Genomic DNA, 144179 nt, shown 5'->3' on the forward strand with positions numbered 1-144179 from the left:
AGAAAAAAAAGAATATTTTCAAAAAATTATTATCTTAATTAAAATGTATTAATTGCTAGTAGATTAATTTTGAATTTAAAAAAATAAAAAAATTAAAATTCTTAATTTGTTAAAAAGTACAGTTCGGAGACTTCGAAAAAATTCTATAAAATGTCTTCTTGACAATTTTTTAAATGAGTTTTTTTATTATACCTAAGTCTCAGTAATTGTAAAAGTAAATAGCAATAAAATAACCGGGAACAGTTTTAACCCTAAACAGGCGGGGTAGCACCCAAACTATTAAAGTTATCGGTCTATTTTTTTTCTTTGAGCTGGTCTTGAAAATTGGGCTATGACCATGCATTTCAAACCTATAACTATGGGGGCCGTTTTATTCGTAGATTCAGACCCCCAGCCTTTATAGGGTTTTACGAGCTCCATATAATTATTCAATTGAAAAACTTAATATCGTCGGATAAAAAAGACGACATTTTTAGAATTCTTTTGATGTTTCTGAAGTTCTGGGTTAAACTGTATATAATTGTGTATCTAGGCTGCCCAGGCTGAAGAAGACAAGGATATCCCAATTCTTCCATATTCTTCACTTTTCATCCTCTCCAGCAATAACAGGTGCAGGGGGAACACAACCAACAAGAAAATGGGGTTTAAGGGAGGGAGTAGGAGGGGGGGGGGGTTGATAGGAGAGTGGGGATTTAAACATTGATTGTTTCCATGAATTTATAAAGTTTATGGGAAAACCCACGGTTAAATTATGATCTTAAATCATTTTATTTAGATTTATATCTAATTATGGTTCATCTTACAAACCTTTTTAAACCATAAGCCCTCCCTTTAAAGCATAATTAACCCTAAAGGGATTGTGTGCCTAAAGGAAAAAATGTATTTTTATTTTTTAATGAGATAAAGAACTATGAATAAAAAATAAGGGTTTTATTATCGAAAGANTGCCCCCGCCCCTCCTTTGTATACAACCTAACCAGGGCCTTTTCTGTGCACATAGAAATAAATTCACTTATTTGAGACTACTAGATGCAGATATAGACAGTAAAGGTGATTTATTTGTGACTTTTTTTCAGAAATCAGCTAACCAAGAGGTTGCTTCGTTTTCACTTAATAAAAATGTTACAATAAAAAAGTTCAAAATCATCCACAGGGTCGCAAATTGACGATTGAATATAGTAGAAGGCCCCAAAAAAATATCTTTTTAAAAATTTCATGTTCTACTTAATTTTCTTGGAAATTCAAATCTTAAAAGCACTTTTGAAAAACGAGTTAGAGCTACAAAACTCATCAAAAATAAAATTTTTAGTATTTTCAAAAGCGCTTTTCAGATTTGATTTCAGCATAAAATTTCCAAAGAAATGATATGTAACAAGAACTTTTTCAAAAAAATTGTTTTTTGCCGGACGAGGATTTCTCTGGAATTTAATCGTCATTTCGCAACGAATTTGAAATTTTTTTTGATTGCATTATATTTTTTAAGTGAAAACTCAGCAACCCCCCGGTTGGCTTAATTTCAAAATGGATCACTGATAATAAATAGATCAAGAATGATGTGTTATCGTGTCAATTTTTTTCATGTTGATGCCAAAAATGCTTCATTTCTGGGCTATGATTATAGTCATTTAGTAGTCTACAATTTCAACATCTTAATGATTTGTCATAAACGTTAAAACTAAATGTTAGCACTCATGTTAAAAGCTAAAATCACTTTTGAAAAATCTTTCTAATAAAGGTATTATTTGAGGTCGGGATTAAATTTTTTGAAACAAAATATCGGACAAAAAAGTTTATTTCGTTGTGTACTTAATCTTGAGACAGGTTATGGACCTTAGAGCTTCTCTTTTACCTTTTATCTAATGGTAACATAATTTTTTTTCTATCTGAAAATTTACATTTTTTTAAATTACAGTTTCTTATTTATTCATTTCGGATCAATGCAAGAAAAGTATTAGACAAAATATATCTCTATTTTGAGTTTGAAAAATGAAGATATCTTACACAGATAGAGGTTGAAAGGGCACATATCTTGTAAAAGGTCTAATAACTATTTCAACATGGGGTCACTTAAACTTACGTCTTCTGTCACGTTAGCAAATTTAGTCCCAGATCTTACAAACCTTCTTTAGATTGGTTAAATCTTCACAAATATTGTAAATCTTTGAAAACTGAAATTTTTTTCATGGCCTATATTTTTTTCAATGTTTCTTAGTGGGTGCACAATTTTTACCACCACAAATGGAATTTTTTTCTAAAGGGGCAACATTTATTTCCAATCTTCTTTGGGATTATTCGTCTTGGAAGATATTATTATTTCCATGTCCCTGAATTTAACCCTTGTCCGTCCCTAGCTTTTTGCATAGTTTTTGCTCAATTGATATTTGCAATGTTGTAACTTGTAAGCTTGTGCAAAAAGTGTTTTTCCTTGCTTTAAAATCTCTTTGAACAAGCTGTATTTTTTGTATGATCGATATTGTTCGTCAATGAAATTGTTTTTGTTAAGAGGTAAGTTTACTGGTTGAATTTTGAGAGAGGCTAATTATTGAATACAAAAGAGTGTATAAAAAAGTCGTCTTTTAATATTCATTCCGTCCAACATGAAACATTTAAAGCAAATTTGGATTTTTATAAAGGGACAGACCGGGTTTGTAAGGTAGTTGAACTGAGTATGCAGTGTTGTGGAAAAAATCTTTAGGATTCATTTGAGAAATATAAAACTTTTTAAAGAACTGTAAACCCTGAGTTTGAGCGCAAAGTCGACGTTCAAAATCGTATTTTTGGGTGGATACGTTTTCAGAACTGTTTTTTTTTCAATTATTAAATAACGACGACCAAAAGTGTAAACAAAATTCTTCAGTAAGTTGTTTAGGAACAGGTTGAGAAAATAAAAATTAATCTTATCATCAAAAATAAGTAATCTTATTCAATTATTAGTTTTTATTTTCTCATTATTCTGGTTTCTCATTATTCACAAAGTTTTTCTGCAGATTTTCTGGAATTGTAGAAATCTGCGAAGAAATTCATAGAAAATAAGAAATTGATTCTAGCATTGATTTATTGACAAATGTTTTTCGAGAAATATGTTCCTAACCATCTAATTTAAAATAATTTTTACTTTATTTTTCGTCGTCGTTATTTGATAACTTAAAAAAACCGATTCTGAAAACGTATTCATCCAAATTCATAATTTTGAACGCCGACTTTTCGCTCAAAGTCAGTAGTTATACATCGTGGAAACGTTTTATATTTCTCAAACGAATCCTAAAGAATTTGTCCACTTCAACTACCTTCCATAGCCGGTCTGTCCCTTTAAACAAGAAAAAATTCAATCTAAAAGTTTTGATTAGTTTGAAAAGGAATTATCAAAAAATATGAAAATATGAAAAATTATAATTGTTTAATGACATGAAGGTAATCATGAAGAAGTTTTGCCTAGAAATATCCATTAATTAGAACACAAATACGTCTATTCCAAACAATTTGTATTCAAAATATTAGTCAATGGATGTTGCTGACTAGTAATGGGAAATAACTTGGTTCGTTTCTTAAAACTTTGACATTTTTTGTATTTTTAAGAAGTTCATGAAAGGTCTTAGAAGTTTACCCAGTTTGAAGATTTGTAATCAAAAATGTATTTACACAACGCCAAATTTTAACCCTGAAAGAAGAGAAATGCCGAACCGAACCAAAAATAAATCAGGTTTGATTCGTCTCTCTTAACTTTCTGTTCGATTAAAATTTTAACATAATTAAATAAAAGCAAATTTTTCCAGAGCTTGGAACTTTAGAAAGGTGGATATCGAGATCAATATTTTCGCGCCATTTAAGATTACTTTACAGAAACGGGAGGGACTTCTTAATTTTGAAAATCGGTTTTTGATTTTTAGTACTATATCGTAAAAAAGAGTGGATTAAGCAAGAAATAATAAGTGTTCACATTGGACATTCGGATTAAGCAGTCGGGATTACAGGGATCCCATTCTAAAGTTCCCAGCTAAGAATACAGTTTTAGAATGTTGGCACATACATAGGTTTTTAAGCTGCATTTTGTACATGATTAAACCTAAAAAATAATTTAAAAAATGACCCAAGTTGATGCCCATCACTAGTTGAAGTAAATGTAAAGCTTCATGTTGCATAAACTTGTATTTTTGGTAAAAACAAGATTTATCAAATTTTTTATTAAACTTCTTACTCGCTGTAAGCACTGTAGTTTCATATATAAATACTTATCTAAGTAATCAATTATTTATTTGATTAATTGATTGGTTATTTGATTGATCGATTAATAAATTGATTAATTGATTATTTATTTGATTAATATCTAGAAAATCACTAATATATTTATATGTTCAGATACACTCTACCGTAAGTATAAATCATAAATTGACAAAAATGCAACAAAAAATGCCCAAAATTTCGTTTTTTATTGCATTTATCTTATTTTAGCACCTTTAGCACCACTTAGCATGGATGAATACATATATTGACAAGGGCAATCCTAATTAATTAATGAATGAATTAACTTATTAAAGATAAAAAAATGTTTGACTTAACTAAGACAGGTAGAGGAGGACAAAATATAAAAAATCCGTAGACTAAATTGAAATAAAGTTAGGTAAAAAGTAAAAGAAAGTTAATTCAAAAAAATTAAGTTTTTTTTTACTTCTTCACATATCATTTTTCCAACAATAGTAGTTTCTAATTCAACAGGTTTTGCAAATGATTTGAAAATAAGATTTTACAAAAAGTTTAGAAAATTAGTTTAAAGAAGGACCCTTTCATAATTACCAAATATGTATTCGGTATCCTTGTATTAATTAATATCCCATAAAATTACCTCTAACTACCATTAAATTCCATCTAATAATTACTTAAACGTATTTATCATTTTAATTTATTTTAAAAACAAAAAACCAGATTTAATTCTGATAAATTAAATATTCTAGATTTTAAAAAAATCCACCTAAATACTTGTCTATCCTTCCATCTATTATTTAATCGTATTTCTTATAATCTGCTACAAAGTAACTGTAAAACTCCAAAAATATTTGTCCTTTTTAAAGAACGGCAGAGTTACCTAAACCTGAATTCACATTTTATTATAAACAGAAACATGACAAGTGTCATAAAAACTTGTTTTTATGAAGGTCAGAACTTTTATATCTTTGGATCAAGCATTAATCCCCATACTACGCTTATCCTGTGTTGATTGTATAAAACCTTAAGTAGGGTAAAGTGGAGGGATCAAGCACTCTACTCTAAACTTTAAAATGTTCTCATTGGATATCGATATCAAGCATTGTAGATTAGCGCCAGTTGATTAAAAGTTTTGACCTCTGGTTTCAAGATTTTTTTTGACAATTGTTTGATCTTTTATTGAAATTTATCATTCCATCATCACTGAAATAACTATTCTATTTTATTGTATGAGTTTAATAATGAATAATTATTCTCCTACTTTGATAACAAAGTTTTTCCATCCTGATTTAAAGTTTAAATTGTTAAAAAAAGTTTCTAATTTGTTTGAATTTGTTCAACCTTGATGTGCATGTTTGGCATATTTTAAAATTTGTTCTGAAAATTGTTATTAGATAAAATTTGATGATGACATATTTTTAGCACAGTGAGATTCATTAAATATTCCTTTAGTTCAGAAAAATTATCAATCTTAAATACAACAATAATTTAATTTAACATTTTAATTCATTTTAACTTATTCAGAATTTTATTGGTTATTACGTTTTTTATTTAAATTTTATCTGTACTTAAATGAAGTGTTCGTAAAAAATGGAAGAGGATGTATGCTGAATTCTAATGAAATTTAGATTTGATCGCTTCTAGTTTTACTTCTATCTGATCTACAGAGTCTATAAGGAGGAAATGGTTGAACAGGTCAAATTTAAAGAAGGAACGGATTTAATAAAAATATAAGTTATGTGCGGCATCTCTCAGTTGTGCTCAAGGGTAGAGTTAAGGAGAACGATTAATTCTATCAGAATAAAAAATCCACGAAATTTTAATAGTATTCAGTTATGAAATTAATAAAAAAAAAATACGGTTGTATGCAACTTAATGAATTTAAAAGGACTATCGGCTTAACATCAAGCATGTTCAACCATTTCTTCCTGATAGTGGTGCGATATAAAAGTAAAATTAGAACAGAAAAATCCAAATTTGATTCGAATTCACCCTATACCCCCTTTCAATTTTGCAAACACTCCCTTTAATTATGAATGTTGGATCTCACTGGTTTTTATTCTATATGGTTAGCAATATACAGACTTTCAGAAATTTCGTTAAGAATTTGTAAGATATTTATAATAAGAAATAACATTTATGTATATTCGACTTATTGTTTGTTTATAAAATAGATAAAGGAATTGAGTCTTTGTTAGAAACTCAGATTTTCTAACACCTGTATCTTTGACACCCAATGTCCTGCAGACCTGAGACATTTCAAACTAAGAATAAAATAATCTGAACTGAAAATATGTAAGGTTTAGGCATTAGAAAATTTGAGTTAGTGGGCTGAATTCCTTTATTATGATTGTACAACTTTACATGATACTTGATCATTTGCAAGAAATATAAGGTTTACTTTAACTCAGTCAAAAAACAGTATTCCAGATTTTTTTTATGTACAGGTATGAAAAATTAATTCCTTTAGAAAAGACATCAATTTTTTTCTCGGAGTTAGTATTTAATCGCTTCAAATTAAAAGTTTCTACGTTGGATTTTAAAACTTTTAACCTTTGTCGTTCAATGTTTTTTGTTATTAAAAATATCTTACAAATCCATATTGTTTTCTTAGAGTTGAAGACCTAGATATGTTTAGTATATTTCCGAACTAAGTAAATAGATCCTCCAGGTAGATGTAATAGACCATAGACCATATCAAGATAGTACACAGTTATTCTTTGGTTTTTAGTCTAGTATAGATTAACCATGGCCATTTAAAAGTTCTTACTCTCGAGAATTGATTGATTAAGTTTAGATCAATTTTTTTTTATTCCACAGGCCGAATTAAAAGAATTTAAACCACCTCGCTGAACCGCCAATAACCAATGCCAATTCAGCACTAGCTCAAATCTCGAAACCCTTATTAAAATTGCCAGTTAAACCAACAATGTTTAAACCGGGTCTCATTTTTGAGCCGCATCTAAACAGGGTTCAAATTCTTGAAATTCGGCATTAAATGAAATTAATTTTCTTATTCTACAAATTGTAAATTGACAGCTTTCTTTAAACTCCCATTCAGTTCTAATTTGATACTAATAGTTTTGAACAGATATCTCTTTTCTACTTAGTTTAATACAGAGACAACATAAAAGCACTGATTTAGTCAATTCTTAATCCTAATACACAAAAATATTTAAATCATTCATTTCCCAGCTCGTGATTAGGGAATTAAAATAGCTTTAACTCCACACATAATAGTATTTTATCACAGTGTTGTGTAGAACATAATTCTTGTATCGAATGTTGACATTAGGACTGTCTTCTATTCTGATATATTCAGATCTTTCTCTCTCTCTCTTTCTCTCTCTAGTGAATAAGTAGTTCTTCGACTAATATTGGAAATGTAAAAGCCTGGAACAAATGGGAACCTTTAAAACTTTGGAAAACTTCGCATCTCATTTCATTTTCTATTTCTTTTCCAATTTTGCAATTCAGTGAACTATTTATAAAATATTGAGGCAGCATTTCCGGAAATAAGAAATTTGCACAATTTCCAGGCTTGAATAACAAGGCATCAAATTTTGCCTTCCGGTTTCTTAAATAGCCTAAAGCTCTTTAAACTGTCAACTTTCCCAGTCAACAAAAACTGTGATTCCCCCCCTAGCCATCTATTTATTTATTCAAGAGGAAATTTGAACGCAAAGTTTTCCACCTTGTTTCTCCTGTCTTTTCCATTTCTTATATTTGAATTAAAAGGAGAAAATTGAAAATTCCTTGAACTTTCCCGTCAACAAATCCGCCATAAAAGCTTGTTCTCTGAATTTTCAATGTACCCGGAAATATGCAAACTGTGTACTGCATAGTGTTATCATGGAACCCTTTGTGTACTTTAGGATTAGACAGATGATCCACTGGTTTGTGACGAAGAAGCTGTTTGATAACTTTATCATGTTGGTAATAGCAGTGTCAAGTATATCACTAGCTTCAGAGGATCCGGTGGATGAGGATAGTCCTAGGTATTTGCCAATTTTAAAGGGACTGTAAGCGTAATTTCAAGTAACCATTCATTTGAAGATCATAATGCCAGATTTACAGCGGTAGCTTTAAACGTTTAGACTTCCCTTTATTTGATTAATGTTTACTATAATTTAGACTTTCACGGGTAAACCTGTGATTCGAGCATTACAATCTTTGTGTGGAGATTGGAGGGTCACTTCAAATTCTATTCAAGTCAAAACTTTTGATTATTATTATTATTTGAATTTCTGGATCAAGTATTGATCTACATCCATGAAGACCAAAGGATTATTTAATTTCCCTTTGATATCATCTGGCGGTAAAACCATGCATGGATAACTTTGATTTATGGTTTAATTGCACTTATTCTCAAATTTTCAGTGACCCTTCAGAAAAATATGGCAATGCCCGAATCACAACGGTACCTTTTAAACCTTTATCTGGTCAATATTGTGAAAGATATCCAATCAATACTTTAATCAGACCTAGCTTTTACGGGTAAATCTGTGGGCATTGCACCCATGAAGGGCCAGTTGAAATTACGCCCACTAAGTCCCTTTAAGTCGAAACTTTCCTCCTCACAAAAGTTCCGACCTATGACTCTTCAGTAACAGTAAATTCAACATATATGAGGCATAAAGCTGACCACGTCAACCTTGTTGCACCGGCTAGTCCTGTCCATAGAGCTAGGCACAGTACAAACTGGGACCGGAAAGGTGGGCCCGGCTCGGAAATTCAAATACGGCTGCCCGTGCTCCCGTCAGAAAAGAATCATTTATTATTTTCACTTCTAAAGAACTAATTGCTCTACTTCAGAAAAGTCATGAACATTGTAAGATTTAGTGAGAAAACATATTTCTTGTAATGGTTATTGGCCAGACTATTGAGAGCTCAAGTAATTAACTTTAGAAGTTGGAACAATAAAGCTGACATGGTGGTAAAAAGAACTGAACATTCTTCTAAAAACCAAATATTTTTTGAGATATATATTTCCCTTGGGGCTTTCTGATAATCGTTTCCCCATTATATATTGGCAGGTCGCTCTTACAATTCCATATCTAGATTTTATATACATGTTTCAAAACAATAAGATAATCTTATTACATTTAAAATATATTTTTTGTTAATAGCTGAAAATATTTATTTATTTTTATGTTATTTTATGGAAAATGTTTAATCAAAATACAAAACACTAAATGGGATAAAATGTTTGACGCTTTTTAGCAAACCCAGAGCCCAAGTCGAGAGTGGTTTGCTAATGAAAAATGGAACACAATTTTATTTTCTTGGATATAAATATCAAGTGCTATTTTTACTACAACTTTCAGAAAATTCTCAAATAGCTGTTATAGTGAGAGAAAAGAGTATTGCATCATTAGGAGGCATTCTCAGAAGGCCCCTTCAAATTAAACATACTCCGCTCTCACAAAAAGTTTTGGATTTCGCCATTTCAGCGACACACACATAGAATACCTTAAACCTAACTTAACAATACAATTTCAGAAATGTATATTTGGGAATGGCGGATTACTTCTTCACTGCTATCTTCACTTTTGAAGTTTGTTTAAAGGTATCTTTTCACAGAAAATCATAGTTTCAACGTTTTAAAGCATTCTCAACTTTTTCCTAGAATTAGATTTATTTAAAATTAGCAAATTGTATTATAAAATGAAATATTTGATTGTATACATTTTATTCAGAGAAACACACAAGGGTGTTGGAAAGATGCGTTGGTTGATATTTTAATTACAACAATTATAGTTTCCTTTTACAGGGTGTATAAAAAACAGTAGTTGATGGAAAGGCCTTATTTTTAGGCAGGGGTTTGTATTTTGTTTAGGAAACAAGGTCCGATATAATATTGAAATTTAAAGCAGATATTCTTAATGTCTGCTAAATATATATAATAAAATAAATATACACAAAAAAAAAATAAAAATTTGCAAAAAAAGAAACAAGTAAGCAATTAAACGAAATTCGGTTCAAAATCCGGCTCTGGCATTAAGTACTGTATTTTAAAAGACTCTAAATTATTAAAAATATTCAATACTCTAAGAACAGAACCCCTCTGGAGTTGGAAGATGACACAGCAGTTGAGAACTGTAAAAAGATTAATTATCATTTATTAAGTGAATAATAAGTTTTTATAACAGCATTAATTAAACTTAATTCTTGTTTCAATGTCGTCTTCATATTCCACAGCTTTCTGTTTCTCATTGTATTTCTTGGATTACATAAAGTTATGTTCAGATTCTGGATCAAGGCTTTGTCTTGCATCCAGGTGCTTTCATGAGAGACTTCTGGAACGTGATGGACATTACAGTTGTCACGTGTGCGCTTGTATCTTTCTATCATACTATTGCGTAAGTATCTTTATTTATAGAAAATGGGGATTTTTATGGGAACTTTTAGCGACTGCAAGAGAAGTTTTAAGTGACCCTCCATGCAAAGATGCCAAGGCCCAATTTATAAATGTAACCTTTAAACCTTTAACTGATCATTAATGTTGAAGATATTGTCATTTTTCTAGGTTTAAAATTGTTAAATTCTGATAACTAACCTTAGATGTTATCCTGCAGTAGAAATGCACAAGTCACTTTTTAGAGCCAACAATTCAAAAGAAAATTTTTTCAAAATTCTAAACAGTTGATATCTAATTCATACTTGACAAGACAACGCTTTTAATAGTACTTTTTTGAATCGGGCGTTGCTGTCTTTTGCATGCTGGGTTCCTTGAAATTACGCTTACAATCCATTGAATAAATTTAATTCTAATAAATTCAAACATTTTCGGGTTAAGAAATTGAGCTTTACTTGGTCTGCCAGCTGATTCTGTTTGTGTGTCAAGGGTGTTGTGTTTCAACCCTTTTGTATTCTTTGTGTTTGAGTTTCTTAATCTTTGAATGTGAATACTGAGATTGACCCTGATTAAAATGTCTGATGTAATGTTGTACACCCCTGATTACCTGTACTCTTTGATTTCAAAATGATCCAAATGATATGGAGTAATGAAATTTATAAAGGTTTGTCCCTTAGCATTCTTAATTGGTAGATAATCGGGGAATAATGTGACGTCACAAGTATGCTTACAATGTAAACAAATGCAAAGCAGAGAGTATTATATAGAGCAAAATGTATTGGAAAAAAAGTGTAAAACCGCCAATTTGTTCTTCTGGTACTGCACCACAAGTGTACTTGACACAGTTGTGCACTAAATCCTTTTGGAATTTGGGCCCTGGAACTCTTTACTTTGGTTTAAATCAAATAGATTCTATTACAATAGATGTCAACGTTAAATATGTACACTCTCTGTGCAGCTGTACTCTGACGTCACAAGTGTCAACTTAGTTTTGTGTCCGGCAAGATTATTAATAATAGTGATAATTTTAGATTAAAGTAAGATAATTACAGTAAAATAAGTGCAATTTTGTGTGTTCTTTATTTTCTGTTTTTACATTTTTTCACTTAATCCTGGTTATATTTGACACTTGTGACGTTGTTTATAATTGGTTTATTTCTCAGTTGTCACCTTTTGTACTTGATAATCTATTTGATTTAAATTATATTAAAGTTTTTTATTCATAACATCAATGAAATCTGTTAAATACTTGCCACGTCAAAACAAGTATTGAGGCAGTAGAAAATTGCGTTTTATAGCAACACAATTTTCTAAAACGCGGGATTGACAGACATTAAATCATGGTGTACATAGGGCATTAGTTTGACTAAAATTCATTATTGTTAATCAGAAAAACATTTAACCCAATATACAAATACTTTTTAAATGGAACGTTAAACTGGAATGTTGTAGGAAGGGGGGAGGTAAGGGACATAGATTTTTGTTTTATAGAAACTTTTCAGGATGAATTTATTCATGACAGCCTGGTTAAATTAGAGTTTCCTAGCCTTTGTTTTTATATTTCAAAACTTTCTAATCCTTTTCAATGGAACCCCTCATCTTTTATTTTGTGATTGTTGGTAACTTGGTATTAATAATTTATTCTCCCAGAAAAACAGATCGCAAATCGTAAGTATGGAGCTGGAGACTCAGAAACTACCCAGCAGAGATATCTCAGCTGAATTGATAAATCATTTTCCAGTTCTGCTTTTATATAATATGATAACTTTATTGAGATAAACCCATTCTACTGATGTATTTAAATTTCTAAATTTTTGCTTTGGAAAGAAATCACCAAAAAATGTAATTAAAGTTGTGCTTTAAAAATGATGAGTTGAAAAAAAATTTTAAATTAAACTGAGACTTCTGATAAATGGTTTACGCTGTCAGCTTATATCTCTGATTAAAACCTGTGTATATTTTCAGAAATAAGTTTTTTTTCAATGTCTTTTTTAAGTGCAAAATAAAGTGTCACATATAGCCAACAAATTCCATTAAAACAACACCAGAAATTTTACTTTGCTCAAAATGTACACAGACATTTTTCTCTAGGATTTGATGATTATATTTACCTTTCTTTTGTACATTATAATACCATGTACTCTATGTACTTTATGTACTCTATGTACGCCCCCATTATCCTTTCTTTAGGTGACCTGTAGCGAACCCTTTACAGAGATAGATAGATAGAACAGTTTCCAAATAGTATTCTTTGATATTGTAGGAAATTGAACGAAAATATTTATATTAACTTTTAAATCTTTCAAGTTATATAAATAAAGTTAAGAATATTTATGCTCTCTATTTTCTTGAAATTTTTAATTAAAATAAAAATAAAATGCTGCAATATTGAACTACACTTTGGAATCTAGAATTTAACCATAGGAAACCGTTTTATTAAACATAGTCATTTCTAACCTAAACCAGATATATATTTATCTTCAATGTTATTTAATGTCTGTATAAATTGATTTAAGGAACTGATTTAACTGACACTGGTTTCTACCCCTTCAGGTGCAAATTATGCATACATAAACCATGCTAAGCAACTAATATAGGGAGGATAGGGATATATATTTATAAGTTAGTTATAGCTAGCCCATAAACATTTAGTTACCAACTAAAAGCAACTAATATAGGGAGGATAGGGATATATATTTATAAGTTAATTAAAGCTAGCCCATAAACATTTAGTTACCAACTAAAAGTACGAGTATAAGTTGGAGAGAAGCCAAAATCAGTAAAGCATGAAACCAAGGTTGATAATTTCCTGCGATTATTCATATTTCCCCGTCGTATTTCTCTTAAATTAGGATTGATATTAAGAGCTGGCTGTTCTTCCAAATATGATGAATAAACAATAAACATATATGCACCAGACCCTTTCTAGTTGTTAGAAGGGCAAAAGAATTCCAAGGAAAATTTTGTATAAAAAAATACAACAATACTACCCGGCACTGTAGCCTTCATATGATATTCAATGTTGAATGCAGAGAGCTGTAAGATCAAGTCCCTGGTTTATCATAGGATAAGCTTCTATATGCATGCATGTTTTAACTATTTGCAGAGTAATGGTTGGTTTAGAGTACGATAAATGTACAAATAAAAACATTTTGGGTAATGGAAAATCTTGTCAATAAAAAGTCAGCAAAACTGCCCCGTGCAAATTATATATTGAATCTGTTGCTCCAAAATTGTTATGAAGGTATAGCAGTGTATAAATGTTAATGGGTTTAGTCAGAGAAAAGGAAAGTTAAAGCCTTGATCAGAATATTAAAACTTAAAGCTATAGACAATAGAAGCTATCTTTACGTCAAGAGGCTGATAGGGTAAAACTAAACTCTAGAAACTAAAAGCTAGCGTCTAGAGGCATGCTGCAATGTGAATCTGCTCTTGAAGTGTTTAGACCATATGTCCTGGCAGCCGGAAATTTATGCCATGTAGAGAACTAACATTGTCTTTCTCCAAAGAGTGGATCTGCAGGAATCAATATAAATAATACAAACTAGACAATACTGTTTTTTTGGCAGATTATGCAGATTACTTCCAAGATTCTTAATATAGTTAAAAAAGTTTCACAAAAAAACTCTCACATCGATCCTGTCAATTCGATCATGTGTCATTCAAGATGTCAATGAATGTCAAAAATCAGCAAAGTTATAGGTGGAGATCTCCTTGATGTCCGACTATGCCAATCACAATGATGCATACACATGCCTATAACAGACCTTATCAGCTGTGACAACGCTTGAATTATACGATCACTTAATGCTATTCTTAACCCCTTTTTACTTCCACGAGAAAGAAAATGTTAAGTCTATCCATCAGTTAAATAAAAAAGCAATTCCTTCATTTGACCGCCTAAGTTTCCGGCTCCTGGTAGATTTCCTTTAGTTTTCAGGTTGACCCTGCCGTGACCACTAGCTGTGTGTAGATTGCTCTCAACCAAACCAAATCTATTTTGATTAGAACTCCCTCTATAGCTGTCTTAGACTAGAATATATATTTTGTATAGTGCAAGGATATCATACAGGAATGTTAAATTTGGCTTAACCACTTAATTTTAATCCACTGAAGACCCCCCAAAAGTCTTAATTTTCTAAATTTAACAGTCCTTGGTTTGATCCTCCTTGGATGTTTTTGAGAAAAGGAATAAAAGTCTGATTGACAAACCACCTACTTTCTTCTTTTTCTCTAACTACAAAGACTATCCCCTAGTATGAAAATGTATTCTCTGAACCTATTCAAGGTTACTGGGATGATAAAAGTAGTTTTGATAAAATTGATTAAACAGACTTGTTCAAAATTTTATGGGTATTCTATAATGTTTGTTGTCAAAGAATATCTCAAAATTTGGATCTTTAAATTCACCACAGTAACCTTACTCTTATCCAACTACTATTAGATTCGTACTAATAAGCAACTGACAAAATGATGGTGGCGATTCAAAGTATTTTATTAAAATTTAATAAAATTTCCTTTCCTTTCGCAAAAAGGCAAACTTTAGCTTCCCTAATTTAACATTTCATCAGCTGCTTTAGCTCACAGAATATTATTTGTATCAACGCAAAGACAACATTTATAATATTCTGTAAACTTGTTTAGTTACGGTGTGATGACAATGTATACTCTGAGTGAAAAAATGGAAACTTTTGTTTAGAATTTAGAAACCTAAGTTTTCTTCATCTTGAAAAAAAACAATATTTTTATCCAGAAATTAAGTGTCAATTGTTTTGTGTAAGATGAAGATTGCTGAAATTTGAGTGTTTTTACAAACCACCAAAGCCACCATTTGCAATTTTTAAAACTATTGATTGAGTAAATTATTAACTGGTTTTGGTAGATTGTATGAGCACTGTATGTCTATCTGTTGGTCCCTAATGTGTGTTTGTTAATCTAGGGGAACCCCAACTGGACAGAAACTCAAGTCCATCAAGCTCCTTAGGGTACTCAGGCCCCTCAAGACAATCAATAGGGACGCAAATTCTTCATTCCATTTTCTTGAAATGTTATGGCATTGAAATTTGAACTTACAAAAATAATTCCAATTAATATTGAATTGTTGAAGCTAAATTTAAAAAGTTCCAAAGTACATAAGTAACACTTAGTAAAATTTAGGAGAAAATTATTTACATTAAAAAGTTTCTTAACCCNATCAAAGTATTTTTAAAAGGGATTTGGTGGATTTTATACTTTGTAAAGAATGTCGTCTTCTCCTCAGGATCCCGAAACTGAAGGCTGTTTTTGACTGTGTAATTATCTCTTTGAAGAACGTGTTCAATATATTGATTGTTTATATTCTCTTTCAGGAAACTTAGAATTTCGGGAGTATTTTTTAGTTATAAATTTTACCAACAGATGGAGTTGGATGGAACGTTTATGATAATTATTTATGGTCCACACAGGGTGTCCCACATCATATTAGATCGATTATAGATCTAAACTGAGATTTTCATCACTAATCAGAAAATTGAAAAAGAATGAATCATTTTAAAAAACTTAAAAAGCCTAAATTCATGCAGAAATAAGTTTTTCGAGTATCTGGCATTAAAGCTTGGAGATAATCCAGTATGATACGGGACGCTCAATACTTTTTATAACCTATAGTTCAAAGAATAATAAGTAATTTAATAATGTTTTGAAAAAGATAATTTAATCAATTCAAAGCTAGATCCAGAATGCAATTTTTAAGAACATATTAAGATAGCAACACTTAAAATAAGAAAGATAAATATTTATATAATCAGTGTACAAACTTACGAGGCACACATTTCTATCGGTAAAGGATAGAGTAATGGCCACAAACTCTGATATTCTTATCCCTATGTTTTGTCAACTCAATGTTGTAGACCCTAGCTATTTCAAAAGATGAATTCTTTTAGATCAAATAGTCTAAGTTAGAATAATCAAATGTTTACACCTTCAGGTTGTAAAAAGATTAGAAAATTTGAGTAAGTTGAAAAGGCTCAATTCTTTATTAATTAGCTAATCTGTTCCAAGCTAATATAATTCTTTATCAATTAGCTAATCTGTTCCAAGCTAATATAATTCTTTATTAATTAGCTAATCTGTTCCAAGCTAATATAATTCTTTATTAATTAGCTAATCTGTTCCAAGCTAATATAACTCTTTATTAATTATCTAATCTGTTCCAAGCTAATATTAGGATCACTGTAACAAAACATTTTGATCAACATTTCAGATTCTTTTCTATCTTTTTTTTTTAATCGACATTAACCTGAAATTCTGACGGTTGTTGTTCAGTTTATCTTTGCTGTGATAGGCGTTCAACTGTTCAATGGAAAGTTCTTCTACTGTACTGACGAATCCAAACATGATGCTGAACAATGCCAGTAAGTTTTTTTAGTAAATGGCCTAAAATCCTGTTTACATGATAAGTTTTAAAGAAGATAATTTTAGTTTTATTTTTCTAAATTTTTCTAATATTAGAAGAAAGACTTATTCTGTCAATTTCCTTCCTTGCGAATTGTCTCTCCTGTAAAAATATAAAAATCACTTTTAAAGATCGTATAACCTATATGATACCTTGGAATGAGATGAGCCGTTCAAACATTTTTATACTTGTAAGAAATAGCTTGAAATTCATCTGATAAACTGAATTGGTTCTGTTTGCACTGATTGATTGTTGTGTTTTATTCAAAATCATGACTTGAGTCTACCAGTCGTCTTTTTATACAACAGTTAATTGGATCCCTACTGCATTTATCGTCATTCTTGTACATATGTATTGTTTTTGGTTTTTTTTATACAACAATTAGATTGACCCTACTGCATTTATCGTCATTCTTGTACATATGTATTAATGTTTGTTTGTTTTTATACAACAATTAATTGGACCCTACTGCATTTATCGTCATTCTTGTATATATGTATTGTTTGTTTGTTTTTATACAACAATTAATTGGACCCATACTGCATTTATCGTTATTCTTGTACATATGTATTGTTTGTTTGTTTTTATACAACGATTATATGGACCCTACTGCATTTATCGTCATTCTTGTAGATATGTATTGTTTGTTTGTTTTTTAATCAATTTTGGTTTTAAATTTTAGAGGCCTTACAAGAATCTGATATTCTATCATAATTAATTTAGTTTTAGAACCTTTGTAATTATTTGTAATACAACATTTATTAAAATGATTTTAGAAATTAAGTATTTAAATTACAACAGTAATTACCACAACTATTAATAGGGTTTTGTTATTATTTGATTTATAGCATTTTTTATTAGGATCTTTGTAATTATTTAACCTACAGCATAATTATAAGATTTTGGTAATAATTTGAATTACAAGATTTATTAGTTGGATTATTCCAAGTATTGTAATGAGTGTTATAATTTTAGAGGCCAGTACTTTCATTATATAACTCCAGACGGTCCCCCAGTAGCTTATACAAGGTAAATAAAAATATTAATGAAAAATATTTAAATTTAAAAAAGTTAAAACCGCTTAGAATACATTGTTGAATATTAAAGGGAATATTAATAATGGCTGAATATTAAAAGGAATATTATAAATGGATGAATATTAAAGGAAATATTATAAATGGCTGAATATTAAAGGGAATATTATAAATGGCTGAATATTAAAGGGAGTATTATAAATGGCAGAATATTAAAGGAAATATTATAAATATCTGAATATTAAAAGGAACATTATAAATGGCTGAATATTAAAAAGAACATTATAAATGGCTGAATATTAAAGGGAATATTATAAATGGATGAATATTAAAGGAAATATTATAAATGGCTGAATATTAAAGGAAATATTATAAATGGATGAATATTAAAAGGAACATTATAAATGGCTGAATATTAAAGGGAATATTATAAATGGCTGAATATTAAAAGGAAATATTATAAATGTCTGAATATTAAAAGGAATATTATAAATGGCTGAATATTAAAGGGAATATTATAAATGGCTGAATATTAAAGGGAATATTATAAATGGCAGAATATTAAAAGGAATATTATAAATGGTAATATATTTAAAGGAAAAAATCAATATTAAAGGGAATATATTAACGAATATTAAAGGGAATATATTAATGAATATTAAAGGGAATATATATGATGAATATTAAAGGGAATATATTGATAAATCTTACAGGGAATATATATGATGAATATTAAATGGAATATATTGATGAATATAAAGAGAATATATATAATGAATATCAAAAGGAATACATATAATGAATATTGAAAAAAATAATGAATATTTTGAAAGATATTGAAGGGAATATATATTTGAATTTTAAAGGGAATGGTCACGAAGGAATTTTCACTACGACAACTGTTTCTATGCAATGCTCACACTTTTCGCCGTCCAGACTAGCGAGGGATGGGTTGCGTAAGTATTATTATTATGGTTATTAAAAATATTATTACTTTTATTATTATTATTATTAATGTTTTTGGGAGTTGTACTTCTCATTTTTATTTCTTTTTATTTATGATAATTATGAAATTACATTATATAGATGTGTACAACATGTTTTTTGTTTTTATTAATTCATTTAACTATAGAATTGCTAGGGTGGATGTCTTGAAATTTTTGATATCGGATACTTTCATCAGATGGAACACAGGGGTAAATTCTTTCTAGGGGCTCCGTCAGAAACCACGCTTACAGGGGTGCTCTTCCAGGAACTTCTCTTACAGGGTTTTTCTTCTAGGAACCAGCTTATTAGGGTTCTCTTTCAGGAACAACGCTTACAGGGGTTCTCTTCCAGGAACCACGCTTATAGGGGTTCTCTTCCAGGATCCTTGCTTATAGGGGTTCTCTTCCAGGAACCATGCTTATAGGTGTTCTCTTCCAGAAATTATTATTATTATTATTTAGAATCCTGCAAGACTCCATGGCCTCTACCTACGAGGATGAAGGTCCTATCCCCTGGTACAGGACCGAGCAGGCCATCTTCTACATTGTCTTTTTCATCGTGTTTCCCTTCTTCTTTGTCAACATCTTCGTTGCCTTGATCATCGTGACCTTCAACGAGCTTGGGGAGGCAGAGCTGGAGGATGATATGGATAAAAATCAAAAATCCTGCATCGACTTTGCTATCCAGGTGTAGTGGACTTTTAATAAGCATTAGTAATTTGAAAGTCAGGATTGAAATTAACATTGAAACTTTAAAAAAATCTTTACTTCATAATCATTTATTTGGTTTCACAATCCTAACTATAGAATCATTGATTTGGTTTCAAAATCCTAATCATAGAATCCTTGATTTGTTTTACAATCCTAGAATCCTTGATTTAGTTTCACAATCCTAACTATAGAGATCTTGATTTTTTTTTAAATCCTAGCTATAGAGCTCTTGATTTGGTTTCACAGTCCTAACTATAGAATTCTTGATTTGGTTTTTCAATCCTAACTGAAAGAATCCTTGATTTGGTTTCACAATCCTAACTATAGAATTCTTGACTTCATTAATATTCTATCAAAGGTTTCCCCTTCACTCTTCACTCTTCCTTCCACCTTCCTTTCATCTTACAACAATTATTAATCCAACCTTTCAATAAATATCATTCATTCATTCATTCATTCCTACATAGATCCTTCATTCATCCTATATGGATCCTTTATTCATTTAATAAAGATCATCCTTTCATATAAATCTATATAGATCATTTATTCGTTCAATAAAGATTATTCATTCATATATTTCTATATGGATCTTTTATTAGTTATGAAGATCATTCATCCTTTCATTCCTAAATGGATACTTTATTCATTAAATAAAGATCATACATTCATTCCTATATTTATCCTTTATTAGTTATGAAGATCATTCATTCATATATTCCTATATGGATCTTTTATTAGTTATGAAGATCATTCATTCATACATTCCTTTATGGATCCTTTATTAGTTATGAAGATCATTCATTCATATATTCCTATATGGATCCTTTATTAGTTATGAAGATCATTCATTTATATATTTCTATATGGATCCTTTATTAGTTATAAAGATCATTCATTTATATATTCCTATATGGATCCTTTATTAGTTCAATAACGATCATTTGTTCATTCATTCCTATATGGATACTTTATTCATGAAATAAAGATCGTGCATTCATCCTTATATATCTGTTATTCATTCTATAAAGATCATTTATTTATTCATTCCTTTCTAGCTAATCCTTTATTTATTTAATAAACATCGTTAATTCATTCATTCCTAATAAAGGTCATTCATTCATTCATCCTTAAATACTTTGCCTGTATGTTTGTATCCAAAAAACGCCAAAACGGCCGAACCGATCGGTCCCAAACTTTCTGTGGGACTTCACATGATCCAAGGGAAGGTTTATGGATTCTCAGAATTACAAAAAGTTTTGATTTTCGTAAAATTTTGAAAATCCTCGAAACAAAATTGTAAATCCGCAAAATTGTTTACAATCGTTTAATCGATATAAAAATCCTAATAGATTAGCAAACAATTAAAAATTTAAGAAAAGATTGGCGAACAGCGCCCTGATAGCCTAGTTCCTAGTTCCTTTATTCAACATAAAAATCTTTGAATCATAAAAAAAAGTAATCTATTTTTTTCTTTGTTCAGGCTAAACCCCTAGAATTATACGTTCCCGAAGAGACAACTGGTATTAGGTAATTTAAGCATATTATCATTATTTAAATTTCAATATTCAGTAATTGATTTATTTATTTATTTATTCAATAATCGATTGATTTATTGTCTCTGTCATTAATTAATCGATTGATTCTCTTATTATAACATAATTAGTTTGCTAATTCGTTGATTTATTGATTGATTTATTAATTCATGCTATTGACTTGCTGATTAAATATCTGATTGGTTTTTAGATACCACATCTGGAGATTGGTGACCTCTGCCCCCTTCGAGAACTTTATCCTGCTTCTTATAATCTTGAACACCCTCCTCCTGATGCTGAAGTTTGAAGGAGCTCCTCTCTACTTCATGGATATCTTGATCTACTTCAACCTAATCTTCACCCTCCTCTTCACTATTGAGTGTGTACTCAAACTTTCCTCATTTGGTCCAAAGGTAAATGGGACAGGGCACATTGCTGCACAGTACAGTACAGTACAGTACAGAACAGTAAACATTTCTGTACAGTTCAGTACAGTACAGTACTGTAACTGAGAATTACTGAACATTGATGTATAGTTGGTACAGTACGTGCAGCAAACATTTCTGTATAGTAAATGAGCATTGCTGAACATTTTTATCCCTACAGAACAGTGAACAATGAAGTCATAGTGCTTTGCAGTAAAGTACGTTTTACTGAATAGTGCTTATATAGTACAGTACAGAACATGAACAGTAATTGCTGTAATGTAAATTACAGAACAGTGCAGCTAACATAGCTTTACGGTACAGTATAGTGCAGTGAAAATTGCTATTCAAAAAAAGTAAATAAACATTGATGTACAATACGGTACCGCATACTGAATTTAATGTTGTAAAGTAAGTACACTAAATTGAAAAGTGCAGCACAGTACAATACAGTACACTGATTTTAGCTGGTCAGTACAGTACAGTACTGTACACTAAACATTGCTGTAGAGTACTGTACAGTACAGTAAAAATTACTGTACAGTACAGTAAAAATTACTGTACAGTGCAGTACAGTAAAGTGCAAAAAATATTCATGTACTGTACAGTATAGTACAGTGAACATTACTGTACAGTACAGTAAACATTGCTGTGATATACAGTAAAATAAACATTGCTGTACATAACAATACAGCTCACTGAACTTAATGCTGTACAGTTCAGTTCAGTACACTGAAAAATGATATAAATACAGTAGAGTACACATAACTTTATGCTGTTCAGTACAGTACAGTGAACATTACTTTACACTACAGTAAACAGTACATTGCAGTATAGTTTAACACTGTGCAGTACAGTAAACGGTACATTTCAACAATGTACAATCCAGTACAGTACAGTGAACGACATCATGCTAAACAATTGATTAATGTTTATTTTTAGAATTACTTCAAGGAACGGTGGAATCTTTTTGATTTTATAACTGTGGTCGGTAGTATTATCGACGCTACGAAGGAAACCATTATTATAATTATCATTGTTATCATTATTATTATAATTATTATTATTATTATTATTATTATTATTATTATTAATTATTTTTTATTCTAGTTTATTTATTGATGCTTTCTGAATTAATAATTTTTTTTATTATTTACTGGTAATACTTCCTGTTTCTATTTGCTGGTAATACTTCCTGTTCCTATTTACTGGTAATACTTCCTGTTTCTATTTACTGGTAATACTTCCTGTTTCTATTTACTGGTAATACTTCCTGTTTCAATTTACTGGTAATACTTCCTGTTTCTATTTACTGGCAATACTTCCTGTTTCTATTTACTAGTAATACTTCCTGTTTCTGTTTTTCTATGTTATGTTAATTTGTGTCTGTAATGTGTACATTAAGCTAATCATATATTAATCCTTGATGTTTAAGATATAATATATGTTGTATATATATTGTATTGTATACTTGTTGATTTTTAAGTTATAATATATGTTGTATATATATTGTATTGTAGATTTGTAGATTTTTTAAGTTATAAAATATGTTGTATATATATTGTATTGTATACTTGTTGATTTTTAAGATATAATATATGTTGTATATATTATATATTGTATTGTATGCTTGTTGATATTGAAGATATGATATATGTTGTATATATATTGTATTGTAGATTTGTAGATTTTTTAAGATATAAAATATGTTGTATATTTTTAGAAGTTTGAGATATATTGTAAGTGTTGTATTTACTGTTATTTTTTGAATAGTATAGATATATTTAGATACATATAGCTACAAATACAACATAAAAATCCAAACAATCATTATTATTATTATTAATTATTATTTATTATCATTAAATGAATATCAAAGGAGTTGAGTCTTCACCACAAACTATGATTTTCTAATCTCTATTTCTGTGCAACCCAATGCCGTAGACCTTAGATATTTCAAAATATAAATTCTGTTAGATGAAATATCAAAGGTTTACACCATTAGGTGGAAAAAATATAGGCATTAGAAAATCAGGGTTTGTTACAAAGACGCAATTCCTTTATTATTAATGTTGACATTATTATTATTTTTATTATTATTATTATTATTATCATAATGAATACTGGTTTGAAGGTTGTGAATGTTGGATTCTTGAAGCTGTTTAGAGCAGCTCGGTTGATTAAGCTGCTCCGAAGAAGTGTTAGTGTCAGAATATTGCTCTATACATTCGTTCAATCTTTCAAGGTTAGTGTAATATTTTGATTTTCGAAGACGGCGGGGGGGGGGGGGGTGGGAAAACAACTGGAAAGGTTTTCAAACTTGTTTATACTTTTTACCTGAAAATATTTTTCTTCCCTCTTTAAAGGGACTGTAAAGGAAAAATGAAAGGGGGTATAGGCTGAAAGCTAATCACTTTAGCTCTTGATTGCGACCCATGAAAGTTTTATCTGATGTTCCTGTCTCGAGAAATTGATATAAAACTGTGTTAAAATTATACGAAACTTCATATATGTAAAATTTAGAAAATCTTAAACTTAAGTCACGTGACCAGAGCTATTACCAATGCCAGAACAGTAAACTAGTCACGTGTCTCCGCCTGTATCACGTGACCACCTTACTGCACTGCCAATGGTGGATTTTCTGGTCAAGCAATACGAACGTTTAAATAATATTATGAATTAAATCTATAAAAAATAGAAATGACAAATAAAAAATTAGAATTGGAGTAAACCTAAGTTACAATGCTGAATTTGATCTTTTTAAACCCACTACTTTTATACAATTGTGTATATATATTAATTTTCGTATAAATTTGACAAAGTTGTAAATCAGTTCCTCGAGATAGGAACATCAGATATAATTTTCATGGGTCGCGATCGAGAGCTAAAGTGATAAGCTTTCAGCCTATACCCCCTTTCATTTTTCCTGCAGTCCCTTTAAAGCGCAAACATATTTTTCACCACCCTATGTTTGTGGGATAACATGAATTATTTGCAGGCTCTACCCTATGTTTGTGGGCTAACAAATTTGTAGGCTCTACTCTATAGTTGTAGCTAACATGTATTATTTGTAGGCTCTACCATATGTTTGTATGCTGATGGGCATACTGTTCTTTATCTATGCAATCATTGGAATGCAGTTGTTTGGAAGCTTAATAATGGACCCGAATACTGCAATAGGAAACATACAGTATTATCATTCAAATATTTAAATATAAAAGCATGCAATTTGGTTTAAACCCAAGGTTAAAGGGAGTGACCGGCAATGTGTGAAAGTTGAACTGAGAAATCTTTTAGGATTCATTTGAGAATGTATAGTTAGAGCGCAAAGTCGACGTTCAAAATCAGCCATGAAGTGGTTTCGTTTTTAAGAATCAATTTGTTTAAATAATTAAATAACGACGACGAAAAAATGTAAAAAAAATTGTATTTCTCAATAGACATTTTTCAATAAACCAATGTTAGAATTAATTATATTTCTTTCTTCATCATTATATTAAATTTCTTCTTCTTGAATTTGTTCGCAGAAACTTACAGAAAACGTATTTAGACAAGGAGACATTACAGAAACGAATAACAAAGCAAGATCTCTTATTTTTGATGATAAGAGTTAATTTTTATTTTCTCAACCTGTTTCTTTTTATGCCATCAGATTATTGTCAAATTTTTTTTACATTTTTTTGTCGTCGTTATTTAATAATTTTAAAAAATCGATTCTCAAAACGTAACCACTCAAATGGATGATTTTTAACGTTGACTTTGCGCTCAAACTCAGTAATTAAACATCATTAAAACGTTTTATATGTCTCAAATGAATCCTAAAAAATTTCTCCACAATATTACATCCTCAATTCAACTACCATACATTACCGGTCACTCCCTTTAAAGGAAGTGGCAAGGAGGGGTTGTTCAAGTGAAATTTTATGATCCATTTTAGATCAGTGTTGTTGATTTTTAAATGTTTTTTTTTCTTTTGTTACCTAACAAAGAAAAGGCATCTTGCAGCGAAATATCCTAAAACAGGCAAATGATAATAACAAAGAATATTTTACTACATAGTTACCCAACATAGGATGCGACTTCGGAGACTGTACGGAATTTTTGCTGTTTGTTATATTCATGATTCCCTACTACTTTGTTTATTTCCCAAATCATTAAACAAGCCTAAATTTAAGACAGAAACTTAATTCAACCTTGAAATTATCATATTTTAAATGATTTAGGTCGTTTTACAGTCTCATCCTTTGTGGGTAACCCTATAAACTCATTGGACATGTTAATGTGCATCTTTAAATGGGGCAACCACATAGAAATATCGTGGACTAGGACACTCTAAAGATCTTAATTCAAAGGTTATAATAAAGCAACCTAGAAACCTAAGATGTGTAAATGGAGATTATTTAATGAGAATCTAATGGATTTGGGATGAGTTTTGTTTTGTTTAAGTTTCTTCTGAAAATAAACATAAAGCTTCTCTAAATTCAAACTTTCTCCTCTAAATATTGTTTCCTTGAATACTTCGATGCAAGGGATAGTTCTCTGATGCAAGGGATAGTTCTCTGATGCAAGGGATAGTTCTCTGATGCAAGGGATAGTTCTCTGATGCAAGGGATAGTTCTCTGATGCAAGGGATAGCTCTCTGATGAAGGGATAGTTCTCTAATGAAAGGTGTAGTTCTCTGATGAAAGGGGTAGTTCTCTGGTGAAAGGGATAGTTCTCTAATGAAAGGTGTAGTTCTCTGATGAAAGGGGTAGTTCTCTGATGAAAGGGATAGTTCTCTAATGAAAGGTGTAGTTCTCTGATGAAATGGGTAGTTCTGTGATGCAAGGGGTAGTTCTCTGATTAAAGGTATAGTTCTCTGATGAAAGGAGTAGTTCTCTGATGAAAGGTGTATTTCTCTGATGCAAGGTATAGTTCTCTGATGAAAGGGATAGTTCTCTGATGAAAGGGGTAGTTCTCTGATGCAAGGGATAGTTCTCTGATGAAAGGTGTATTTCTCTGATGAAAGGTGTAGTTCTCTGATGAAAGGTGTAGTTCTCTGATGAAAGGGGTAGTTCTCTGATGAAAGGGGTAGTTCTCTGATGAAAGGGATAGTTCTCTGATGCAAGACGTAGTTATCTGATGAAAGGGGTAGTTCTCTGACAAAAGGGGTAATCTGATGAAAGGATTAGGTCTCTGGTGAAAGGGGTATCTCTCCCATAAAAATGATTGGTTTCCGATGAAAAGGTTAGTTCCCTGATGAAAGGGGTTGGTCTCTGATGAAAGGGGAAGCTATCCAATAAAAGGGGTAGGTCTCCGTTGAAAGGGGATGCTCACTGATAAAAGGGGTAGGTGTCTGATGAACGGGGTTGGTCTGTGTTAAAAGGGGTAGTTCCCTAATGAAAGAGCTGAGTGTCTGATGAAAGGTGTAGTTCTCTGGTGAAAGGGGTAGATTTCTTATGAAAGGGGTAGTTCACGACTTCACAAGAGTCAAATATAACAAGTAAAACGAAATTTTTCTCACATCAGTTGACACGTTTTTCAAGATTAAATAAAAAGTGTAAAAACAAAAAATAAAAAAACACATAAAATTGCCCTTATTTCACTGTAAGATAAGCACTTAATTCTAAAATTATCACTCTTTTTTAATAATTTTGTCGGACACAAAAACTGAATTAACACTTGCAACGTAAGAATACAGAATGTACAAATTCTATGTTGCCACCTCTTGTACTATAAGAATCTATTTGTGGATAGGTCTAAGATGAAAGGGGATATGTCTCAGATAAAAGGGGTTATAGTTATTTGATAAAAGGGTTATGTCTCTGATGAAAGGGTGGGTATACGATGAAACGGGTAGGTTTCTGATGAAAGGGGCAGTCTCAAGTGAAAGGGGTAGGTCTCCATGAAAAGGTAGGTCTCTGATAAAAGGGGCATGTCTCTGATGAAGGGGTAGGCCACCGACTAAATTGGTATCTCTCCAATGAAATGGGTAGCTCTTGCATGAAAGGAATAGGTCTCCGATGAAAGGGGTAGGCCTCAGGTAAAAGGGGTGTCTCTCTGATTAAAGAGGAAGTTATCCTATAAAAAAGGAGTAGCTCTCCAATTAAAAGTGTAGGTCACCGACAAAATAGGAAGTCCTCTGATCAACAGGGACGTCGCTAGTAAAAAGGGACTGTGTCTCCAAGATAAAGGTCTCCATCGGCTCTCATGGCTAAGTAAACATTAGCATTTTGTTACGACTTTAAAACTACCAAAAGCTTGCTGATAGTAATTTCTAACAAAAGTAACTTTAAACAACTTGTTAATAGTTTCGATCAACATGTTAATAGTTTCAAACATTTTTGGTAAGTTCGCTATTTCGAACAAGGGTTATTTCTGACAGTGCCAACTCCGGTTGGGCTGGTTTGCTGGGTAGAAGGTAAAGCTTTAGTTTAGAAAGTATAATTCCACTCAAATGGTTAAATGAAGAACCTGTTTAATTCAAAACTGGTTTAAACTAAAACTGGTTTATTAGCTGTTTAAAATCCTGGAAGCTTGCATCTCTATTGTTTACAAATAAAATTTGTAAATGACAATTACTGTTTAGAGGGAATAATTATAAAAATTGGTTTTATTTGCCAATGATTGTACATTTTACAATGTACATGATGTTATACATTAAATTTAACTCTAAAAGTAAAAAAAAAAACAGAAACCAGATTTAATAAACAGCGAGACATAGTTGAGCTACGTAGACGTCATTCAATCGCATCTCTTCAGATTGAATCGGCGCTCAAAAGAGAATTGACTTAAATATGTCTGCGTGGTTCATTAAATTAAATCGTTCATTAAATCTGGTCCCAGGAAACGTGTAAAGCTATCTAAATTTGGAACTACACTCTAGCTTCAGAATTAAATTAAAATGGCCTTCCCTCACACTCCTGCATTTTGTTGATAAATAATACTGTATAGAGAGGCATAATAACTTCCGTCACATCTTTCAAAGCCTGATGCTCCTGTTCAGGTAAAACATAGATAATAGATAATAGATGAAAGATTATAGATAATAGATAATAGATAATAGATAATAGATAATAGATAATAGATAATAGATAATAGATAATAGATAATAAATAATAGATAATAGATAATAAATAATAGATAATAGATAATTGATAATAGATATTAGATGATAGATAATAGATAATAGATAATATATAATAGATAATAGATAATAGATAATAGATAATAAATGATAGATAATAGATAATAGATAATTGATAATAGATAATAGATAATAGATAATAGATAATAGATAATAGATAATAGATAATAGATAATAGATAAAATAAATAATAAATAATAAATAATAAATAATAAATAATAAATAATAAATAATAAATAATAGATAATAGATTTTCTAAGGCAAGTTACACGGAAATTAATATAAACGATATAAGAATTAAAGGACATGAAGGAGTGAGTAATGAAAAGAGTAAAAAGAAAAGTGAAATGAAAGTAGAGTCTATGTAATTAGTGAGTAATTAGTTTGGGGAGGAATTACCTAATTATAGTATAAGAAATGAGAGGTTAAGCAACAAATTGTGCTCAAACATTGGTAAAAAGATAATTCCTTTATTGGACAAACGGTACACAGTACATGCTACGCTGTTGTAAATTTGTATTATATATTGTACATATATACCTTAGTAAATGTTCACCGTTCAGTACTTTTTACTTTTACTTATTACAGAATACAAAGTTCATAGTATGTTTTACATCTAGTAACTTACAAAAAGTTTACGTAAAATTCTTAAATAACGTTTTACAGAAAGTAACAGAGCGTTTTACATAAAGTAACCTGAGCTGAAAACTTTAGAATGGTGGATATCAGGATTAAGATTAAGTTAGCTAGATTAATATACTATATATCTACTCTTTCTAGTTAGCTAGATTAATGTGCTATATATTTAGATGTGCAACCGGTGAGGCGTGGCCAGATATAATGTTGGCGGGAGTGGCGGGGAGACCTTGTGATGAACGAGCATATGAAAGGAATAAGACTACAGGTTTGGACAAAAACTACTTACTTCGGTTCAAGTTTAAACCAAAGATTCAAAGTTAAAAATTAAGGAAGGATAAAAATCGGTGGTTAAAATTTGTACCGGCGTTAGGCAGTTAAGCCAGGTCTAGACCTGACTCAAATTATTTAATTTCTGCAGACTGCATATTTGACATGTGAACTTTAGTAAATGTATCCTTATTTATAATAGTCATTTCAAAAGTTGGAGACAACGTTTTTCCTTTTTCATGACAAAAATACCAACATATCACTAGGAGTTCCCCAATATTTTTGCTATTGCTGGAGTTTTTGTTAGGTGTGGTTTCCTTTCAGTTAAGTTCAATACAAAAGAATTCTGAAAATACTTCAGATGTTTTAAATACAACATTTTTGGGATATCTTCTTTACGTTTAACCTATGTAAATGTAAACAATTTAAACGTCAAGATATTAGCGTGATATGTTTTTTTTCTTTTCTCTACATATAGACAAGATGTATACGCTTGATAGGTTTGTATCAAACATTAATTAAGAAGCTGAGTCTATAATTATCTTGTAATCTAGTAAGATTTCTCATTAGTTCTCATCAACCCTATAAACCTAATATTATTAGCTAGCATCCAACAATATAGGGTTAAAATAAAATGAATTAAGTAAAATATGAAATTCAAGATTGTTTTCTTTTATTTTGAGTAAAAATTTTTATATAACGTAAGAACTAATTAACCTCGAAGTTGCTAAACAGTAAACTATACAATACATACATGATGATTTGAATATTAATACATTAAAGAATCATGAGATTGAAATTAAAAAGGTTTTAGTAAAGTTAAAATATCTCCATGCGACGGCAAGCTATCAAATATTTTTAAATATTAACTTATATGGGTCAAATAATTTACCCAAAAGGATCATATTTGTATTTTTATTTAGAATGTTTCAGAAAACATGCGAATTTACGAAGTCGTAACGTCTTTGATCGTTGTATTTTTAACGTTAACACAAATCTGATATTAAACCATTAGTTAATTACCAATATGTTAGCTATTCTTCCATAAACCTTTAGAATTGGTTTCCTAAGGGACCTTCCATTAACAAGCAACAACTTCCGATTCATCATTCACAATGGTACCATTTGAACCTTTGTCTGATTAAGGTTGAATAAGATATTATTATTTGTGGTTTCTGTATAAAAGTGACTTGTTGCATTTATGTTATAGGACAGTAAAAGAAATTAAAAGAATTAAGAAAACTATATCTGTCTCATTGTTACTCAGACAAAGGTTGGATGGTTACCGTTGTAAATCGGACAATTCACTCTTAAAAATGTTGGATTCCTTGAAATTACGTTTACAGTCCCTTTAAACTTGAAGGTGAGCTGTTGGATCCGGAGCAGAACTGTGGATCCAACATGACCTACTTGTACTTTGTCTCCTTCATCTTCCTCTGCTCGTTCATCATGCTCAACCTCTTCGTTGCGGTCATCATGGACAACTTCGACTACCTCACGAGGGACTCCAGTATACTAGGCAGGGTTATCAGCATTATAATACCGTCAGTCTTACCTTTTAAAACACCGTCAATTTTCAAGCGCAACCGCTCTGGCCCTAATTGCGGATTTATAATTTTTTCGTGGATTAAAAATTTTACGAAATCAAAATTTTTAGAGACAATTTTTATAATTTTAAGCATTCATACATACCTTCCCTGATGTCTTGTGAGGTCCCAAACAAAATTTTGGCCTGATCAGTTTAGCCGCTTTGACGTTTATTGGATACAAATGGACAAACAGACACCAGGACAAGCAAAGTATATATAAATGTAATAATTACTGATACCCTGATTTCAAGGTTCCCATCATCTTGGAGAATTTATCACAGCCTGGGCTGAGTTTGATCCTAGTGGAGCGTAAGTTTTTTAAATTTTACAATTAAAACAATTTAGTAAAATTTGATTTCTACCAAGCTTGAATACAGATTGGATATATATGAACATAAAAACAAAGAGAAGCTGTCAATTAATAGATGCCTGTAATGTTCAATTGTTATTGTAAACTTGGAATTGAAAAAGCTAATTAGAAACCAAAACCTAAATAGAAAAGTTGTCATCATTGTATGTAATCCATCGATCTTATTCCAGAAACCTTGTTGATCATATTGTCCACTAAATAGATCATCGATTGATCAAATTCTTCAAAAAATTGATCTCTAACAACTATATTAAGGCTGATCTTGAGCTCAGAGCGACTATAATGAAGGTTTGGCCGATCACTAGAGCCGGCAAAATTGATCTCCTTGTTCCAACGGAAGAATGTAAGCAAAGTGAAAAATGTAACAAGAATATTAAAATGTTTAAATTTATGTTAATCTGGGTTTTCTAGTGACGGGTCCAGGGAAGCTAACTGTTGGAAAATTGTATGGAGGAATTCTTATTTATGAAATATGNATTTTGGAATTCTGAAACAACAACAAATATATATATATTTATTTAAAGCAAAAAAAACAAATTCTCACATGATTGAGGTCAAAACTGTAATATAAATAATCTTTAAAGAAACCTCTAATCCTTATCTTTTCTGGATTAATTTAATTCCATCTAAAGAACTCCAAAGGTCTTTGACCGATCGTGAAAATGTGAGCCAAATTTTTATATGAAGTAACCATTGAATTATTTCAAATATAATGTGTTCAATAAGTAAATCAAGTTTTAAAGTTGTAGATTATAAGTGCCGTTTTGAAAGAAATGTTTTACTTCTGGAAACTTTAATTTTATCAATGGAACCAATTGTTTAAAATGTTATTTTTAGAATAATTGACATATTTTATTTTCTGTTTAGGTTTAGCAATCTTGAGATCCTTGCTAAAATGGAACAAGAAATGGCGACTAAAATGGAAAAGGTAAAACATACAATGGGACTCATTAACCTTGGAATAGAATAAACTTGATGTTTTTATGCAAAGATTTGTTCCTTTGTTTGTTTGTTTAAAATATGCTTATCAAGTAAAATGGGTCTGTGTACACTGCACAATTTTTGTTTTTCTATTTTATTGGAAGCTTTTTAAAATTATAATTTGAGACCAACACATGTCGTCTTTGTATTCTTTCGTTTTATTATATATTTTATTTCTATATTTATTTCCTTGATTTTGCTTCATGTTGAAAAGATCAAATGCATATATCTGAAACTCCTTGAAAACGTGTTTTTTCACCATATTTACTTAACTCAGCCGCAGGCAAAACTTTCATCCAACCTCTAATCAAATTATTGAAATTAAGAAAGTTGAGTTTCAAGGATAAATACTCTATGACTGGAGTTCCGTAAAAGTTTAAATCTAAAATGTTTAAGTGAATAATAATTCAATTTTTCGTAGCCCTGGATATGTAGCATTTTGAGCTTTGGTATTAAAGAAGTACTTGGCAAAATTCTCAATAATTTTTGCGTTAGAGCTTCCAAACTTTTGATGAATGCATGTTGTTCAAGGTTATATCACAAGGTTGGTTACTCTCGATGCGCTCCAATGTACGAAAAATGTCGTCTCCTAATATAGATAATGAAAAACTTATATGGCGTCACTCCCACCTCTATAATCAGTGGCGTCATTTGAGGTTGTTATCCATCCATCTTAGGAGATGACATTTTCCGTACATTGGATCGCATCGAGAGTAACCAACCTTATTATACAACCTTGGTTTTGTTGCAGGACGGTATTCTACCGGACGGTGAGACGGTTGTGGACGTGAGCAAGGAGGTTGAGCAGGGCAGGGGGGTGGAGAGGAAGGTGGTGGATGAGGATCAGGAGGAGACCAGGGATCAGTTCCATCAGCTGAGGGGGGCTCAGGATACAGGATACAGGGGAAGGGGGCAGGAACATTATCAACAAAGGTATTTTCTAGATAAAGAGATGTAATTTTCAGTGACTCTCCATTTTAAGAGGTGAATGTTCGATTCACAAATGCTCCCTAAATTTTGTCGAAATCCCATTATTTTCAAAATCCCTGCTTTCTGGTTTCAGAAACAAGAAAGTTAATTGTCAGAATTGTTCATAGTTGGAGCGAGAGTACCTACATTATTAATTTGATTAAAGGGACCGTTTACTTATTTGGGTAATTTGAGTGTAAACTAAATAGCCTAGTAGATATTCATTGGTTTTAGTTATACTTTTTAATCACACTAATTCAGTATGATCCCTGGACATATCCATTTCAATCAAGGGCGTATACAGGGGGGGGGGCATGGGGGGCAGTGCCCCCCCTAGACTTGTAAAGGGGGGGGCGTAGCCCCCCCCTAGAATTCTGCAAGCCTTTCACACTTTTCAAATCTTAACTGAAAAGTGAAGAAATCAAAAAAAATAAGTTTGCTTTTCATGATTATTATAAAAAAACAAAATTTTAAAATATATATAATTACAGTGCAGTGCTCATGCTGTAACCAAGTTAACCTAACCAACCTAACCTAATTTTAACTTTTAAGTTCACAGAGTACACAGAGTTTAGTTGGGTTCAGAGAACACACAGTCTGCATACATTTGTACAGCTCACACACTTTACATTATATGCTAGTCTTGTTTAGTAGTGATGTGAGTCTGTTAAAAGTTGCCGTTGTGACTGGTATCTGTGAATTGCTGATTAATAATTATCATGAATCAAATACTGTTATTTATAAGCCTTGAGTTATCATTCATTCTTAGATTGCAGCAATTGTACTCCTACTTTTTTTCACAACAGAAACTTTTACAAGTCATAATTATTTTCTGGACCTTTGTACTTCTTTTCATCTCATAGAATTTAAGTTTAAGTTAAGTTTTTATTTTCAAAAATGTCTTTTACTATCTCTAGTTTAAATACTAAATATACCTATAAAAGTATAATAAAATGTCGATTTTTTAGAACAATGCTTAGAAGGTAATTATTTGGACTGTATGTGTGCCTTTTAAGTATCTTATACTTATGCCTGATATCCAAGAAGCCAAGTGTTATGAATTTACAGTTCGAATTTTGCCCCCCCTAGGAGCTCCTAGGGGGGGCAAAAAAAATTTTTGCGCTTCGCGCAAATCTTGCCCCCACTACATTTATTTCTGTATACGCCCTTGATTTCAATTTTAAGATGCAAAAATCGTCGTTTTTAAAGTGAATACCTAGAGAATTGTTAATCTTTTTTGCTTAAAACTCTTTTGTATACTGCAATTGATATCTTGTACCTCAAATTAAAAAATACGTTTTTTACTAAATAAAAACATCAAATTGATTATTATCCAAGCTTGCTGAAATGAACTCGGGAATGCATGACTGGCAATCAAATTTATTTTAAAATTGTCTATCTTTAAAATATAACTTATTTCAAACATTTGACAGTTTGATACGTTTTTTCTACCTCCCCAGGAATCCCCTTGATTTATTGAAGAGTTGAAATCTAGGAACCGGTTTGACGGAGAGAGAGGGTCGTCTTTGTATAAACGTGTTAAATCATGTTTGAATACGTACAAACAACGTAAATTTCTTGCTAACTCTACAATCAAAAGTTTTCATATTTTATTATATAAAATAGCCGACACAGTATGTCATTGAAATATGATAATTTTATATTTTATTGGGCTGTTGTTACTGAAAATAAAAACGTTTAAATAGTGTCCATGCAAGAGGTCTCATCCATTACGCTGGAATTCTTAGAAATAAATCTGCTACTTCTCAGGCCATGGATATATTTGAAAAGTAAAACTAATACCAATAAATAGCTAATAGGATATTAGTTTACCAAGAAATTATCCAAATAAGTGAACGGTCCCTTTGAGGCTTAAAGGGTATCTTCATGAGAGAGACATAGTCCAGGGGTACATAAAATCCCATTTATGATCCCAAATGAGATCGGGGTTAAAAGTACATCTAGGAACATCAAAATACGTCTGTGACATTGTAAATTACTTAGCAAGCAATTCGATTTAATACTATTCTCCTCCCTCCCCCGGCCCCATTTAGAGAACTATCTATCTATCTTAACACATTGTCTGTTTGTGTATATATTGGACAGTCCTAAGTTGTTACGATAAAAGGAGTGTCCAGTAGAGAGAGGATAAAAGGACAGCTGGGAGCCGGGCCTTAACTTTGTCATTTATCATATTTTATTAAACTTTTACAAGATTTTATATTTTCCAACTTTCGACGTTGTATAGGACATGGATTAAAGGCAGTGGTCTTCAGAAGTATTAGTTGAAAAGAAATGTGTACCCAATTTATTAGAAAATATGAGATATTACCACCACTTTTAAATTTTAATTCTTTGCATACAATGTTTTAGACAAATCCTACAATCCAAAAATTGGAGGAGTCCTTTTTGCCCTTTCACTGAATTTCGTTTTAGAATTTAAATAAATTTGATAAATGTTTTCATGTTTCATCTTTCTTTTAAATTTGTCGATCAAAATGAACACTGCGGGCGGATTTGTGTTAAGTTGATTAATTTAGAAATGGCGCGCTGCGGAACCGAAGACGACCTGAGGCTCAGTATAATGGTCACTATGATGATAGAAGAAATTATGAAAATGACTGGGAGAACGAGGAGGTAGTGATAATTCTTTTAGAAAAAAAATCATAACTTTTTACAACCCTTTTATTTTGCAGAGCAAAAAGTTTTTTCACTGAAAATTTCTCATTATCAAGAAAGTTCTAGTCTTTTAAATTTGATTTTTTTTGTCGAGTTTTATCAAATGACTTAAAATATATTTTTCTTGGGCATTATTTAAAAACTAAATAAATTTTGTCCTGAGCTTTTTCTAAAAACTAAAAATATGTGTTATCCCTAGTTTTACCTTAAAACTGTTCCGAGCATTATCATAAAGTATATTTGTCCCGAGCTTAATCTAAAAGTATATTTTTTTTGTCCCAAGCTTTATCCAAAAACTAAAAATATATTTTTCCAGGGCGTTATTTAAAAACTAAAAGTATATTTTGTCCCAAGCTTTTTTAAAAACTATAATGAACTCCCTTTTACTGGTCGCGAACCCCTTTAAAATTTCGAAACGTTTATTCATTGGTTAAAACTGAAAAGTTAGAAAGTTTAACCTATGAGAAATCAGTTAATCTTCAGCTAGTGGAGAATAAGTTTAACTGAAGTCCATTTAATAATCTTCCAGCTCTGTTGCCACACTTGATCTCATTTTCTAAATTATTACAGGAGTGGAATGAAGACGATTATAATGATGACTGGGGCCGCAACAACAACAACAACAACAATCATAATAACAACAACAACATTAATAACTTACACCGGCGTCTCCCACAAACCCCCAGAATGCCTTCCACTCTTGGGAGTGGTATAGAAATCCCTCAGCTTAAACCAAGTCTAATCCCAACCCCACAGAATCTCCTCCAATCCATTCCGAATTTATTTCCTGTCGGAACTCCTTCCTCGTTCGGAGGAGTAAAATCAAATATAACAGTAAACAGTGATAGGACTGAGAGGGACCATTTTACTAAACAGGGTCATAACCCTAACTATTCAGGTATACTTTTCACTTTCAAAATCTTTTATTTTTCTATATAATAGATTTGCTCCTATAAGCCCCTACTCCCTCGGCTATATAAATATAGCTTTATAAAAGCATTAAATGCTTTAATGTCGTCTTCCTACTCCACTACTACAGGTCCCACTGTATATATATATAACATGTTTACTTTTAAGAGCTTTGAATCCTGAAGTAATCAATATTAATAATTGAGACTTAGAAAATCATTCATTTGTTAATAGTAGAATATGTTGTTCTTTTCAGGGTAAAATTCTTAAACAATCATCTTAAAAACAACCCTTTATATATATTCCTTTCTTATCAAAAACTGCCTATCACCCAGTTAAAATTTGAATCACCTTTTCAATTCCATACTGAATCTTTAACTTTGAATCAATGGTTCCAAATTGAACAGGCAATAGGTGGTTCAACGACGCAGCTCAAATGCATTAAATTCAACCTCTGTTTTAATTAATTTCATTTTTAAATGAACACAGATGTAAGAAATATTTTGTTAAATTATATAAATCTCATCCATCCCGTATTCAATATAAGTTTTATAAATCATATTCTTGTCTTCTAGATCAAAAAGAATTTGCAATGCTTTCAAATTTACGTTTCTGATCAAGCGTATAAAGAAAACCAGGATTAGAAATGATAAAAGTCATATTTGGATTTGAATGTATTCCAAAAACTGACAAAAATATTTTAAAGCTTGCTTTCTGTGATTAATGTAAAGACATGTCTGACTCACAACGGTACCCTTAAAATAATTGTAATATTATTAATGAATATGTCGTTTTTAACTTTTATAATTGACTTTTTTAAATTGTGATTTTTCTATAAAGTGAATTGCGGATTTATGGAGAAATATTCAGAGTTTAGCAATGTTCATGCTTGAAAAACAAACGAAATCTTCAATATTAATTGTCAGTTTAAAATTAACGATGTGAATCGGACATGCCTGTCTTTCAATGGAGGGTTACCTAAATTGACTTCGACAGTCCTGTAAAAGAAAAGATATCGGGGGAAAATGTCGAGTAATATTTTCAGTTGATAAAACAAGGGTTTACATTTAAATAGCTGAATAGTTTTGTTTATTAAGGATATAATGGATATGCTCAAGAAACTGGTACCTACAGTAGTCATCCTAATCTGGTTGGCAGACAAAATGGACAACACAGGAATGTTTGATTCAACCAAACAAGTCGTACCATTAAATTTGTTAAATTTTTAAAAAAAATTTAATTCTTGCGTTCCACATTATAATTTTGGAAACATTCCCTTTATCAGCATTGAGCTAACTGAGCTTACCCTTTTGTATTTACTGGTGCAGTGTTTAATCCTTTAGACAGGTTAATCTTCAGATTTATATTATTTGACTTTAGTACTGTAGAGCTTAATCTTACAGCTTCCTGGATTCGCTGTAATTTACTAAATCTTTTTCTCATGAAACTTTTTTAAACCAGGAAAACAGTTGTTTTCACTCAGAACTTGTTTTTACCAAACTCGCAGAAAAATATTAAATTTGATGTCTGATTTTAAAAAGATTTTTACAAATAAAAATATTTTATTAATTATATCCATTAAGTTCTTAAAATAAACAAAAAGGATGGTGGAGCCAAATGATATTATCTTCCTTTGTTCTAAAAACTACAAAGGTTTGTTAGTTTATACCATTATGGATTATAAAAGAGAAAATCTCTCAAATACAAAGTTTGCAGATTTTCTTCCCGCATTTTCTTACTTTCATAAAAAGGCCGGGGTTTGATCGTTTTATAAATGCCTAATTAAACAGTTTTAACAGACGATTGCCACCTATACCCAACAAACCTTCATCTCTCAAGCTGGGTCAATGGAGACAATCATCACTACCTGAGGAACACAATCCACCTGGGCATTCACACAACCTTGCGCCATTTCAATCCTTTGACCGGCATCCAGACCCACCAGAGGACTGGCATGACCGGTACCGGCGGCTCAAACCACTCACACCTACCAAACCGTCCACACTATCCTTTCGCCAATCCTCTGCCTTGAATGGGTCTCCAAGCTACGCGCTCTTCGGAAACTTACCGTTCCAAATGCCTAAGGTGAACGCCTCGCCGACCTGCCTAGATGGAAGCCGGGCTGGGGGTAACATGGCGCACTACAATGGGGGTCCAAGGACTTTGCCGCCAGTTTTAGGAAAATCTCACAGTTTAGGGCGTAGCCTTCCCCAGACCCCTCCTCCACCTGCTCCAAGCCATGCTGGTCAGCTTGGGAGCAAGATTGGAGGGGCGCTGGGAGGCATTACGGGTCTTTTTAACAGGTAATTTATGTTTTTTTTATTTTTGCTTTGTACAGAATATCTAGAGCTATATTTTTTTGGCTGGATGTGTTATAAACTTTTTGGAATCTTCTCCAGAAAGTTTCTGTCTAAAACTTTAAAACCAATTTATAAAAATTTGTTTACATATTTTCATTTTTTATCCCACAGTTTTATACTTTTAATTTGCACGTTAAATATTTCATTTTTATTTTCATTTTTAGAGGGAATCAAGAAGTAGATTGGATCTGATGGGAGAGGGGGGCCGGTACATTATACAATAACAAGGAATACACATTACACATGCTCATTCATATCCAACATCATGCTTTCAATAGATGTCATCGTTTATACAAACTCTGACATGGATGCACTCCGTTATTGTTTGTGCAAATAATGTACAAAATAGGATGCAGGCTGTACACTGTACACTGTACAGTAGGTTTGGGAATTTTCTTTCAACATAAGATTAACAAGTCAAAAGTAGTTATTCAAGTTTAGGAAGTTATAACATTAATTCACATTTGAATGTTTTTGCTATACTTATCATAGAAAGCAATGTGATGCAAAGTATATATAGATATATATATATATATATATAATTGAAGCCCATGCCTCTAGTACTTCACAGGAATACACTAACTCTACCGGACCCTCTGACCTTAAAAACTTAATACATACCTTCCTTTAAACAAATTTAATTTTATTAGACTAAAATTTCTAAAGAATTTGTAAAACTTATTTATTTTAATTCTGAGAGATAAAATTCTGATTGTTTGAAAAATAATGCCCATCCCTACTTGTATTTATGTATACAGTATAATTAGATATACACTGGTATATCTAATCTTCTGATCTGGAAATTTAAAAGAGTATCGTTGAACGAAACTTCCGAGTTTTCTGTTTGGTTTCTATATATTTATGTAGATTTTAATTTAAGAAATCATAAGATAAAGAAGAATGTAAAACCCCATATCAAATAATATTTTTTAACAAAAATATTGTTTTCTACAAAACTGCCGGACCTCACATGAAACCGGGTTTTAGATACTGGGTTTCAATACAATACTCTGTCTTAAGTTTCCGGCTCTGTAATTCTGAAGGATGAAATTATGATAATAGTATGCAGTGCACTGTTTGAACAAGGCCAGCTTTCTCAGAGTTGTTTCTAATTAATTAATTTGTTGATTTCAGATTTCATCCAATATTGTATTATTGTCATTGGTTTTGTTTTTATTGTTCTTGTTCTTGTTATTGTTATTGGTATTTATTGTCATTGTTGTTTTTATTATTGTTCTTGTTCTTGTTCGTGTTATTGTTATTGGTATTTTTATTGTTCTTGTTCTTGTTCTTTTTCTTGTTATTGTTATTGTTATTTATTGTAATTTTTTTTGTTTACGGGACGTATATTCTGGATTATTGTAGGTGTACGGGTTGTGTAATGTGTATGCTGGATTATTGTTGTGGTTTACGGGTTGTTTAACGTTTATTCTGGATTATTGTTGTTGTTTACAGGTTATGTAATATGAATGCTGGATTATTGTTGTTGTTTACGGGTTGTGTAAGGAGTATGCTGGATTATTGTTGTTGTTTACGGGTTGTGTACTGTGTATGCTGGATTATTGTTGTTTATGGGTTCTGTAAGGAGTATGCTGGATTATTGTTGTTGTTTACGGGTTGTGTAATGCGTATGCTGGATTATTGTTGTTGTTTACGGATTGTGTAAGGAGTATGCTGGATTATTGTTGTTGTTTACGGGTTGTGTAATGTGTATGCTGGATTAGGATGAATTACAGCTAGCAGAGCTGGAGTGTCAAGCACTAACCGAGGAAGCAAGGTTCATATTTAATATATATACTATATATAGGGTCATTTCAAAACAAAAGGGGCAGGCCCCAGAAGTGACCATCTCCGATTTGGCTCAACATCCATTTTTAATGCGGGGGCGCAACTAGCATTTTTTTAGGGGAGGGGAGGAAATTCAATTGTGAAGAGTGGGAGGGGGGGGTAAAGAGGGGGCTAGCCCCCCCCCTGCGAAGAAAATTTCAATTTTTCAGTTGTTGCATGTCTTGTTCTTGTGTTCTAAAATAGATGTATACTTCCAACAGCTGTAAAATAAACGATATAAGTCAATTCTTTAAATGTATGCGCAAAGCGCAAAAGAAAAATTCTGTTCATCTGAGTTCTAGTATCTTATTTTCCGCACATTTAATAGTATATCTTTTTATCTGTTTCTTAGCGAGTCCCTGGATTAATCCAAAGACTTTGCTAGTTATAATTAGCAAAGACTTTGGATTAATCTAAATGTATAAAGTCCCCTATTATAGTCTATAACAACAATTTTTTATTATTTATTCACTATGTAGTCCTTTTTATCCACCATATATATATATATATATATATATATATATATCCCAATTTATTGTTGGTTTGAGTAGTCTGCAGTAAGTAGTTCCTGCAAGTTCCTGCAAGTACTTTCGTCTGCACCATAATTCCTATATATAGTCTTTCTGTCCCTCTACCCAATTAATCTTTAGAAAGGGGGTTGTCTCTTGTAGCCTGCAAAATTCCTGTAAGGCCGATAGCATCCTTATTTTATCTTGATATTCATATGTTATTTATATATATATTTTTGAGAGAGGATAAATAAAGTGTTACTGACTTTCATCAAATTGAAAAGGAGAAAATAGTAATTTCTTTTATAAATGATGCGCAAAGCGCCAAAGAAAAATGTTGGTGTTTTTTTCATAATATCTATATTCGCCATTTTTCTTTCCATTATGCAGATGGGGGGCGCCCCCTTCTAATTTCTTGGGGAGGGCGGCCGCCCCTCCCCCCTAATTACATCTCATTTTAGGTGCAAAATAAAAAGATAAAACAAATCTCCGTAGTTTTGAATAAGTATGCACAAATAAGTTAAATGAATAATCTAATTTTCATACTTTCTCTTATCTGTGAGCTTATTTTCTCTTTTTTTTATTATTCTAATCAATATTTTCAAATCAATTATGAATTTCATTTATACAATTTACTTCCGTTACTTTCTGTTTCCTGATCCTAATCTGACAGATTTTCCTTTATGTCAAGGGATATGGGGGCGGAGCTTAGTTTTAAGAAGGGAGGGGAGTCTAAAGGGTGCCGCATTTTCTATAAACATACAAACATTATCAAAAATACAAAGAAATATAATACAAACATTTAACATACAAAAATTATCAAAAAGTTTGAAACCTTGTAACTCATCTGATTTTTATTGTACTCTTAAAAATGAAAAAAAAAATTGTATTGCCTTTAAGGTTTCTATAATAATATTTTCTAAGCCAAAGCTCCGTATAAACAGAAGTATATATTTTTTGATACATCGTTTAATTTTTCATATTCTTATTCAAAAAAAAATTTCCTTTAACATTTCTGAAAAAGATTCATTTTTTTCTGCTGAAACAAATACAAAAAAGTAGGAGAAAATAGATGATTTTTTGTAAAAAGTATTCAAGAAAGGGAACAAACATTCCAGATAATGACCAGTTTTCATTTGTTTCATCTAAACTACGTTTATATTATTTAATTAAAATAAATATCCCTGTCACAAAGTTACAAATAAATTCAAGCTCTAAACTATATCTAGGGGTACAATCCACTATACCGAGGCTATGGAACTCCTGAAGAATATAGATCCACCCCTGGGATTCGGAAAGAAGTGCCCAGATAAGATGGCCTACAAGAGATTGATCAGGATGAACATGCCAATAGATAAGGTTGGTCTAGGAATATTTTACTGATAAATTTGGTTGGTATTGGAGGGAATATTTACTAACAGATTTAGATTGGAGGGAAATTATATGGATATATATGGTTGGTATTGGAGGGAATATTTACTAACAGATTTAGATTGGAGGGAAATAGGGCTTTGGGTATGTAAGAAAAGTCAGAAAATTTCAACAGCCTCAGACCAATACTTTTTGAGTTATGTAGAAAAAACTACAGGGGGGGTCAAATTGACCCCCCCCCAGCGGGAATAGGGTTAATTTTGAATTTAATTTAAAATGATTTATAAAAGGAACTGAACACGTAATTTAATGTAACTTTACCTTTAAACATTTGTGTGATCAATTGTGAATAAGATATCTTGATTATTCTCGCTTAAAATTAATTATTTTCCATTTGAGCTGGGAACTTTACAATGGTATCCCTTTAATCCCGAATGCTTAATCCGAATATCTAATGTGGACACTTTTAATTTCTTGTTTAATCCACTCTTTTTTGGATATAGTACAGAAAAATCAAAAAACGGTATTTCAAAAGTTAGAGAGTCCCTCCCGTTTCTGATGCGCGACTCTGATTGGTTGAATTTTATACACTTTTCAGGATACAAGTACAAGATTAAGTTAGTCTCGAGATTAAGAAAAAGAGAGGATCAAGCCTTAATCTCGATATCCACCATTCTAAAGTTTCCAGCTCAGGGCATTTATGCTTCTAAGCCATGAACGAAATCAGTCAAATTCATAAAAAAAATTTCATATAAAAAAACGACAAAAAAAGTCCTCCTTAGTGCTCAGATAGAGATTCAACAGAGATAATGGTGTACTCCTTTAAAATTGAAGGATCTCTTAAAATAAAAAAGAAATAGTCGAATCGTTGAATTAAATGGTATTTTCTAAATACTCTTAAAACAAAAATCAGAAAAGCAACAAAATTAGGATTCATTGAAAAATTAGTGTGATGAATTTTCACCTGACAGCCCCCCCCCCCCTTACATAAACAGTGAACAATCCCTTTCAGTTAGGTTTATGATGTTATGTGCTTCTATTTCATGTTTTAAACTAAGGTGTCCAACTTTATACATCTTTATGTTATCCTTATGCATAACTATGCTTAGGAAACACAAAATGGATATGGTTTGTATCGGAGGGAAATTATACAGATAGGATAAGGTTTGTATCGAAGGGAAATTATATGTATGGATAAGGATGGTTCGAAATATTATACTGATAAATAAGATTAGTATTAGAATGGAATCATGCAGATAGATAAGGTTGGTATCGGAGGGAAATGATACCGATAGATAAGGTTTGTATCACAGGGAAATAATACTCTCAGATAGGGGGTTCCATAGTACTCCAATGATGATGATTTATTCCCAGACTCCCTAATATACTCTTTTCAGATTTATAATAAATAAAGTAATAAATCTAGACTCTGAACAAAGTGAATTAAAGTTTAGTTTGAAAAATGTGTTAAAATAGTATTTAAGCAGTTGGAACAGGAAAGAAAAGGAATATATTTTCATTCAAGGGATTTGAAACTGACACGTGTGGTCCGCTAATAAAGAAAAATAATGTAAAACTAAGCTTGGGAAAAAAAGGAATTAGGAAGGAATGGGGGGAAGGGTGTTTAAGTTAAGCAATATTGTTTTGTTTTATTAAATGTTATTATTATTATAAAAAAAACTACAGGGGGGGGGCAAATTGACCCCCCCCCCAGCAGGAATAGGGTTAAAAGTGATTATTTTTGATAAATTCTATAAGAGGGAAGTAAGTGTAATATTAAGTGACCGTCCATTGTTAAAGTGACAGTTATGATTCACAATGGTTTTCTCGCTGCTTTGGTTGACTAAGTATGAATAAGTTAACCATATTCTTGCTTTTGTGGTTTCTCTACAAAAGTGACCTGCGCATCTATTGCTATAGAAACAATAGAGAAAATAATTTTACATTTTTATCTGATTTAAAGGGTTTAAGGATACGGTTGTGAATCGGACCTGTCCCTTTTGATATGAAGAGTCACTTAAAACTTAGAAAATATTTACCACAAAAAGGAAAAATTCTTCAAACATTTGATGTACATGGAGATAGAGTTTTATTTTTGAATCGATTGTAACATATTTGAAAGTACAGGGTTACCCACAAAGGATAAGACAGCAAAGACGACTTGAAACTCTTCAAATGTGATGAGAGCCAAAGTTTACATTAAATCTTCTGGCTAGAAGGTGGTTTTTAAATGGTTCATTTAATGGTTAGACATAGAAAACAAGAATTTTATAGTTGCAGGGATATCAAAACTATAAGGGAACAGGCAAGTATAAATTTGGTACAATCGTCTTTGAAGTTTCATCCTTTGTGGGTAACATGTACTTTTAAATATGTGACAAGATTCAAAAATAAAACTCTATCTCCGTGTACATCAAATGTTGGAAGAATTTCCCTTTTTTCAAACATTTATTTAGGATTTAAAGCTTTAATTTCTTATTACTAACGATATTTTGTTTAGGGAAGAAGCCAAACCAAGTTACCTGAGCTCAAACATTTTAAAATTCCCGTCGCGACCTGCCCGCGTTCGAACAACCCTCGTGGAGCCTGCCAAACCAAACATAAAAACTGGTTTGAGGCAAGCCAGCACAAGATCTCGGTCCCACGTGTCGTTTCACCCACAGGAGGCCAGTTTCTCTGTCAGAGATACTTTACTTCCTCAACGTTCGATAACGTCACCCGGAGAACTACGTTATTTAAACGCTGTGAAACCAAGGTCGTTGACGAACAGATCGCGGAGTGAAGACACTGCCTTGTTTTCAAATAAAATGTACATACTATAAGTTGTCTATGTCTAATGCATCGGCCCCCCTGTCTTGTTAGGCAAAATTTTGTGTTAAATAAGATTTAATGCTAGCAAAGAACTGAAGTGATACATGCAAAGACTATTCAAAACAGTGTCACAAGATGAAAAAAGTTTTATTAAAAGTCTTCAAATTTGGTTGAGTTTATAATCTTGCAGATTTTAAATTTGATCTCAAAGCCATAATGACCACATGTCCTTAGTGTTAACATTTTTGATTAATTTGTTTGGGATAAATTAATTTTTTTCAGCAATTGGGAATCAGCTAATATGGCAGTAACATATTGGGGATAAGCTGATCTTTTACTAATATATGGGGATAAGCTGATCTTTCACTAATATATGTGGATAAGATCAGCTGAGATGTTTTGAGGTGTTGATCTATGCAATTTTAACACAGTGTGATTAACTTGAGTATATTATATATGCAAGTATGTAAACGATAAACCATGTTATTTATAATTGATCCCAGGTACATTGCTACACTGTTAGAATATATCGAATAAAAACATTTCGAAATTACCAACATTTTGTTTTGTATTTAAAATAACATTTTAGAAAATTATCTCTATAACTTTTCTCAAAATGAGTTATTTTGCTAAAAGTTTGTGAGATATCCTGAACATGCTGTTTTTCAATCTATAACACTATGTACGTAATTTTAAACTGCATTTAGTTTTTCGATTTTAATAAAAAATCTTAAGATTTTTCAAGCAGTGCGAGAACAGTGTTAAGCTGCTGATATAGTATTTATATCTATAGAATTAACACTAACATTTGTTCAGACAATCAGAAATTGCCCAAGTTATTTTTATGCTTAAACCTTGTTAGATTTTTATATATGGAATAAACATTTAAAAATATTGATTTAGAGAATAAAGTTTTAGATTTATTTATATCAAACTATTTTTTTTTATATGTATTTTCACTGTTTTAAAAACTTGACTGGTGGTCTGAATCTATGTATAGTCTTGGGTGGCATCCTACGACCAAAAAGAAAAGGCTTGAGTGCTATGAAAGTTTGAAAAAAAGGCCAAAAAAGGGTCGAATCAAAGTTAAGAATATTTTTTGTTTTTGACTGGTATAATGAGTGACACTTTTTTCTACATTAATTTTTCATAAATGTAGATCTGTAGCTTTGTCACAAAACAGTTGTGGGCTATTCTAGACAGGGAATTTTTACCGCCCTGTGGCTGTACCCCACCCTATTCAATACAAATAATACAAAATATCCTTTATATTTCTATTCTGAAAGTAAAAAAATTCAAAGTTATTGTGTCAGAATTGTGAGTGCTTGGGCAAAAAACTGTAGGGGGGGGAGCTCCCCCCCCCCGCATGTTTAGGGTTAAGGACTATATTTATATTAGATAAAGGTATGTATTATTCTCCTAAAGTCCTAAGTAGTCCCCTGAAGAAAATCCATATTCTCCTCCCCTAATATTCAGAGTGGGTTGTCTGATTCACAACGTTATACAATAAACTTTTATCTAAAGAAGCCTTTTATATAAATATCCGCGCGTTGTACTAAAATATTCTGAATTCTAGGAATTTTATAACGATGTCATTGACATAAATGTCATTCGTATTGTATATACTCAAATTTTCGTCTCTCGGCACTATGTTTTCAGTGAGAAAAATGAGAATTTATTCGTCGTTAATACTCAGACAAAATAATTTATGGTACTGTTGTAAATTTGACATGGAACGCTTTTTATGAAGACAGGTTGCACTTGATTTTGAATCTACAGTCCCATTAAAAACTAATTTTTAACTTCCAGAATTAATTTATATACATTGTGGTTGCAAAAGCGTTTCCTTGTGTCGTATCAGTGTTCATGGCTGTAGCTAGAGGGGGCCCTGTCCCCCCTCTAGCTACCCCCAAAAGGGGGTGCACAGGGGGAGCACACTTTCTGAGACAAGAAAGAAGAAAATGAAAAAATGAAAAAATTAAAAAATTAAAAAAATGAAAAAATGAAAGGAAGAAAACGAAAAAATGAAAGGAAGAAAACGAAAAAACAAAGAAAGAAAAATAAATGAAAAAAATAACATAAAATCTAATTTTGTTACCAATATTGTGTGTAAAGGCATGAAATTAAAGAAAAAAATAAGTGCTTTCTGAAATAAATTATTTGAGAATTTTTATTTCAATCCTTTTTTGTGAAATGGTAGGGTTTGTACTATTTTTTTTGTATTTTGAGAAGCTTTTCCTTTTCTCTTCTTTGTCTAATGAACCATCGTACTGCATAAAATAACATGGAGACAAATTTAAATTATACACAAAATATGGCTAGGTTTAGGAGAAGAAGCTGTATGCACTCATCCTCAAGCTTGCATGGGATTTTTTTTTTAAATTTTACTTTTGAGAAGATTTTCATGCTGGAGCTTTTTATGATCTTTACAGGAACTTAGAAATAAGTATTGGCTATTCGTGATTAGGGTTTCCATCGAAATTTTCGTTGAACGAAATTTGCGAAAATGAACGAACGAATTTCGTTCAATTTCGTTAAAAATTTTCGCGAATTTCAATTTATTTTCGACGAAATTTTTTACCTCATTTTCGCGAAATTTTTGTTCAACTTTCGTTCGATATTAATCGAAATTTTTCTTTTTCGCATCAAGAAGATTGGGTTTCCCAAACAACACGATTGGAATGATAATTTTATGTAAATTTCATTGCATACCTCTCATCTATTCTATGACTGAATATTTTATGCTTAGATTTGGGTCCACAAATTATTTTACAGTCATACATTTTCTTGAATCAACCGATATGTTTAAATATTGTCTTCCTGATATATCAGGTTTCATGTGTCTCACGTCGATCTTTAACCATTTAAATGTTATTTAATAAATAAGGGAAATAATAATTTTTGTTCAGTTTTGAAATCGTCAATGCATAAAAATTTATGAAATAAATTGTTGATCAGTGATTTTCTACATTTCTATTTTCAGATCAAGTAATTTTGTTTCCAGTTTAATGTTAAACATTAAATATACAGAAAAATATACAGAAAAAGGATGCGACTAAAATGACAACTTGAAAATCTTTAAACTATGAAGATCTGAAGATTGAACTTGGCTTTCTGTCATAAATATTTAGTTCGTTAATGATTAAGCAAAGAAAAAATAAGTTTAAAGCTGCAGGGAACATTCATTGATTTAAGAATTATTAAACAAAGACGCAAAAGATTCTGATTTTTGTTTTAAGTCTCATTGTGCAAAGACGACCGAAAACTCTTATATATGACGATCCAAAGGATAGATTAAGTCTACCGAGTCTTCAGAACAAGTTTACACTTCCAGGGAATTGTGAATTTTCGAAAAACATTAAAAATTTCGTACATTTGTTTCTGAAGTCTCATCCTTTGTGGGTAACCCTTTAGTGTAGTGTTGAACTAAACATTACTAAAAACAAAAATGTTGGTAAAATAAGGTTGAAATTTCGCAAAAATGGGTTGTTGAAAAATTTTCCGAAAAAAATAAGATTTTGAACAAAAGGTCGAAAATTTCTACGAACTTTGCGAAAATTTGTGAACGAAAATTTTTGCGAAAAGGAACGAAAATTTTCGTTTTTGTTTACATTTCCGTTGGCATAACGAGATTTTCGCCAAAGAGATTGAACAAAAATTTGGAAACCCTATTTCTGATTCAAAAGTTTTTAGTAGTACAAATATCTAGCTTAATAATCTATAATGTGTGATAAGTTAAAAATCTAGATTTTAGTCTACACTCATAAATTTTTATCCTCACTTTTTTTCAGGCCAAACAAATTTTTTGACTGCTGCGCACCCCTTATAATTTATCTGTGGTTATTATAACTTTTGAGCCCCCCCCCCCTTTAGAAATTCCTAGCTACGGGCCTGTCAGTGTTAGAAGAAAGGGGTTTTGAGTATATGTCACAAACTTAATTGATTTTCTAATCCCTATCTTTGCACACAATGTTTTGACCAGAGGCCGAAATTAAAGAATTTGAGCCGCAATTTAAATTTAATCTGCGGCTTAAATTTTGTTGTTTCCACTTAAATTTGTATTAAAATTTTCAAGATTTAAACCGGCGCTTAATTGAAACCGTTTTTTTTTGGGATTTGAGACGCGGCTTAAATTCATTAAATTCGGACACAGATATGTCAAACCATAAAATATATTAGCGCAAATAATGTTTAAAATATAAAAGGTTCATGTTATTTTGGTTGAAAAGATAAATTCTATATCAAAATTTTAGTTTAAATTTAGTTGAAGACGACATAATATTTTTGCTTTTAGGTTGAAAATGGTAGGTTACTCGACAATCGATAACCCACAAATTAGTTAAAATCTAGATAATTAGTGAAATTTAGGAAAAAATATTTGAAATATAGACAAATTAGTTAAAATCTAGACAAATTAGTTGAAATCTAATCAATATTAGTTGAAATCTAGATGAATTAGTTAAATCTAGACAAATTATTTGAAATCTAAATAAATTAGTTGAAATCAGATAAATTAGTTGAAATCAGATAAATTAGTTGATATCTAGACAAATTTAGTTGAAATCTAGACAAATTAATTGAAATCAAGTCAAATTAAATTGAAATCTAGATAAATTAGTTGAAATCTTACCAATATTAGTTGAAATCTAAACAATAATATTAGTAAAAAGCTAGAAAAATTAGTAGAAAGCATGAGAAAGTAGTTGAAATCTAGATAAATTAGTTAAGAAATCTAGACAAATTAGTTGAAATCTAGACAAATCAATTGAAATTTGTAAATAAATTAGTTGAAATCTAGACAACGTAGTTGAAATCTTACCAATATTAGTTGAAATCTAGACAATAATATTAGTAAAAAGCTAGAGAAATTAGTAGAAAGCATGAGAAATTAGTTGAAATCTAGATAAATTAGTTAAGAAATCTAGACAAATTAGTTGAAATCTAGACAAATTAATTGAAATCTAGACAAATTAATTGAAATTTGTAAATAAATTGGTTGAAATCTAGACAACGTAGTTGAAATCTTAACAATATTAGTTGAAATCTAGACTATAATAGTAGAGCTAGAGAAATTAGTTGAAATCTAGATAAATTAGTTGAAATCTAGACAACGTAGTTAAAAACGAAACAATGTTAGTTGTTATCTAGACAATATTAGTAGAAAGCAAGAGACATTAGTTGAAATCTAGACAAATTAGTTTATTAGTTGGAATCAAGACAACATAGTTGAAATCAAAACAATATTAGTTGAAATCTAGACAATATTAGTAGAAAGCTAGAGAAATTAGTTGAAATCTAGACAAATTTAGTTGAAATCTAGACAACGTAGTTGAAATCGAAACAATATTAGTTGAAATCAGACAATTTTAGTAGAAAGCTAAACAAATTTGTTGCAATCTTCGACAATTACTCGAAATCTAAAAAAACTATTTTAAATCGAGACAAATTAGTTGAAACCTCGACATATTTGTAAAAATCTAAAAAATATTGAAACATTTTTGTAAGTGGACTGGTACAGGGTAAAGTCTTAAATGTTTCCCGAAATCGGAACTTATGTCTTGAACAATTGATTTAGATAACCAATGTTGGCACTTTTAATTAGAGGATGAATGCTGACATTAAATTTGATTATCCCTGCGGGGTTCGATTATCATAGGATACAAAGCCACTTATGTTTATCCCATGTCGATGTCGAGCGTCAAAAGTCTATTTTTGTTTACCAGACATCTTCGACATCAGAACTATGCTGGTTTGAATTTTTTTCAGGGAGAGGCCTTAATTAACCGCACTGAAGCCGGACAGCCAATCAGCAGTTACAAAATTTTGATGTGAACCGATCTACAATTAGTTAATTCTTATTGGTCGTACCCAGCAGTGATATCCAAAAGAGAGGTTTTCGAAAGTGTCGGTGGATATCGAAATTTCGCAATCAGGTTTAAAGGTATACAATGCCGAGTTTTCAGCTCCGACTTGGACTTCTTAACGAATATTTTAGTAAAAATATCAGTTTCTAGCAACATTTCTTTAAAAGAGAAAGAACACAGACGACATTCCATCAAATTTTTAGTTCCACTTAACACTATTAATATCTCACGGCCTTTTACATCTATAGATTGAACAAACACATTTATTCAGTATTACATAACAGAAATATGAACAGGATAATATTAATTCAGTTTTTGATATTAGTTTCTTTCAATCTTGGTAGACGCTTTACAATCCACAAATTAGAAAGTTAACATTACATCTAGTTTAAATCCCTTCAGAGGGTATAAAAAGGTACATCTAGATAACTTGGATAAAATCAGTGCAGATATTAGTGTAAAGGTTTCAAAAAAGACCATAGTTGGTGAAATTATCTATGTACACTTGAAGAGTTACCCGAAAAGGAGAAGTTAAATGACAACCTAAAACTTCAACAATTAGAAATATATCATATTTGAATGCTGAAATTTGTTTTCAAAAATTAATCAAATTATTCAGAAACTTTATGAATTAAGAATGGAGGAAAAACTACAGGAAAATTCCGTACAGTCGTCTCTGAAGACGAATCCTTTGTGGGTAACCCTGTATGTACAAGTTTTATAGATAGGCCGGTTCATTGAAGCACGATTTTACATACATATAATCACACTTTTAGGGTATAGGATGGATTAGATCAACAATCAAAATCTTTTTTAAAATGAGAAACATTCTATAAAAAAATAAGAAGATATATTTTCTCAAGATTTTAAATTTCCTCGAAAATTTCCTTTTTTTTAATAACTATTGAAAGAAAATCTGTAAACAAAGGAAATTTGAATTTTTAAGCACCCCCCCCCCCCCCTCACCAATTTCTAAAGTAAACATAAAACAGTAAATATAAACCTGTTTCAAAATTTTCTTAGAACAGTAACTAAAGATTTTATTTAAATAAAATGTCAACTTTCAAGATGAAAAGATTTTCAAAGGAATACGAAAAGAAAGAATTGCCAAGGTTTTACATTTTACTTTAAAACTTGCAATAAATAATATTACAACAACATGAACACATTTTTAATACTTTAAAATTGAAATATATGGAGTGCAACTATATTTAACTGTGTAAGGTTATATAAAGACAGTGTACACTAAAATTGATACATGGATCCAAGCTCATATAAGGGTTATTTGTTTTTAAATTTGTCTCAGAACATTTAATAAAATTATAGATTCGAAGCCAAGTTTCGAAATTTAACATCGAAACCAAGACAGTCTAAACCTCGACGACCATTTTTGTGTGAATATCCGTGTTTCCAACAACATTGCAAAACTCTTCAAAGTTTATCTTCCCATCATTATCCTGAAAACATATTTAGATATTCATTTCATACACTTTTACGATGGGGGGAGGGAGGGAACCCCCGGACGCCATGAGCCTCCGCTATGCAGACACGAGCCTCCCAGAGTTGCTAGGCAGACCAAGCCTCCGCTTTGCAGAAATGAGCATGCGCAACACATCAAAACGTCCTTGTGTAATACAGGAGGTTTTTTAAAATTTGTGTTTTAAGTTTAAATAAAATATTTTTTTGAAATATTTAGACACAGTGGCTTCTCAAAGAGGAGAAGTATTTATTAATTATCATAAATTATTATGACTAATAAAATGGTATCTAAAACTTTAAACATTTTTTACACGAAAAGGAAAATATTTAGAAAAAAAATTTGAATTAAATTGAATTTCATCTTTTATAATCTTTGATTTTAGCGATACCTTTTTTTGAAGTTTAAATTAAATCTAAAAATATTGTAGTTATTATTTAATTCTTGACATTTTTCAAAAAAAAAACGTATTGTTTAAATCAAAGATTACAACAAAACAAACCAAGTTTACTCTAGAAATATTTCTCTAAATATCTTCCTTTCTGCGTCAGAAATGTTTAAAGTTTTAATATAAATCTTATAAACCACTTTATTAGTCCATATATGTTTCTAATCATGATAATCAATGAACAACTCTAATCTACTCTAATCTACGTCAAAAAAAATTGTTAAAAATTTTCATCACTCATAAAAACCAAGATTTAAAAAAAGCTGTGGTGTATGGTGTAGGCTCGTTTTCTGCATAGCGGCAGAGGCTCATGGCGTCCGGGGGTTCCCTCCCTAATTGGGGGGGGGGGGGGTCCACCACACCCTATTGTTTTTCACTATAAGGGCAAAATTATAAGTGGAATTTATGAATCGAATGATCCTTAAATTTTTAAAATGCCTTTAGATCAAAAATTGCTGTTCGTTATCATAAACAAAATGTTAAAAATTCGTTAAGCAGTTCAATATTTCAAACAAAAAATTTTAAAAAATATAAAAAACTTACCTTATCATGGAAGAGAATGGTTTTATCAACGATCTGCTGGAGCTGTGTATCCTTTAGGTTGCTTCCTACCATCATCTTAAGCACCTATAACAGAAATCACTTTCTCAAAAATTCTATTTTAAAATAAAGTGTATTAATTTTCAAAAAATTATTTTTTATTTAAAAATAAGAAAAACCAAGTTTGTGTTAAACAAACTTTAAATCAATTTTACCTGGAACAGTTCTCCATTAGAGATAAACCCGTCGTTGTCCATGTCATAGATCCTAAAAATTTATTTTAAAAAACTGTATTTCAAATGTATCCCAGAGCCCGAAATTTAAAAGAGTATCGCTGAACGAAACTCTCGAATTTCCTTTTTGGGGTCTTAGGATTTTGTAGATTTTGATATAAGAGATTCGAAAAAAAAGGAGAATATGAAGAAACTAAATGAAATATTATTTTATGACAAAAATATTGATATCCACAAAACTGCCTAACCCCATCCGTAAAACCCTAGTTTTAAAACTGGGTTTCATAACGATACCCTTAAAACTGGTTTTCATAACGATACCCTGTCTTAAGTTTTGGGGTTTGTTATTAGTAAGATACAAATGTGAATAAAACTTGAACAGAAACATAATTTTTGGAGGGAAAAATTTGTTTAAGAGGGTAGGGGAAAGTTCAGGAAAATTTATACCCCTGCAATAAAATTTACAAGAAAAAATACAATAAACGAGAAAAAAGATAAGGATTTTACGAGCTGTATATTTCCAGTGGATTTGACTGTAATCCTCAATAATTGTAGAAAGTATAAAATAGTATAAATAAAGGTTAGAACTAAATCTGATATTGTCCATATTACATTAATATATACAACTATTAGAAAAATTATATTTAAAAATTTGATTTTTCAACTTTTCCCAAAGAAAAACAAATAGTTCTGTATTTGGACTTGTAATATTGAGATTAAATTTTGTATATTAAGATCTCAATAAAAGCACAAATTTGTCCTAAAATGTAACTTTACAGATACTTAACATTTTTATAGATCTTTGCAACCTGATGGTGTTAGCCTTTAATTCTTCAAACTTTGATTAATGGATTTTACTAATTCATACTTGAAATATCCAAGTTACTAGATTTGGGGTTGCGATGACAAAAATTATAGAAAAATTGAAAATAAGACAACTAATTAGTTTCTTTGAGTCATTTATACCTCGAATCTTGGTTCGCTTTTCCTCAGCTCGAGATGTTTTTAAACTTTTGAAAGGCACAAAAAAAGCTTTTCTAGAATGCTGTCTATAGTACCTGAATGCGAACTTGAGTTTTGACTCCATATCCCCCTTGGCGCTAAAGTGTGATAATCCCTGAAAATTTAATTTTATAAATTTTTATAACTTTAAGTAAAGAAGCATCTCAATTTTTTTGTTTCATTTAATTAAAAACGGAAGAAAATTCAATCTAATTTTCAAATTTTTAAAGAAAAAAAGAAAAAAAAACCTTATTTTCTTGTTTTAAGGAAAAAGGCCTCAATTTTAATTTTATTAAACTTTATTTTTAGAACAAGATATAAAAAAAGATTATAAGCAGTAAAAATGTAAATTTAAATTGTAATTCACTATATTTTTGTAAGACAAGCAATTAAAAACTCTACTCTGAAAATGTTTTATTCTACAATCAATAATTTTGATGCGATACAAGTTCTACCAATTAAGAAATAATAACATAAACATCATTTTTAATTAAAAAAAATATCAATGAGAGAATTAATTCCGCTTAATACTCGTTATTACGCTGAAAAAAGTATACGCGTCAGATAAAATAATCTAATATTTCTTGTTTCATGGAAAACAGAATAATTAATTTCAGATTGATGGATCACTTAATTTTCAGAGACTTATTGTAGAAGAAACTATAAAGGCGCGTCAAGTTGTCAAAATAAGAGTTTTTCTTTTTTGAGAAACCAAGATCAAAGAAACGGGGTTTCTTTTTGTGAAAAACTTAATGATATAATTACACGTTTGTAAATAAACACGATGTAAAGAGATAAAATAGCAATTTCTTTGATTATTGACAAAACAAGTAATATTTCTCTTATTTTAACAGAAAACGGTTTTTATCTGGAATCTGTTGTTGACTGAGAAGTCAACTCCCAGATATTCAAAAATTTTCTTTAGAGAACATATCTTAGAAATATAGATGCCAAAATTAAAATTCAAAATTAAACAAATTAAACGAACAAATTCAAGTGACGCTCCAGTAAATTTAGATGGCAATGCATGATTTACAGATTCACCTGACCAAGACCAAAATAAATATGCCAAGTCAGATAGACAACGTTATTTGAAATATTTTCAAGTCAGAAATAAAACGTTATTTGCTATATTTTCAAGTCAGATATAAAACGTTATTTGATATATTTTCAAGTCAGATATACAACGTTATTTGATATATTTTCAAGTCAGATATTAAACGTAATTTGATATATTTTCGAGTCGAATATATGACGTTATTTGATATATTTTCAAGTCAGATATACAACGTTATTTGATAAATTTTTAAATCAGATATACAACATTATTTGATATATTTTCATGTCAGATATAAAACGTTATTTGATATATTTTCGAACGTTATTTGATATATTTTCGAGTCAGAAATACAACGTTATTTGATATATTTTCAAGTCAGATATACGACGTTATTTGATATATTTTCAAGTCAGATATAAAACGTTATTTGCTATATTTTCAAGTCAGATATAAAACGTTATTTGAGATATTTTTAAGTCAGATATACAACGTTATTTGATATATTTTCAAGTCAGAAATAAAACTTTACTTGATATATTTTCAAGTCAGATATACAACGTTATTTGCTATATTTTCAAGTCAGATATAAAACGTTATTTGATATATTTTCAAGTCAGAAATACAACGTTATTTGATATATTTTCAAGTCAGATATACAACGTTATTTGATATATTTTCAAGTCAGATAAACAACGTTATTTGAAAGTCAGATATACAACGTTATTTGATATATTTTCGAGTCAGATTTAAAACGTTATTTGTTGTATTTTCAAGTCAGATATACAACATTATTTAATATATTTTCGAGTCAGATATAGGACGCTATTTGATATATTTTCAAGTCTGATATTAAACGTAATTTGATATATTTTTGAGTCGAATATATGACGTTATTTGATATATTTTCATGTCAGATATACGACGTTATTTGAAATATTTTCATGTCAGATATAAAACGTTATTTGATATATTTTTGAGTCAGATAGACAACGTTATTTAATATATTTTCGAGTCAGATATACAACATTATTTGATATATTTTTAAGTCAGATATACAACGTTATTTGCTATATTTTCAAGTCAGATATAAAACATTATTTGATATATTTTCAAGTCAGATATAAAACGTTATTTGCTATATTTTCAAGTCAGATATACAACGTTATTTGATATATTTTCAATTCAGATATACAACGTTATTTGATATATTTTCAAGTCAGATATAAAACGTTATTTGATATTTTTTCATGTCAGATATAAAATGTTATTTAATATAATTTCGAGTCAGATATTCGTTATTTGATATATTTTAAAGTCAGATATACAACGTTATTTGATATATTTTCGATATAAAACGTTATTTGTTGTATTTTCGAGTCAGATATACAACGTTATTTAATATATTTTCGAGTCAGATATAGGACGCTATTTGATATATTTTCAAGTCAGATATACAACGTTATTTGATATATTTTCGAGTCATATATTGGACGCTATTTGATATATTTTCAAGTCTGATATTAAACGTAATTTGATATATTTTCGAGTCGAATATATGACGTTATTTGATATATTTTCAAGTCAGATATACAACGTTATTTGATAAATTTTCAAGTCAGATATAAAACGTTATTTGATATATTTTCAAGTCAGATATAAAACGTTATTTGATATATTTTAAAGTCAGATATACAACGTTATTTGATATATTTTCGAGTCAGATATAAAACGTTATTTGTTGTATTTTCAAGTCAGATATACAACGTTACTTAATATATTTTCGAGTCATATATAGGATGCTATTTGATATATTTTCAAGTCAGATATACAACGTTATTTGATATATTTTCAAGTCAGAAATAAAACGTTATTTGATATATTTTCGAGTCAGATATAGGACGCTATTTGATATATTTTCAAGTCTGATATTAAACGTAATTTGATATATTTTTGAGTTGAATATATGACATTATTTGATATATTTTCAAGTCAGATATACGACGCTATTTGATATATTTTAGATCAGAAAAAGGTTTCAAATGAACCTTTGCAAATTTGGCATCTTTAAAGGGGATGGTGGAGTTGGCACATTTGATGTAGGGGGGGGGGGCCTGCCTTCATTTGTGGATCAAATCTTCCAATTTTTTGGATGCACGCCTAATTAGGATTCGAAATTCCTATAACAAAATAAAATTGAACTTTATTGACCTCTAATGACCTCTAATGACCTCTAATGACCTCTAATGACCTCTAATGACCTCCACAAATAGAAAATATTTCAAATATTACTTAATGCATATCATACGAAAGCTAGGAACCCAGGGAATCCAGTAGTAGCAACAGATCCAGTGACCTTCTAATGACCTCTTACGACCTCTAATGACCTAAATGACCTCCAAAAATGAAAATGTTTTAACTATGGCTTTATGCATATCAAACGAAAGCGAGGAATCCCAGGAACACAGTTGCAGCAACGAATCCAGTGTTTGACGTTCTACTGACCTCTAACGACCTCTAACGACCTCTAATGACCGAAATGACCTCCAAAAATGAAAAGGTTTTAACTATGGCTTTATTCATATCAAACGAAAGCTAGGAACCCAGGGAATACAGTAGTAGCAACAAATACAGTGTATGACCTTTTAATGACCTCTTACGACCTCAAATGACCGAAATGACCTCCAAAAAGGAAAATGTTTTAACTATGGCTTTATGCATATCAAGCGAAAGCAAGGAATCCAGAGAATACAGTAGTAGCAACAAATCCAGTGTTTGACCTTCTAATGATCTCTAATGACCTCTAATGAACTCTAATGTCCTCCACAAATTGAAAATATTTCAACTATGGCTTTTATGCATATCAAACGAAAGCTAGGAACCCAGGGAATACAGTAGCAGCAACAAATCCAGTGTTTAACCATCTTATGATCTCTAACGACCTCTAATGACCTAAATGACCTCAAAAAATGAAAATGTTTGAACTATGGCTTTATGCATATCAAACAAAAGCTAGGAACCCAGGCAATACAGTAATAGCAGCAATGAATCCAGTGTTTGACCATCTAAGCCATTGTTAAAAAAATTTCATTTTTGGAGGTCATTTAGGTCATTCGAGGTCATTATTAGGTCAAACACTGTATTTGTTGCTACTGCTGTATTCCCTGGATTCCTATCTTTCGTTTGATATGCATAAAGCCATAGTTAAAATATTTTCATTTTTGGAGGTCATTTGGGGTCATTAGAGGTAGTTAGAGGTCATTACAAGGTCAAACACTGGATTTGTTGCTGCTACTGGATTCCCTGGGTTCCCAGCTTTCGTTTGATAAGCATAAAGCCATAGTTGAAATATTTTCTATTTTTGGAGGTCATTAGAGGTCATTAGAGGTCATTAAAGTTCAATTTGATTTTATTATAGGAATTTCGATCACTAATTAGGCGTGCACCCAAAAAATTGGAAGATTTGAACCAAAAATGAAGGCAGGCCCCCCCCCCCCCCCTACATCAAATGTGCCAACTCCACCATCCCCTTTACTTATTATTATTATTATTATTATTGTTACAGTCCCTTCAACACTGGAAAAAGTCAGCTTTATTTTCTAGTTTTTTTGTTCTAAATAACGGGAAGAAACAGTTTTCAATTGAAAGAAATTTTACAAATTTAAAAATGTCAAATTTCCTTTTCTTTAATTTATCTGTCATCATGTCATGGTTTCCCTTGGTCACGGTGTTAAGAAAAAGCGATAAGTCGATATTTGAAATTCAGTTTTGCTGACTTAGGAAACATTCAATCACCACTCGACCGAGTATTTTTAGGGGGGGGGGAGGGAATTAAGTGTTTTTAACAATACTATAATAACAGAAATAAACAACCTCTCAAAAATGTTAATTTGAAAAATATATTTTAGTTATTTTTTTAACCCTTGTCCATCAATGCCACCCACCAAGCAATGAGGAAACAGAAGTCTATGGTTAAACTGTAGAGAGTAAATAAACCCATTGAGCACTAAATTGAAGCCAAAAGAATGAGACTGTAAAGACGATCTAAAACAAGGGGCGTACTGGGGTGAGTGCTGGAACTCTGGAAACCCTAGACATGTCACCCTAGCCAAAATTCGTTCAAATAGACTTTCATCTTATTAACAATTTTTTCGCGAGGTTTTGTTTTAAATTCCAGAGCAAGCTGTAACCTTAAGTTGAGGAAATTATTATTAAGGAATGTGCAGGGTTTGGGAGAAAAGAGTATGGGCCGGGTTGGGAACCGGGAAAACAGGGTTGCAGATATTAGGGGATGCAGCCANTGTGCCTCTGTCTGGATCTCATGTGAAGATCCTTGGGTTAAGTTAAGTCTTATGGCTTACATATAATCTTTTAATGGCTTGTTTAATGATTTGGCAAACTACAGTTGAACAGACTCGTGAAAATACGAAAAACCCAGAGTAACTTCAGGACAGTCGTCTCTGAAGACTCATCCTTTAAACCAATTAATGAAACTTCTTATACAGAAAATATGAAAAAATGATATACATGATAAATATAGAATATATCAGATAGTAGGTATAGGAAACGGGATAAATAACGGATATACGATCTAATTTCAGTATGATATATTATAGTTCAATACATGTGCATATCTTAAATGCATGAACTAACCACAGATCTGACAGATATTTATAAAGAAAATTCGTTAATTAGAAGTAAAAAAGAATAGCCCATTTTGTATTAAATACAAGGGGAGGGGGCACGAATTTAGAATTGAACACATATTACAACGGACATCATCCATGCAATGCTAACAGAAATATTTACGAAATCTTAGCACTCTGGATGTTTTTTAGGCAACATTGGTAACGATTTGTATCATTATAATTTAAAGATGTTAATTTGTTGCTCTTTTCCCACTTGTTGCTCTTTTCACCACTTGTTGCTCTTTTTCCACTTATTACTACTCTTTTCACCACTTGTTGCTCTTTTTCCACTTATTACTACTCTTTTCACCACTTGTTGCTCTTTTTCCCACTTATTTACTTAAAATAAAGTTCTAATCTTTTCTAGAAAATGTGAACAAGATTCTACAAGATGCCGCGCATTCTTTTCTCCGGAAATTGTTTTCAAGATGAAAGAGAGGCGGTAAATTAAGACGCCTCGGCTCGGACATATTTACAATTCAGAAGTTTAACAGAGGGGGGGGGGCGCTAATCCAACCCCTAGAAAATACGAAAATACTTTGAATTTACGGAGGATTAAACCCTGCTGCTTGGGTAGAAGGTACATACGTATTAAAGCTTGGAGAAAAACAAAGAAGTTGAATTAAACAAATGCGCTGAACTAAAGAAAATAGTTTAACTAAAGAGATGAGTTCAGCTAAACAAATAAGGCGTTTAAAAAGATCGTACCTGGATAAACTCCTTGAAATCAACTTCGCCATTACCATCATCATCAAATATATCTATCACTCTTCTGTAAAAAAAAACTGGGTTAAGAAATAATATAAAGACTAAATCCCTTTTATAAAAATCCCTTTTTTAAAGACTAAATCCCTTTTATAAAAATCCCTTTTTTAAAGACTAAATCCCTTTTATAAAGACTATATCCCTGTTATAAAGACTATATCCCTGTTATAAAGACTAAATGCCCTTTAAGACAAAATCCCTTTTATAAAGACTAAATCCTTTTATAAGACTAAATGCATCTTATTAAGACTAAATCCCTTGTATGAAGATTAAATTTCTTTAATAAAGACTAAATCCTTATTCCATAAATAAAATATCTTTTTGAAAAATAAAATCCCTTTTACCTGACAAGGGGATTCTGCTGGAGCTCTGGGAGAGACATGAACTCTTCAATTGACAGGCTTCCAGATCCATCGAGGTCCAACTTTTTAAACCTAGAAATTTTATTCATTAAAACAGGTCTAACTTTTTAAAACTAGAAATTTATTCATCAAAACAGGTCCTAATTTTTAAACCTAGAGATTTATTCATTAATACAGGTCCAACCTTTTAAACCTAGAGATTTATTCACTTATACAGGTCCAACTTTTTAAACCTAGAGATTTATTCATTAATACAGGTCCAACTTTTTAAACCTAGAGATTTAATTATTTGTCAAGATCCTGTTTAAATCTTATCAATTCCAATCAATCCGGACTAATCCCAATCAATCCGGATCTAACTTTCTAGACCTAAATATATCTTTATCAATCCAGAGACTGAAGCTTCTTATTTTGGAGTAGCGTTTATTCCCGTCAAATGAACTAGGTATTTCCGCAATTTGCATTACATAAAAAAATTAAAACTGAGGTACATCGTATGCACATAGCAGTTACGTTTCCAATTCGCTGTTGTTGCCCTTAGTTTAGACTTTTTCTGCCCACAAAACTGGTTTGACATGAGCAGCCCGACATTTCAAACTTACAGCGTAAGCTTTTAAATCAAATTGTTTTTGTTTTACTCTGGTGGGGAGGCCGGGGAAAGGAACCATCTAACAGATATAATACAAGAATTTTAAATAAAAAAATATAAGAGTTCTGCCCTCTGTTCCATCCCTACCGGTGTGGATATTTTTACATAAAAATATTTTAAAAATCTTTCTATTAATCAGAAATAGTTAGATCTACTTCAAATATAAAAGCTTTTGCGCGGAAAGAGTGAAGAGAAAATGAAATATTAATCCACTTCAAATTTAAGTTTATAATATAAAATTTTATATTTGGTCCAATACAGGCTACAGTTTAAACTAAAATAATTTGGATGGGTTTTACTTTTCGTTTAGAATTTGACAACTGCTGAATACAAAAATTAACACAATTTCATTTTCAATAATTCACGAATCAAATATTGGATTTCAAAACCATATTTTATTTTTTAATAATTTAAAATATCAAAATATGTAAATTTTCAAATTCAATGAACTGTCGTTGCAATTTCAAGTGAGCTTATGATATTTCAGAGAGTTCGCTCAATCCCAAATGGAACAATTCAAACCTTTTTCACAGGTCCAAAGTATGTAGTTGTTTTCTAGCTTAAGAAGTGTTCAATTCTGACAATTAGATTTATGCTGCCGGCAGCATAAATCTAAAACATAAATCTAAAACTCACTTTTAAGCATAAACCACCATTGAAAATAATTGTGTCTATTAAAGTTCAAACATGGATCAATTATTCTTTCTTGTTAAAAAAAACCGTTGTGAATCAGTCATACTGCTTTCTTCAAATGGAGAGTAGTTTGAAAAAATGGTCACAATCCATTATACTTAGGAATATTCATAAAAAAATGTGTGGGAGAGAGTGAGAGCAAGAAGAAGAGAACTAGCAATTCAGAGAAATGAATTTTTAAACGAGATCAAATATTTATGTAGAAATACTAAAATATTCCAAACTTTCCTCTGTAAGATACTACTCGTACTTTAAAAAAGGGAAATTAGTTTATATTTATAAAAATGTAGATGGAAATTTAATTATTTTTAAACATATAAATATGTATTTGGAGTTTAAAATATGTATCTAAGTTAACTCTGAAAGGATCTCAGAAAATATTTCAAAGGGGTATCAGAAATATATCACAAAGGAATTCGGAGGGACACAGAAATTAACAGAAATGTTAAGAAAGAAACACAATAACAGACACTGACAGACACTGACAGACACTGACAGACTCTGACAGACTCTGACAGACTCTGACAGACTCTGACAGACACGAAAGTGACACGAAAGTGACACGAAAGTGACACGAAAGTGACACGAAAGTGACACGAAAGTGACACGAAAGTAACACGAAAGTAACGCGAAAGTGACTGCAGGTAAGTAACAGAAGGTAACATAATGTATCAAAATGTATTAAAATGTAACAAAATGCAACAGAAAGTATCATTAGTGTCAGAAAGTGACAAAAGTATAAGAAAGTAACAAGTATCAGAAAGTACTTCGAGTTCCATAATCAGAATAAGAAGTCAGAAACCCACATATATTTCAGAACCTGCATACAAATTTTAATAAAAGTTAAAAACTTTATTTCAAACTGAGATTATTGACAAAGGTTGATTAAATCTGTCTACTGAATGAATCTATGATTTGGAGGCTGTATTGTGAATACCATATATATTTTATTCATGATCCGGGGGNAACAAATCACTTTTTCTTTCTATTTCACCAAACTTTTCAAATATCTCAGTTCTTATATACAAAATAAAGGAAGAATATTTTCAAACATCTCAGTTCTTATCTCCCAAAACTCTAAAGAATATTTTCAAATATCTCAGTTCTTATCTCCCAAAACTCTAAAGAATATTTTCAAATATCTCCGTTCTTATTTACTACACAAGTCTGCCAAATACCAAAACTATGAAGAATATTATCAAATATCTCAGTTCTTATTTACAACATAAATCTGCAAAAACTAAGAATATTCTCAAATATCTCGGTTCTAATTTAAAACAAAAATCTGCCAAATCTCTAAAAATTATTATCAAATATCTAGCAGGAGATAAAAACTCTGGAGGGATAGTTCCAAGAATTATATCTTGTGAAGTAAAGTATTCGTTGATAATCTTTGATAAAAAGGTGATTTTTGTTGTTGTTTCATTTTAATATGAATAACTAATGGGTAACGAATCAAAGTTTTAAAAAAAACAGTTTTAAAATTTGGCCCACCGACAACTATTTTAATTTTTAAATAAAATTCTCGACGTTAAAAAAATAGTTAATATTTTGTTTGTAAAAAAGTAAATGAAAATGGCTGAATTAAAAGGTGTCACATACCATTCTTAAATTCTTTTTATGTTCCATTTTCCAATGTAATTAATTCACAAAGACACCTTTATTAAAGTAGAATTGTTCTGGCCTTGAAAAATGTGGTTAAAAGCATTTATCCCCCCCCATACCATAAAAAAAAACTTTTTTAATAATAATTAAACTCAATCAAATTTACGCACTATATTGATGAGTGCAAGTGGGCGTTTTTACGCACTATATTGATGAGTGCAAGTGGGCGTATTTACGCACTATATTGATGAGTGCAAGTGGGCGTATTTACGCACTATATTGATGAGTGCAAGTGGGAGTATTTACGCACTATATTGATGAGTGCAAGTGGGCGTATTTAAGGGACTGTAACCGTAAATGTAAGTGACCCTACATGACAAAATTCACAACGGTACCTTGTAAAGCTATCTTAAATTAAACTAGAATAAAAGATTAAACGTTTATAGATTAAAAAAAAAATAATTCAAAAGCGACTTGCGCAGTTCTACAGCAGGACAACGAATAAAAATTACCAGAATTTAACATTTTTAAACTTAGCATAATCGACTACATGTTCTTTAATATTAAAGGGAGTGTTCGCGAAAAATATATGGAAGGGGGTATAGGCTTAATGCGATAAAAAAGCGCTTTTGATCGCTACTAATCTTACTTCTATCTGTTGCGTCTATAAGGAGAAAATTGTTAAAAACGACTAACACCGAATAACGTAGTGTCCATACAAATTCAGAAAGATGTGACATACGACTTAGACCATAAAAAAATCTATTTAATTTAAAACAAATCATTCAGATATTTACAACCTATAGTCATCGGTTATCTTTCGCCACATTTGTATATAATTGATTTTTCATAATATGTTTTAATTTTTGGTAATGAAGACGACATTTTCATATTTTCCAGGAATGTTCGAAAACAAGTTGTAAGCTATATATTATTTTAAAAAATAAAATCAGAATTTTTGTATCTCTTTGCAAGTGAAATTTCAGTTAAATTTCAAATGCAATTATCAAACCAATTGAACTTTAATAAAAGATTTCGTACTTTTAATACATGCGTAGATTGATCACAAAATATATTTACATTAATATTATCTATCCATTAATGTGAATAGAATGTGAAATTAACCAAACAGGTCTAACTTAATGTGCACATTAATTAACGTTGGCAGTTAATATATTAGTTAATGCCCAGCAGCAAACACTATCTGCATAATTTGTATTAATATTTTAACACCATGATACGTGTATGCCTAAAGGAAAAGCCAACAAATTAGTAATTAGTTCCTGTCTGCTATATAGAAAAATGGGGTTCATAATTAATATATTATCATAATTTTCCATGGGCAGAAAAAAGGTAATTTGAAGAAAAACATGTCAAACATATGTTTGATCAATGTTCATGTATCTGTGTAAAATTATATTCTTCATTCAAAAATAAAATGTAATATGCGCGAAAGTTATATAAGCGCAATTTTTTTTTTCAGAAAATGTGATGGCATAAAAAAATACTGAGGTTTTGTATTAAAATATAAATCTTTTGTTTAAATACACAAGGGCGTATACAGGAGGGGGGCAAGGGGGCAGTGCCCAACCCTACAGCTGTAGAGGGACTCAGAGCTATCACACTTTTTTTTTATGAACCTAGGATTAGACTCAGCAAGGGCGTATTCAGGGGGGGCAGTGCCCCTCCCCCTAGAACTCAGAGCTTTCATACTTTTCAAATCTTAAACTGAAGAGTGAAGAACTTTTAAAAAATTAGTTTGCTGTGCATTCAGTGCACTAAGAAGATTGAATATGTGGACCAGAGCCACCATGAGAGAAGTCCGAATGAAAAATCTATTTAGAATGCACATTCATCCTAATCGGATGGGCGCTATCAGGGATAGCAAAGTAAAACAATTATTTTTAAATGCCAAACCAGGAAGGCTCGAGTTTGAAGGTAGAAGACCATTCTTAGGTTTTTTAATTTGGATTTAATTTATTTTATTCATTGCACCACCGTTTTGTAATTTTTCTATTTATTACAACCTAGCTGAAGTGCCAGGCGGCCCTTGGAATTTTAAAAATCGAATTAAAACAAAAAAACTTATAATTTATTTGGCTTATGTCATCCCAATAGTATTCATGAGTTTCCTCACTAAAATTCAGCCCAATTGATTCAGCCATTTGGCCAGCCATAACAAACATATTAATGAACCAAGAGCTTTATTATATAGATTACAATTGTACTCCTACTTTTCAAAACTTTCAAAACGGAAACTACAAGTCATAATTATTTTCTGGACCTCAGAATTACATGCAAGGTAATTGGACTGTATGTGCTTAATTAAAGCATCTTTTACTCATGTCTGATATCCAAGAAGCCAAATGTTTTGAATTTACCGTTCAAATTTTGCCCCCCCCCCCCCCGTAGGAGCTCCTAGCTTCTGAAATTAATTTCAGAACATTTTATTTTATTTAAACCTAAAATAATTTCAGAATATGTTTTATATGAACCAAAAAATCATTTCAGAATTTTAAATTATATTTTTTAAACTGAAAATCACTTCAGATTATGAAAATTTATTCAAACCTGAAAATCATTTCAGAATTTTTAATTATATTTAAACCTGAAAATCACTTCAGATTATGAAAATTTATTCAAACCTGAAATCATTTCAGAATTAAAATTATATTTCAACCTAAAATTCATTTAAAAATATGAAGTATACATTTATATGCACTCCGCACATCACTGTGTAATATTATAAAAATTATTGAAAAGAGGAGAAGATTATTATTTTTGATTAATTTTTTCATATTTTTCATAAATCAATATTTTCCAGATTGTCCTCATGAAATTTGAGGAAGAAGTCGGTTTAGGAGATATTTACATCGAAAATCGAGCCGAACAGGAAATTTAAAATCTTAATTATAAGTTCATCATTCAGGGAACAAAACTTTTAAAACTTTGTACAGGAAACCTTAAGTTTACATATGGAGGACATGTCTAAATAAATAGAATGTTTAAACGAGAGGGGTTGTGTTTTTAAAACTATACCACATAGCGTAGAAAAATAATATTTGTCTTTAAAAATAAATCTTGTCTTTAACTAAATTAAAGACAAGCACTTTTTAAAACGAAAAATATGGTCAAAAAACACACCCGATTTTTTCCAATAAAATATTATTGATTACTAGCTGAGTGCCCGGCGTTGCCCGTGAAATTTAAAAAACCGAATTCTAAAAAAAAATCTAATTCTTTTAGCAATTTTCCTAATTCAATAAAGCCAACCAATTTTATCTATCCGTTTAGCCCGCTGCAGCTAGCACATAAATATATATTTATGAGCAAAGATTATAGATTTCATAAATCAATTTTGTTTGACATGACATCAAAATCACGATAAAAAACCTATTTAGACCAAATAGATTCCAGTACAATAGATGGCAACGTAGAATTTGTACATTCTCAGTACAGCTGTAACATGAGGTCACGGTGACCGACAAATTTGACTCTTATGACGTCGTCGTAAATAATAGGTCCGTTTCTCTGTTGACACCTATTGTTACTACTTGATAGTCTATTTGATTTAGACTAGAAATTGATAACATTTAATATCAAAAAGCTCTTTAAATGTATGCATAATTTTATAATTTAAAAATTTAAGGTCATTAAAATAAAAATTCAATTCTGTTACTTTTCCTTCCTTGCGTGCTAAAACCATCTTAAGACCGCCTTTGAAGCAGAAATTTGCTTTAAAAGAAATGAAAATTTAAAAATTCCAGTCTTATCAAAGAACTTAACTATATTGAACACATGAAAGAAACTAAGGCAAATAACATAAAATTTCTTATTTTTGCTTAGAAAATACTACAACAAAAAATTTAGGCTTTTAGATGCTAAAATATGAGAAGGTAACCTATAATGATAAATATCATAATAAACTTGAATAATATGCACATATGTCAATAACTAAAAATAATTGTAATGATTTAACTTTATTAATATTTGTGTCTGTTTTTCGCTTCTTTTATCACTAAAATAACCTATAAATAAAAGGTAAATCTTGTAAATAAAAGGAAAACGTTTCTAGGAATTGGATGTTTGTTTATTTTCTGCTAAAACAAGAGATATAGGTCATAAATAAATCAATAAGCAAGAATCAGTGGCCACTATCCCCTCCAGCCCCGCCATNGCTGAAGATAAACCAAAAATTATGTGATTAGGTTGCATTATTATCAAGTAATAAAAATAAAAAAATTTAAAATTTCTTTTAAAATTCAAAAAGATAACAAAACTCGTCAAGAATCGTCCAAATAAGTCCAAAATTTTAGTCCAATTCGTCCAACTGAGTCAATTTTAGTCCAATTTGTCCAAAGTTGCGAGAAAAAAAACATTTTACCTTTTTCCTAGTCTTCTTATTTCGTCTGCATCAAACGCTGTGCAGTCCATAGGCAGGGATCCTTCCACATTTCCCATTTTTAACCAATCTGAAAAAAAAACACATTAAATTTCCCATATCTAAAAGAGATTTATATAAAATTCAATTACGAATTTTCGTCGAAACCCCTATATTAATTCGCAAAAATTTTCGATAAGCCATTTGGGTATCACGAAATATGAAAATAGGGTCGAGCAAAGAACTTCTCAAAAATCATATTCCGAATTTTGAAAATTTCGGTGTAAACCCACCAAGAGGTGGAAGATGAGAATCAAGGTTAAAGAGAATGCGGGGGAAAGATAAAAATTTTCAAAATTTAATTTATCTATGATATAAAACAAATTATATTCAATTGTTGAAAATGTGACAAAAATGTTCAAAAATATCTATACTAAAAGGCTTAAATTGTTAATTATGTACAGCATCTCCTGTTACAGCTCAGGGACTGTGAAGAAGAATTAAAGTCGTTAGTTGAAAACCTATGTATAAATTGAATTATAGTTCTAATCTATGGCCAATTTCTTTGACGCTCTACTTTAGGTGGAACCATAGTCACACTATGGTTACGCTTTACCAGAGCAGTGTAGATAGATAGATACGACCTATAGTTGTACCTATGGTTAAATGAATAAGAAATTGGCCACTAATATCTGAACCAATTTTATGTGTTCTACAAATAAATCATAATAATAATATCAGGGTCTCTAGAACACAACGAAGAGGTAAAGAAGGTTTATAAGAGTTAAGGGAAACCATTATGTGTATTAGTGCAATTAAATAATGTAATACAAATACAACAATAGGAGAGGTTTATGTAAAAAAGATAGAGACAGAAGAATATTAAAACAGAAGATAAACAGAAGAAGAAAAGGAAAGAAGAAGGATCGGAGAAGAGAATAATACGATAGGAGAAGCGTAAAATGGAGAAGAGGAGAATGGAGCAGAGGAGAAGGGCAGGAGAAGAGGACAAAAGAAGATGAGCAGATAGAAGAGGACAGAAGAAGAGCAGATGGAAGAGGAGGATAGAAGAAGAGCAGATAGAGGAGGAGTACAGAAGAAGAGCAGATGGGAGAAGAGAAGTAAAACAGAAGAGGAAGAGAGGGACAGGAGAAGAGGAAAAGGATAGGAGAAGAGGAAAAGGACAGGAGAAGAGGAAAAGGACAGGAGAAGAGGAAAAGGAGTGGAAAAGGACCGAAGAAGAGGAGAAAAGGAAAGGAGAAGAGGGAAAAGTACAGGAGAAAAGGAAAAGGACAGGAGAAAAGGACAGAAGAATAGGAAAAGAACAGAAGAAGAGGAAAAGGACAGAAGAGGAAAAGGATAGGAGAAAAGGAGAAGGACAGGAGAATAGAAAAAGGATAAGAGTAAAAGGACAAAAGAGGAAAAATACAGGAAAAGATTAAAAAGACAGGAGAAGAGAAGGACAGGAAAAGAGGAGAAGGACAGGAAAAGAAAAGAAGGATAGGAGAAGAGAATAAGGACAGTAGAAGAGGAAGATCAGGACAGAAGAGGAGAAGGACAGAAAAAGAGAAGGAAAAGAGAAGAGGAAGAGAAGGACAATAGGAGCTGAGGAAGAGAAGGACAGGAGAAGAGAAGGTCAGATAAAGATAAGGACAAGAGAAGAAGGAGGGGAAGGACAAGAGGAGCTGAGGAAGAGAAGGACAGGAGAAGAGGAGAAGGATCGGACAAAAAAATAAAACAGGAAAAGTAGAGAAAACAGGTAAGATAACAAAAACCATGAGTAAAAACATTAAGCAATAAAAGAGGAGAAGAAAGGAATAAGAGTGGAGAACTAATTAGGCTCCAACCTGCACACGAGTACAATATCACTTAATAACCTTAATAGATGTTGTAGTAAAAGGTACAGTCCGTGTAATGGATATTGTATACTTTATACTGCAGTTAACTGTATAATGTAAATAAACAAACAGTGTGGTGTGTACACTTGTACTCCAAGAGAGAAAGCCCCACTCCCCGGGTAAAAATCCTAAATACACCCCTGAATATATCTAGAGTTCATTTCTTTTGATATCCTGCTTTTTTTCTGCTTCAAAAATCCGCAAGCAAAGGTTTAAGGCGAGGCGGACAAATGGGAGGTCACTTGAAATTCCGTGTACAGTCTCTTTCATCAAATAAATTATCATAAAGTCATTTTTGTTATGCTTTTCATGATTTTATCTGATTTTGTGATTATTTCTCATTATTATTAAAAGGCTTGTGTTTTTTTATATTTTATAGCATTTTAATCTGACAGGTCAGGTCAAAAAAATGAAATCATTTCCAGGCTTTTTTTCAGAAACTTTTTTTCTGTGATTTTCTTACACAGATTCCAATACCATGCATGATAACCTTAAAGGGTGAGACTGTAAAGGCTACCCAAAACTCAACAAATATGATCATTAAAAGCTTGATTTTTAGATTCTACATTCTAATTAGTAATTTAATGGTTTATTGAATGGTTAGGCATGCAGAAATAAGCTAATTTTGGCCTGCAAAGAATCCTGAATGGTAAAAATGGGACTAAACAAATTCCTCTAAAGTTGCTTCCTCCGTTTACCCGCACTTGAACGAGTTTACCAGGAAACTAAAATTTCGCTATTTAAATTAGAATCTCAAAACCAAGCTAAGAACATTCGATGGGTCTTTCGAGTTCCCAAATCAAAAGTTTATGCAAATCGGTCCTGGGGTTTCTGAGTAATGATCAGACAAACAAACATCCAGACAAACAGAGATTACAACTTTATATAAATAGTTAACATTAATTGTAATTTGCAATATCCAGATGTAGAACAATAAACAATAGAGGAATTAAGAAAAAGTATACACATGCATGAAATTTATGCGGAATTTAATTTGAAACAGAAGGTTTTTGGAAGTCCAGAGCTGGGAACTTTAGAATGGTGGATGTCGAGATCAATGGTTGATCCTCTCTTTTTCTTAATCTCAAGACTAACCTAATCTTACTTGTATCCTGAAAAGTGTATAAAATTTAACAAATCAAAATCACGTACATGAAGCCGAGAAATTTGAAATTTTGCGCGCCATTTAAGATTAATTTACAGAAACGGAAGGGACTCTCTAATGTTGAGAAAAACGGTTTTTAATTTTTATGTACTAGATCCAAAAAAGATTAAGCAAGAAATTAAAAGTGTCCACATTGGATATTCGGATTAAGCAGTCGGGATTAAAGGTATCCCATTCTAAAGTTCCCAGCTCATGAGTTATATTTTTGAGACGGGAGCTGAAATTGACCTTCTAAAGAGAGCAAATTAGCATAAAATCGCGGTTTATCCTGCTTTCCAGTTTCCAGTTCCCAGCTCTCAATATATGTATTTGAGCCTTATTTCTTAAATATGTAAAATCATAAAAAATCTCTATTTTTCTTTACATTTGAAAATTTCTATTTACTCTTTCTGTTGACCTTTTGGGATTAATATTATAATTTTGCAATTTTACCTTTCTTATTTGTTAAATGTACTCATATGTAAAAGCAACATATACCCCCCCACCCCCACCCCCCCTCCAAACCCCGACAAAAAACAAAATCTTCCTACGATGATTTCTACATTTTGATTTTCCTTTAAAATCGCAATTCAGGTTTAAGTATTTTTGCGTTGTACTTGTAGAGTTAAGTGGTTTCCGATGTTCTTAGAAAAAGAAATAATTCTTAACCTTTTTTCTTAAAAATATACGGAATTTCTTGTTAAGAGAAGCTTCTATTTGTCATAAAAAGCACATTATTTTTTTAATTTGCTCAGAAAACGATAATGATTTAATAATTGTTAATTGTTACTTCTCCTCTTTTAGAAACAATTCAGAGGCCGAATTGAAAGAATTTTAGACGCGGCTCAAATTCATTTAATTCAGTCTCATTTCATGTGGCCATTTTTCTTCGTAATATTAAAACTCAAAATTTTGCGAATTTTTCTATAAAAATTTATAAACTAAAATTTTTGAAAATCGGCATTTTTCACTTTTAACCAAATCTTTCCTGCGGTCATTTGAGTTGCCACAAAAAATTGAGCTTGATTCTATTCAGTCGTTTAGACATTTATTGGAAACAGACAAACAAGCCGAATTTATATAGAAGCCATAAAAAAATAATGAAACAAAATTCATGAATGCATTCTATTACATGTTTCTGTTTCTTTTTTATTTTTGTGAAAAATACATTTTATAAACATTCTTTAGAACGATCCTGCAGTGTTAATGTCATTACAAATGTGTGATGTAGTTATATCACTTTATACTCCATCCATCAAAATTAGTATAAAAACACAGTTTTCTTATGTGTCGAAAAAAATCTTATCTTCGTAAAATTTAATCTCTAATATTTAGTTTTTTTTCTGTTAACATTGATGTATTTTTCGTTTTTTAACTTTAACACCTTACCTGGGGTCATTTAAAATATCACAAAATAGTGTTCCCGTTTGGTTCCGTCTTTTTGACGTTTATTGGAAACTAGCAAACAAAAATAAACATACCAACAAACAACCCAACATTATGCATATATATTTTTCGACAAGACCATAAACATCTTGCTACACCTTATCATTCTTCTTAACGGTAATAAATCATAATTAATGGAATGTTTAACCAAGTAATTCTGGGAAACATTATGATGTTATCAAGTAGTCACTTTAACAATCAAACATATATTTTGCATGATTGTCTGTCTGGGTGTTCTGTTTGTTTGTTTTTATCCAATAAACATCAAATCGACCCCTTCACTATAATCTCCCTAGAAGAGGATTATTCCTCTAATGTACTGTCCCGTTTTGCCTGATATTGTGTCTGTATGTACTGTACAGCTTGCTCTAGTTGCTTAAAATTCGGCCTGGTACTTGAAATGAACCAGAGTTTACAGTGCATAGGACAAGGTTTATGGACAATCAAATAAAAAATGTTGACATTAATTTTGTGTTGAAATAGTTTAGGGAAAATGTATGACATAGGTTTCTTATGATAAAAATATTTGTTGATTCTTTATTATCGATATCAGTATCTACTTCATTCACTCGTATAACCAATTAGTTTCTATTTTTCCAGAACTAACGACACAAATAATACAAATGAGAAATGTTCTGCAAAAAATCTTAAAAACATAATTTTTTTCGTCATTTTACATCAGGGTAAAATTGTTGTGGATGAAATCGATGATTTATATTCATAGCTTAATCTTTTTTTATTACCGGCCCAATCGTAGGAACAGGATAGCACAAATTGGTGAAAAGGAATAAACATCTTTTTTATCTAAATATTTAATCCATAAGTTTGAAAGTTGTTCCGCTGAATATTGAGTTGAACTCTGAAACTATTGTGGATTGCGATATCCAAAATGTTTTTTCCTAAACTATAAAAAATCAATAAAAATAAAGTATATCGCGAGCAACCTTTCATTTGGTTGTTTTTTTAACAAAGCAATCACACCCTTTTCAGAAAGTTTATTGAATTAATAGTAACATCTGTAGGGCTGGGCAAAGTTCTGTTGAGGATACAGAGGTTTTCTAAAATTAACAGAAGAGTCAGTTAACGAACGGCAAAAACCGTTAATTTTTAAATCGTTAACTAAACGGATTAGCCGTTTTTGTAAAACTAAAATAACGGTGAAAAACGTTAACTAAAAAGATAAAAACGGTAAATTTCGTTATTTCTGATTAAAATTTCATGAAATTTTCTTTGAAAATTTTTAAAAAATTTACGCGTTTTGATGTTATAAATGTCATCTTCTGTGTTTATAAACCGTGAACGAAATTTGTTTCGCCGTTAACGCCGTGAATACTGCAATATACCATTTGTTCAACCGTTAACAAATTTTGTTGCCGTTAATTTTGTAATAACGGTACTATTAACGGCTACATCCATTAAAGAATGTTGAAAATTTTCAGTTAACGCCGTTAATAAAATTGAGTTTGTTGACTAACGGTAATTTTAGAAAAACTGAAAATGCCGTTACCGTAACGAACGTTCCGTTCTTACCTTTAAAATTAACGGCTAACTGAAATTTTTATTTTATTAACGGTTGGAACTGACCGTTAACAAAATGGCTAGAAAAAGTTGGAACGTGCCCAGTCCTAGTACCAGTTGAGAGCTTGAGATGTGGTTTAGTTAAAAGAATAAACTTTAATAAAGATGAAAAATTCAGGTTTTCTGGGATCAATATTGCATCTTCAAAGATTATGTTTTGTTTACTTATATTAAGAATAAGATATTTATATTATATTATATTTCTCTCTCTTTTTCTTTCTTTCTCTCTCTTCTCTCTCTTTCTCTCTCTTTCTCTCTCTTTCTCTATTTCTCGCTCTCTTGTGAATCGTACATGCTCTCTCTTTTAAGAGAGCCATTGTGAATTGTACATGACACTCTGTGATCACTTGAAATTACATTTACAGTCCCTTTCAGCTAAGTTTGCAGAATATGCATAGATATTTTCTTCTGAATACCTATTCACAAACTACTGGTAATAATACCTTAGCTCTATTCATCTTCCTTCTTATCTTATATATTTATATATACAAGGTGTTCCAGTAAAAGATACCCATTCTGAATCATAAAACTTTTTAAATAAGCTGGCTGAATCTGATGATCTGACAATATCACGATTTTATTCTAGGAAAATTTTTAAAACACCCTGTATTACACTTGAACCTATATTGCAGTAAACTATGGGACACCCTTTATTATTCAGGACACCCTGTAAGCTAAGATACAGGTGTAGAATACAAACTAATGAAAAACAACTGTTTTATTGCTATAAGCTGAGATTTCTAAAATATACTAATATGGATCAATATATACAGACTTACTCACAAAGGATAATACTTCACACCTGAAATATGACTGTTAGAAATGTTATTTAGTCTTATTTCTATCATTCAACACTTTGTTTGTCCGATCATTTGATAAACAGTTAAAAACTTATCAGAAGCTTAAATTCTAACTTCTGTTCATGATTTTAAAGATTTGAATGACGTCATTTATCCTTGTATTTTTCTAAAAACACCCTGTAAATTTTCTCTAGTATTTTATAAAAGTATATACTGTAATAAAGAAGAAAATATTAATGAGAAAAAACAATCTCTTTTTTTAAAAATAGAGATAATATACAAATCTTTAATTTTATTATTTTTAGATTATTTAGATGAGTCCATAAATGAACATTTTGTTTTTGCAAATATACCGGATATTATTTTAGAAACGGTAAGTAAGCTAATACCCAAAGAACAGCTCAGGAAAAGACAATATTTCTACCAAACTACTGTAGTAGTTATTGATTGTATCGATTATACTATAGCACATTTATTCAATCTTTCTTTTAAAACAGGATACATCCCTAGCGAGTATAAATGTGCAAAAATTATTCCCATCTTTAAAGCAGACGAAAAAGATAAGTTTAATAATTACAGACCTATAAGTATTCTTCCATCTTTGAGTAAGCTACTTGAAAAAATTGCTGCAATACAGATGTTCAGATATCTTAATAAGCACCAATATGGATTTAGACCTAAACATAACACAAATCAACCACTTTTGCACTTAATAAATAAAATCTATGAAAACCTTAATAAATCTAAACCAGAATTTACTCTTGGAATATTCCTAGACTTAAAGAAAGCTTTTGATTGTTGTGATTTAGACAAACTTTTAAAACAACTAATTCATTATGGTTTCAAAAATGTGGCCAACACCAGGTTTAAAAATTATCTTGTTAACAGAACTCAATATTTTTGTATAAATGGAGTTTTTTTCAACAAAAAAAATTATAACTTGCGTTGTGTTCCTCAAGGAAGTGTTCTAGGGCCCCATTGGAGAAGAACAAATTTGTGCTAAATTACTGGTGCGTTTTTGTGACTTCTTATATAGCTCCTCTTTCACTCAAAACTAAGCTTTCGGTGTTTACTGTTGTGATCCGCAGTATTCTGATTATTAATTTTAATCAGCAAAAAGTTTCGATTACAAATTATAAATTCAAATAATTTTTTTCTTTTTAATAGCTCTTTAAAGGGAGTGTTCGCGAAAAATGAAAAGGGGTATAGGCTTAGTGCGATAAAAAAGCGCTTTTGATCGCTACTAATCTTACTTCTATCTGTTGCGTCTATAAGGAGAAAATTGTTAAAGATGTCTCATACCGAATAACTTAGCGCCCATACAAATTCAGAAAATTGCAACTACGACTTAGACCGTAAAAAAATCAATTTAAGTTCAAACAAATAATTCAGATATTACAACCTATAGTCATCGATTATCTTTCGCCACATTTGTATATAGTTTATATTTTATAATATTTTTAAATTGATTTGTTTATTTCTCTTGTCGCTTGCGCAACTTTCTAAGAATGCCGCACACCACTCACAATTTTCGAAATCCGTTGAAAACGTTTTCTAAAAAAATAAAATATTATAAAATATAAACTATATACAAATGTGGCGAAACATAATCGATGACTATAGGTTGTAATATCTAAATGATTTGTTTGAAATTAAATTGATTTTTTACGGTCTAAGTAGTATGTTGCAATTTTCTCAATTTGTATGGCCGCTAAGTTATTCGGTATGAGAAGTCTTTAACAATTTTCTCCTTAGAGACGCAACAGATAGAAGTAAGATAAGTAGCGATCAAAAGCGCTTTTTTATCGCATGAAGCCTATACCCCTTTCATTTTTCGCGAACAATCCCTTTAAAAAGAGTAAATATGACGGAAACCATTTAAAATCTGATAAGATTTTGATTACTTTAGTTTAATGTGACCAGTGTCCATTCTATTAATACTCTTATCTTATCAAAATCCTCTCTAATGATGTAGATTTTAAAATTTCAGAATTAGCAGAATTTAAAGTTTAAAATATAGATTTCCTACAAAATATCAATTTACTAGGATTAAAAAATTAGAGTTTGAAGGAAGTATTCATGAAGCTTTTCAGTTTCACGGGTTTTCCGGGTTGTCTGGTGCCATAATAGCTTTCCATGCACCAAATAAACTTTTCAAAGTATCTATCTATCTATCTAACTATCTATCTATCTATCTATTTATCTATCTATCTACATATTTATCTATCTATCTATCCATTGATCTATCTATTTATCATAGCTATATCTACTATCTATATATCTATCTATATATTTATCTATATGTATTTATCTTTATATCTATATATCTGTCGATAGATAGATAGATGGTGTAGAAAATCTTTTCAAAATAAAATTTGGTTTTTTTTAAGGATTTGAGGTCGAAAAAACTTAAGTTTTCAGTTGTTGCATGCAGATTTGTCTCAGTGTTTAATGCAAATCGATTTTTTAATAAACTATGGCTTGTTCTTGTATTTAAAAAAGGTATACTTTCAACAGCTGTAAAATGAACGTTATGAGTCACTAGTCCTTTTTGTCCACTATATAGTCTCTTTGTTGTTGGTTTGTGTAGTCTGCAGTAAGTCGTTCCTGCAAGTTCGTTCATCTGTCCATAATCCGTATATAGTAGTCCCTCTACCCTTATTTTCCAGTAAGGGGGCTATAGCCCTTTACTTCTATGCAAGCCTAAAAGATTCCTGTTTGGCCGAGATATAATCCTAATTTTTTCTTGATATTCTTCCATCAAAATATGTATGTATACAATTTCTTGTTCGTCAGTTTTCTGTACCCTTAAATTTAATATTTTGTAATATCCATAAGAAGTAACATGAGTATTGTGAATTTATATAGTGTTTTGAGACAGAGGATAAATTAAGTATGAATTATTAGAAAATAGCAGGAAATTCTATTTGAAATGTTGCGCGAAGTGCTAAAGAAAAATGTAGGTATTTCTTTACTTAATTAGCAAAATTTAGTAAAAAGTTGTCCACAGCCCCAAATTTGTTTTAAATCGCCCATAATCAAAAGTCATAATTAATATTGCCATGGTTGAAAGGGGGGATCTTGGTTCGCCCCCCCCCTAGTTGCGCCACTGTCTATCTATCTATCTATCTATCTATACCTTTCTCCCAATCTATCTATCTCTGAACGTAAGTTTGCCTACTTATCTATTTATCTATCTATCTATTAAGCTTTACCATGGAAAGTAGAAAGCAGGAAGCAAATAGTTTTGGTGTTAACATTCTGTGGAAGAGAATTAATGAAATAGAAAACATTTCAGAAATTGTGTATATAACGTCAGATCTATACGTCAGACTGCATAGCTTTGCGTCCAATAACACTACAACCGAGATTAACTGTTAAACATTCCAGAAATTGTGTCAATAACGAATACACGCCTATTTCAAGGCCAGATAAAAGAATATCTGTGCAATTTTGCGTTCCCATAACCCCTATTAATCTTTGCACCCAAAAACTGTTTGAATTAAATTAGACTTAAGTTATGATTTTAATAGTCCAATTTTGCATGAAACACAATAATTGCGCATTATGTAATAGTTCATTTATTGTGAATTGTGCATTGTGCAGTGTGCACATTTTACTTATGAGTCAATCTATTTATAAGACTTCAAAAAGAAGAGTTATGATTATAATACATAAAAAGCTTGCGTAAAATTTCCATTTTATTTAGTTTTACATTATGGTCATTGGTCAAAGGTGACAATAAAAAAATACTATAATGGCCAATTTATAAGTGTTTGATGAAATAGAAGTACATAATTTTTAATGGAATTTGTTTCTGATAGAATAAGCTTATTTTAGATTTATATTTTACCAAAGTTTTTTTTTAATTAAAATTGTGTTGATTCAGTTTTATTAATTAAACTTTTCAACAAACGAACACAAGAACGATTATCAAATTTTAAATTAATTTCAAACATTTTTCAAAATTATTTTACAACACTTGAATCTCAAAATGAGGAAGAATTTCATTTGAAGCGAAATTACTGGTCATAGAAAGTTTGCAACCTCGTAGCTCATCAAATTTTTATTTCACATTTAACAGAAGGTAAAGAAAAGCATAGGTTTTATTGCATAGGAACTAATAATTGTAAAGATATATCCATTTTTTCGGCTTCTTATCATTACGAAAGTGACTTGATCATTAAATGTTTTCAGTGTTAACTTTGTGAATCTTTTTAAATAAGGGTTGAAATCTCGTCTACTGTTCCAATATACTGACTGACTGAATACATTGCATTTCTTCGCAATCTTTTATCAATCAATTAAATCACACACAATTTTCAATCACATAGAAAATATATTTCATAAAATTTTAACATATTAACAGATTGTGAACAGTTTGATCTCCCTTAACGATTGTGTTCGCAATTAGAATAAAAAATCTCTCTGATATACAAATTTTTTCAGATTTTAAAATGGCTCCTGTATCTACCGATCTCTCTTTAGGGAGCCTAACAAGCCAGCCAAGCAGTATGAACTACGGTAATAGTTTAATACCTAATATTTTCTATGAACCATGGAAACCCGCCCAAAATAACTGAATTCATCGCCGCAAACATTATTTTTCTAACACTTTTTTTAAAACTAAATGTCGTAGACCTTTAAATTCTGTTAAGTCAAAATGTCAAAGTTAAAAAAAATCAGAGGTTTATGGGATTTAACCTTAAAGTTTGAGCTGCAAGTAATCAATTCTTTTGAGGGTTCTCGGCGCTTTGTTTCTCTAAAATTATAATGCCTGATATCAGATATAAAGTTCATTTTACGTAATAATTTAAAGATTAAATATACGCCTGAAAACTGTAAACATTCCTTTATTTTTCAAATATTCTTTCAGGCAAGACATTTCTCAAAAATGTATTGATTGATACACAAAGCTGGACGCCACAAGTTTACTTTGAATATGTGCATTTGCTCGACACTATTAATTAACCAACGAGGATTTAAAACTTACAAAATAGGACGATTTCTAAGTTGAATAAAATCTTCTCCTTTGAATTTAGTATTTTAATGGCTTATTATATGAATGGACAAGCTGAGCGAAACATATTTACAGTTGCAGAGAGTTATAAAAATAATGAGACAGATAGTGCAAATTCCGTACAATCGTCTCTGAAGTCTAATCCTTTGTGGGTAACCCTGTTTATCCTGCTAAGACTGATAAGACTGGGTCAACTTTGAATGGTCACAACACTTTGGCCTTTGATTTTAACTCACTAGCTTACTGATCATTTTGTGAAGCGCTTAACAGGAACATCTGAAGACACTTGTTTGAACTTTAGTTGTTAAGAGGAAATTGGCAAAATTTTCATCAATTTTTGTAACCTTCAGACTTTGGATTAATGTGAAAATTGTTCAGGTAACGGCGGAACATCAGGAGGAAAATCAAATTTGATCATCTTCGATCAAACCAAGGATCCAATGTTTAAGCTTGCAGAGAACTACAGGTCTGTATTTTAATTTAATTGTCTCAGATTAAAAGTGCCATTAGTGATTAGAAACATTACTAAGCTGATTAACAAGGGCTGAAAATTTGTCATCTTTTGTCATTGTTCGTCTTTCTCAGGATATCTCAGGATATCTCAGGATATCTCAGGATATCTCAGTATATGTCAACTTTTTGATGTCAAAAAAGGTGTCTTTAATTAATCAGCGCAACATTCTTTATCCTTCCAATTCTTGGAATTTCAAAATTGTGTTCTGTCATTTTCTTCATTTTAATTTTTTTAGGTTTTAAAAATTTCATTTCTTTAGGTCTCTTCAACGTAAGCTGAAAGCGAACTGGAAGGTTCAGAATAATTTAGGAGAATCAACAATATCTATGAACATGCTCACACAGGTCAAACCATTGGGGGTGCAAGGGAGGGGGCATTAAATATCTATGAACAATGAACATGCTCACACAGTTTAAACCATTGGGGGTGCAAGGGCATTAAATATCTATGAACATGCTCACACAGGTTTAACCATTGGGGGTGCAGGGGGGGCATTAAATAACTTTGTTTGCAGCTTTCTCTGATTTACAACGGTGTCCTTGAAATCTTTTTCTAAACATTAATGTGGAAGATATTTTCGTTTTTCAATATTTTTAAAAGTGTTTAATTCTGATAATTCCCGAAGGTGAAAACAGAAAACCACAATCTTAAAGAATCAATTTTCATAATTGTAAACAAAATACATTCTTTATCAGACAAAGCTTTTAAAGGGATCGTTTGCTTATTTGGGTAATTTAGGGGTAAACTAACTAGCTTGACAAACTTAGGGTTAAAGGGATCGTTCATTTATTTGGGTAATTTCGGGGTTAACTAACTAGCTTGACAAACTTAGGGTTAACATGATTTTATAATTTGATTTAATTTTGAACATTTAAGATAATAAGTCTAATAAACTAGACAACTGATTGAGGGGTGTCATCAACCGGGGGGGGGGGGCGGAACTAGGATTTTCGACCTATCTGGCAATAACAGATATCAGCGGTTGGACAAGTTAGACTTGGAGTACTGACAGAAGCTAAGTATGTGTAGAAAGAGCCGAATAGAGAGTGGTTCTCACATCCCACTTCGAAAGTTTTAAAAATAAACTATTTCGGATTACTCACAAATGCATCATTGCAAGCAAGGTGTATATTATATTTACATCGAACGCAGAGTTGAATCTACAAACCGAAATTGCGTATAATGATTAATTGAGTGTCGTAGAGAACGTCGTCTTAGTTTATACAGTTTACAAGTTTTTAATAGAAACATGTAAATTTATTGCTTATACTCAAATATGAAAAGTTTCATATTTTAGTATATAATAGCAACACAAAATGGCATTGAAATATGACAAAGTTTAATTTGTTTGGGTTTTTGTTGCTGAAAAACGTCTAGTATAGTAATGGGACCGTCCCTGTCCTCTCGAAGTCTGAACAAAAAATCGGCTTTTTCTCCGGCCACAGTTGTCTTTGAAAAGTAAGACTAATACCAATTAACAGCTAATAGACTGTTTAGTTTACCATGAAATTACCGAAAAAAATGAACTGTCTCTTGAAAGGGTACTGTTTAGAATGGGGCTATTGCTATTTTGCATTAAGGTTCACTTGAATTTACTCATACAGTCCCTTTAATCTATTAATAGATGTTGAACAAAGTTTGAGTTAGAATGGCATTATAATTTTCCAATCGATTCCTGAATACATTATTTTTATTTTTCTACACGAACCCTGCAAAACCGGGAAAGTTCAACGTAAATTTAGTTTTTACTTTCCCTTGTCAAATGGAAAACAAATACCTCACTTTTTGGAAAAACATTAACTTTCGTTCTCAATATTAAAAACTCAAAAGCATTCTAAAATTACGAACATTTTTAAAGAATTTTAGAACAGATACTTTAAAGTTATCAGCTAGCTGGACAAACTATAGGGTTAAAATGATTTTATAATTAAATTTGATTTTAAACATTTAAGATAATAAGTAACTCGAGATAAAGTAGTATAATTTTGATTAGCCGAGGTCACGCACAAGATGTTGGGGGGTTCGTTATAGCAGTGGAATTATTTATAATAAATAATATATAATATATTTACTTATATATATAAAATTTAAAAAAACTATATATTTAGGCTCGTGTGTTCGTGTTAGCTGGTCCTAGAGATAAGTTCACTGAAACAGAAATTAACAATCTCAAGAAATATCTCGAGGCAACTAAACCAATACAAATATACAGGAATTCCCACAAAGAATGAGACTTAAGAGACGACTGTTCGGAATTTATTCTGTCTGATCCCTTTTATTTATTATTCCCTCACTATAGTTTCAGTAAATATTTCCATTTACTGATAGCGCCGATTTAAGGATTCATAACTTTGATTGGATAATGAGATGGATAGAAAGATAGATGTTACCGCCATACTTTTTCTATTGGTTCAGATTAGACTTAATTTAACCTTTAAATCTTAATATTTTAAAAGTTATTTTATAGTCTCTTCCTTTGTGGGCAACCTTGTTGCTAACAGGGTGTCCCAAAAATGATGTTTTTTTAGAATCTGAAATGTTGTCTCGCGAAAGAACTTTTTATGCAATATTTATTCTTGAAACATATTTTATCAGTATTGTTTTGATAACAACAAGAAAAAAATGTTGTCCTGGGTTTTAAAAAATGTTGTCTGCCTTTTCAATTGTTTATAGCATCAATATTCCCAAACAAAATCCAACAACAACAAAAAATGGATTATTCTAATAACGAAACCCAACAAAAAGATCTAATATATATGAAAAATATAAGGACAAAAAATGATATCAAAACAAAAAACTTCTTTAAACTAATATACGTTATCCCCCCCCCCCCTCCACCCGCCCGAAAATAAAATTAAATTTAAGTTTGGTTTTGATATAGTTAGGAGGCTCTATTCTAGTAATGTTGGGAGATGGAGGGGAAAAAAGGTAAACAATTCTCCGCGTAAATAAAAGACGACATTTAATCCTTCAATTTTCTCAGGTTTGGAACAAACATAAACTTTCTGCTTGAGGAATGTGGGATAATGGTGAACAATGATTCTGTTGTCAGAACAAACTTCTACAAATACTTTCATCCGAAGGTAATCAATTAAAAAAATCTAAATTAATAGAATAAATATTGTAGAATATATATATATATATTCTACAATATTATGAAGACGATTTTCGATTTCAATTTTGATTTCTACAGCATGGAATCACGTAAACAGGGAAACGAAGAGAAGATGTCAATTAAAAACTTGTCAACTTACTATTTTGAAAAAAGCTTGTTAACAATCGAAATTTAAACAGAAAAGTCGTCTTCATTGTTTTGGTTTAACACCGACAACTGTAGAACAACTATAACCTTTATGACAAATAAAACAGTACATAGTTCAATATTAAAAAAAAAATGAAAAATTATCATTTTGCCGAAGAAAAACTAATGCAATGTCAAAATATTTACATATTGAAAATATGAGCGCTGCCTTAACATTTTAAAATCTAAGGGCCAGTCAATGTTATTCAAAATCAAATTGGAATTCTTTGTACAAGAAGAAGATGTCGTTTTCTGGATTTTTTTGATAAAAATATTTATTTCTGTCAACATCCTTCTTTGTAACATTTAATAAATCCGCGCATGGGAGTTCAATTCTTTCATATTGAAAATACGGATAAAATCATGTGTTTAAAGATTGTGAGTGTTCCATGTACATAATATAGTGATTTAAATGTAAAACGACTGTTATTTAATATTTTCTATGTTTAGGAATGTTTGATACAAAATGGAGTTTTAAACCGAGCTGTAACTGAAATAGCTGGAAAGGTAAACCAGAAGTAGAATATATGCACCTGCACACTTCCTCCCTTTTCATCTTTATATTTGAATATGTGGAACTAAAATCCCCCCCCCCCCCTCAAAGGGCTTCACCTCGTCATCTAACCTCTTATCACACGCCCCCCCCCCCTCCATACTTCTTATAAATATTTTGAATATTTAAGATGAGTTGACATTAATTGGAAAAAATCTGACTTTTTACATTGAGACCAAAGTAACTTTTTAAGTAAAAAATTAAACTTTTTTTATTAAAACAAATATCCCAGGAATTTTTAATCTAGTAAGGCCCGCATTTTGGTGTATAGTAATAAACTGTAAGAATGCATGTAAACAGTACAATTTGAATTTTACTCATGTAATTAAACTTTATAAACTCAGAAAGGAACTAAATCCTTGCCACAAACTCAAATTTACAAATCTTTACAACCTGGAAAAATTAATTCTTTGATATTTAAAACTTTCATAATTTGATCTAACAGAATTAAAAGTTTGCAATTTTAAAGGCTTATGAAATCGAGATGCTAAGATATACAGGTTTAAAAAACAGAGTTTGTGGCAAGTTCATGTGCGATGTTTTACGACTGTTTTTTGTTTGTTTTTGTTTCTAACCTTTTTAAAAGGAATTAAGTCTTTGCCACAAACTCTGATTTTCTCATTTCAATGTTTTTGCAACCCAAAATCATAAAATTTATTTATTTCTAACTGTGAATTCTGTTGGGTCAAATAATTTAAGTTTGAAATATGGATTAGAAAATTTGAGTTCGTGACAAAGACTAATTTCCTTTCTCTTCTTTAACTTATTAGATCAAATCAAATGCCTTTTAACGAATTTCAGCAGCTTCAACTTGTGGTCATGAAAGACTTACCCATATGCATGTGGAGAATAACTCTGAAATGTAAACCGTCCCATTTCACTTAATTAGTGATTGAATAAGGGTTTAGTAAAAGTATTTGCTTTGTATCTTAATTATTGCTATAAACCCCCCTCTTCTTATTTCAGAGTTTTCTAGTAATCACTGTATAGACATTAATTTTTATATATATAATTATTGTATTTTTATATTTAGGGATTGTCGGGTCTGATGCTTGATGATAATTTAGACTCTCAGGTTAACTTAATTAATATTATAATTGAATAATTAAGTAATTAATTGATTAATTAAATAATTAGGAAAAGCAATTATTGTATTGGCTGTCTAGTACTAAAGTTAGTTTGTATAAGAGATATTGAAGGAAAAGTGTAGATAAAAGATAAATTAAAAAAGACCGAATTGATTAAATTTTAACTCTTTAAAAGGTGAATTTTCAATATCAGCTATACATTCATTCATCATATCAGATTTGAAGATTTTATAAGTTTTTGCCACGAAGTCTGATTTTCTAATCCCTACATCTTTACAACCCATTGTTTTTGACCTTATATATTTCAAACTATGAATTCTGTAAATTAAGTTTATCAATGGTTTACACCATCAGGCAGCAAAGATAAAGGAATTATAAAATTTGATTTTGTGACAAAGACTCAATTACTTTGCTTAAATGAAGTGATGCTCATTTAAATTGTGAAAATATCGAAACATATTTGAGGAACTTATATTTTAGGCAATATCCTTTCTATACGCATACGGAGCAACATTAAATGTGGCTCGGCCCGCTGTTGCCGTCCTCTCAACAGGCAGCGTCTCATTTCCACAAGTAAATAAAGCATTCGAAGAATTTATTGTTATCATAACTAGAGGTTGTTTATAATCTAAGAAATAAAGGACAATTGGTCACAAACAAAAGATGAAACTTTAATGACGACCTGCAACTATTTATATATCATGATTTTGAATTTGTTTGTCTGACTTCTATATTTCAAAAAAATTCAGCGGCAGGGAGTATACAGGGTTACCCACAAAGGATGAGACTTCAGAGACGACTGTACAGAATGTATACTGTCTGTTTCCTTATAATTTATTATTCTCTGCAATCGTAAACGTCTGTCTGTTTTTCCTAATAAATATATAAGCTAATTTAAAGATTGTATTCAAGGTAGAAGACTTAATTCAACCTTGGACTCGTCAGATTTAAAGAGTTTAATGTCGTCTTTACAGTCTCATCCTTTGTGGGGTGGGGTAACCCTGTATGTTAAATGAATTCTTTGCATTTGTCTCTGAAGTCTTATCCTATATGTTCATGAACAGTTTTGAAAAGGAATGAACAAAACATTTGTTTTTTGTTGGTTTTAAAACCGGTTTTGTCAGGAGCGGCCAGTACTAGCCCTGTACAGTCATCCAGGAGGAGGGGGTGGCAAACTCGCTGTGCTCGGGAGCTCAGCTATGCTGACAGATCAGTTCATAGACAAGGAGGACAACTCTAAGTATGTGCTAATAATAATAATGATAATAATGATAATAATTATAATAATACCCTTAAAACCTTTATATTTAAGTAACCTTGAGGTATTTCCCTTTTTAACCTTTATATTTAAGTAACCTTGAGGTAAATCCCTTTAAACCTTTATATTTAAGTAACCTTGAGGTAATTCCCTTTAAACCATTATATTTAAGTAATTTTGAGGTAAATCCCTTTAAACCTTTATATTTAAGTAACCTTGAGGTAAATCCCTTTAAACCTTTATATTTAAGTAACCTTGAGGTAAATGCCTTTAAACCTTTATATTTAAGTAACTTTGGGGTAAATCCCTTTAAACCTTTATATTTAAGTAACCTTGAGGTAAATCCCTTTAAACCTTTATATTTAAGTAACCTTGAGGTAAATCCCTTAAAACCTTTATATTTAAGTAACCTTGAGGTATTTCCCTTTTTAACCTTTATATTTAAGTAACCTTGAGGTAAATCCCTTTAAACCTTTATTTTTAAGTATCCTTGAAGTAAATCCCTTTAAGCCTTTATATTTAAGTATCCTTGAGTTAAATAACTCTGCAAGTCACAGTATAGAGAGTCCATAACAGTTTTCAAAAAGAAAAACAAGTAAACCACAATAATCCATGAAGAGACAAAGATTTACAAAACACCATTGTAAATAATATTAAATTTATATAAATTGTAAATTATTGTAAATTTATATCGGGGCCCACTTGCATTGTTATTACGTCTACACTACAGTCTACCGTCGTTTTAAAAGAAAAGGGTTTCCAGAGAGGACTGTATGAAATTTTTATTGTCTGTTTCCTCATATTCATGATTCCCGGAAACTAAACTAATTGTGTCTTTAATTGCATTTCAAGACGTTATCCAAGCCAGGAGACTTAATTGAACCTTGGGATCGTATATCTTTTAAGTTTTAAGTCGTCTTTACAGGCTCATTCTTTGTGGGTAACCTTATACATTGACTTTGTTGTTGAACGAATATTTATTTTTTAGAAATATCGTTTAACGTACTTATGATGATATTTAATATTTAATCATAATGATTAATTCTTATATTTGTCAAGTTGTGTAAATATGTTTCAACACGAATAATGTTTAACAAGCCCAAACTAGTATTGGTCATACATAAAATTAAATAAAATTGGAATAATTATTCTAAGGTGCACTGTATCCGTTATTAAACCCAAACAAATGCCTTTCAGCACAATTAGTTATTTATATATTAGCAGTTAAGTGTATTTTGATTTGGCCCTGTAAAACAACAATGTGTTTACACTTTAATACAAGTTGTCTTCAAAGGGAGTGGCTGGCTGAGACATATTAGTTGAGCTGATAGTGCATGGTATTGTAGAATTTTTTTCAGAAATCACTGGAGACCTGTAAGACGTTTGAACTACGGTGTATGATTGCTAAATAATAGCGCAAAATGATTTTTTTAAATGTCCTTAGAATTCAGCACTCTTAGCTCAACAAACATTTCTAGCCAGACACTCTCTTTAACCAATCAGAAGTGAGCAGCAGTATATTCAGCTAAATAGTTGAAATCAGTATTAACCAATTATCAGAGTTCGAACTGGCTTCGGTTAATTTTAATAGTTCAAACACATCGTTTAGTACACTAAAAGAAATTTCAAAGTACCTGTTCAAACTTTTTCTGGCTCTTTATTCTTTTTTTTTTACTTTGTTACCTGTTATATTCCATTAGTAAGTAATGTGTACTTGAAAATTTAGTTCTGGAAAGGGGGGTGAGTTTTCAACGTAGTTGGGACTACAGTTAAAATTTCCATTATACCATTTACAAAAAATTTTGTTTCTTATTTCTAAAATTATTTTACTAACAAAATTTGTAGGAGCAACGGAGGCAAATTCAACAATTAGTAGAAGTATGGTTTAAATTTTGAAAGATAAATTTATCATTTATGAACGTTTGAAAATTTTAATTGGGCTCCGGTGCTTCAACAATTTTTTATTTGATGAAATTTGACATTTCTTAGAGTGTATGAAAACTAATGAATATTAACCTCAATGCAAATAATTGTTTGTAATCTATCTGATCTTGGTAAAATGCTAGTGAAGAAACAAATAAAATATTTTGATGTCCCATTGGAAAATGCTGCATGCATGGAAAGTACCGATTTTACAAGAACTGTTAAATACAAGAATGAATATTTCATGTGTTGAAGAATTCGAAGATAACGTAATAACTAAAATAATAAATATGTTTGTAATGAGTAATGATCAATGCGGCCTATTTTTACATAATTTTGCATATTTTTTTACTTTTGTAAAACTTGATTCAGACTTTTTCTTGCTTGTCTTAAAACCCTGAATGTTTAGGGTGAAGGATATAGTGTTCAGTTTCCTAACCTCAGATGAATTTGAGCTGAACAAGATGGACGCCGAGGATCCAGAGATATCAGATTATATCATGATACCAGACACAGCCTGGTTAGCTGATACACCTAGGGTCTGCCTTCAGGTTAGTTATATCAGATTATATCCTGCATACCAGACACAGGCTAATTATATCAGATTCAGATTATATCACGATACCAGACACAGGCTAATTATATCAGATTCAGATTATATCACGATACCAGACACAGGCTAATTATATCAGATTCAGATTATATCAGGATACCAGACACAGGTTAATTATATAAGAGTATATCAGGATACCAGACACAGGTTAATTATATCAGATTCAGATTATATCAATATACCAGACACAGGTTAATTTTATTAGATTCAGTAATTATATCAGATTCAGATTATATCAGGATACCAGACACAGGTTAATTATATAAGAGTATATCAGGATACCAGACACAGGTTAATTATATCAGATTCAGATTATATCAGGATACCAGACACAGGTTAATTATATCAGATTCAGATTATATCAATATACCAGACACAGGTTAATTTTATTAGATTCAGATTATATCAGGAAACGAGACACAGGTTAAATATATGAGATTCAGATAGATTATATCAGGATACCAGACACAGGTTAATTATATGAGATTATATCAGGATACCAGACACAGGCTAATTATAAAAGATTATATCAGGATTCAGGATACCAGACACAGGTTAATTATATAAGATTATACCAGGATACCAGACACAGGCTCATTATATTGTTCTAATTATAAATCCCCACATACAAGGATAGCCTTTTTTTGTGCTAAAAATTAGATGAATTAGATGAAAAAAATGAATATATTTTTATAATCAGGAAAGTGAGGATATTCCCTCTGACTACACTAGACTCTTTAAATCCAATCTCTATTCTGTTCACACCAGCATGGTTCCAAAAGTCATCAATACCTTCAAGTAAGAGTTTTTATGTATAATTTTCTTACAGGGACATGCCTGATACTCATGCAACGCTAACCGTTAAACTTTATCTCATCGAAATTGTTTAAGATTTTGTTTAAAATGTTTTTAATTTTGTTAATTTCCCTTAATTTCCCCCGCTATTTTCTCTATAGCATAAAACATTTACATAAAAACCACCATAAAAAAGATCAATTTTTAACGAGAAAAACACATTCAATTGATTAAGTCAATATCAGGCAAAGTTTTAAATGGTAAAGAACTTCAAAAAGCTAGATTTTGTACGTTTCAAATTTATAATTGTGCTTTTTGTTAAATTCAGAAAAAATGTAATGAAAAACACTGCTAATTTGTAATGTGTATTCATAATATAGTAATGTGATGACTTGTTAGGGATCTAGGTGTAAAACATGATCCTCTAAAGCTCATCACCCCACAGTTTGAAACACCCCTGCCTCCTTTACAGGTATTTGAAAAGTCTTTTAAATATATATTTTGTTTTCTTGGGGATTTTGATTAAGTATGTGATATGCTTAACCACAAAGTATGAACGTTTAATGATGACCTGAAACTTTTAGATATACCAATCTGAAGTTTTTTTTAAAAAGTGTTATCCTTTAACATACGGTAGTAGGCGGTAATATCAATATGAGGGGTTTATTTGAGTTTTTATTGTTAACAAGGTTTTTTTAAATCACAAATTTACAACTGTTTTAATGGACAGTTTATCTGTTTCCTTGTTTTTATGTATCCATACTGCTTTAAAGCTTGATATAAATCAATGTTAAGGTCGAAAGTCGTCTTCATTATATTGATATCATCGCCTAACACCTTAGTTTAAAAACTTCAAAGCTCAAGTGAACCTTGAATGTAAGAAGAACTAAGGCTGAATAAATCCCGTACAGCTGTTGCTAGAGTCTCATCTTCTGTGAGTTTTAAGTTTCATTAAAATCAATAAATAAAATAAATAAAAATTTAGAAAATCAGATTTTTTTAAATATTATTTATTGAACTCACACTAAATTCTAATGGTCCTACCAAATTATCAAAAAATTAACACAAAGACGACATTTTAAAGCGCCAACAATCATATTCAGGCGGCAGTTTTCCCGCCACAATTCCGGAACCTTCCAGATCCCCAGCTGGAACTATTTGATCTTGATGAAGCTTTCTCCAGTGATAAATCCAGGCTGGCCCAGGTAAACAAAAGACTTTACCAATTCAACATCCAGAATTTGCTTGCGTGGTGACACAATTTAATTTTTTGAAATTGTTTACGACAAAAATTTACGAGAAAAAAATATGTGAATCGTTCCATGAAGACCTGTATTTTTTAATTTACGACGCTCAGCCTTAGTGTTCACTGTGCAAATGTTGTTAAGAATTACATTTTTTATACAAAAAATTTGTTATCAATATGAAGTGAAAAATCCAATTTCTATTTATAGATTACAGGATAGGATGCTAAAGCTGCTCATGCAATGATTAAAATGTCAAATATTTGATCAATAAATCATTGATAGGATTGATTAGGAGAAATATTTTCAATAAACTTGATATTCATAAAAAAATAAGAGCAACAAATTGTGTAACTTAAAATAGATAAAAAATGAAAAAGAAAGAAATTATTAACATTTTGAAACGACTTGAAGACATTAAATATGAGAAAAAGAAAACTTGAAGACATGCGATCATGAGAGCATGAGAACATGAGAACATGAGAACATGAAGACATATAAAGAAATGAGAACATGAAGACATGTGAATCATGAGACCATGAAGACATGAAAACATAAAAACATGAACACATGAGAACATGAAAGAATAAAATTTAACTGACGATGAAAGCATTTAACTATAAAACATAAACCTGAGCTGAAAACTTTAGAATTTTGGTCGTCAAACCTTATAGAAATCCAAAGTATGGACCCGCTACGTAGAGCAACATGGCGTATTTTCCGGGAGAACATTTTTTTTATATTTTTGAAAAATTAAACGTTTTTGTAAAATATTGTAGCTTATCATTATCATTATCATAATTTCTATTTTTTTTAACATAATCTAGACATTAAAGGAGCAAAATAGTTTAATACGTACATTTTAGGTTTGGAAAAAATTCTTTAAAGTATAAAAAAAAGTTCTCCAGTAATGCTATTATGATTTCATAAAATTTCGTTTTACCATTTAAATAAAAGGATTTTATGAAAATTATATTTACTTTACACTAATAATTCAATTTTTCAAAAATATAAAAAATGTTCTCCCGGAAAATACGCCATGTTGCTATACGTAGCGGGTCCATACGTTGGATTTCTATAAGGTTTGACGCCATTGAGATCAATGCTTGATCTCCTTTTTTTATTCATCTTCATCCACTAAAGTGCCTCAAATTATATTTATCAGAGTGTACCAAAAGAGAGGATTAAGAAGATCATAAGTTTCCACAGTGGATATTGAGATTAAGCGATCAGGATTAAGGATATCCTATTCTAAAGTTTTTAGCTCTACACAAATAGACATAAACTTGAAAGCATAAAACAGTATAAAACATAATTGCATGATAACATGAGAACCTGAAACATAAAACCTCAAATACATGAAAACATAAATGCATGATAACATGAGAACCTGAAATATAAAACCTCAAATACATGAAAACATAAATGCATGATAACATGAGAACCTGAAATATAAAACCTCAAATACATGAAAACATAAATGCATGATAACATGAGAACCTGAAATATAAAACCTCAAATACATGAAAACAAACCAAGATATTAGATAACTAAGATTGTACTAGGTGACAAATAAATGTGGCGAAGAAGATCTTGAATACTATATCAGAGAGTGTGGAGAGATATTGGGAGTTAACCCTAAACTTCCACAGGGGGCACAGGTAACAACCCCCCCCCCCCTCGATACCTAATCTTAAACTACCCCATCCCCCTGTGGTATCCTTCCCCCTTCCTAATCCTAAACGTTCACAGCGGGGCACAGGATCCCCCTTCCTAATTACAGGGGGCACAGGTGGTAACATACCCCCCCTTTACCCATTCCTAAACTACTCCAGGGGGCACCGGTAACATACACCCCCTTTACCCATTCCTAAACTACTCCAGGGGCATAGGTAACATACCCCCCTTTACCCATTCCTAAACTACTCCAGGGGCATAGGTAACATACCCCCCTTTACCCATTCCTAAACTACTCCAGGGGGCACCGGTAACATACCCCCCCTTTACCCATTCCTAAACTACTCCAGGGGCATAGGTAACATACCCCACTTTACCAATTCATAAACTACTCCAGGGGGCACTGGTAACAAACCCCACCCCCCTTTATCCATTCCTAAAGTATTCCAGGGGGCACCGGTAACATACCTCCCCTTTACCCATTCCTAAAAAACTACTCTATGGGGGGCACAGGTAACGAAGCCTCCACCCCACACCTAATCACAAACTAGCACAGGAGGTTGGGGATGCACAATAAACTTACCCTTCCTTCTTTCTTTTATCGACGTGCTTTACGTGTTTATTGTATTTCAAAAATGTAGTCTGATTTTTATCTGGCTTCATTCGAACAAATATAAAAGAGTTCGAATTTTTTCAATTTCTAAAATTCTAATAAGGAAGACAATATTAGAAATATTTAAATATTATTGTTTTTACTTCCCTCCCCTCATAAAGGGTTTCCAACGAAAATTTTCGCATTTCGTTCGCTCGCGAAAAAATGTGAAAATTTCTCGAAAAAAATCAGAATAAAAAATGCATATGGTTTTTGCGAGAAAAAAAATTCGCTTAAAGTTTGCGATATACGAACAAAAATTTTTGCATTTTTTCGCGAAACGTTTCGTTCGCTGGAAACCCTACCCCCATTTTTGCACTCAAGTGTCAACTTTAAATTGCATTGTCAATATTTTTCGGCCTTGACTTTTAAACTATATATTTTCAGGATGCAAAGCACATTCTAGAGTTCGTGTTCGCGCACATAGTTGAGTTCAAGAAGATAAATCACGCATTCGACGAAGAACATTTCGATTAAATATTGTTATTATTGGAACAATGTTATTAATAATACAAGTGCATCTGTTTTATCTATGGTGCAGATCAAGAATTGTCTTGATTTATGAAGAAAAAAATGTAAATATAATATATATATTAATTTATTTTAATTTTATGGAACTTTCTTTTAAACTTTAAATTAGTCTTTGATCTGTGATAATTGAAGAATAATAAAATGGTCCTGAAACTTGAAAGGGACTAGGTAAGTCATTTCTAGTGATTCTCCATTTCTAGAGTTGCATCTCGGAGTATCTTTAAATTACTCCTTGTTATGAGAGCTTAAGGGAATGGAAAAAAGAATTCAGACAGCAAAACTAGTTTTGAGATAATGTTTATTAACAAATATTTAAATTGTTTTCAAAAAATACTGAATTATAAAAAAGACATTAAAACCGTTGAACGTAGATGCAAACTCTTGAATTGTAGATATGGAGATCAATGAGCCTGATCCAGATAAAAGATTTGTTGTCTTTGCCACAAACTCAGATTTTCTAATCCCTATATCTTTACAACCCAATATACCTTAGATGTTTCAAACTATGAAGGCTGGTACATCAAATAAACTAAGTTTGAAATATCAAAGGTTTGTACCATCAATTTACTAAGATATAGGGGTTAGACAATTTTAGTTTGTGACAACGACTCAATTCCTTTAATCTTTATTCAATATCCCATGAAGCCCTGGATTCAAAAGTGCCCAGATTCGTGATTCGTGATTATAGGCAAGGGCGTATACAGGGGGGGGGGGCAAGGGGGACTGCCCCCTAGACCTGTAAAGAGGGGGGCGTAGCCACCCCCCCTAGAATTCAGAGATTTCACACTTTTCAAATCTTAAACTCAAGTGTGAAGAACATGAAAAATTAGTTTGCTGTTCATTCAGTGCACTATAAGAAGATTGTATATGTGGACCAGAGCCACCATGACAGAAGTCCGAATGAAAAATTTATCTAGAATCCTATTCAGATGGGTCCTATCAGGAATAGCGAAGTAAAACAATTATTTTTAAATGCCAAGCCACAAAGGCTTGAGTTTGGGAGGTAGTAAAAGACTATTTTTTGCTTTTTTTAATTTGGATTTAATTTACTTTATTCATTGCACCGCCGTTTTGTAATCTTTCTTTTTATTACAAACTAGATTAAGTGCCAGGCGTTGACCGTGGAGTTTTAAAGAACGAATTAAAACAAAAACTTATGATTTATATAGCTTTTGTCATCCCCAAGGGTACCCATGAGTTTCCTCACTAAAATTCAGCATAATTGATTCAGCCGTTTGGCCAGCCATAGCAAACATATAAATGAATGAAGAGCATTATTATATAGATTAAAATTGTACTCCTACTTTATTTCAAAACAGAAACTTTTACAAGTCATAATTATTTTCTGGACCTCTGTCCTTTTTTTCATATCATAGAATTTAAGTTTAAGTTGAGTTTTTCATTTTCAAAAATGTCTTTTACTATCTCTAGTTTAAATACGAATTATTACTAAAATAACAGTATAATAAAATGTCGATTTTTTAGAAACAATGCTTTTTTCTCCTAGTTTTGTTTGAAGGAGAGATAAAGTATAGTACATGCAAGGTAGTTAGACTGTATGTGTACCTTTTAGTATTTTATACTTATGCCTGATATCTAAGAAGCCAAATGTTTTGAATTTACAGTTCAATTTTGCCCCCCCGCTGGGAGCTCCTGGGGGGATGCAAAAAAAAATTATTGCGCTTCGCGCAGATTTCGCCCTCCCCCTAGATTTATTTTTGTAAACGCCCTTGATTATAGGAATCCATATATCAAAAGTTCCCGCTCGAATAAAATTTTATTTCTATTATGATATGTTTAAAGCATTTAAAGTACTGTTCACTTATTTGAGTAATTTCAGGGTAAACTAAACAGCCAAATCGCTGTTGGTTGGTATTAGTCTTATTTTTCAAAGACAACTGTGGACGGAGAAAAAGACGATTGTTCGTTAAGAATATGAGCCACAGTTGTCATTAAAAAGTAAGACTAATACCAATCAACAGCTAATAGACTGTTTAGTTTACCCTGACATTACCCAAATAAGTGAACGGTCCCTTTAACTCATGTATAAAATCAGATTCAAGGTTGTTTTCAGTTTCTTAGAATCTCAATCTACTCTACAGTTGTCTTTCTGCTTCTGTTGTGATAAGGGCTGACTGGAGATAGAAGAGTTCAAAGAATACAAACAAGTCTAGGGTCCATAGGATACATCCCGTACCATCCACACTATACAGAACACTTTCTATAGTGGATTGCAAATTAACAAAATTAACAGTGAATGTTTATCGTGAAAAGTGTATTATACATCATGTAGTCAGTAGTGTGCATGTGTGCGTGCAAGGATGGAGGGCATATGATTTTATAAAAGTATAAAAAGAAGACAATTCTTATCTTTTTGATTGTTACTTTTGCGTGTTAGATATTTTAGTATTTTTCATTTTTTTAGAAAAAATGAAAAATACAAAAGTCCTACTGTACAGCACCATAGGATAATATTTTGACTTTTACCCTTTTTCTATCTTTTATAACCCGTTTAATTTTCTGATCTTTCTTTTCTTGAAACTAAGTTAGTCTTCATTTTCTTTTTATTTATGCTTTTTATTTTTTTCTTCTTCTAAAGTTTGTAAATCTAAACAAATAATTGACCGTCTACATTTTCCTTAAATAATTTAAGGCTTTTATTTTCTAAATATTATCATTACTTTTTCTCTTTAGTTTCACATATTAGGAATCTAATGTTATTCTTTTTTAAATTAGTCTTTATTTTGCCTTCAATAGGTTTTAGAGATGGAACAATGAAAACTATAAAACTTTACTTTATATAGTTAATTCACTTTAAGTTTGGTTGAGTGAATAGTAGGCATCCCTAAAAGTCTGATTTGATTTTAAATTCCAATTAGTTTATAATTTATTGAATTCTATTTTTGTCATTTCCCAATCTTGCAATGATGACAAATATTGTATGTATCTGTGTAGCTGGGCTCTTTATCAGTTATATTCCTGGACTAGTCTTCTCCCCAGTAAGTTTAACAGGATTTTTCAAAGGAACTGTCGACGTTGCAATTTCTGCTTAAAGAGTTGCAAGCTTGATTCACACCGGTACCCTTTAAACCTGAATTAATCGCCGTTTTATTTTGATTTGAATAGCGCTTAAGTCTGACATTTCCTCCATTGTTACCAAGGTACTGTTGTGAATCGCTCTTGTCATGTAAATAAATTTCACTTAATATTATATCCCTTTAAGAATTTTTTTATTATAAGAGTGGCCATGTGAAAACTGATTGTGGCAAGTACAGTCATGGTAAAGGATTGGATGTTACAGGAAAACCATTTCAGGTAAAAATACTTATGTTTATTGTTTATCCATTTGCAAATGTTTAAAGAAAAACGATAAAACTATTTGTAACAATTCTCTGGGGCTGGACCTAAACTAGATTATAAAATACATTTTTTAAATAATGTTGTTGAAACATAAACAGGGCGTCGGTGATTAGGTTCTAAGGCTCCTTAACTCGGACACAAGGTTGCAAATAAACAGATAAACAGATGTATTTCAAACCTAGAAAAAATACAGTTTTTGTAAAATAAATATTGGCGTATTAAAAGTTTTGAATGTTTGATTAGATATCTTACTATTTTGGTTTATCTGAGTAATTAAGGAGTGATTAGGGATCATAGGATTTAATGGATCCAGTCTAAACATTTGGATCTTACTTCTGAAAATAAAAACCCGGTTGTTTAAGTACACGGTGGACTAAGCCAGTGGGGTCGGTCAAATAGGCCTAGGATTAGGCCGGGTACTGTAAAAAGTCTGAACGCGCCATTGGAGTTGTCATAGTTAGCCCTCGCACGGGACTATGCCAAGAAAATTGACCCCTGTCGTATGTTATTCTGGTTAGTGCGACGTACTGTACCATAGGATCGGGTCAGTACACGCTGTTATCTGGCAGGCCGGTACAAACTGGGCAGGTCCTGTTCGAATTCAAATTTACTACGGGGATAGAGTGAGTAGAATTGTTATAAATTGCATAATTATTTACGTATTTGAGTATTGACTGGTTAAAATGTTTTACTGTTTGTTGTTTTCCTTTGTCAGAGACTGAGGCAGAACCCTTGAGTTACTTAAGTACCCCAGTAACAAATTTAGAATTAATGTTTAGTCCACGACACTCCTTTTTAATCCGACACGGACAACTAGTAAGTTATACTATTAAATATTCAACTATAGTAATACCAAGGAGAATTGAATAGAAGAAGGGGCGATAGGGTTTCGGTACACTTTGCTGTGACGTTTTTGGACTAGTTTTTGCGTAACAATAATAATAAAGATTGTAAACAATAACACAAATGATAAACAGACATCTGGCGCATCTTTGGCGTTAGATGAAGATTCACCGTATACTAACTCATGTTTGTTTACATTAGATCGGCTGCCTTTGTTATTGTTGTTACGCAAAAACTAGTTCATCAGCAGTCCAAAAACGTCACAGCAAAGTGTACGGAAACCCTATCACCCCCTCCTTCTATTCAATTCTCCTTGAGTAATACATTGTCATTTAATTTTATTTGCTTAAGGAGCCTAATCTACAAATCAACAAGTTCGCCAATCAATTAATCAATTGCAAATTAATCAACCAGACTAACAGCCTGTCAATCACCGACACCCGCCTATTGTTTTACAAACATATATATATATATATATATTCATTATAAAAGAAGTATTCAACACATGATTGATTGAGAAAAGAGCTTTATTATATAGAAAAAGATTATTTTTTTAAATGAGATTTCTCCCCCAGGATTTCTGGAGTTTTTATCCATACTATGTGTGTGAGCATCAACAACCAAGGAAAAATAATAAAACTAACAAATACCTTTCAAATAATTTAACAAAAAAATTCATGAAAAATTTGATAAATAACTCTTTTTATGTATGTAATCAAAAGAAATTGAAAAAAATGAATAAGACAGTTGACTGTGTCCTGCGTGAGATACAGGCAGTTATATCAAACTGCATGGTGTTTTGCTGAGAAGCCTCAGACTATATTTGCAAAGTTTTGGAGAAAAAATTAAACCTTAAAACATAACAAGAAAGTGGGTTAGAATCTGAAACAAAGGCACCCAAAGTAAATATAGATAGATGTAGTTTTAAGTGACCCTTCATACAGAATGGAAATTCCGATTTAAGCGGTCTTAATCTTACCTGAGCTGAAAACTTTAGAATTGTGGATATCGAGATTAATGCTTGATCTCCTCTTGATCTCCAGATTAAATAATGCTTGTTATCCTCTTGTTATTAATCTCCAGATTGATTAACTGATCGGGATTAAGGATATTCCAAAGTTTTCAGCTCATGCCACTTTAAGAGAGAAACCACAATTGAAAATAATCATTTAATTTTTTTTAAATACGGGGAATCACATTCATTTATTTTCAGACAAATCATTTTAAAGGTGCCTTTGTGAATCGGACATGCTGCTCTATGGACAAATATGGTCGAAATGGCAGCTTCTTTAAAAAAACGAAAGTTTCATTATTTTGTTTAGAACCAAACTATTCCATTTTATCGCCAGTTTGAATGTTCTTTGTCTTTTGGCTAATATGACAACATCAGGGTTTAATATTACAACACCTATACTAGGCTTGTTCCAGGTATTTTTATCTATAGTCGTCGTCGTATATATCAATACAATAAAGACGACTTTCTATTTCTATAGAGATTTCTACCAAGCTTTTAAACAAGTAAACAAAGAGAAATCATGAATTAACAATTAACAGCTTCTCTTCGTTTACTTTTAAACATGCAATTTGAAAACACTTGCTAGGGAGCAAAGCATTTTTACTTAAAAGTCGTCTATATTTTATTTATATATGCAAGGCTTTTAGGGCTCTTCGCGCCCATCCTCTATTTCAACTGTAAACATGTTCTCTTTGTGCACATTGTTAAAAAAAAAGTTCGCGGATTTCATAATAAAATCGCGAATTTTCAAAAATTTTCAAAATTTTACAAAAATTAAAAACTTTTTAACACAAATTTTTTATTTTGATCATTCATAAACCCTCCCTGGGATCGCAAAAAATTTGAGCGCGATTGGTTCAGCCATATGGACATTTATTGAATATAAACAAGCAATCAAACAGACAAGTAAAGTATATAAATAGATGCTCCTGTATAGCAAAGCTGGGATTCTAAGCTTGTGTTTTATTAACAGATTATTAAAGCTTTTTAAAATAAAATTTGCAAACCTAATCAAGATTTCAAAATGTATTTTTTTCAATGTATTTGATCAAGTTAGGAAAATGACTACATAAGGCTTTCTCTACACACATGGATTAAAACATCCTTACATGTATTTAATGATGTTTAAAGCAGCAGTTTTACAGTATCAACCAATGCAAGGAAATGATTTTTTGCATTAATTGGATCATTCAAAATTATAAATTGAGTCTCGATCTTGAGATTCATTATACCATGAGCGCAAAAATCTGTGGAATAGGAAGTCAAGTCATGATATTAAATAGTCCAATAAATAAGAAATACATCAACTGTGTACACTGTACAGTGTACACAGACCCATTTGACTTTAAAAGATGATTTTTAAGCTAATGATAAACTTATTGCTATAAAGAAACATCAATTATACTGAAAAATTGCTTAAATGTCGTCTTCCCATTCCAAAGTTTTATGGGTACCACTGTATCAGGGATATGGATTAGCCTGGATATCTCACTTCTGGATAGAGAAGAACAAACCCGCCACATGGCAGTATCCAGGATATAGTTTTGCAGGAACTTTACAACAATTCATAAACTGTCCATTTGAACATAAGATTGAACATAAAGTTTTAAAGTTTAAACATAAAGTTTAAAAATCAAGTTTAAGCATAAAGTTTAAACTTAAGTTCAAACATAAAGTTTAAACATAAAGTTTAAACTTCAAGTTTAAACATAAAGTTTAAACACAAATTTAAACATAAAGTTGAAACTTAAAGTTGAAACATAAAGTTGAAACATAAATTTGAACATAAAGTTTAAACTTAATGTTGAAACATAAAGTTTAAGCATAAAGTTCAAGCATAAAGTTTAAATTAAGTTTAAACTTTATGCTTAAACATAAAGTTCAAACATAAAGTTTAAACATAAAGTTCAAACATAAAGTTTAAACATAAAATTCAAACATAAATTTTAAACATAAAGTTCTAACATAAAGTTTAAAGGGACAATCGACAAATTTTTAAGGAGCACTCCTTTCAAAGAGTTACATTCCTGATGAACATCAATGTTCTTTAAACAAATTTGTCAATTTCCTTCATTACCTCTGCACCATAAATCAGCAATTCAATTTCAGAGAGTAATCATAATTGAAAATTATCACTTTTCAGTCAGAAATACAAAGATATCTAATGCATATTTGATCAAACAAAGGTTTAAATGTATGAATCTGTCATGTACTGAATTTGAACTGAATGTCGTTCTAAATTTCGAAAACAGTCCCTTAGAACTTCCACTTAAAAGTTTGCCTCTTGGATAAATAATTCATCCATCTTTAATATCTCAAAGAGAAGTTTTACATTCAATTTACTTTTATCAATGTTTTACCATTTTTCACATAAATTTCCACTTTCTTTATTATTGAAGAAAATGTTGTAAATAAGACAATACAGGGGATTTTGTGCTTTTCTCTGAAGTTTTATCCGGAGAGTATATCATTTGGGAATAAATTTGTAGAAAATAAAATAAAAATTGTTTTCTGACTTTTGTTAAAAAAATAAACCTACATAAAATGTCTTATATTCATTTTAAAATCTAATACGGGGAAATAGTTTTTTTTTCTGTTAAATGTAATAATTATTTTTTATCAAAAACTATTCGACTGTTAAGTTTATTTAAATCTGCAAGGGTACCGTTGTGGGCCGTGCACCCTTTCTTTACGATTACGATTTTAAAATGTGAGAAAATATAAAAGAATGCCTTATCTTTGAAAAATATCAACGTGTGACAAGTTATCTTAAAAGTTTCTGCTCTAGTTTAAGATAAATAAGTGATAAACTATTTTAGATTTATCAATCAATGACAGTTCTTATGTAACCCTGTCAATATTGTGCAAGAAACTACTTTTCTTAAAAAATTATGTTGGGATAAACAAAAACTTTCAGCCCATTTGGTTTATATTTATTTATATATGTTATATATATATATATGTATATATATAAATGACAAACTATTTAGGTTATGGCGGAAAATTTTCAAAATTGAATGATGTCGATCCTTTTTGTCAATCATTGACATATTTAATTGTTTCAGAATTTTAATACAAAAAGGTGGTGAGGTATATATATGTATATTTCAGTTTTTAACTTCACATTTTTTATTAAAAAAGAATTATACTAAACATAATGTTTCACGCCTATCATGACGATCCTCAGTAGTTAAAATTCTTAAGAAATATATTTATGATAGGCTTTTAGGGCGCTTCACGCCCCCTTTTCTATAAAAATTTTGGCCTTCAACTTTGGAAGTCAATTTATACATTTTTTCAGGGCAAAATATTTCAATTTCTACCAGCCATAAACCTTATTTCATGGGTCATGCGAGGTCCCACACAAAATTTGGGCCGATCGGTTCAGCCGTTTTGATGTTTATCTGTTAAAAACAAACAAACAAGCAAAGTTTATATATAGATGATTGAAGAGGTTTATTATATAAAAAGAATTTTTGGATTATCTTCTCTTGACTTAATCTATATATAAATTTGGTTTGTCTGTTTGGGTGTTTGTTTGTTTGTGTCCAATAAACGTCAAAACGGCTGAACCGGTCGGGCCCTAATTTTTTGTGGGACATCAAGTGACCACAGGAAAGGTTTATGAAAAATGTGTTTTAAAGGTTTTTAAATTTGTAAAAAAAAATAAATTCTTGAAAATCCGCGAATTTTTTTTTTTTAATCCGCAAATTTTTTTTCTTCTTTGTTTTAAAATAGATTTTAAATAGAAGATGGGCGCGAAGCGCCCTAAAAGCCTAGTAAAGTTAAAAATGAGATTTACTGAAGAGTCAAGTCCGAGGTTGAGCACATTCTGAGGTTTGTGAGGTCTTAGATTCTATCCCATTACTGATTGCTTTAACAGATACAAAAAAGCTGAATCTTCTATCAGGCTGTAGTCGATTCACTTCAACCTGAATATCCTAATAAAAAGTAAGGGTTAAATTAATACAAAAACTACAAGATGATTTTTCAATATTGTCTTAAACTAGCTTGTCCCTTAAAATTCTTTCCCATTTATGATTTTATTCCATTTTTAATTGTACAAAAAAAAACGATTTTTCGCCCCTTCCCCCTTGCAACTCGAAAACACGTACTTAATCCAAATTTTACATGATTAAAATACTTTAGGGAAAATGGCATTCTGTTTTTTCATAAAAAGTTTAGCAATGAACAATTTTAAATAACAAATTGCCAGTTTAGAGGTAAAATAATATACAAAGGAATAAAGCCTTTGCCACAAACTCAGATTTTTTAATCCCCATATCTTCAAACTTAGATTATTTGATCAACTAGAAGTCATAGTTTGAAATATCAAATATCTACGACATTAGGTTGCAAAGATAGGGATTAGAAAAGTAGAGTTTGTGGCGAAGACTAATTTTTCTATGCTATTTTAAAAAACATGAAATGGCTGTTTATACTTGCTGCTAGGCAAAGGACAAAATTTTAAAATAGTTATCAAATAGCAAGGTAAAATATATTTATGGCCAAAGGGAAAAAACAAGTAAAAGAAAATTTAATTCTGGAAATAAAAGAAAAAAGTTTATACTTTTACAATAATTTCTGAAATTTTGGAAACATCTTCTTTTGACACATCTGCTGTCTCATTGCATAGACATTGAAACTCGAAATACTCGACCTAAAAATTATATTAGAGTGATTTTATTAATAAACAGGAATAGTTAATTGATTGAAAACTTGAAAGTCGTCTTTAACCTTAAAATAGTTTCCGGCATTTCGCAACAAAAATTCCGGAAAAAATAGTTCCTGAAATAATCCAGAATTTTGGAATAATAAAACCTTTCTCATAATGAAAATGGAAAAAAACAGATCATTTCCAAACGGAAACCGTAAAACGAGATTCCGGTAGAAACCTATACTATAGACATAATACAAGTTTTGTTTCTTTTGTGATTGCAGCTGACCCCCTGATCTAACGCAGGCTAAATATTCCAGATTTCAGAGAGAGAAATTTGATAGGAACTGTTTTGAATTTTGAAAATATTAAACAAAACTTTCGTAGTTAGTCACAAAACACTGTTAAAAAGGAAGACGACTGTTAGATTTAAGAATGGCTTTATAATATGCAATTAAAACGCAGCAATTGTGCAGTGTAAACAGACCCATTTCATATAATAAGTATAGATTTAAAATCTACTTGTCAAACTTGTTGCTTTATAAAAACATTAAATTGTTTAACTGTCGTCTTCCTATTCCACAGTTTTACGGACATACGACATGACAAAGACTTTGCTAATTAAAGATTGCTCATCAGAAAATCTACGCAAATTCTACACATTTTGTCGGTGAGCCAAAGATAGCAAAAAATGTCGTCTTCTCTTATTATCCAATACATACTTTCTGTGATAATTTTTTTCTTATTATTATTATAAATATTATTATTTTTATTTCATTATTATTATTATCATTATTATTATTATTATTATTATTATTATTATTATTATTATTATTATTATTATTATTATTATTATTATTATTATTATTATTATTATTATTATTATTATTCTTTGCGACAGGCCAATTACTACACCTTGTAACTATCCTGTATAGAGCTTGGCATATATCTCCACAAGGGATGAATAAACCACTCATCAAAATTTGCAGTCACCTGAATTGACATTTTATTTGCAATATGTCAAGTTTATAAAGATTGGAATGGAGAGAGTGAAAAAAAATAGTTTTTATTTTTCACCAGTGTCAGTTGTTCCAAAATGTTTACCAAATTTGTCTCAAAATCAATTTGTTTAGGCCAAAATTTGATGCCAAAAATAATGGTTTTTGGTTTTCATTGACAGTGAATTGTTTTATTGTTTTTAGTTTGAAAAATTTTCTTTAAATTTACTTTTCCAAGGGGGGGGGGGTAAAAAGCTTTTTATTATTAGTAAATATTTGGAGTTCTGGGGATTTTTTCCCTGAAGTTTTCTGAATATGAGAATGAGACCAAAATGTTTCGTTGAAAGAAGAGAAATAAATGCGTGTGTGGTGTCAATATTCCACTTTTCAGTAAAACAAAATACCAATATCGTTAAATCTTTTAAATATAATTTTTCGATTTTGGCGCGTGTCCTATATTGCAATTTTGACCGCTGACAACGGAATTTTTACAACAAAACTGTAAAGCCTAACAAGAAGCGTCAAAAATTTGCGAAATTCGCAAGTTAAGCCGCGCGCTCAAAATACAATTTTTACCTCGTTTTTGAAATCCATCAGAACTGACAAAAAACATGCATTTTTAATTTTTCATTAAACGTTGTAATTTTTGTGAGCGGGCTCGAAATCTTATTTTGACCTAAGATAAAAAAATTAGCATCCCCTAAATCCCGTTTGCATGTCAATAAACACAAAGTCTAAGTCAAGATTGTATAATAAGCAGGGTTACTCTCGATGCACTCCAATGTACTCTCGCCTCTAAAACCAGAGGATCGCATCGAGAGTGGCCAACCTTATAATACAACCTTGGTCCTAGTAGTTTTACTTACGTTTGTTTTTCTTTTGATCCATGTGCCCTGGAGAGGCAGCCAGGCAAAAAACAAACCTCTTTTTCCTTCATCATTGAGCCTGAAATCCATATTAATATCCTGTATTGGCAGATTCAATTAAAAATAGTTGAATAGTGATTATATTTAATTGAACCATTCGCGCCCCGGTTCAAGTTTAAGAGAAGTGGTTCAACTACGTCGATGTGGTTAAGCTTCTTCTCTCTTTACATTAATTGAATTGAAAGAATGAGTTAAATCATGAGAGAGGAACATAGTGTGCCGGTTAAATTTTTTGAGAATTTAATCATGAACTTTTCAAAGAATTGGTTAAACTATACGTAATGAGCTCAACTACTTCTTATTAAATCTTTTTCCTGTGGAGGTAGAGGTGGAATTGTAAAATTAAATACAGCTGGCCAACTGCTAACAGTCCCAGAAACTGTTTTAACAAATACCTAAATGATTAAATACTTTACAATAATACAGTAAAGCTTATGTAAAGTGAGGTTTATGTTGAAATAAACTTGAGAATGCATGGGACAGGTTGTAAGATAATTAATTTAGAGAATATGAAATAATTTTCAAGACAGTTTTTTCTATGAGAAGATGTTCCAGGGTCCAAAAGGTTATATAGCGCAAAAGTGGGACGTACACCTTCAGTATGAAAACAGTACAACAATTAACAAAATGGTGGTTTTACACTGTGTTCGACTAATTCCACTCTATACTTATCTATTCTCTTCATGGATTCAATAATCATTGGTTTACAATAAAATGCCAGTGATCAGTGATCAGAATTTTGCCAATTAATCAAAGCTAACATAATGTGTTTATAACGCTAAACTGTTCATGTAAAATGCTAAAGAAAAGCAAAAGTGAGTTAGAGCGGTAAAATCAAAGCCCAAGGTGTTGCGACACTTCAAAGTCGACCCTGTCTTTAAAGTTAATGAGACTTTTTATAAGCCGGCTGAATCCGTAAGCTACTTTGCAGAGAAACTGCAATTGGAAATAATCAAATAGCTGAGCTGCATTTATAGTATTCATTACTATAAGTTAACAAGAAAGTAAGTCAAATTATGTATTTGTTTTAAATGAAAGGAATTTATAAGTTTTTGCCACGAACTCAACTTTTCCTTTCATATATCCTTTAAATTGATGTTGTAAACCTTTGATATTTCAAACTTAGATCATTTGATCTAACAGACTGTATAGTTTGAAATGTCTACATTGGGTTGCAAAGATTAATGATAAGAAAATCAGAGTTTGTGGCAAAGCGTGTTCTCTTCTTTAGGAAAACTTTCGATGTTTGATTTGTTCTTTACTTCCCATGGACATATGACGCATTTTCCATTTTCTAATGTATAAAAAAGTGCAAAAATTACTTTTACCTGGAATGTTTCTCCAGGCGTAATACTTTTATTGAACACTGCTACTTGGGGTTCACCTAATTCTAATCAAACAAAAATGTGTCTATAACAGTTAATAAGTTCAGCATTTTAACCCTATTCTACCCGGTTGGTTCTTATGGGGTGGGGGGATTTCAATTCCTCCCCCTTGGTTTTCTCCAAAAATCTAAAAAGTTTCACTCTATGCTATACAATTAGTGCTCAAACTTCTTTACTTTTTAATTTGTTTAGCTACAGCTCTAAAATTTACATGAATTTCAAAAGCCCTTGAAAAATATATGTGAAACCATGTGGCAAAGTCATTTCATACATTTTTATCGTGTATTTTTTAATTTTTTAAAGCTTCCATATGTAGTATCCTTATCATTGAAATAAAAGGCTAGTCTTTTAATCTGGCCTAGACAATTGGACTTTTGACATGCAACACAACTCTAAGTGCAAAATCATGCGGGGGGAGGGGGGAGGGCCTTACAAAAATAGCCCAACCAGAATAAGGTTAAAATCATTATTAAATATTTACCAACAAGTTGTGTTATATTCTGTTTTGGCAGCTTTACAAGGAACCTATCAAAATCAGAGTCTGAGTCTGGTCCGTCCCACGTGACTGTAAAAGAGGCGTTTGCAGGAGTCAAGTCGTCGGGAAAGATGTCCGTGCTGACAGTCACATTTGTAGGAGATAGGGGGAGTATTCGGTACAAAATACTGCTCCCAGGTTCAGAGGTCTCATATTCAAACACCAATTCAACACTTAACAAATCATTTTCAAATACAGATGGTGAATGGTATAATGTAACACACAGGGTTTCCTACATTATATTGGATCACATCATATAGCTTTAAGTTACGATTTCTTAGACTATAAATAAGAAAATCTTAACAGAAAGAATCATTTAAAAAAATGCATATTGCTAATGTACAGATTTGCATGCAGAAAATACTGGTTTTTCGTGTATTATGTGCGTATTTAACGCTATAAGTAGAAGATAATCTAATAGAAAACAAATTGGATTCAATGGTTTTTATAATCATGATACAGGGTTACCCACAAAGAATGAGAATAAATTATCTACTTATAACTTAATTGAGAAAGAAGGAAACCAGTTTTCAGTTGTACGGAACCAAGATTGCAAGAAAAAGTCTAAATAAATTACAAACAGTTGTCTTTAAAGTCTTAGCTATTGTTAGTAACCCTGTACATAAATTGGAATAATTCCAGTTTTCAGTAATTTTTTCTCAATTTTTCAATATCTTGTAGTTGATAAATCAATTCATAAATTTTATGGCAAATTATAGTTTAAAAGTTAATGAATCACACTTTTCAATGTTTTCTGAAAATATCAAATATGAGTATAGCACTTTCATAACTACTAACTAGCTACAATTGGACACCAAAACCTCACTTTATAAAATTGTTCATTCAGATTTCTTTTAGAAATGATTGTTTACAATATTTTTACCGTTCATAATATTTAGGTCGTTAACAATTGTTGCCAACAAAACTGTATTGTTTGTTGTTACCGATGTGTGATTGTTATGTTCTATATATCTTTTATGATGAAGATTGTTAAAGATGCTTAATAAGATCGGGAACAAAATCCAAAATGTTTTATGACAAATTTCGAAAAGATATCAAAAATTAACTTAAAAATCTTAGTTGTTAATGTTAAAGCGTATTTTCCATTTAAACCATTCAGTCCACAGGTTTGTCATTTTTTGACCTTTTCAGTTTTTTAAACGTGACTAGCTGTAGGTACAAAGATGTCAAAGATCTCAACGGTACAATTAAAGCTTAATTTCTGATTAGATATCTGATTTTGTTTTATTTAATTTTTTTGCGGGTTCTTTGCGAATTAAGAAAACATTTCTTAAATATAAGAAGCAGTGGAGAAGAATTAAACACTTTTTAGTCAGGAAGAAGCCGTTTTCTTACACATAATTTTTTATCCAATTAGGGTTTCAAGTGTACCGTTGTAAATCAGGCTTTGCAACTTTTGCATGGAGTGTCACATGAAATTAGGCTTTTAGTTCCTTTAACTGAGAAACTGAACGGATCATAAATTAACAAGACAAAGCATGCATACGCTATTAGCATTAACAATATAGTTTGGATACGCTATTAGCATTAACAATATAGTTTGGATACGCTATTAGCATTAACAATATAGTTTGGATACGCTATTAGCATTATCATTACATTTTGGATACGCTATGAGCATTAACAATATAGTTCGGATACGCTATGAGCATTAACAATATAGTTCGGATACGCTATTAGCATTATCAATAAAGATTTTAAGGTTCTACATTGCTTTTGTAAAAAGGTTCAAAATGTAAACTATCTAACATTTTAATGCTAAGAGAAAATAGAAGAAAAACGAACCAAAACGATCCTTTTAAACCGATAGTTTTTTTCTTCTCTATAGCTCAGGATTACAACTTTTCAAAGTGCAACAACGTGTTTTAGACCAAGATTTTTGTGGAACAGCTCTTTAAAGTTCAAAAGCCCAAAAAAATTTTAAAACTTACTAAGTTGTAGCTTGTACCTGACATTATATTCTCTGCCCGGATATAGGTTATGAAACTCCATTTGGCGGGGCGCTGGTGGAGTTCCTACTTTAGGGATAAAAACATCAGATTCATCCGCATCTGGAGGATCCAGTGTCACCTACAGAGTACAGGTAAAAAGATACAGAGTTTCACCTTTTATATATAAATTTAGCTTGTCTGGGTGTCTGTTTGTTTGTTTGTCTGTATCCAATTAACGTCAAAACGGCTAAACCGATCGTGTCCACANGGGGGGGGGGGGGGTGTTTTCCACGCCCCCCGTGGTTTCTTATGAATATCTTAAAAACGGCTTACATTAGAACGCTAAAACTTCTTCACTTTTTCAACATAATAGTTGTTAACAAATTTTACTATAATTTTTTTTTCTTTCGATGCAAAGGGTAGGATGTAGGACGGTCAAACTACGGGTCGGTGTTTCAAAAAAAATCAGAATTGGTTAATAACAGGGCTAAAACCTATATATTTGAAAAGCCCTTGAAAAATGGATATCATAAAATGCATGTCATATGTTAGTATTTGTCCAAATTAAAATAAGGACATAATTTTTGAACTTTTTAAAAATTCTCCCTTACACAAATGACCACTAAAGTTAAAGGTCTAATATTTTTTTTAATGAGCATGGCCTTTAAAAGTTGGACTAGAAACATGTATCACACTCCCCTAAGGGAAAAATGATAGGGGGAGATGTACCCCCCCACCATATATATTAGACAAAAATAGCCCAATCGGGTAAAGGGTGCTTTTTTATTTTTGGAAAATTTTGAAAATGCGCGAAAAATGATTATCAAATCCGCGAACTTTTCTTTGTTATTGTCTTATATTGTTCACAGAAAAGATAGATCTACAATTAAAAGTTGAAATGTAATATGGGCGTGGAGCACCTTAAAAGCTTTTTATCAGCTATGAAGGAGTAATGTCTGTTTATATAATAACTTAAAAACTTCTTAACCGATTTGCCTAAAAGTTTGCTTGGGAAACTCGGTAGAACCAATGGAATGTTCTTAACTTAGTTTAGAATTTCTTAGTTGAGCACAGGTCGACTATTATAGGAAAATCTCCAGACTATTGATATTGGATTATAGGCTGTTAAGAAGTATAATTCTACAATTGTATGCAATACTGATACAAATGCATTAAAGGAGAAATCTTTATTAAGTATTATTGTGAGGTATATAATATAAAATATTGACATCTCTCTATCGTTAGATAGTTACTAGACCAATCAAAAAACTCATTTATACGAACATTTACTTCACAACAACACTGGGTTTATTTCGCTTTAATTATACTAACAAATAATAGCTATATAAACCATTCAAATAAGGAGTTAAGGTAAGGAATTAAACCCTGAACCCCTATATAGAAACTATAGTTATGCAATGTACACCTGTATTTTTCTAACTACTTAGGTTACTATAATCTTTATTGAAAACACAGGGTTAAGGTAAGGAATTAAACCCTGAACCCCTATATAGAAACTATAGTTATGCAATGTACACCTGTATTTTTCTGACTACTTAGGTTACTATAATCTTTATTAAAGAATACTGAGTGATGAAACAGTTAACTCTGCCTTACAATCTAAATTAGACAGGGAAAAAAATTGGCACCGCAAAAANATAGAAACTATAGTTATGCAATGTACACCTGTATTTTTCTGACTACTTAGGTTACTATAATCTTTATTGAAAACACAGGGTTAAGGTAAGGAATTAAACCCTGAACCCCTATATAGAAACTATAGTTATGCAATGTACACCAGTATTTTTCTTAGGTTACTATAATCTTTATTTTAAACACAGGGTTAAGGTAAGGAATTAAACCCAGAACCCCTGTAAAGAAACTATAGGTATGCAATGTACACCTGTATTTTCTAACTACTTAGGTTACTATATCTTTATTGAAAACTCAGGGTTAAGGTAAGGAATTAAACCCTGAACCCCTGTATAGAAACTATAGTTATGCAATGTACACCTGTATTTTTCTGACTACTTAGGTTACTATAATCTTTATTGAAAACACAGGGTTAAGGTAAGGAATTAAACCCTGAAACCCTATATAGAAACTATAGTTATGCAATGTACACCTGTATTTTTCTAACTACTTAGGTTACTATATCTTTATTGAAAACACAGGGTTAAGGTAAGGAATTAAACCCTGAACCCCTATATAGAAACTATAGTTATGCAATGTACACCTGTATTTTTCTAACTACTTAGGTTACTATATCTTTATTGAAAACATACTTAGGTTACTATATCTTTATTGAAAACACAGGGTTAAGGTAAGGAATTTAACCCTGAACCCCTGTATAGAAACTACAGTTATATATGCAATGTATACCTGTATTTTTCTAACTACTTAGGTTACTATATCTTTATTGAAAACACAGGGTTAAGGTAAGGAATTAAACCCTGAACCCCTGTAAAGAAACTATAGGTATGCAATGTACACCTGTATTTTTCTAACTACTTAGGTTACTATAATCTTTATTGAAAACACAGGGTTAAGGTAAGGAATTAAACCCTGAAACTCCATTTAGAAACTATAGTTATACAATGTTTACCTGTATTTTTCTAACTACACTTAGGTTACTATATCTTTATTCAGAACACAGGGTTACCTGCACCATGAAGTATGAGCCTTCGAATGAATGACTCTAACTGATTTCTTTCCCTTACATTCTTAGTTCACAGTAGTAACTATGAACTTGTTTTGTTCTTAAAAATGCCAGTATTTTATAGATAACAAAAAAACCCTTTTCAATGCTTATTAATAGTGATATTCACAAAAAAAGGGTCAGCTTAAATTAAGTTGGTATTCCTTTTTTTAATGTTTTAAAATCTAATTACCTTAAAATCTGTCCAAGGTTCTTTATACTTTGGTGGTGTAATAAAAACTACGAAAGTTGTTTCATTCCTGAACCATGGCAGGATGTTGACTGGATCTTCCATCATGTCTGCATGGATTGGAATCCTGACCATGGCTGCCTGAAAATAAAAAAAAATAAAGGCTTATGCATTTATTGTTAAATGCATCTAACCGTGAAAACATACTGCAGATTGAATATATGAAGTATAGTGTATACAAATCTTCAAGTGTCGTAAAGCTGTCCTCGGAAATTATACCAAAAGCATTTTTTTGCAGTTTAGTATTGTAGTTTGGTAATTGTTATAAGTCTGGCACAATAATTTACGTACTCAATCAATCACTTCTTCGCACATTCACCTTGTCACTCACATTCTCATTCTCACTCACTCACTCACACACACTCTCACCCCCTCATCACCAACTCACTCACGCACTCGCTTACACACCCACTCGCTTACTCACTCACTCACTCACTCACTCACTCATCCTCTAACTCCCTCACTCACCCACTCACTCACTCACTCACTCACTCACTCACAAAATCACTACCTCATTCGTAGCTGGTATTAATTGGCCTTAAATACATGTAAACTTGTATTGGCTTATGCAATGTAGCAAAGGAACGAAGTATGTTTACAGTTGTAGGGAATTGTAAATATAAAGTATAAAACAGTAGAAATTCCCTACTGTCGTCTCTGAAGCCTCATCCTTTGTGTGTAACTGGAGTAACTGTGAATGTAACTGCCGATTATCAATTTTGCATAATAAATTTTACCAAAAAGCATAGAAGCAGTGTGATTGGAAGTTCCATGTTTACTGAGATTCGTTGACCTTTGAAACAATACAAATCTTGTTTTAAGGAAAGTTTTTCCAATTATTGTAAAAGAAAATTCACCTTTTATCGAGTGTGGTTAATTGGACAACGACATTGTCAAGACCAAGTGAATTAAAGGATAAAAGACGACTCTTCATAGAAAATGTTCCAAACGCGGCATTAAGGGAGAAACCGCGCATTTCTCGGAATTTTACTATTTATTATTTACACAGGAATAGGTATTTCCTATTTTGTAACTTGTTGAATGAATTTTCATTAAATCATATTGGAGAATTTGTATAGATATTTTTCAGTAGAAATGGATAAACTTCGTCGAAGTTTTCGGTCTAGCTTTAGACGGAAACAATCATACGAAGACGATGTGGATCCAAGGTTTGAGATTTTCATAAATTTCTTTAGTTTCTCGCTAATTTTTTTTTCTGACCCCCACCACTCGACTCCTTTAAATTTTGTGCTTGTATTTTTTCATATTTGTTTTGAATTATTCATTTTGTCACTTTCAAGTTAGTACAAGGTATATATATAATAGTTCTGATGATTAGTATTGAGAAAGTTTCTGTACCAATCCCCGCGGCAAAGACAGGCCAAGGGGCCGTACGCTCGGCCTTCTAATTGAATTTTAATTGTTTAAATTTGAAAGAAACGTAATTAGAATAATAATTAGAATTCGTTTATTAGTATATTACCAAACAGTTGTCCAAATTTAGTGAACAATACAACTATTGTAATAAATAGTGATTTAGATTTTTTCAACCACTGAACTCATTTTTAACTCCGATTATATTTAGGACAAGTTGGGCCCTTGATGAAGCTGCGGTGAAAACAAACACTTGTAGTTTTGAAGTTAAATACTTGGGATACGTAGAGGTAGCAAACATTCTAAACCATTTACACAAGTAATTAAAGAGAAGCTTTTATAATTAATTACTTGCTAGAAAATGTATTTTTTAGTACCATCAATTTCTTTTTGGTAAATCATATAATTTTTATCTATTCGCTAAACACATGGAAAGGTCTCTGGCTAATTTGCCTTGTTTTATGCAAATTGATGATTCGGCCTCTGTGTCGTCTATTACTTAATTTACTTTAGATTGAAACATGCTAAAACTGTGTCATTTCATTTATCAATAATTTACGATTTTTTTTTATATTTAAATGATGCCCTATGCAAACCAATTGTGATTAATAATTGTAAACAATTTCTTGTATATTTGCAATGACCCAATAAAGATTTAAATAATAATAATTGGTCTATTCCTAGAGAACGATTTCTGGACCCCCCCCCCCCATCCTATCAATTTTGTACATGGATCTTATAGAAAGTGTCTTAACTTAACCTAACCCGTGGCCGCAGGGCTCGGTCCCCTAGCCTGTCCTAGCCGCAGCGCTCGGCCCAGAAAGTGTCTTAACCTAACCCTAAATAAATACTAATTTGGTCATGTACAAAATTGATAGGAGGGGGGGGGGGTCCACAAATTGTTCACTAGGACAGACCCTAATAATTAATTACTTGCTTCTCGTTGTCTCCGTGTTTTGTGTATCTATTCTATTTAAAAGCTTGAAAAAAATAAAAATTGAAATCGAAAGTCGTCTTTATAATAATAATAATATATATTTCGGATAAATTAGATAAAGAATTACAGATATATATGTTTAATTTGAATATAAATTTTTCTTGTAATCTATGCCTGTCATTGGTGTTTAAGTCCGTGGACTAAAAAGTCTTAACAACCGTCTAAATTCAGCCCATTATTTTATTGATATAATCGTCTACCACATTATTATCCATATTATTATTTTTATGGGTCAAGATTTTAAGTCTGCCTTTATTAATAATGATATATCAAAGAAATGGTTTTAACTCTTCTTAATATATATATTTTCGATATTTTTTATTCATTAGTTGTAAAATAATGAGGGGTGAGTGAAAAGCGTCAAATTCCTCCCCTTCTTATCATACTTCTTATCCTAAGTTTCACTCAATTCCCCGAGGCCCGCTGACTCCTTGAAACATTTAACACGCCAAAATGTTGGCAGGGGTTGATTTTCAAAAAAATATTTAACCCTGATTGATTGGATAGGTTTATGAGTCCCGAGGAATGCAGGTGTGTGAGGAAGCCTTGAAACTGTTAAAAACTACTAAACGGAAACCTATCAGGCAGCGTTTATGTTATAAGTGTTGTCAATCAATCACTGGTTTTGAATTTTAAACCACCCCAGTTTTTGTGGATCAAGAGCGAGTAAATGATAATAAACACCATCCCCCCCTTAAAAATTTTTATATTTGATATAGGTTATAAATAATCCCCCCTCCGTTATTTTTTGTCAATAATAAATATTATAAATCTTGTAATAAATATTAAAAATCTTGAGTTTAAACCATCATTTGGATTTTCTCTTTAAAACATCTTTCCTGTTTGTATACACTACAGTGCTAATCAGAAACAAATAGCCCTGTTTCTGCCAATTCCAAAATGTTGTCTGCCTTTATTGTGCGTTTAAATTTGCCAGAGATTTTAATCTCTTTTCTTAATCTCCAATAACAAAACTTATATCCTCATGGGTTTATGTTATGTTTTCAATTGTTTACATATAATTTCAGGGAAATACTTCACTCTGGATGTTTTGTAAGAACAGTTGGTCTTTCTAAAGTAAAATTTTTAATTTCTCGAGAAAGTAGTTGTACGCAATTTCATCCTCTTTAAGATGGAAATGCGCGATTTTTTCATGAAAACTTTCTAGAGCGAGTGGATATCATACTATATTGTCCCATAGGTCGGTAATGTTGGTCAAAAGGTTGTAAAATATATAAGTCTTGAACGCTGATTTGCAGAGGTATATTACATGTTAGTGGGGACGGATTGAGAGTATCGGATCCAGAAACTAAATGTTTGGTCCTAGATCAAACTATAGAAAAGGTAAGACAATATTTGTGTACCCCAACAATTTCTGATGTTATCTTATTTTGATGAAGAAATAAAGTTTTGAAAACTAGGCTTTGCGCCCTTCTTCTATTTCAACTTTTAATCGTTGCTCAATCTTTCATCATTTTCTCTTCGATAAAACAAAAATAAAAGTTTTTGCGGATTTACAATTTTAATTTCGTGGATTTTCAAAATTTTATGAAAATCAAGTTTTTGTAATTCTGAGTATTCATAAACTTTTCCCGGGGTCATCTGAGGTCCCACACAAGATTGGGCCCGATCGATTTAGCCATTTTGACGTTAATTGAATGCAAACAAACAAACGCCCAGACAGACAAGCTAAGTATTTATATAGATTTCCTGATTAATCATGATATCATCTTGTATTTGTTTGATACAGAATGATCCAGGAAACTAAAGAGTTGTTTTAAAGATTTTATAAGATTTTTAATAAGATATATAAAGGATTTTTTTATTTTTAACAAACAAATCGGTTGAACGACGTCCTACTGTTTTCTGCTTATTACCGTATTACACGTAAACATGTTTTATACCAAATAGTTTTGAATAATAATAAGGATTATCAGATAATCGATTTTAAAAGATTTTGATTATTAAAGTGAAAATTGTGTATTATGAAAAAATATTTTTGTTTAGGTTTCCTTCTGTGCTCCTGATCGATACTATGAGAAAGGGTTTAGTTATATTTGTCGAGATGGAACTACTAAAAGGTACAGTGACCCCCATAAAAGTTTGGAAAAGGAAGTCGACATTTCAGCAATCTTATTTCTTATTGAAGTTGTTATTAAGCAGTAAATGTAAATTTCAACTTTTTTATGGAAACTGTTTAATTGATGTGTTTCATTGATATATTTTTTATATCAGTCGTCTTCCTATTCTCAGTTTTATGGGTCCTACTAGAGGATTTTACCACATTCATATCGAAAAAACTCCCCCCTTTTAATACTTTATTTGGTGTCCGTATTATTGTGACAATCACTTTGTAAAATCAGTTTCTTTCTTAAAAGTTCTAATCTTTTAATTTTTCTTCAACCTAGTTTCTTTTTCCCTTTCTGATCAATTTTCAAAAGCATTTTCGTGGAGGGTGAAGTTCGGTAATGAAATCATGTTCCTAAAAAATATCTAAAATTTTCAATTACATTTTTGTACAGATGGATGTGCCATGGGTTCCTGTCCGTGGGGGATAGTGGAGAGAGGATTAGTCACGCGGTCGGTTGTGCCTTTGCCATCTGCCTTGAGAAGAAACAACAGAGGGAGAAGGTTAGTGCTCTTACTAATAGTTATCAGACTTCCTGCGTCCAAAATATTGAATTAGTCCAAGCCACATAAATCTTGCTTTCGAGCCACATTAATTATCAGAAATAATCGAACCATACTAATCACCCGTCCATCAGTAGTAATAATTATGCTGAGTCACATTAATCGTGCCCCTCCCCCTAATTTTTCCATACACATTTTCATGGAGGCAATCATATCTTCTAGGATCCAGTGGCGTTTCATTACAATAAGAAGGATAATACGTTCGTCAGGTAAAAAAAAAAAAATTCTTTCATTTAATAATACAGGGTGTATATTTTCTTCAAAAAATATTCCCTCCTCCGCTTGAAATTTTTTTCCTCCAGAAGTCAGCTATGATTATACTAATTTTATGGTATTGTTGTACGGGTTTCTTCGCAGAACTAGGGGAAATAAATGACTTTTAGGGAAAAATAGATACATTTTTGGGGGAAACAGGGGTATGTATTTTCTTGAAAATCATCCCCCCCCTTTTGAAGACCCCCCCCCCCAAGTTGGTATGATTCATTAGAAGAATTTGGAAAATGGTGTAATTTATAATAATCACTCTTTAAATAATACATTTGTCTTTTCTTGTCTAGGTTTGGATCTTTCCAGCAAGGATCGATAAAAGATCGGCTCCAGGATCCCCAGGTGTTTAAACCTGGTGCTCCAGCTCCTCCTGCTCCTGTCGAACCTCCAGCTAACCCCCACGCTGTAGCTCGACCTAAGGAAGGGGTTTATCTAGCGAGGACTAGTCTGGGGGATCACTAAACATTATTCACCCATCACAACCTAAACACGGCTCTTAACAACATTTAGTCACTTAAAACATGTCACAACTAGCATCTAAATAAAAAAAACCTACCATAAATAGTGTCAGGAAAACCCGCCAAATCAGCATTGAAGTCCATAAAATTTGCCCTACAGTATCTTAGTCCAAAAATATCTGACTAGTTTAATCTTGCATAATTCTAGGACAAAGTATCACAATGTACCTGCCTAGGGGTGTATATCTTCTCGAAACATTTTTTCTTCCCCCCTCTATTTTGAACATAAGTTTTTCCCCCCAGATGTCATCTATATTGGAAAGCGGAATTTTTTTAGGGGTTTATTCGCTGATTTGGGGAAAATAAATGAAATTTCATAATGAAAAACTTGTCTGATTTTCCATCATCAAAAATCATTTCCCTCTGAACCCGCCGCAAAATGTCTAGATGAACCCCTGACTCTAGGCCTCTAACCTGATGTACCTGCGCCAGGCGTCAATGCGTGGTTTGGGTCAACTTGCCGGGGTCACACCGTTTAAGCGTCAAAGTTCTCTAAGGTAACACAAAAAGGAGATTTACCTTGACCAATAGAGTTTGTTTTGACAAAAATAAAAAACAATTGGGAAGAATAACTTTTCCTCAATTTTCCCTTTTTCTCATGTTTTCTTAAGCTTTTTCAGAAAAATGTCTGATTCAAAGACAAGCTATGAGTTAACAACTCATACCTGTTAGTCAAGGATCTCCTTGCTAACATCATTACGAAGTTTCGTATCACTCTTCCCCCCGTGAAAAGAAGTGAAAATTTCTTCACTAAATAAAGCTTTTTATGTTTTATGAATCGGACATGCCACTCTATTAAACTTGAAATTACGTTTACAGTCCCTTTACTGCTCTAGGTTGGAGCAGCTGCCCTCAACGCTTATCAGACAACAGAACTATACTGTATCTGAGACCCAGAACCAGTATCAGAACCAGAGCCTGGAACAGTCTACTGTAGTCACCAGACCAAACAGCGCTGTTACTGCAGAACGGTGATGATTTTCTTTTTAAAATGTTTCTTCTTTAGCCGTTTTGAAAATTATAAGGAGTTTTCTGTAGGCCTTGAGAGTTTTCCAAATAAAAAAAACTCGACTTGTTATCTAATCAAAATAATTTTATTCGACCAGCTATTTTTTTAAATTCATTAAAACCACTTTTTAAATCCATTTAAACCATTTTTTAAATCTATAAAATAAAACGTGTCTAACATGCAAAAGTACGAACATTTTTAGTTGGATGTCCCAGTTTTTAACCTTTGAAAACTAAAGTTGGATTTTTTAAGAGAGTGAAGTTAATCATAAAGATCACAATTTCATAATATTTACTGTCAAATTTATAAACCTTTGAAATCATTAAAAAATATTCATAAATTTTATTCGTTCAGACGATCTCAGATATTCTCTCTACCCCCTGGAATCCCTCTCTCTTGTTTACCAATTCAGGAAACTAAAAAACTTAATAAATCCTCCGGGGTAAATATTTTCTTGAAAAATCAATCTCGCCCCATTTAGAAAACCTTTTTCCCAATTATGCAATAATAATTATAAATGATCAACCATCAATCATTCTATAGAGTCCCAATCTGAAAACAACCGTCTATGGACGGAAATTATTATCAAGAATGGCTTATTTCGCTGAATAAGGGATATAAATGGTTTTCAAAAGGAAAAAGTAGATATTCGTACTTCAAGTAACTTGAAAATAGTGTGACTAATTAGTAATTATAATTCTAAGACTGTTTTACCAATAAAACTATTTAGAATAATATTCTTCATCTAGCTAAACTTCATAATTTTCAGAAGATAAAAATTAAGACGATAATTGTTCCACAATTTTCTGGTTATTACCGTGGGTTGAATCAAGTTTTTATTATTACATACTCGATTTTTATTTTGATAAAAATCAACGAATGTTTAAAGAAAACTTTGCAAAGCAAGATGTACCAGGGGCGTATATATTTTACACTAAATTATGTTAAGGTTATTTTTTCGCTGATGTTGGTGTATCAAAGTTAAAAAAGATGAAAAATCTGCCTTTTGATATCCAACTTATAATTTTTCAACAAAATACCCCCCACCACCTCTTGTTTCCTTAATTATCGCACAGGGCCGTTAACTGTCAATTAAAGTAAAATGGGTGAATCCTGACCATATTGTCAAATGGAGGTTACGTTTCATTCTGTTCTAACAGGAGGACCCTAATCATGAAGATCCATTCTTTACAAGTCAACCTGGGACCGGTCCTGTCTCCCTGCCTGTCAACCTCATGGAGCAACTAAACCTCCAGCCTTCTCTACTCACAGAACCTCTACACTGTCCTCCAAACCTTCCTTCTCCAATCCTGACTCCCATACCGGCCTCCGGTAAACCTTCAGCCTCAGGTTTTCCTAAAGGATCCTCTACTAGTCCTAGTCTGTTTAATAAATCTGGAGGAACTCTAGCGGATGAAACTCTGAGTCCGAATATCACAAATAATTCAGGTAATTTCCATTAATCGATATCATAATGTTACTGTTAACAATCGGAATTCTGTTGCGCGGAATTACGCGCAACTGTTCTCGTATTGCGCGGAATTGCGCGAGAATTATAGGGCCTGCACTTGCGCGCAAGTAAAATCTACTTGCGTTGGAAATCCTAGAAAATATGTGTGCTTCAGGTAAAGTGAATGAGTATGAATAAAAGCTTGAAAACTTTCACTGCTTTTCCCCTCTGCTTGCAAGAAGACCTGCAACTTTGTCTTACATTTTCACATAAATAACGAAACATTTCTTTAATTATGGGGAGGGGAAGTAAATTTCCGGTCTGGGTTGCTCAACATGGGGCTTCTTGCATATCTCATTCTCATAAGTCATAAGCAACCCCCTTTACTTATTCGTCATTTGCCTGAAATATCCTTGTTTTATAGCTTAAAATTGATAATGTTTGAGTGTATAAAAATGCCTTGGACTGCGGTTTTATAAAGTGGAGACAGCTAAAGAAATTGACAGAAGACTTTGGAAAAAAAAACAATGTTTTCCTTACGCTTCATGTTATAGTTTTGAATCGGTAAAGCGAATCCGCAAATAAAGTTTCATCTACAGTCCCTTTTTATTTGTTAAAAAAAATATGGAATATTTACCTAGATTCCAATCATTCAACCCCCTGCCTGGTATCCGGAGGTCCTAGTCCTATCCTCAAACAGCCTCTGTATCCTGGTGAACTGTCCTCTAACAACTCCACGACCTCTAGAACCTCTCTGGCTGAGTTTGAAAGTAGCTTTTCTCCTACCTTCAGGTAAAAACAGGGGTACCGAAAAGTGATCTCCCCCCCCCCCTCCGCTCCTTGCCTCCTCTTTTTTGTTTTGTATTTTTAGATTTTTTTCTCTCTGAATTTGGGAAACATGTTTTATTAATCTTTATCTTTTATATTGAATTACCCCAGCCCCTGCACTGGGCATGGCATAATTCATATTTTATAAAAGTTCAGAAAAAATTTCAGGTAGACATATTTAAAAAAAAAATTTCAATAAAAAATGTAATTTTTCGAGTTTGCTCAAAATTGGTGCTGATTCTGAACTTTTTAGAATTTTTTTTTGTAACAAAAGAAAGGTGGTCATTCGGGGATATTTGTTCTTCAACATTTTTTTTATAAAGCTATAAGTTTTTTTTGTTGGAATGCTCGTAAAATTTGTTTTCTTTTTCCTGAAAATATATGCATGTCGACCCTAAAACTGTTTTAACGAGAAAGGGTGAATGAGTGGCACTGCCTCTTAAACCTGAATCTATCTGTGTAAAGGTTGGGTCGGATTCCTCTGGATACTCTTCAAACCCTGGAAGAGAAATCCCCTGATGGATTTAACCCCTGGGATAATGTTCCGGATCAACCAATTCTCAGGTAACATTAAAGGGACTGAAGACGTTATTTATAGTGGCATGTCTGATTTACTACAGTACCCTAGAAACAGAATCTTAATTATTTTCAATTTTGAGGAACTGAAGGAATTCTATCCAATCCTTTGAAACGGGCTCGTATTTACTTAATTCAGAGTAACTTCAAATATTATTTGTTGTTTATATATTTCATGTTGTTAAAATAAAGTTTACTTTTTTTCAACTTTCTTAATGTCATTTTTAAAAAAAATGTAAAAGTAAGTATTGTTCTTTATATATCTTTAACGTTTGCAAGAGTCTCCAAAATAATCGGTCAGAATTTTCAAAGCTAATCAAAATGTGTTTTTAGCCTTTTACGTACAATGTTTGATTATGTTGAGAGTTAAAAAAAAAATCTCCTAAAAAGCGGAAATATCGGTCAATAATTGAGGCTCTCAGGCCAATCAACCGTTTTTCTGAACACCCTGTGGGAATATCGTCTTATGCAATTCTCCTTTGTTAATATATGAGATAATATTTTGATTGGCCAGAAGGTAGTGATGGATTAACCCTTTCCCAGCTGGGCCATTTTTATCTTATATAGAAAGGGGGGCGGGGGTGGCTGTGATTTTGCCCTTATTTTGCCCTTAGAGTTGAGATAGGGGAGTGTGACACATGTCCCTAGTCCAACTTTTTAAGGCCTGCTCATAAAAAAATGTATACCTCTATCTTTAATGGTGAGGGTGATAGGGAGGATTTTTAAAAATGGTCAAAAAGAACTTCGAAAATATTTAAAAATAGATATTTTTACTTTTGACAAATATTAACATGTGACTTATGTTATTACATCCATTTTTAAATTGTAGAATTAAAAAAATAGTTATTGACCATTTCTGATTTTTTGAAACTCCAACCCGACGTTCGGACTGTCAACCAACCTACCCTATGCATCAAAAATAAATTTGTTCTGCAAAATTTGTTTACTGAAAGTTATTTAGAAAAAACTACAGGGGGGGGGGGGGGGAATGGAAAACACCCCCCCCCCCCCCCCCACTAAAGGAAAAAAAAAAAAAAAAAAAAAAAAACGGGGGGGGGGGGGGGGGGGAAGGGAAAACCCCCCCCCCCCCCAGCATTATAGGAGTAAAAAATGGCAAAATTAAAAGTAAAAATTGAATTAAAATGTATTGCAGAGCTAGTAGTAGTTCCTCCAGTAGAAGTCCGAGACCCAACTCACAAATAGAATCTGAAACATCCTGGACTGATAAAAGAGCATCAAAACATATAGGAATCAGACAAGTTTCACCAAAAACATTATTTATGGGACTCTAAAGATAAAATGAAAGGGGGTATAGGCTGAAAGCTAATCACTTCAGCTCTTGATCGCGACCTTTGAAAGTTATATCTGATGTGTCCGTCTCGAGAAATTGATATAAAACTGTGTCTTTATAAGAAAATTCTATATATATATATACAATTTTGTATAGAAATAGTAGGTTTAAATAGATCATATTTAGCAAATACGCAACCTATTTGAAAACGAAGATATCCCAGAGACACCTAATTTTAACTTAAGTTTTCTCCAATTATTATTTTTTTTATTTTTATAGATATAATTGATATTATGATGTAAACAAGTACTCTTTTATTATCTAAAATGTTGAAAATAAGTGTAAAAAACTTGTTTGAAGAGAGAGGATCCTACAGCCTGAACTATCAACCCCTGGACCTGGAGCAGAGAATCCTCCAGGATCCGTTCGACTCCAACTGGGCGGAGATGGCACTCAAACCCAACCCGGATAAGAACCCGTTCCGGGACTCCGGGTTTACAGATACACCCTTCAAATCATTCGAGCTGAGAATGTAGTCTGAGAGAAAACTTGAGGTTCTACAGTGGGGTCCAGAAAACTGTAGAATAGGAAAACGACATTTAATCAATTTCTATGTTGTATTTGCTAAAAAAGCAAATAGTTTTTGCAGGATGTTGAAAACCAATTCATTTAGTAATTGGGTCTGTGAACATGGCACAATTTGTTTGTTTCAGGTTCATTTAACTATTTAAAATCTTCCTTTTTCTCAGTTTTTTGGGTCTCACTGCATCAGATATCAATGCTAAGTGAATTGACCACACCAATCTGCTTATCAACCAAATATGTTGTGATACTATGTTATGGACTGTTGTAAATCTAGTAAATGAAACTTTTCCACATCTCTATGTTATACCCTTTATTATTTGTATAGCTCTAGAAAAACATATTCCATCCCTTTCCCCCATATATCTATTCCTATCTATAGCTGGCACACATTACCCCACCTATCTTAAACTGTCAAAATCTAACCAATATTGGGAAGAAGGTAAGTTCTTAAAAAATTGTCCGTGAGTCCGAATTTAATGAATTTGAGCCGCGTCTCAAATCCGCCAAAAACTGGTTTCAATTGAGCGCCGGCTTAAATCTTGAAACACTGAATACACTTTTAAGTGGAACCAACCATATTTGAGTCACGTCTCAAATTTAAGCTGCGGCTCAAATTTTTTAAATTCGGCCTCAGGCTTATGATTCTCAACACTGAAGAACACTAAAAAAGAAAAAAAAGGAAAAGTAAATGTTTTTTATTAAATACTCTAACTGTAATATCCTAAATTCAATTCATAGATAGAACCAAAGACAAACCAAACTAAATGTACGAGTAAAATTTGTTTTTATGTACACTGTTCAGCATTAAAGTACTGGTTGGTATTTGCTTGTACAAGGCCTAGTCACAATTTTACAACAATTGTTTGGCGCTTCTTTAAAATAATATCTTATCAGAGCTTATAACTCGTAAATGATACTAGAAATAATATCCTATCAGAGCTTATAACTCGTAAATGATACTAGAAATAATATCCTATCAGAGCTTATAACTCGTAAATGATACAAGAAATAATATCCTATCAGAGCTTATAACTCGTAAATGATATCCTATCAGAGCTTATAACTCGTAAATGATATCCTAGCAGAGCTTATAACTCCTAAATGATACTAGAAATGAAAACTTATCTACCCTGTTTGGAGATTAACCGATCTCCCCTCGGCATAAAGCTTTAAATACTGAGGATATGACCATTAGGAAAAAGCTTAGATAATCTCCCCGTGATGAGTCAATGAGTCCATTTCTCGGTCTCCTATTCAAAAGTTATCAGCTCTGAATTAAAAAAAAATTAAGATACAGCTTAGTTAATCTCCCCGTGATGAGTCAGTTAGTCCATTTCTCGGTCTCCTATTCAAAAGTTATCAGCTCTGAATTAAAAAAAAATTAATGGAAATTTGTTAAATTTCCAATTTCCATTTATCCAGCGAGATCCTTGAAAGCAAATGTACTGTTCCTTTTAAGGAATTAAAGATAATTGTCAAGGTCACAAACATTCCAGTTTTGTTTTAATTTATAATCTAATTTTACAAATATGATTGATGAATCGATGATCACAAAATATCAATGATGAAAGACGATCGTAAACTTGAAAGTGGTTTGATTAATTGATAAATTGATTAATTGTCAGTAAATTCCGTATTTTGTGATTATTACTGTATTAAGCATTGCAAACGGAAATTTATGCATTTAAGTTCAAACCTTCTGTTCATTTGCATTTTATATAATTTAACGTCAGCATAAAAAATAATTAATAATGTCAATAATAATAAACATAAAGTGGCCCAGACTTATGCCTAAAAAGTCAATACTCAAAATATTATTTTTTCTCCCCAAAAAAGGTCAATTTTATTTAACGTCATTTGAAAGGTTTAATTTTCTGCATAATATGCAACATTTAAAAAGGGATTTAAGTGTAATTTTAATTGATCCTCTATGCAAAAATGGCAATGCCCTACTCACAGTGAAGCGCTTGCTTAGTCAGATTCGTCGGAAGCCCTTGCTTTGTCGGATTTGTCGGAAGCCCTTGCTTTGTCGGATTTGTCGGAAACCCTTGCTTTGTCAGATTCGTCGGAAGCCCTTGCTTTGTCGGATTTGTCGGAAGCCCTTGTTTTGTGGGATCCGTCGGAAGCCCTTGCTTTGTCAGATTCGTCGGAAGCCCTTGTTAAGTCAGATTCGTCGGAAGCCCTTGCTTTGTCGGATTTGTCGGAAGCCCTTGTTTTGTCGGATATGTCGGAAGCCCTTGCTTTGTCGGAACCGTCGGATCAAGTATGAAATAAATATCATTATTTAATATAATTTTAAAAACTATTTATTTTAAATTTCTCCACAAAAGTGACTTGAACGTTTCTACTGCAGATTATATAAGAATTTTCAGAATTATCAGCATTCAACCTAAAAAATAACGATGTCTTCCTCATAAAGGTTTCAAGGGTACCGTTGCATTGAAGGTCACTTGAAATTAGGTTTACAGTCCTTGTAATTAAATACATGTTCCTAAAATTAGTAATGTCAATAAAAACCTTGGTTTAGATAATTAACTATTGAGGCCTACTCAACTGGTTCATGCATAAATATTGAAGAAAAATAATATATTTAGTAAAATAATAGAAATAAAGATGAAAATAGGACCTTAATACTTTATTAGAATCTCGAGCTTGTTTAGCTAGTCGCAAAATATAATTATGTAAAAGGAAAATTTGTTCAATATGTAAAATCTGTTATCAAAAAACATGTAAATTGTATATTTTGTAATCGAAAAGGTTGTTAAATTCAGATACAATTATATTTTTGTTCAATGTAAATTGTAAACCCCCAGTATTTGTTTGCGCTGGAATACGTTGACGCACAAGATGTATTTTTGCACAATATTGCAGAATGTACTAAAAAGAAGCGAGAAAGAACTTCAAAAAATGCCGTTGTTTAATCGGAGTCAAGAACCGGTTTTGCCGGGACATCTCCCTCTCCCCACTGGGCCCTATGCGGTGGGATATCAGGTAGATTGATTGATTGATTTATTTATTTAATGATTTTCACAGATTTATTGATTGTTATAAGTTCCATGTCCTTATTAGGTTTTAAGGGTTTCCAGCGAACGGAAAATTTCGCGTGTTGTAGCTGCAACAATTAGTTGCGCATAGAACTTGTTGAATTCTCTGCTCTGAGAGCATATTAGAAGTTTTACTATATCATAATCAATAATTTTTGAGAAAGAAATTATTTTCGGGAAAATTTTCATGTTTTTTCGCGAAATTTTTGCATTTCTTTTTCCCGAATTTTCCCATTTTTTGCGAAATTTTCTCATTTCTTATTTCACGAGCGAACCAAATGCGAAAAAAATTTCGTGAAATGATTTCCCCTTTTCGCAAGAACCCCTAGGTATAATGCTTGACGATGTCTAGACAGAAAGTACAATACAGTACTGATTGATGTCGGCCTTTCTGCTTGTTAGTAGATTCTTCAATGACTTTATAGATTAATTGATCAGTTGATTAATTGATTGATTTATTAATTAATGAATTAATTCATTCATTCATTTATTTATTGCTTGATTGATTAATTAATTAATTAACTGATCATTTGATAATTTGATTATTTGATTTTTGAAAATGATTCCGATAGCTTCTAGTCACAAAAAAATATGAATTTTTTAATGATTCAAAAATGAACTGATTGATTGATTCAACAATATAATTACCACCCTTAGCTGCTTGCAATAAATATATTGATTGATTTATTTCAGGATATTATGACTCCAGGAGATCCGACTAGTGGAGTATATGTCCGTGTTTACTATCCATCGATCCATCCTGTCAATGAAACAATAAACATGGTAATTTTCGGGAAGTTATATAAAACAAAGGAGATACAGGGTTTTCCCAATAAATTATTTATTTTCAGAAATAAAATTCCTTAAAATTGTTTTGCTTTTGCCTCACTGCGCAAATATTATTAACAGCAGATTCAGATCTTTTAAAAAACAAACAAATTTTTATATTTTTCTAATTAATATCCTGTAAATAGACTTGCTGAGGAGTTAAAAATTAAGAAGAAATTAAAATTGCTCTTTCAGCAGGATGGGACAGAGCTGTTTAACCTGTGAGGGGGGGGGGGGGGATTACTTTACCACTCCTGCAATCACAGGGTAACCAGTAAAGTAGAATAGGGGAAAAATGATTTTCTGTATTATCACTTACAACTACAAAATGTTAATTTTTGTTAAAAAATTATTAAAATTTGAAATTCCCAATTTGTTAAAAATGTTTAAAATAGTTTTCACGTTTAGTCTGAGCTGTGGCCGGTGTGGGCTGATGATGATTATCTCGTCGGATTTGTTAAATTCATGCAGGTACTAGTTCAATATTGTTAATCTTTATAATCCCTACAATAATATTTGAGACAAGGCTATTTTTTAATTCTAGGGAGGGGGGGGGGGGGGAATGGAGAAAGTATAAGGTTTTGTGGGAAAATGTCGTCACTCAAAAAAATTAACCAAAAATTAATAAAGTTTTTTTGTTAGTCAGATGTTTTCCCAAAATAGGCGGTATACCGATGCAGGGGTGTTTAAAACCCTTTTTGTCCCTCTCCCCTGGGCGGAGGAAAATAAAAATCAAAAACCCAAGAGGTGGGGAGGGGAAAGGGGAAGGAAAAGGGAAAAGAAAAAGGCGCCATTAATGCTCTTTAAAATGCATCATTTTAGGGATGCACTGCATATGAATAATAAAAAACGATGTCTTTTTATTTATCGAATTTGGGGAAGGAAATCAAAAAAAAATTAGGGGGGGGGGGGGAAAGAAAAAAAATGGAGTTATAAACACCCCTGCACTGATATCAACAATATAAATTTCTTATGTCCATAACCTTCCAATTGTGATTTGTGAATCATTGGAATACAAATTGTTTTTCTCATCTTTTGTCACACAAAGGATTAAACTAGTTCCCCTAGGACAATGGACATCCATTCGTCGGAAATTAAAATTGAAATAAAGAAGTTAACACAGTGGATATTAAGATCATGTTTTGTAGATTAGCGCTTGGATGTAATATTATGTTATCATGTTTGAATAAAATATTTTTTTTTTATTATTTATGATATTAGATTATGTTGGAAAAGTGGCCGAGCTGGGCGCCTAGGGGAGAGTTTATGTACTTTGATCAGATGAAGGTCATTGCCCCCATGATGCATATTGGATGCAAGCAGGTTCGTTTTAAAAAGACTTAATGTCCCATGATGCATATTGGATGCAAGCAGGTTAGTTTTAAAAAGAGTTAATGTACTTTGATTGGAGAAAGGTCATTGCCCCCATGATGCATATTGGATGCAAGCAATTTAGCTTAAAGAGATTATTCAAGAATTTGCAATAAATGCTGTGGTAATAATTGATTAAGTTATTTTCTGTATCAAATAATACACTTCACATTAGTTTACTATTGCTACATTGTCGTTTTTCGAAACTTTGTTAGTTTTTCCAAAAATGTGTCACGGCCAAAGTGGGATTTACATTAGTTTTTATTATATTTTTATTGCTTTTTCTTATTTTTACAATTTATTTTTAAATATAATTTCTAACAAAATTTTAAAAAGAGGAGTCAATTTTTCTCTGACTTGTATCTTCTTTTTTGCTAATTTGAAGTTTTCCGTTTTGATAGGAATGTCTGACTCAACTGATTGAAGGTTCAGGTTCAAACATAAATAAATAAGTTTACAGAGTTCCCGTTTCTATCCAGGGTTTACAGAGTTCCCTTCTCTATCCAGGGTTTACAGAGTTTCCGTCTCTATCCAGGGTTTACAGAGTTCCCGTCTCTATCCAGGGTTTACAGAGTTCCCGTCTCCATCCAGGGTTTACAGAGTTCCCTTCTCCATCCAGGGTTTACAGAGTTCCTGTCTCTATCCAGGGTTTATAGAGTTCCTGTCTCTATCCAGGGTTTACAGAGTTCCCGTCTCTATCCAGGGTTTACAGAGTTCCCTTCTCTATCCAGGGTTTACAGAGTTTCCGTCTCTATCCAGGGTTTACAGAGTTCCCGTCTCTATCCGGGGTTTACAGAGTTCCCGTCTCTATCCAGGGTTTACAGAGTTCCCTTCTCTATCCAGGGTATACAGAGTTTCCGTCTCTATCCAGGGTTTACAGAGTTCCCTTCTCTATCCAGGGTTTACAGAGTTTCCGTCTCTATCCAGGGTTTACAGAGTTCCCGTCTCTATCCAGGGTTTACAGAGTTTCCGTCTCTATCCAGGGTTTAGAGTTCCCGTCTCTATCCAGGGTTTACAGAGTTTCCGTCTCTATCCAGGGTTTACAGAGTTCCCGTCTCTATCCAGGGTTTACAGAAATTCCGTCTCTATCCAGGGTTTACAGAGTTCCTGTCTCTATCCAGGGTTTATAGAGTTCCTGTCTCTATCCAGGGTTTACAGAGTTCCCGTCTCTATATTTTCCTTGTTTCTGAGAAGCAATAGGGAGGGGGAAGAGAAGCGTAGAGAAACCCCTCCTTCTCTGCACTATACTATTCTTTTTTTCCCAAGTAGGGTGTAGTACCATGTTATTTCACACAGAGTTCTGGAAACTGAAGAGAGTTGTATAAGAACCTGACTGTTCTGAGCTCTCTTCATGCTTACACATAGAACAGATTCAATCAAAAGAATTTATAACGTCTTTCCGACGAGTTCGGATACTTAATAACAGCTAACCAGGCTTGTTATTAAGGAGTATATTTAAAGCTGTCAATAGAAAAATCTGGATCCAGTTAGGTAAAAAACCTCCATTTTTCAGGCTAATACAGATTTAAAAAATTAATGCAGGCGTTCAACGTTTCTTGTTGTTCCGTTTATTTCTTTTCCCAAAAATGTTTTTAGTTTACCATTTTCTCTCTCTCACCCTGTATCTCCGAGTACTTGTAGAAGCGCCGAGCTTTTTCTTAATGTTGATATTTCTAGGTGTTTAAATTGCTGAACGGAACAGTGCACTGTCCTATACTAAAAGGAGTTCAAATCTCAACGGAAAAAAAGTAGGTTAATAATTTTATAGTCACCTTTTTTTAGTTTCATTATATTATTTTTCTTCTTAAGCATTTCGTTCATGCTTTTTTATCATTTTACTGATTGAGACTGAAGACGTACTTTCTAGGGACCCTCCATTTACAAATTGGCATGTCCAATTTATAACGGTACCCTTTAATTTAAATCCTTATGTGAGTGATCAATGATGTATAAAAACCAAATTTTTCGGGTAAAAATTGATCATTTTCAATTATGGAAACTTTCCTTTAAAGCGGCGGCTTATTTTGCTCTAGAGACAAAGAAAGGATAAAATGTTGGAAATGAACACTTTAAGGGAAAACGTTTTTATTGTTTCTCGGTTTGAATCAGATATTCCACTCTATTAATGAAGAGTCACTTTAAACCCCTGGAAGATATTCGAAATACAGAAGTCCCTTTAAACTTTTGTTTCAGGTGGCCTTTAATAGTTTTCAGTCATGGGCTTGGTTGCAATAGGTAAGAGAGAATTTAGTTACTTTCCTTAATCAGGAAAAATGAATTTGCATAAATATTTTTAACATAAAGATAACAATGGAATTTTTTTCTTCTAATCTTTTGGTGCGCATCGCATCATGACATTTGTGTAGGAGGTTGTGAGGTGGTTTTTAAAAAGTGTACTTTTTGGAACCTGAATATAAGTTGACTTGAATTTTATTGATATAAATTAAATGAATGAGTACATCATATCTTGTCCATCATGACTTCTTGTGGGCACATATGTAAACTAATATTATCCCCTCCCAATAGTCCTTTAAATCCTGTCTGAACTACATATCTTGCTGGGTTAAATCGTGTCAGGAACATCCGAAGATGCAGTATCACCAAGGTGTAGGCTGAACCGAAGTCCAGAAGTATACCCTACTACAACCTAAGATGGGGCACCACCTGGTCTTGACCTATCTCTACGCGCGCGTATGTGAAGGGTGAAGTATGTTGGCCGAGTGGAACAGAAGGGTTTAGTCCTTTCTTCCAACGGCAATCTGGGGAGTCCATTTTTGTTTACTTCTTGTTCTTAATCTTGAAAATGAAAACTGTTATGCGCGGACGGAAATATTTTTATGGACGATAAAATTTCTGGAACATAGAAAACCAAAGTAAATCTAATCAATATTCTTTAATTCCTAAGTTTTTTAAAATCATGTTTTTAGGTTTGCCTACAGTAGGATTTGTACTGATCTAGCCAGCCATGGTTTAATTGTTGCAGCAACTGAACATAGGTAGGCACATAGTCATTTTTTTTCATCATCCTTTTTGATATATATTTTTTTTAAAACACTATTGTTGATTTAAAACAATTAAAGGTTGTCAATGTTTGAAGTGGGGGAGACAATCATTCTTTGATTAAGTCCCTAGAACCATGAATTTTTATTTTTTAAATCCGAAAAGCTAGTTGTCCGATATCACAGAGGAGAAAAAAAGTAAAAAATTTTTTTTTTGACATTATTTACTTACAGGGATGGATCCTCCAGCTTGTCCTCATACTATACAGAGGACAAGAAGAAAACATGGATTCCCCATAGAAAACTCTCAGATCAGGTAAGCTTTTTTATTTGATATCTATTTATTTTATTTTGCTTGTTAAAGTTTCATTTTATGGATCCATAATTAAAAGGATCCAGCTTATTTCTTTCATTTTACATATTAGAAATATATTATAATTTTTTATGTGGTTTGCGGCTGGGGCTACGAATTAAGTTAACCTTACTAAGGTCGATGTTTTTTTTTTACGTATGAAGCACTTACTCCTTTCCAATTAAAAGTTCCACTGGGGGAAGTCCACTGTTCAGGGTTCATAGATTATAGCACCATCTAAAAAGAACTGAAGACATAATTTCCATTGACTCTCATTTTAAAGATATCGGTGAACCTGATTCACAACAGTACCCTTAAAAGTCTTGGTTGGTCAAACATACATTAGATATCCATCATCTTCTCTCTAAAAATTGATAATTATCATTTGGGATTCCTCAATAAAGCAACTTTCGCATTTCTGCTACAGACAAATGGAAGGAATTGTCAGAATTAAACACATTTTAAGCCAAAAAAGCTATGGTATCTTCTACAATTTTGCCTAGATAAAGTTGAAAAGGGTACCGGCGTAAATCGGACATGCCCCTCTTAATTTGGAGGGTCACTTGAATTTACAAGGACAGTCCCTATAAAAAAGAGATCTGAACTAGTATGTACCCTAGGACAAGGAGTATGCGGCCCGTAATCAGCAGTTGCAGCAGCGCTGCTCCGAGATGCAGAGAACATTGGACCTTATGATCAATCTCAGCTCAGGTATAAATAGATATTAGATAAACCAAGTTTTGAAATGGTTGGTGATGGAATACTGAATATACTTGAGGATTCTGATGATCTTATCATGTTTGATATTGTAGATACTACTGAAGTACTGAATATACTTGAGGATTCTGATGATCTGATCATGTTTGATATTGTAGATACTACTGAAGTACTGAATATACTTGAGGATTCTGATGATCTAAGCATGTTTGAGGATCAGATAGATCATAGTGAACCTGTAGCAGCTGGACATAGTTTTGGAGGTGCAACCACTCTCTTAACTCTTCATAAAGAGAGCAGGTAAGAACTACAGGGTAAACAACAAACAATGGGATTTTAATGAAGAATTAAAACATTAGAAATAAAATGATCAAAATTTGATCTTCAGATGATCATGTAACTTTGTAAATACTTATGAATAACGATCACTCTCCTTAAATTTTTAATTTTGTGATCCCTATAGTCTATACCTTTGCAACTAAAATCTAGATGTTGTAAAGCTTTGTTATTCTGCTGGATCAAGTAATAGTTTTAAAAATCAATAATTTACACCATTAGCATGCTAAGATAAAAGGATTAGAAAGTTAAGGGTGTTGTTCCTTTGTGCGCATGGAACAACTAGACAGGAAGCAGGGTTGACGCGTACGGGCGTCTGATAAGCCGGTACGCGTCGTTTGAAAATGCTCAATGCCGGAACCTTTTTGTACAAGATGCACAGTGGGCGTACAGTAGGGGGCTATCTCAATCTTTTTTTGCAAATTAGAAACTAAGTTTGTGCAGCGCCCTTAGCTACTATCATAAAGCTAAAAAACCAGAATAAGAATAAAAAGAAAATTTTCGATTTTGTAAAATTATAATTAAAAACCTTTATTAACTAAACTCTAGTATATATACTCGGTTACTCGAGTGTCCCAACAAATATTGAATTAGGAATCTTCATTTGATTTACAATGACCTATCTGAGGTTATTTTTCCTTTTAAAAGCTAAGAATTCAAAATAATTTACCTTTTATGTATCTTCAAAAATAGAAAGTTTCCTATATCATTTTTTAAACAAATTGAAAACTGAAATAAGTGGAAATATGTGAAAATTGCATACCAAATTACCACATTTTGGAAAGCCCAAGACTAATTTTCTTTATTTAATCTTTTGTCTGTTTATCATTTACGTATAATTCCCATGTTTGTTTGGATAACCAGTGTCTTTACACCAAAAATCTAAAGAATAATTTAAAAACAAAACAAAAAGTGTCTTTAAGTAAAGAATACAAGCACATCATTAAATATCATTTATTCATTTCTAAAATGAACAAGCTTTGTAAGCTTCTTCCTGACTTTTTTTTTTGTTTCTACATTATGATTTTTGATAAATTTATGAACTCTTATGGCAAGATATTTTTTTACAAGTTTTACTAGAAGATTATAACGGTGTTCTGGGTCATGCCCAGGGACAAGATACATTTGATCAAAAAAATTTGGACATCTGAATGTAAATTGATTGACAACTTTTTGAGTCATTTTCTGAAAAAAACAATTTTTTCAGGCAATTTTCAAAATTTAGGGAGGTTTTAAGCTCTGCTTCTGCGTATTTACAAATGTCCACAATTTCTTTTTGAGGATGATTTAGGCAGTATTTTTCTTTGAAATTTATCAAATTATTTTTAGTGTATTTGTCGCTGGCATGCTTTAGAGCAAATTTAAAACAAATATTACAAGATAGGTGAATGCCAACACTTTTAACAACAAAACCACTGATATATTCAACAACATCACAATCATATTTATCAAAATCAATGTTTATATCATCTAGGATTATCTCATTAACTTAAAGAAAATATTAATAATTGAATTTGGCATTATTCTAAATATCTGAAAGTTCAATAAAAGGAAGTCGCCTTTATTACTGCAATTTACCATAAAAATGTATTGAGGTATCAAATCTTTTTTAGACTTTTAAATTCTTTAGTTGGATGACAGGGATGAGTGAATGATTTTTAAGATCGAGGAAAATAAATTTAACTAGAGCTTGCAAGCTTTTAATTATTAAATATTTTTCTCACAAAAGTTAGTTATTTACTGCAAAGCGCACTGTGCACCGACTTTCTAATGTTTAATTAGGGAAAAGGTGTTTTCAAGAGAATCGAGATAAACCTAGATCAAAATTAAAGTCATTAGATGTATCACATTTAGTTTTTTCTATAGTTTTGAATAAATCTACGACTTGAACATCGTCCTCAAGCATAACGTTGAATTTGTCTACATGAACATCCCCCTTCCCTCCTAGCAACAGCTTTTTGTCGGAAGATCTGAATTGAACTGCTGTCGGATTGTCGTTGCAGCCAAGTGATCCTCTCACACTTAAAAACAAGATTATTTTAAGCATGTGTTTGTTACCGTTTAACAGTGTAATAGGGTTCCTATCCAAGTCATGATTTTTTGATTAAGTAAATCAAAGCTAAAAAGGACTGTCATATTGTAATATAAAGTGATCCCTACTTAAAGATGATAACCAACTCAGTATTTCAAGGAAACCATACCCTTTAAATATTTATTTGATCAAAAGTGTGAAATTGTTATTTTCGTTTTTCAAGCTTAAAAAATGTTTAATTCTGACAATTTGTGAAATGTTTAACTGGAGCAGAAATGCTCATATAAATTTTAAAGAAAACCCACAAATAATAATAATAAATCTTTTAATAAAAAAAAAAAACAAGAAAAACTAATTAATATCTGACAAAACTGATGGTACCGCTGTGAATGGACTGTATAAATCAAATCATAATTTTAGAAGTAAAATACAACGAGATAAAAAAAACATGAAAAATCTAATGAAAACTCAGGGGCCAAAAATACATTTTTATACCCCAAAAACAATTCAATTTTTAAGTAAATAAAAATCGCACCTGCCAAAAAAGTGCTCTAGATGGTCTTGAGAAACCTTATTCACAAGAAGATAGTCCAAAGGTCCATTCTCTACATACACAGAGTAAATGTGCTTGATGGCCTGCACATTTGAAAGAAACCCTGAAATATAATATAAAATAAAAATAAAAAAGCTGTTATCAAAAATCATTTTAAAATTTTCCCTAAGTATTTTTCTATCATGGTAAATATTTAGTTCATTTGAATATTTACTTACCAAAAAACCCAGTTTTACGACCGCAGGTCACAATAGGTTTTCCTTGGGAGTCTGTAATACCCAAAACATAGGCTGAGAGCTCATCCATTCTGGTGAATATTCTGTCTCTTGTTTCTGGGTTTAAAGGAGATTTGCAGCCAGACGCAAATTTTGATGAACTGTTTTGAATATCAAGCAAATAATTGAAAGTTCTGATAAACGTACTTGTCTCCTCACTTCCTTCAAATTGTTTAAACTTCAAAACGTCCCGAGCATAATCCAGAGCATTGGCAACAGAATTAGAAAGCAACTGGGCTGCATATTTTACCTTCATGGGATGGTTTTGATAATAAACAAGATTCTTGGATAGTTTGTTACACAAATATAAACCTCTCTGTTCTTGGAGATTATACAGTTCAACAATGTATTGCCAGGAAATAACTTTATCATCCTTCTTAAGAATTTTGTGATCACAAAAAGTGTTTCTAACCAGCTTAAGCATGTGAACAGGATCAAGGATGTATACAATATTTTCCCCAGATAGTGCTCTTGCCAACTTGGGTTGAGGACATTCTGGCTGAAACTTAACTCCTAGTATACCTGCCATACTGATATTACAGGCAGGACCATCAGATGTAAGAGACATCACATGGGCTTCAATAGAGTTAAGTTTATCAAAACATATATTGACAAGATTAGCCCTCTCTTCTCCAGTAAGGCTTTTTATTAAAAAATAACCAATTGGTAGTTTAAACCTTGAGTTAACACATGTAAGCATGAACACTAGAACATCTGTGGCTTCTTCCTGCTCATTATCTTCAGCTCCTAGCACTAGATCTACACCTCCGACAATTTCATTTCCATTAAAATACAGATGGCGATGTAACTTCATTTCATCCATTGATAAAGAGAACACTAATTCTTTTCCCTGTTCTTTGTGTTTAACAATGGTTTCTCTGATGTAATTAAAACTTTCTTCCGTAAATCCAGGTTTGCCATTCAACTTACAACACCACTTATAAATTGTATTTTCATGAGGAAGCGCCTTATTGAACTGCTCGCGTACAAACTTATATGCTTTTGCTGAATAAAAATGCAACGTCAATGCAAATTTGCGAATGGATTCGTCATAATCACGCTGATTGTCCAAGCTTTTCTTTAAAAGCTTTAAAGGTATTAGATCAGCTGCTTTTGATATGTGATTCTGCTTCTCTTGATCGATGTTGAACTTTTCATAAGCTTCAGATAACTTTTGCTGCAAATTTATTATTGCCTCCTTGGCTCGTTTTAGTTTCTTGTTGGAGTTGTAATATTTTTCTCGGTACTTTAAACCCTTCTCAGTAGCTTCATCCAGTTTTCGTTTCCAAGTTTTTGAATTATCCACCGAGTATGAATGCTCCACACTGAAACAAAATTCATCCTTAATGAGATCTTTAAAAAGACAAAACACAAAATAAGGAATAAAAACTTAGTGTGTGCAATTTTCATTTGAATATCAGGCCAAATTATTGTTATTGGTTAATACAGGATTGATTCTGCTCCGATTTGATTATTTTAATCTTTATTTTTAGTTGTTCAAGATACTTAAGCAAGTCTAGAGAGTTAAAAAATAACAAGCGTCTCAGCTATAAAAATCAATTACAGGGGTTTATATTTTGAATTGTGAAAAAAAAGCTTTTTACCTCTGCTGACTAAAAAAACTGGGTGGAACACTATTAGAAGCTGCTGCAGAAACAAAACCTGGAGTTGTACTGGACTCTTTAGAACATAAACCGGGAGGAACTGTAGAGCAGAGATCGAGATCTTCAGTAAAAGCAGGAGAAAAGAACACGGAAGATTCACTAGTAGCTAGTGTAACAGTGCTTAGAGCTGCCACAACTGGAAAACTTGATGCTTCTGAAGAAAATATCTTGCAGGTCTGAGCAGCTGTAACACTGAGCATTGAAGTGGGTGTGAGACTATATAAGGGAGCTGTTTGGGTACTGTAGGTTGGGATTGCTATCCCACTGAATGAAGGAACTTCATGGCTCTTATAGGATAGTTCTTCTTTTCCAGAGTTAAATAAAGCTGCTTGGCTAGCATTTCTAAATATAAAATAAAAGTTGCTTAAATAAAGGTAAAAATGTTTCATAAAAAATTTGTAATATTTACTAAATAAAACTTGTTGACTGGTTAAAACGGGATTTCTATCAAAAAACTGCCAAATAATCTTTTGGATTATATTTATATATATTAATGTAAAAATGTCCAGAAATAGAAACTTAAATCACTAAATAGTGTCAAATATGTCAACGTGAGCCCTAATGAATAGTGAAAATTATTATTTTCGTGAATTATTTTATTAAAACCACTGTAATTCATTAATTTTAAGAAGAAACACAATGTGAGATTTTGGTCTAAGTCACTATAAATAAACCCACTGTGTACAGCTGATATTGAAGAAAAAGTGTGCGCAACATTTACGATAACCCTAAAACCTACAAGAAGATTGATTGATTATCTTAATTTATACACGTATATACAGCTGTATGATTAGTAAATCTCAACCAAGCTACTTAGACAGGGCGGACCGCGACAACATTTTATCCTATAGTTCATCCATGGCTGAAAGGGACTGACACAATTCATTCCGAGGGATTGTCTAATTTCCTTTCTATAATAATCTCTATTCTGTGCACAAATGTCTGTATAAGAACATGTAAATTAGATAATTGCTATTTACGTGAAAGGAATAAAGTCTTTGCCAAAAATTATGATCCTAATTTCTTTGCAAACCAATCTCATAGCCTTTGGTATTTCAAACTTTAAATTTTGTCATATAAAATAATCTTAGTTTACACCATCAATAGAAAGATAAATATTCCTTTAGAAAACATATTATTATCAGAATGTTCTGATAAGATTTAAAAATTAGCGTCAGGTAGATTTGGTAGAACTAGAATAAAAGGTTAATATACCCCTGGTCCCTGGATTATTATGGATTGAAGAATAATTATACAAGGTTTGATTGACAAGCTGGTAGCCTAGGCCCTGTTATTACTATTGTATACAGTCCTCAATTAACCACCTAGTAAACTTTATATAGGGAAACTGTGTATCGAGGCACATACAGGGTGGAAAGAAATATAATTTAAAATTAAGAAGAGATTGATTTTTGAGCTAAATTAAGACGCAATTGGTAGTTAGAATCAATGAATATTGAGAAGTTTTGGAATCAGGTACACATAGTTCAACTGATTTGTAGTATAACAAGAAAGAAGTATTTTAATCCACTATTTCTCTTTGTTCATAAATTCTTACCTCAGTAATCTGAAGTTTAATTCGTAGTTTCACTCTATAACCCAAAAAAGTAAACTGTAATTTTTCAGATTTTAAGAATTGTTTTCAATTTAACATCAAGGGCCCAAACTAGTAATGTAATCCAAACGTCTGTATAAGTTAAAATACATTTTTAACGCTGTCGTGCCAGAAAAAGAAACGGGAAACGACATGATTAAAATTTGTAATAAACTTTGATTAAATATTATCTATAATTGGCATATTTAATAATTTCTGTGAATAAAAGCAATTATTACAAGGTTACCCACAAAGGATAAGACTGTAAAGATGACCTGAAACTCTTTAAGTATGACGTTTCAACAGTTAAATTAAGTCTTCTGTCTTACAGATAGTCTTTTAATGGCTTTTAAATGATTTCACAACAATAAAAAAAGCTTACAGCTGCAGAGAATTATAAAAGTTAGGAAACAAACGTGTATATTCCGTACAGTCGTCTCTGAAGTCTCATTTTTGGTATTATAGAAACTCTGTATATAAAACTAACGAGATAAAGTCTAAATTCTGAAAGATGAATATCTCACATAACTTTGTACACCATATAATCTTACAGAAAACCAATAAAATCCTTAATTCGACAAACAAACAAAAAATTTAATATAAAAATTTGTTAAAATGTGTCAAAATATCAAAATCGATATGATACAGAATGAGCGAATTAAATTAATGATTAAACCCTAGATGTCGTCTTTTTAATGGCAGTTTATTGAAGAAATAACGTGTAAAAATTATACAAATTATTTTGAATGCATTCATTCCGATGTTTACAATTCCTACATTGAAAAGATTTTCTTTTAAGTGTTACGTATAATTAATTTTATCAATAATTAATTATAATTAACTTCATAAAAAATTTCTGACAATGTGTGTGCATTTTTTTGTTCCAAAAGTGAAAACTCTAAACACTAGTGCAAAATAAGCATAGATAAAGAAAGATTGCACATAAGACGACATTTTTCATCTTGAAAGATATAAATGGAGATGTTTTAAAGATATTCCTATATATATATAGATTAACTAGGTCGGTTGTGAACATTGGCTGTTCTTACGTCATTGAGTAATTGTGGTGTACATGAGTTTTGTAGAGAGAAATATAAGTTAGTATAGGTCCTTCTCATGTCCTTCTCGTCAATATAATATATTGCTCAGTGAAATATTGTTGTTCAAATAGTTTCATTCGCGGAGTTATTTTACACTCTATTCTATGAAATCCATTAAAACACCAAACCACCTCGCTTATCATTGAAGTACACTTTGACCCCTAGAAGTATGAGTTCGCGGACGGTACAATTCTTGGTGATTTTGCGTACATAAGCTATCTATGTTTTTTTTATTTATCTATGGAAAAAGTCTCTGAAAATGTTGTTTTAAACATAAATCAATATTTTTTAATACATTTTTTATCAGTACAATGCATGAAATGTCCCAGCTCCAGTTTTTCACAGAATCCGGAGTTTCAATATTTATTTTAGCGTTTATATGTAGGCCAGTCTTTAAACGTTAATAAAATTGTTTGGAATATAAAAGAAAAGGAGGTTATCGGGATTTCTGTCTTATAAATGGTTGTCATCAGACGATTAACAATTTTATTTGCAACCTCTGAACCAAATCTTTGTTTTGATAAGGGATACAGTTACTTCGGTATGTCAGATTCAGAACGATACCATTTAAACATCTATTATATCAATAAGGCAATGCTAGGCTGGGTACTTCTGTTTTTCGTCATATTTATAAATACTATTATTACTACTAAATTATTATCATGATATTATATGATATTATTAATCTTTGTTTAGAAACATAACGGTCAAAAAAACTTGGAAACTTGGAAAAATGGGAAACTGAAAAGACAGAGTTCTTTCTGTTGTTTACATCTCTTGGTTCAAAAGATACTGCTTAAAACGGTTTAATACATATGTAGGAAAAAAAGTTTACACTAAATTTGATAAAGGCTTTAAAAATTACTTTCAGCCATAAATTTGTCGCACAAAAACGTTTAAAGTATTTCTTTTAAAATATTACTTTATCATAGAAAATAGAAGTTTAATTTTAGATTTTCGTTGAGTTTTCTTTTTCGAAAGTAAATTTTAGACATTTTTTATCAATTTCTCGCATGCATTAAAATAAGGGGAAAACTTGAGTCTGTACCACAGGCTAACGCTGACGGTCAAAATTAACATGAAATTCTCTAAGTGGATTGTAAAGGCTCCATTACTCCTGTGCCGAGTCCATTAACGCCTGATCCAATCATGGTTCAGTCATGTGTTTGTATTGCGGTAACATCTATCTTTCTATCTAGCTCATTATCCAATTAGAGTTATGAA

At 31.5% G+C, this 144179-nt stretch overlaps 8 protein-coding genes and 1 long non-coding RNA gene across 23 annotated transcripts; 7 read left to right on the forward strand and 2 right to left on the reverse strand.

Annotated features, from left to right (window-relative positions):
- Positions 1–532: 532 nt before the first annotated feature.
- On the forward strand, positions 533–43287 carry LOC111705358 (voltage-dependent calcium channel type A subunit alpha-1; the record flags this gene model as incomplete). Its single annotated transcript, XM_023477862.1, has 22 exons — positions 533–609; positions 4357–4368; positions 8076–8198; positions 9703–9769; positions 10450–10562; positions 12209–12226; positions 15498–15572; positions 15819–15906; positions 16862–16950; positions 17967–18020; positions 18892–18981; positions 19474–19699; positions 21203–21249; positions 21466–21667; positions 22622–22693; positions 23814–23924; positions 24754–24859; positions 28613–28664; positions 29615–29709; positions 31075–31230; positions 31552–31609; positions 43134–43287. Coding segments are annotated over 22 exons (2085 nt in total), but the record flags the coding sequence as incomplete, so codon positions are not given.
- Positions 31905–32147, forward strand: LOC111705364 (uncharacterized). The gene is made up of 2 exons (XR_002765997.1): positions 31905–32013; positions 32082–32147. It is a non-coding gene; the product is annotated as an uncharacterized LOC111705364 (long non-coding RNA).
- Positions 32542–46980, forward strand: LOC111705363 (homeobox protein 2). Its single transcript, XM_023477881.1, has 9 exons — positions 32542–32598; positions 33403–33584; positions 36161–36257; positions 36870–37197; positions 38306–38384; positions 39008–39511; positions 39733–39796; positions 41293–41345; positions 45776–46980. The coding sequence occupies exons 1-7, from the start codon at positions 32566–32568 to the stop codon at positions 39758–39760; spliced, it is 1251 nt and encodes a 416-aa protein (XP_023333649.1). The 5' UTR covers positions 32542–32565; the 3' UTR covers positions 39761–39796; positions 41293–41345; positions 45776–46980.
- A 6161-nt stretch (positions 46981–53141) lies between these two features.
- LOC111705365 (calcineurin subunit B type 1) lies at positions 53142–69941 on the reverse strand. Its single transcript, XM_023477882.1, has 7 exons — positions 69854–69941; positions 62505–62594; positions 62104–62167; positions 55707–55765; positions 54631–54682; positions 54419–54502; positions 53142–53407 (listed from the first exon to the last, which is right to left on the reverse strand). Exons 1-7 carry the CDS (start codon positions 69928–69930, stop codon positions 53321–53323), a joined length of 513 nt encoding a protein of 170 aa, XP_023333650.1. The 5' UTR covers positions 69931–69941; the 3' UTR covers positions 53142–53320.
- Positions 69942–81169: 11228 nt separating this feature from the next.
- Positions 81170–95961, forward strand: LOC111705370 (intraflagellar transport protein 52 homolog). Of its 2 annotated transcripts, XM_023477884.1 has the most exons (16): positions 81170–81240; positions 82115–82202; positions 82510–82594; positions 84359–84436; positions 85132–85178; positions 85234–85333; positions 86002–86058; positions 87138–87179; positions 87673–87765; positions 88317–88432; positions 90783–90924; positions 91687–91784; positions 92181–92253; positions 92885–92986; positions 94591–94686; positions 95742–95961. In XM_023477884.1, exons 1-16 carry the CDS (start codon positions 81174–81176, stop codon positions 95829–95831), a joined length of 1374 nt encoding a protein of 457 aa, XP_023333652.1. In that variant the 5' UTR covers positions 81170–81173; the 3' UTR covers positions 95832–95961. The 2 variants fall into 2 exon arrangements, with proteins under 2 accessions (XP_023333652.1, XP_023333653.1); XM_023477885.1 differs by lacking the exons at positions 81170–81240; positions 82115–82202; positions 82510–82594 and adding an exon at positions 82697–82715.
- Positions 95962–98285: 2324 nt separating this feature from the next.
- Positions 98286–103655, forward strand: LOC111705371 (uncharacterized). The gene is made up of 7 exons (XM_023477886.1): positions 98286–98352; positions 98841–98884; positions 99126–99200; positions 100664–100713; positions 101411–101516; positions 102569–102653; positions 103529–103655. Exons 1-7 carry the CDS (start codon positions 98316–98318, stop codon positions 103582–103584), a joined length of 453 nt encoding a protein of 150 aa, XP_023333654.1. The 5' UTR covers positions 98286–98315; the 3' UTR covers positions 103585–103655.
- Positions 103656–104820: 1165 nt separating this feature from the next.
- Positions 104821–115320, reverse strand: LOC111705359 (tyrosine-protein phosphatase 10D). The gene is made up of 10 exons (XM_023477863.1): positions 115242–115320; positions 114448–114585; positions 111574–111695; positions 109551–109777; positions 109013–109074; positions 107999–108079; positions 107625–107723; positions 106676–106753; positions 105674–105763; positions 104821–105044 (listed from the first exon to the last, which is right to left on the reverse strand). Exons 1-10 carry the CDS (start codon positions 115275–115277, stop codon positions 104913–104915), a joined length of 1065 nt encoding a protein of 354 aa, XP_023333631.1. The 5' UTR covers positions 115278–115320; the 3' UTR covers positions 104821–104912.
- A 206-nt stretch (positions 115321–115526) lies between these two features.
- LOC111705360 (protein numb homolog) lies at positions 115527–128963 on the forward strand. 13 transcript variants are annotated; one of them, XM_023477869.1, is made up of 18 exons: positions 115527–115673; positions 116090–116168; positions 117383–117459; positions 118135–118219; positions 118883–118956; positions 119398–119506; positions 119729–119775; positions 120124–120253; positions 120757–120848; positions 121188–121322; positions 121715–121772; positions 122521–122809; positions 123452–123602; positions 124104–124202; positions 125368–125462; positions 125866–126072; positions 126255–126529; positions 126725–126807. In XM_023477869.1, the coding sequence occupies exons 1-16, from the start codon at positions 115600–115602 to the stop codon at positions 126039–126041; spliced, it is 1770 nt and encodes a 589-aa protein (XP_023333637.1). In that variant the 5' UTR covers positions 115527–115599; the 3' UTR covers positions 126042–126072; positions 126255–126529; positions 126725–126807. The 13 variants fall into 13 exon arrangements, with proteins under 13 accessions (XP_023333637.1, XP_023333639.1, XP_023333644.1 ...); XM_023477871.1 differs by having other exon boundaries at positions 126278–126529; XM_023477876.1 differs by having other exon boundaries at positions 126292–126529.
- LOC111705362 (platelet-activating factor acetylhydrolase) lies at positions 128937–135735 on the forward strand. 2 transcript variants are annotated; one of them, XM_023477878.1, is made up of 10 exons: positions 128937–129081; positions 129828–129917; positions 130371–130433; positions 131184–131285; positions 133011–133081; positions 133527–133568; positions 134261–134329; positions 134567–134648; positions 135305–135395; positions 135497–135735. In XM_023477878.1, the coding sequence occupies exons 1-10, from the start codon at positions 128938–128940 to the stop codon at positions 135703–135705; spliced, it is 963 nt and encodes a 320-aa protein (XP_023333646.1). In that variant the 5' UTR covers position 128937; the 3' UTR covers positions 135706–135735. The 2 variants fall into 2 exon arrangements, with proteins under 2 accessions (XP_023333646.1, XP_023333647.1); XM_023477879.1 differs by having other exon boundaries at positions 135560–135734.
- Positions 135736–144179: the final 8444 nt, after the last annotated feature.

The sequence above is a fragment of the Eurytemora carolleeae genome, unplaced genomic scaffold (assembly GCF_000591075.1).
Source record: "Eurytemora carolleeae unplaced genomic scaffold, Eaff_2.0 scaffold659, whole genome shotgun sequence".
NCBI lineage: Eukaryota > Metazoa > Arthropoda > Copepoda > Calanoida > Temoridae > Eurytemora > Eurytemora carolleeae.

Bases quoted from the DNA above. Each gene is read 5' to 3' on its own strand.
- LOC111705362 (XM_023477878.1), top strand. From the start codon at position 128,938: ATGTATTTTTGCACAATATTGCAGAATGTACTAAAAAGAAGCGAGAAA. The intron at 133,082-133,526 runs GTAGGTTAATAA...CTTTTGTTTCAG, and splicing joins CAAATCTCAACGGAAAAAAA to GTGGCCTTTAATAGTTTTCA. The intron at 134,649-135,304 runs GTAAGCTTTTTT...TATGTACCCTAG, and splicing joins ATAGAAAACTCTCAGATCAG to GACAAGGAGTATGCGGCCCG.
- LOC111705359 (XM_023477863.1), bottom strand. From the start codon at position 115,277: ATGGAACTTCCAATCACACTGCTTCTATGCTTTTTG. The intron at 109,075-109,550 runs GTAAATATTTAA...TTGTTTGATTAG, and splicing joins GAATATAACACAACTTGTTG to AATTAGGTGAACCCCAAGTA. The intron at 106,754-107,624 runs GTAAGTAAAACT...ATGTCAATTCAG, and splicing joins GGATCAAAAGAAAAACAAAC to GTGACTGCAAATTTTGATGA.
- LOC111705363 (XM_023477881.1), top strand. From the start codon at position 32,566: ATGGAACAAGAAATGGCGACTAAAATGGAAAAG. The intron at 38,385-39,007 runs GAATGTTTGATT...CAGTTTTAACAG, and splicing joins AGACAAAATGGACAACACAG to ACGATTGCCACCTATACCCA. The intron at 39,512-39,732 runs GTAATTTATGTT...TTTCATTTTTAG, and splicing joins ATTACGGGTCTTTTTAACAG to AGGGAATCAAGAAGTAGATT.
- LOC111705371 (XM_023477886.1), top strand. From the start codon at position 98,316: ATGAAAAATACAAAAGTCCTACTGTACAGCACCATAG. The intron at 98,885-99,125 runs GTAAGTTTAACA...TTTTATTATAAG, and splicing joins CTGGACTAGTCTTCTCCCCA to AGTGGCCATGTGAAAACTGA. The intron at 102,654-103,528 runs GAACTTTACAAC...AAGACAATACAG, and splicing joins TCCAGGATATAGTTTTGCAG to GGGATTTTGTGCTTTTCTCT.
- LOC111705360 (XM_023477869.1), top strand. From the start codon at position 115,600: ATGGATAAACTTCGTCGAAGTTTTCGGTCTAGCTTTAGACGGAAACAA. The intron at 118,220-118,882 runs GTAAGACAATAT...ATTTTTGTTTAG, and splicing joins TAGATCAAACTATAGAAAAG to GTTTCCTTCTGTGCTCCTGA. The intron at 118,957-119,397 runs GTACAGTGACCC...ATTTTTGTACAG, and splicing joins CGAGATGGAACTACTAAAAG to ATGGATGTGCCATGGGTTCC.
- LOC111705365 (XM_023477882.1), bottom strand. From the start codon at position 69,930: ATGGGAAATGTGGAAGGATCCCTGCCTATGGACTGCACAGCGTTTGAT. The intron at 62,595-69,853 runs GTAAAATGTTTT...TAAAATTTCTAG, and splicing joins ATAAGAAGACTAGGAAAAAG to GTTTAAAAAGTTGGACCTCG. The intron at 55,766-62,103 runs GTACGATCTTTT...TTAAATTTTCAG, and splicing joins ATTTCAAGGAGTTTATCCAG to GGATTATCACACTTTAGCGC.
- LOC111705370 (XM_023477884.1), top strand. From the start codon at position 81,174: ATGGCTCCTGTATCTACCGATCTCTCTTTAGGGAGCCTAACAAGCCAG. The intron at 84,437-85,131 runs GCAACTAAACCA...GTTTTGATATAG, and splicing joins ATCTCAAGAAATATCTCGAG to TTAGGAGGCTCTATTCTAGT. The intron at 87,766-88,316 runs GTAAATAAAGCA...CGGTTTTGTCAG, and splicing joins GCAGCGTCTCATTTCCACAA to GAGCGGCCAGTACTAGCCCT.